The following is a 144,179-nucleotide window of genomic DNA, read 5'->3' as shown; positions in this document are numbered from 1 at the left end:
TGTTATTCTATTGGTATGTACTGTCTCTTTGTAGTGTTTTAAAGATTGTGCTTTCAAGTTCGCCTTAGAACGTAGCATTTTATTTCCAAAGTGTAGTAAATCTTTGCTTTCTCACAGCAGGGTGTTCACATTACAAGGCTGCAATTTTTATTTGCCCATCAACTGGTCTTTTGGTGGAAAAATTTTATTTCCAAAGTGTAGTAAATCTATGCTTTCTCACAGCAGGGTGTTCACATTACAAGGCTGCAATTTTTATTTGCCCAACAACTGGGCTTTTGGTGGAAATGACGCACTACCAGCAGCATGATGTCCGAGAGTGGCAACGAGGGGGCGGGGCCGGGAACAAGAAGATGACAAGTTGTTATTCTATTGGTATGTATTGTCTCTTTCTCGTGTTTTAAAGATTGTTCTTTCAAGTTCGCCTTAGAACGTTGCATTTTATTTCCAAAGTGTAGTAAATCTTTGCTTTCTCACAGCAGGGTGATCACATTACAAGGCTGCAATTTTTATTTGCCCATCAACTGCGCTTTTGGTGGAAATGATGCACCACCAGCAGCATGATGTCCGCAAGAGTGGTAATGACGGGTGGCGGAGGGGGGGAGGGGGGGGGGGGATGAGGGGGGGGGGGCGGGTACAAGAAGATGACAAGTTGTTATTTTATTGGTATGTACTGTCTCTTTATAGTGTTTTAAAGATTGTTCTTTCAAGTTCGCTTTAGAACGTAGCATTTTATTTCCAAAGTGTAGTAAATCTATGCTTTCTCACAGCAGTGTGTTCACATTACAAGGCTGCAATTTTTATTTGCCCATCAACTGGGCTTTTGGTGGAAATGACGCACCACCAGCAGCATAATGTCCGCAAGAGTGGCAACGAGGGGGGGGCCGGGAACAAGAAATGACAAGTTGTTATTCTATTGGTATGTACTGTCTCTTTATAGTGTTTTAAATATTGTTGTTTCAAGTTCGCCTTAGAACGTAGCATTTTATTTCCAAAGTGTAGTAAATCTTTGCTTTCTCACAGGAGGGTGTTCACATTACAAGGCTGCAATTTTTATTTGCCCATCAACTGGCCTTTTGGTGGAAATGACGCACCACTAGCAGCATGATGTCCGCAAGAGTGGCAACGAAGGGGGGGGGGGGGGGGCTGGGAACAAGAAGATGACAAGTTGTTATTCTATTGGTATGTACTGTCTCTTTATAGTGTTTTAAATATTGTTGTTTCAAGTTCGCCTTAGAACGTAGCATTTTATTTCCAAAGTGTAGTAAATCTATGCTTTCTCACAGCAGGGTGTTCACATTACAAGGCTGCAAATTTTATTTGCCCATCAACGGGCTTTTGGTGGAAATGGCACACCACCAGCAGCATAATGTCCTCGAGGGTGAAAGGTTGGGGGGGTGGTGGTGGTGAGGGAGGGGGGTGGAGGGGGGGAACAAGAAAATGACAAGTTGCTGTTCTATTGCTATGTATTGTCTCTTCATAGTGTTTCAAAGAAGGTTCTTCAAGTTTATCTTAGAACGTAGCATTTTATTTCCAGAGTGTAGTAAATCTTTGCTTTCTCACAGAAGGGTGTTCACATTACAAGGCTGCAATTTTTATTTTCCAAACAACTGGGCTTGTGGTGGAAATGGCACACCACCAGCAGCATGATGTCCACGAGAGTGGCAAGTGGGGTTGGAGGGGGGGGGGAGGGGGGGGGAACAAGAAGAGGACAAATTGTTATTCTATTGGTATGTTGTCTCTTTATAGCATTTTAAAGATTGGTCTTTCAAGTTCATCTTAGAACGTAGCATTTTTTTCCTAAGTGTAGTAAATTTTTGATTTCTCACAGCAGGGTGTTCACATTACAAGGCTGCAATTTTTATTTGCCCATAAACTGGGCTTTTGGTGGAAATGGCACACAACCAGCAGCATGATGTTCACAAAAGTGGAATGGGGGGGGAACAAGAAGACGACAAATTGTTATTCTATTGGTATGTTGTCTCTTTATAGTATTTTAAAGATTGTTCTTTCAAGTTCATTTTAGAACGTAGCATTTTTTTCCAAAGTGTAGTAAATTTTTGATTTCTCACAGCAGGGTGTTCACATTACAAGGCTGCAATTTTTATTTGCCCATCAACTGGGCTTTTGGTGGAAATGGCACACAACCAGCAGCATGATGTCAACGATAGTGGCAAGTGTGTGTGTGTGTGTGGGGGGGGGGGGGGGGGGGGGGGGGGGGAACAGGAAGACGACAAGTTGTTATTCTATTGGTATGATTTCTCTTTATAGTATTTTAAAGATTGTTCTTTCAAGTTCATCTTAGAACGTAGCATTTTTTTCCAAAGTGTAGTAAATCTTTGATTTCTCACAGCAGGGTGTTCACATTACAAGGCTGCAATTTTTATTTGTCCATCAACTGGGCTTTTGGTGGAAATGGCACAGCACCAGCAGCATGATGTCAGCAAGAGTGGCTAGGTGTGTGGGCGGGTGGGGGGGGGGTGAACAAGAAGGCGACGAGTTGTTATTCTATTGGTATGTATTGTCTCTTCATAGTGTTTTAAAGAAGGTTCTTAAAGTTCATCTCAGAACGTAGCATTTTATTTCCAAAGTGTAGTAAATCTTTGCTTTCTCACAGCAGGGTGTTCACATTACAAGGCTGCAATTTTTATTTGCCCATCAACCGGGCTTTTGGTGGAAATGACACACCACCAGCAGCATAATGTCCACGAGAGCGTCAAGGAGGGCGGGCGGGTGGGGTGGGGGGGAACAAGAAGACACCAAGTTGTTATTCTATTGTTATGTGTTGTCTCTTTATAGTATTTTAAAGATTGTTCCTTCAAGTTCGTCTTAGAACGTAGCATTTTACTTCCAAAGTGTAGTAAATCTTTGCTTTCTCACAGCAGGGTGTTCTTATTACAAGGCTGCAATTTTTATTTGCCCATCAACTGGGCTTTTGGTGGAAATGGCACACCACCAGCAGCACGGATGTCCACGAGGTTGTCATGAAGGGGGGGGGTGGTTTTGAGGGGGGGTGGGGGGGTGGGAAGGGCCGAAGAACGGGAAGACGACAAGTTGTTATTCTATTGGAATGTAATATCTCTTTGTAGTGTTTTGACGATTGTTATTTCAAGTTCATCTTAGAAGGTAGCATTTTGTTTCCAAAGTGTAGTAAATCTTTGCTTTCTCACATCAGGGTGTTCACATTACAAGGCTGCAATTTTTATTTGCCCATCAACTGGGCTTTTGGTGGAAATGACACACCACCAGCAACATCATGTCCACGAGATTGGCACGGTGGAGGGGGGGGGGGGGCGGGGGTGGAAGGCCAGGGAACAGGAAGACGACAAGTTGTTATTCTATTGGTATGTACGGACTCTTTATAGTGTTTTGAAGATTGTTCTTCCAAGTTCATCTTAGCTTTCGCACAGCAGGGTGTTCACATTACAAGGCTGCAATTTTTATTGGCCCATCAAATGGGCTTTCGGTGGAAATGACACACCAGCAGCAGCATCATATCCAAGAGAGTTGCGAGGGGGGTTCGGGGGAACGGGAAGGATACAAGTTGTTATTCTATTGGTATGTACTGACGCTTTATAGTGTTTTAAAGATTGTTCATTCAAGTTTATATAAGAACGTAGCATTTTATTTCTAAAGTGTAGTAAATGTTTTCTTTCTCACAGCAGGTTTTTCGCATTACTAGGCTGCAATTTTATTTGCCCATCAACTGGGATTTTGGTGGAAATGACACACCACCAGCAGCATGAAGACCAAAAGAATGGGTTGGCGGTGTGGGGGGGGGGGGGATGGGGAAGAGGACAAGCAGTTATTCTACTGGTATGTACTGACGCTTTATAGTGTTTTATAGATTGTTCGTTCAAGTTCATGTAAAAACATACCAATTTTTTTCCAAAGTGTAGTAAATCTTCATTTCTCACAGCAGGGTGTTCACATTACAAGTCTGCAATTTTTATTTGCGCATCATCTGGGCTTTTGGTGGAAATGACAGACCGCCAGTAGCATGATGTCCTGGAGAAGGGGGGGGGGGGGACGGGAAGACGACAAGTTGTTATTCTATTGGTATGTACTTACGTTTTATAGTGTTTTCAAGATAGTTCTTTCAAGTTCATATAAGAATGTAGCATTTTATTTCCTAAGTGTAGTAAAAATTTGTTTTCTCACAGCAGGGTGTTCGCATTACAGGCTACTAGCCTGCAATTTTTATTTGATCATCACCTGTGCTTTTCGTGGAAATGAAACCCCACCAGCAGAATGATGTCGATGAGAATGGCGAGGGGGGGGGGGGGGGGACGGGAAGAGGACAAGTTGTTATTCTACTGGTATGTACTGACGCTTTATAGTGTTTTAAAGATTGTTCCTTTTAGTTCATATAAGAATGTAGCATTATATTTCCAAAGTGTAGTAAATCTTTGTTTTCTCACAGCAGGGTGTTGGCATTACAAGGCTGCATTTTTTGTTTGCCTATCATCTGGGCTTTTGGTGAAAATGAGACACCACCAGCAGCATGAAGTCCAAAGGGGGGGGGGGGGGGGGCGGGGTAAATGGGAAGAGAATAAGTTGGTATTCTATTGGTATGTACCGACACTGACACACCAAATGAGACATTGTCATGCTACTGGATTGCTGAAGCTGCTGGCTGGTGTAAACAGAAGAATACATACAATCATAACTTTGAGAACTCAGTTTATCTTTATTATACTGTAGGTCTCTGATGTTGCTGACAGTCATACTACAGGAAATGTCATCTAGCTGAATTTTTTACATTTTTCATTACAATGAAATTTCTTGATAACGTACAGGGTCTCTGGTGTGGCGAAAACTACATCAAAAACCTTAAAACTTGTATACCTCTTATTGTTCAGTTTGCTGAACAAGTGTGCCAGGAATGTAGCATAACTAAAAACAAACACTAACACATGCACAAATGCACCTGCACACACCTCAAAAACGATGAAAACTTTTGCATCTTTGTCACAAAATTTAGACCTATCATGGCTTATGGTGACCATGTGGAAAAAGTATATTGCATATCAGTAGCTAAGAAATTGTGGAATTACTTATAACAGGTGTGGGCATCTCAAAACCAAATATGAACAGAATCTGAGGAGGCAAGGTAGGGACAATATCTACGATTACACCCAAAATGACCCATGTACGGTTTCAGTTTCTCCTCAACTGCACAGCTTTTTCTATTTGGTGAATGTTGTGTTTTTTACTTTGGCTGTCTATTTTCTGTTGTGACGATAAAGTTCCCCTCACATAACGTAGAAGTTTCCTAGTGTGAATTTTCGTTTTGAGATACTGAAATTAATATAGAAGAGAACAAAATACATACATGCAGGAAATCAAGAAGGCAAAAGGGAATACAGATATCTGAAAAATGGGACTGTCAGCAACTGCAATATGATGAGCAGGAATGATCAGATTAAAAATCCAAACGGAAGAAGACTATGTGTCTAAGGGAAATATAAATGCTGCTATTAAGAAAATTTAACAGACCTTTGCAGAAAATAGAAGCACCTGTATGAATATTAAGAAAACTATCAGAAGCAAACAGGGCAAGAGTGATACGTGTAAGGAAGATAAAAAAAGGCTGTACAAAGGAAAGAAACAACAAAACAATGTCTAGGACAGGGAAGATGAGGTGTCAAGACCTGCTATACTGTAAGAATAATTTGACAGAGGACTGAAAAGCCTAAGCTGAAACAAGGCACACAGACTGGGTGACATCCTGAAGAAATACTGAGAGGCTTGGGAAACAGGCATTAACAAAATGAGAACACCTGACATCCAAGATACATGAGACATGCAAAGAACTGGGTTCAAAAACATAACACCACCATTCACCTGATGTGCAAGATATTTGATACCCAGAATAGCCTCTTAATTCAAGAAGAAAGTAATAAATTGTTCAAATAATTTACGGGCCTGCAGAAGGGTGACCTCAATAGCCACCAATATTTCAAGAGGAGCACGTACTACCATTCACCAGGCACAACTGCAGCAAGTAAAGACTGTGTAAGGGAATTTAAAACCTCTATCTGTGGACAAATTCTGGAAAGATAGCAAAAGCAACACATTATACACACTAGTGCATCACACAATCAAATGTAACAACAAAACATTGACAATGTAATGCAAATGGATAGACAAAAAAAATCCACATGCACTTGCAAAGGTTTAACTTTTGGAGCCAGTGGCTCCTCCTCCTAGCAGAAGAGGTGAAGGGGAAGAAAGAGGGGTGAACGAAAAAAACCTGGAGAGGTTTAGGAAAAGGGGTACTTGTTCAGGAAAGTCCCCAAGAACCCCATGTCAGGAGAGACTTACAGGATGGGATGTAAAGGGAAGACTGATCGTTGGGGACTGCAGTGGATGAGGTTTGAAACCTGAGAGCTTAAATGTAGAAGACAGGGTAATATGCAAGACAGAGATTACTACTGAAACACTGTGTATGAGTTAATAAGGGTAAAAACTGTCATTGTATGTGACAGGGGTAGGACGGGGATGGGAAAAATAGAAATGGCAGAAAATGAGAGTTGTGCAAATCTAAAATGGGGTGATGAAAGGAGTAGTTACAGTGCACAAATGCTGATACGGAAGCAATTAACATAAATTAAGATTAGGTAGTTGGCGAGACCAGGGACATGTTGCATCAGTTCTCACCTGTGAAGTTCTGAGAAAGCAGAGTCTGGGATATGAATCCAGATGACACCTGTGGTGAAACAGTCACCGAGCTAATGACTGTCTTGTAGAGCATGTTCTGCTACAGGATATTGCATGTTGCTGGTATACACCCTCTGCCTATGTCCCTTCATGCTGATTAACAATTGGGTGGTACTTAAGCTGACGTAAAAGGCCAAACAGTGTTTACATAGCAGCTGGTATATGACATGTTTCATTACGTAGGTGGCTCTCCCTTTGATGGTACATGTTTTGCCAGTTACAGGGCTGGAATAGGTGGTGGTAGGAAGGTGTATAGAGCAAGTCTTGCAGTGGTGACAGTCACATGGATAAGAGCCGTAGGGTAGGTAGAAGGGTGCAGAAGGAGCATAGCGTCTGACAGGAATGTTGCAGAGATTGGGAGGGTAACAAAAAGGTATTCTATGTGTGGTGGGCAAATTCCCAGACAGAATGGATCTCATTTCAGGGTATGATTATGGGAAATCATTGGTTCTTGGGGGGGGGGGGCTTTCCAGGGATCCATAAGCCTTCAGTGCCTGGTTTGCTTTTGATACATTGATGACGTCATTGGTGTATGGACTCATGGTGAGGCTGACCTGTTAAAATTTCTGGACACTCTAAATACCTTCTTTCAATTAAATTTCACATAGTCATACCTTGAGTCCCATGTCACTTTTCTTTATGTTGATCTAATCCTCACTGAACACAAGTTACACACTTCTGTCCACATTAAACCTACTAACAAACTACAGTACATACATTTTGATGGTTGCCATCTTTCCAGTGTCAAATGTTTGCTCCCATACAGGCTTGGAATTTCAGGAAAATGTATTTGTTTGGATGCAGACTCTTTACAGCAATACAACATTCTCATCTCAGCCTTCACTGAACTTAATTACCCCAACAGCCTAGTTCAAAAACAGATTTTCTGGACCATCACATCCAATCCTGGTACTACTGATTCCTCCAAAAATAAACTCTGGAGCACATCACTTGTCACCCAGTATTATCCTGGTCTTGAATATATTATTCAGCTACTTCAAAATTCTTTAAGAGTGTAAATACCTTTTCTTCTGGCCATTTTTGTATATTATTTTTAAAGGTGTTAGGAGATGCAATGTGCCTGCACAGGTAAAGTGTTAAAAAGCTTTATTCCCATGTGTTCATGCCTGCCGTTAGTGTTTTTTTTAAGTCATGTTTTAGGCATGTCTATCGTTAATGTTTAATGAGTATTATGATTATGAATGGACACCTTAAGGCTGTAACTGTTAAAATTTTTCTTTACATAAAGATGCAGCTGTATATACTGAGGTGATAAAAGTCATGAGGTAGCTGTACACAAATATAGAGATGGTGGTAGTATCATGTCCACAAGGTAGTACATTAGCCGAGCCATCATTTGTACTCATCTGAAAAGGTTTATAATGTGATTATGGCCACACAGTGGGAATTAACAGACTTTGAATGTGGAATAGTAGTTGGAGCTTGATGCATGGACACACTATTTTGGAAGTAGTATGGGAATTGAATGTTCTGAGACCCTCAGTGTCAAGAGTTTGCTGAGAATATCAAATTTCAGGCATTACATCTCTCAAAAGAAAATGCAGTGGCTGATGATGGCCTTCACTTAATGACAGACCAGTGGTATTTGTATAGAGTTCTCAGTGCAAACAGAGAAGCATTACTGCATGAAATAACCCCAGAAATCAATCTTGGATGTATGATGAACATAACCATTACAATATTGCAGCAGAATGTGGTATTTATTGGCTATGGTAGCAGACAACTGATGTGAGTGCCTTTGCTAACAGCAACACAGTGCCTGCAAAGTCTCTGCTGGGCTTGTGAGCCTATCAGTTAAAACCAAGGCAACAGCGAAAACTGTGGCCTGGTCAAATGAGTCCTGATTTGGGATCTTTGTCTGCCAGCAACAACACAGAAATGAACATAGAAGAAAGCTTAGCAGTGGGAATGTAATGCACGTACTCCCTCAGGGAGGCATTAAGCTCAAAATCAGTATTAACAAATACTAAGATGAGAATATGTAATAGTGATATGCCCAGCAGTTCTGTACGGTTCAGAAACCTGGAGCACAACTAAAAGGGAAAAGGAGACACTACTAATATTTGAAATAAGAGTAATGAGGAAGACATGGGGACTGATGTTAGGTAAAGGAAAATGGAGAACAATGATGAATGACAAATCTATCTCTAGAAGTAACAACCAACAATCCTATAGAAGGTGAAGAGCAGAAGAATCCAGTGAGCAGGCAACGTAGCCTGTATGTCAGAAGACAGACGAAGAGGGCACTTGAGGGGAAACAATCACCAGACACTCCACGCGACAACCAAGGCTGTGCTGGTGAATAATGCAGTAGTCTTAGGGACTGAAGACACCCGGAGGAACTGAGTACAGAACAAAGGAATGGAGGCAGTTTGTGGAAGCAGCGCAGGGCCTGTAAGTGATATATATATATGCTTGTGTCTGTGTATATGCGGATGGATATGTGTGTGTGTGTGTGTGTGTGCGAGTGTGTACCTGTCCTTTTTTCCCCTTAAGGTAAGTCTTTCTGCTCCCGGGACTGGAATGACTCCTTACCCTCTCCCCTTAAGACCCACAGGGTAGGGTAGGTGGTTTGGGGATTTCATAGGGATGAAATAAGAGGTTATGAAGGTTAGGTGGATGGCAGAAAGACACTCTTGGTGGAGTGGGGAGGATTTCATGAAGGATGGATCTCATTTCAGGGCAGGATTTGAAGAAGTCATATCCCTGCTGGAGAGCCACATTTTTTTGGTAAGGTACCGGGTTGCCATAGTTAGTAAAACTATTTGTGGAAACCCTGAACTTGCAAATGCTCTTACTTCTAACTGGGGACATTATCGGGTCTGGACATGGTGTTACACAGTATTAATGTGATATATGTGGGGGTGACTAAATTTGTCTGTTCGGTGTGTTTATCATACTGAAAAACTGGCTCCTGAATTCCATTTTAAAAAATCCACCATCTGGTTTGGCAAGTATTGCTAAATGCCATTTTCACAAAACTGGTTTCTGAATCTTTTTTTTTTTTTTTTTGTATTCAGGAACTAGTGGTAATCACTAGGCACCAGATGAGGTTGTAGATTATCAAGTTGTTCCCAGCTGTATAAGCAATGAACTCTTGTGTTTGTTCAGCTGTATGTAGACAGACAGTGTTGTGAAGCAAAATAAATCTCCCTTTAGAGCTTTCCACATCAAGTGTTTTGAATGCTCCATACATACTACATAATGTCGTACAATATTGATTATTGATTGGCAAAATACTCCACAAGCAACAATACCCCGTCACAAAGTAGTGTGTGCATAATTTTTTGCCCTCCAATTGTTCAATTGAAATCCACTTTTATTGGTGATCTTGAAATCCTTCATTCCATGAGTTATTGTCTGGATTCTGGTTTAATATGAGCCATCCATATTTTGTCTCCAACTTCAACTGAATTTAAACATTCAACACCTTTATTACTATACTACTCAAGAAAATTCAGAGTATTGGTTACTTCATCACTTTTGTGTGCCTCACCCAGCATTTTCGAAACAGCATGTATACAACTTCTGGTAGTTCAGGTGTTCTGTAAGAATCTCGTAAAGAAAAATTCTAGAGTCTGAGGAAATTCTTTAGATAAGGACAGATTCGTAAAGAGTCTATTTTCTCGAACTTTTGCACCGAACCATCAGTGATGACAGATTGTAGCCCATGTTGCACTTCATCATGAACATTGAAACACTTTAAGCCATTTTCTTAGCATTCGATTACTTGTAGCATTTTCTCCACGCGTTTCACTATACTCGGAGAAACATCTGCCGAATGGTGTTGGAGGATAGCTAACACTTGCAAGCACTCAGTTTCCATCGTTGTCTGCAGCTTTGCCGTGACCATGTTTAGAAACAGTACTTACATAAAAAAACACACATTTTAACCTGCATCCCGGTGTAAATATGCTTTTAACCTGCCCAATATCAGGGTTCCTGGTTCCTGCCAGTGTACAGCAGTGGCTGACAAAGAAACTCCACAATGTGGGGAACTAAAATTTTGTTATCTTCAACATTTTAGAATTCTTATTGGTACTTTTCTCTCCTTGCATATAGTTTGTAGCCATGTTTTTGTTTATTTGTTGTCTCTTAAACTGTTGCATCACTGTAATTGTATCAGTCAGTTTTTTAGATTTCTGTAGAAGATTGGTTTCTAAAATTTTCAGAGACTGAACAATTTTAATTCCTTAAGACTTTGTTTCATGTATTAATAAATATTGTAGCTGTATTAGACTTACTGTATTGTAATTAGTCATTCAATATTTCTGTTTTTAGTGGCTTCTTAATAAAATGTCGGAAATGATAAAGAAGTGAATATAATCTCTGGTGTGCTGAAGGCTGCAACATCTTCCTGTCGCTGCTCACATTACGAGGGAATGCGAGCAAGAATTTCCATGTCTTGGCCACTGTTCCTTTTGCTTTATATTAACAGTACAAATGCTAACTTAACAAAGCAATTATGCTTAAATTTTCTCTTAAAAGTATTCCAGCTTCTTAGGAAATGTCTGAAATGTGTAAATGAGGTAACTTATTTTGGCTCTGGTAGTGTTTAGCTGCCTTTTGGAAAACATTTATGCAACAGTGTGCAATGTGTTGATTTTATTTTTGGGAAAGGGCTGGTGTGACATGTGGAGGGAGAGAGAGAGAGAGAGAGAGAGAGAGAGAGAGAGAGAGAGAGAGAGAGAGAGTTGGTTGCAGTTTTTATGCATGGTTGTTGCAGATTGAAATGTGCTGACTAGGGGAATGAAATAATAATGGAAGTGATTGTTTGACATTGTTACTTAAGAGGAACTATTTACTGTTCATTGTTAGTTGTTGACTGATATGAGAAATGTTAAATCATTTTGTGCTAGACTATTCGGTTGCATTACAACATACCAGGGAACAATGGGGCACAAGAGTGTCAATTTGTTTCTTTTATCTACAAATTTATTTATTCATTGCTGCCTTTTGTGATTCAGATGCTTACAATGTGTAACCAAAGTGTCTGAATCAGGTAGTTTCTTCACACACCAAAGTTTAATATTTTGGTACTGTTTGTTTTGTTACTGAGAGTATGTATGTAGTCATTTTTTAGAGTGCTTAGCTTTTTAAAACAATGTTTGCACAAGTCACCGGGAAAAAAAGACTAGAATATATCTTTATTTTTTAAGTGTTCTTTACACTTTTTGATACTGAGCCTTTTTACAGCAAATAGAAATCTGTAGTACTTAATTTATAGCATCCACTCTCATGTAGTCATCCTAAGTTTAATTGCACTGTCTATGTGGAGTAACGTGTGTCAACGTTCGTTTGCTTTTTGGATAACAGGGCTTTCTGTGGAACATTGCATAAAGAACACAAATTAAATGCTTTTGTTGTATTCAGTACGGTTACAATGAAGGACATTAAAGAACAGTTCAGAAACAAGTGGTACTCTGTGAATTTAAATATGTTCTCTCCCTTTCCATAACCCATTACATCTGTTACTTTGGACATTATACTTTCTAGAGTTATAGTACTTTTAACTCCTTCCTTTTGAAATCATATATAGACTGATTATGGTAGCGCCTTTTACATTTAAATTAATGTTTACATTACTCCACAGTAATGATCATGGGAGACAGCAATACCAGCTGTCAGCAAAATTTGAGGGCAGCCTTTTAGGTTTCTTACAAAAATATTGTCATCAACACTTTTTTGTACAAATTATTTCATTGTTTCTCAAAATATTCGTCTTTAAAATTTATATACTTTGGTCACCACTAGAACAGGTTCTGGAAAAATTTTTCTGTTCTAATGTTGGAACCTCAAAAACATGACTTTGGAAGGACTCAACATCTTGAGGTGATGTAAATACTTACCAAGCTGTTTTTGTTTGACTTACAGGGACAAAAAGAAGTCAAATGGTGGTAACTCAAGTGACTCCAGGTGATAAGACAGTATTTAGAGGAAAAACAATCAAATATATCAACTTTTGGATGTGGTGACATCATGATAAAGAATTTTGTGATGGCCCTGGTTGCTTTTCCTGATTTCATCATTGACTTGTGGCAATCAAATTGTCTTACACCATTTGGCAGTGACTGTCTTTATATCATAAGAAACAAAGGTCACATCATCTCCAGTGTAACAGAAGTAACAAGCCACATTTTTCTTAGAAGTGTTTCAGGAACAAACAACTTAAATTTCCAGTTTCTTGGAACCCCCGAAGAATTGACTGCTGCACAGTTTCCATCACGGACAAATATATCTAAGTTTTGTCTTGTGTTCCAATGTTGTATAGAGATTCTTTATCTTCTGAGTCAAATTATTTTATCATTTCCTTATACCAATTGAAGAGAACCTGTTTTCGAGATCTTTTTTACAGCTAAATGTTCATGAAAAATTGTATAGACAGCACCCTTCGATGTGCAAAAATGGTTCATCATCCGCGTACATGAAAATCATCACTGACACAAGAGAGATTGTAATTTTATGCAAAATGATTCTAAACAAACTATTCCAAAGGTTATTGATTATTGAAGTTTAACATGTCAATCAAAGGCATTTTCACGGAGTGAGACCTTTATGAAAATCGTAAAAAGTCATACTACGAAAATGTTCATATGAAATTTCCAGTTTTATAACATTGCCCCTACAAACACACACTGTAGACAAACTGCCAGGGTTAATTCTGAGCTGCCATTGTTTTGACAATAGCGAATGACAGATTTTTCTTGAAGCAACTGCAGTGTCACTTTCCAATAGTGCCTTCAAGAAAAAATTTGTAAAATAGTAGAGGCAGTCATCTTAAGCACTGGCACCTTCTCCCAAATGTGTCATTTACAACACACTGTTACAAATCAGCTTCATCCTCAGCCAGTAGGATGTATCGTGAATGTGGCATCAGTGCAACGAGATGCACACTCTGCCACATGCTTGTCACTAAACCCTCCTCCTGGGAAGGATCTGTAATATATGACTTGGACAGAATTAATGTGAATTGATACAAAATCGTTAATTGAAAAGGCATTGTTCATAAATTTCTACTAATAGAAAAAACGTTGCTGACCATTAAAACTAAACAAGCAGCAGGATAACTAATACTAAAATTTTACTTATTGACTTCACGCAGTACAGTGGTGAGGATACAGAATCGGTCCATGCACAACAATTCACTGTACCAATATGTTAAAAAAAATACACATGTGAAAGTGCAATTTCTCAGGGTATTGTATCTCAGATTATACTGATCACAGAGATAATGGGGCAAGTGTTTTTGATAGCCTTTGGTCTAGCGACCATTTTCTACATATCAGAAGAAAGGGCGTGCTGTAGTGGACCTACTGTACTGGATCAAAATATGAACATTACACACTTCCTCCAGCCCAGGCAAAATGAGCATATCTGTTAGTTTGTTCTACATTAGGTGTAGACTTTAGGCAGCTTATAAAAGCGCCATTTGTTCATCAACGTTTTCTGACAAAACACTGAGAAACACATGATTTTAGGGCATGAAAAGTGGCAATTGTGAGGATGGGCACTTCTACAATTGCTGTTCATGGCTCACTGTCAAAATCTTTACCATACATTCTTAAAATGGTATTCTCAGGGAAATTTGAACCTTTTTTTCATTATCATTATTCATCACCAAGAACCGGAGGTTCAAATTGACCATACTTAAGCACATAAAATGTGCACATAACATCTGGTCCTAGCCATAAATGTAATTCTAACTGGCATTGTGAGTGCAGGACAAGGGTTATAGATTCCTGAGACATGAAATTATATTTTTTGTCAGAATTTTTTCACCAATGAAACTTTGATTCACTGTCTCTGTATAATTGGAAGTTCCGGGGAAAATAGAGAGTGCCAACTGCAAATTTGTCATTGCCTTATGGGCTGCTGCTTAGTACACAACAAAAGTCTTTGCATTTCAGATAATATGGACAGCACCTGTTACATTTCTGATGCACTAGAACCCCGTGTTCTTTCTTTGTGGTCACCGTGATTTTATCTTTGGAGAAGATAACACAAGACCACACACTTCCCGCATCATCCTCCATACCTTGATACAGAAGGTGTTGAACTATCACCCTGGCCAGCACTTTCTCCACATTTCTTGCCCATTGAAAACATCTGATCACAGGTTACCAAGAGAGAGGTACACTGTCACTCATCAGCCACAACAACTGATAATATGTGGCATGGGGTTGTAGTAGCAGGGAATTATGTACCCACATCTGTTGTTTAAGTTCAGTTTAGCTATATGCCAATCTGGGTTAGAGCCATTGTTGCTGTCTCTTTGTGCTAAATTCCCCACTGTGTACATCCTCAAGTCACCTAGAAATTTAAACCACCAGGAAAACGCCCGTCACAACATAAAAAAGGATAATGTGAACTTCCACATGCCAATACATCCATAGTTATTTATGCTGCTATAAGAGTACAAAGACAAGTCACTGTTTAACATTGTTACCAAAAATCTTCAAAAGTACTTGACAAATTTGCTTCACATTCTTGCACGATACTGTAATAAACATTAGGATGGACATAAGAGTTTTTAATTTTATAATCTGTATGTCACCCATTTCGAATATATAAAGCACATTGTATCATCAGAGTGACAGGATCTACTCCCAAACCCCATGATTGATTTCAACCCAATTTGCTACACACGTATCAGCACTCTGGCGTTTGTCACCCCATAGCTTCAATAGGAGCAGACACAAGGGAAAGAAAGTGTTTTTTCTGCCCCCAGTGTGTAGGCTGCCTGCACATCAGGCATGTTGTACGGAAATAGTATCAGCCTGCCAAATCAACCTGCTCTACAGGGTATCCTACATGTCAGAGGCAAGAAACAATTTGCCGGCTCCCATGGTGTAGGCTGCCCTGCATGACAGGCGTGTTGTAGTAGTAGTAGTAGTAGTAGTAGTAGTAGTAGTAACAACCGGCTTTATTGATCTGCTTCACATGGCAGCATGTACAACACATGCAAATAAATGATTTCCAAGTCACTGAAAAATTTCAGTGTACTTGACTGATTTATTTCAGTATTTTACATGATACTGTAATAAATATTCAGCCTAGCATAGGCTATATACACTCCTGGAAATGGAAAAAAGAACACATTGACACCGGTGTGTCAGACCCACCATACTTGCTCCGGACACTGCGAGAGGGCTGTACAAGCAATGATCACACGCACGGCACAGCGGACACACCAGGAACCGCGGTGTTGGCCGTCGAATGGCGCTAGCTGCGCAGCATTTGTGCACCGCTGCCGTCAGTGTCAGCCAGTTTGCCGTGGCATACGGAGCTCCATCGCAGTCTTTAACACTGGTAGCATGCCGCGACAGCGTGGACGTGAACCGTATGTGCAGTTGACGGACTTTGAGCGAGGGCATATAGTGGGCATGCGGGAGGCCGGGTGGGCGTACCGCCAAATTGCTCAGCACGTGGGGCGTGAGGTCTCCACAGTACATCGATGTTGTCGCCAGTGGTCGGCGGAAGGTGCACGTACCCGTCGACCTGGGACCGGACCGCAGCGACGCACGGATGCCCGCCAAGACCGTAGGATCCTACGCAGTGCCGTAGGGGACCGCACCGCCACTTCCCAGCAAATTAGGGACACTGTTGCTCCTGGGGTATCGGCGAGGACCATTCGCAACCGTCTCCATGAAGCTGGGCTACGGTCCCGCACACCGTTAGGCCGTCTTCCGCTCACGCCCCAACATCGTGCAGCCCGCCTCCAGTGGTGTCGCGACAGGCGTGAATGGAGGGACGAATGGAGACGTGTCGTCTTCAGCGATGAGAGTTGCTTCTGCCTTGGTGCCAATGATGGTCGCATGCGTGTTTGGCGCCGTGCAGGTGAGCGCCACAATCAGGGCTGCATACGACCGAGGCACACAGGGCCAACACCCGGCATCATGGTGTGGGGAGCGATCTCCTACACTGGCCGTACACCAATGGTGATCGTCGAGGGGACACTGAATAGTGCACGGTACATCCAAACCGTCATCGAACCCATCGTTCTACCATTCCTAGACCGGCAAGGGAACTTGCTGTTCCAACAGGACAATGCAAGTCCGCATGTATCCCGTGCCACTCAACGTGCTCTAGAAGGTGTAAGTCAACTACCCTGGCCAGCAAGATCTCCGGATCTGTCCCCCATTGAGCATGTTTGGGACTGGATGAAGCGTCGTCTCACGCGGTCTGCACGTCCAGCACGAACGCTGGTCCAACTGAGGCGCCAGGTGGAAATGGCATGGCAAGCCATTCCACAGGACTACATCCAGCATCTCTACGATCGTCTCCATGGGAGAATAGCAGCCTGCATTGCTGCGAAAGGTGGATATACACTGTACTAGTGCCGACATTGTGCATGCTCTGTTGCCTGTGTCTATGTGCCTGTGGTTCTGTCAGTGTGATCATGTGATGTATCTGACCCCAGGAATGTGTCAATAAAGTTTCCCCTCCCTGGGACAATGAATTCACGGTGTTCTTATTTCAATTTCCAGGAGTGTATTTTAATAAAAAGTAATGTACAGGTTTTCTGATAAAACTGACTGTGAGGAAAAAATGCTGTGTTGTTCTGTTAGGGAAAAAATTGTGTTTGTTTCTTTCTTACAGTCAGTTTTAACTATGATATCATGGCATTTAAACCATTAGACAAATGTTTCTCCCATATATATTATCTCTCATTAATTATATTTTTAAACAAAAATTGTATGCACAACACTGTGCTGTTTTGTTTTCTTCCTCAGTCAGTTGTCAGAGAAGAAAGGGTAGTTGCACTTACAGCTTCTTGGCTGATTATTAGAATACTGTTATGGAATCTGAATTGGCAATAACAATAAATAAGGCTCAAGGTCAGAGAGAGGAGGAACAGGAGATGGAAACAGAGGTGGGAAACAGAGACAGTGAAGGAGATAGACATAAATAGGAGGAGGAAGAGGAAGATGGGTTGAATAGGATGGGGGGGGGGGGGAAGGAGGGGAGAGGAGATGGATACAGAGAGGGTAGGAGAGGGGGATAGGACATATATCCATTTCCCAATCAAGGAGTGATTAAAAAATAGTGGGAACTTTTTAATTTCATGGGCTTTGTACATCAAACTTTCATTTTTTTTCTTGTCTGTACACATTTTCCTGATGTATGTTAGCATTTTCAGCAGTATTGAATATCTAGTTTACTGTCAACAGTCAAAAAGGGTGTACATGTTTTCGAGTGCTCAGCGGATTTATACTTTCGAAAAAAAAAAAAAAAAAAAAACATGCCTCAAAGAATTTACATTAAATTTTGCTTTCTGACAAATTATACTCATGATTGATGAAATGGTGGAATGAATTATTATATAAGGGATCACAACTGATGTGTGAACGTTTTATTTATTTTTATGTGGTGCGCTATTTGGAGGAATGATGCATACCTTAAAGGTGGGAAGGCAGCCACAGTAACTTTGCGAGAGGAAGTACCTGTGCAGGCGCAATGTTGACGTTCAGTTTATTGGTTGGCAGATCATGAGAGTGGTTGAAGTAGCCACAGAGGGCTTCAACCACAGAGGCTACAGCAGGATAGTGCAACTAGACTCTACAAGTTATACACACAAGTTTCCCGGGAGCATAGTTAAGCAAATTAAAAGCTATCTCACGAATAGAACTTTCTCTGTTAAAGTGGAAACAACCTCCACCACCAAAAGGCGTATTCATGCTGGGGTGCCACAGGGATCAGCTCTGAGGCCCATATTGTACAGTTTGTCCACTGCAGACACACCATCAGCCCCACCCCTCCCCCCCCTGGTGCAAACATCGCACAATTTGCAGACGACACAGCCCTCTACATGCATAAGGCGAACAAGAACCTGGTCATTTGTAGGCTAGAAAAGGTTTTAGATGACACAGTAACTCGGGCCTGTCGGTGGCGCATCGCCATCAGCTCTGAGAAGATGTAGTCTTGCTGATGACACGGAGATTCGGAAGGTGCGGATCTCCTCAATGGGCCCCTGACCTCCCTCCACCTTCACCTAAATGGAATCCAACTCCCCTAGTGCAGAACTGCTTAGCCTTAGACTTTTGTCTTATGTGGAAGCCCCACATAGACGAACTCTACAGGAAGGTTTGTGCCAGAATGTCCATCCTATACCCAATCCTCAACACAACCAGCTCCCTTCCCTGCTCTGTAGGTGTGAATGTATATCAGTGCCTTATACGGACAGTAATGGAGTATGCATGCCCTTTCTGGGGATATGCAGCGAAGCAGCATCTGGACAAACTCCAGAAGCTGCAGAACTACACCCTCAGGATGGCACTGCATCTACCCCACTGACGGTCTTCACGTTGCAGCTGAAATTCCATTCTTGAAAGAGCGTTTCCAAGAATTGACATGGGCCTTCCGTGAGAGCTCTTCCACATCTGGAAACGACCTCATCCAATCCCCAGGTCCGTATGACGTCCCGCGACAACACAAACGCCCAATGACGTTCTTTGACGACTAAGACTACGGGAAAATCCCTCTCTGCAACTCCTAATCCTGATCCCTCCCCTCTAAAGTCAGTCACCTTGCCAACCTCTGGCAAGTACCAGACACACACAGAACATTCATAACATTACACAGACATCCAAAAATCATGGAAAATAATAACACACACAAGCAAACACGTAGAGTAAAAGCCAAAATGCTACAAACTCCTCTACACGCTTCCCCAAAGAGAGGAAAGTAACAGATGAGAGCGATCCGGAGACAGTCAAACACGATCATAAGAATACGTTTCTTGCTGTGATCCACGCACATAGACGAGCGATAATGCGGTACAACTGCTTTACCGGCGCATTAAACTTGGACAGCACTGGGCAGCCAGCGGTCCAACTAACCTGCAATGATGCGAGCAGTTGCAGTTCAGACGTAAATAGAGAAAAGCAAAGAAACAATATAGCTTCGAATGTTGTTTAATTTTTAAAGTGAATGAAGTAGTCGAAGAAACTGCAGCACTACCAGGCGCTTCTTAGATGACCAGACGGAAACCGTAAAATGCTCTCGTTCTCACCTGACATAGTATTCCGATTACAAACAACAATAATGAGAATTTCTACCTTAAACACAGAGCAATTTTTCTGAGCGAGCTGTGTGTAATACAAAAGCAGCATACTGTCGGGATTTCACCGTGCTGTTGAAAACTGTCAGGTAATCTCTTAGCTCCTTCCTTATCCGAATCCGGGAAATGAGTTTCAGTTCCGGAAGTGTCACCTGCTACGTTGATAACGAGCCTATCAACAACAGGATCCACGGAGCCAACCAGGGACCGCATTTTCTCTACTTCTATGACGAGCCGTTCTATATACCGCCAGCGTTCGGCAGTGACATTTGAGAAAATTGCGTGCGTTACAGATTCAGAAGGATGTAGGTTGCAGTAGGTACTGGGAGATGAAGAAGCTTGCACAGGATAGAGTAGCATGGAGAGCTGCATCAAACCAGTCTCAGGCCTGAAGACCACAACAACAACAGTTGCAGTACGTCTGGCAGCTTAACAGTCTTGTTATTTCTCGGGGCAAATCCCGCAACTTGGCTCCAGATCAGTTCTGTTTGGTTCATATTAAATGGTACGGGAGCATATGTAAAAATGCAGCATTTGTATGATGTGCTCGAAGATGCGAAAATGATTGTTTTCCATGTTTCTACGATACTTATCCAACTCTGTGGTATAAAATGATAGATATAGTCCAAATAAAGAGGATTTGGTTCTCGATTTTTGCCTTAAAAATAAAATTGTTATGTTTCCTTAATTTAAGCAACTTTTATGAACAGTCTTTCATAAAGCATCGATAATTAAGAATTTGTATTTGAAATGGAAACAGGCATTTCGCGTCCAACATGTAGTTAGAAAGAAGAAGACGCGCATTATTTATAAAAAATGATGATGCATTTTATGATTACGAGATTACATATTTCAAATTGAACGAAAAAAAGAGTACTGCGAAAATTTGAACCAACGAACCAGTAATTATATTTCCTTAACAACCAACTACACTACCAACTGCGCTAGACATACGATGTGGGTTGCGAATCTACTGTTTAACATACAGTGGCAGGGAAAACTTCAAAGCCAATCATCTCCGTAAATTTATGCAAAACATTAAGAACAGCCTATTTCTCGGCACTTTTTAACCGTGTTCCACACGCGTGTTTCACTACGCAACAGAAAGCAGCATCAGCCATTTTCATACTGTACAATATCAACGCAACAATCAGAGAACAACACTGCCGAGGCTGCGACTGTATCCGGTTTTTTAAACAAAAACTACGTAGCAGAAGTGTGATTAAGAAGGACGTTGAAAGCTGTTTATACATTTGAATATCCTAACGTTTCATTTAACGTAACTTAGTAATAATATATCTAATACATAAGTAGGACCTACTTCCAAGAGCGTAACAACACCAGTGTACATGTGCTACCGCTTCTGACCAATCGTCGCGGTTGTGGTTGTTTGGATTAGGTTTATTCTTACGATGAACGGTTTATAGCGCCGCGTAGAAGTATTCAGTGGTAGCAGCCCACGAAAAATGTTCTTTTCGTCTGTATCGGCACAGTTGTGGAACACTTGTTTTGCCGACATCAACATCTCGCGGAAACCGGTATTCCAGTAGCTAGCTACGGACAATGTTGCAGAAAATGTTTCGAACTCACTGTGAATGCATATTTACACACACCGTACACATGTCAAAAATGTAAAAGCGGCGGTGGGGGTGGGGTAGGGATAGGGGTCCCTAACTCTTTTCCACCTTTGGAAGAATGTCAGTTTCTTCTATTCTTTCACGCAGTTTTCATCGTTTCGTGATGAACGATTACCCTAGATGGCTGTACCGCGGAGCATTTCCCTATGGAATGGGGAGAATGTCGTTTGGAATGAAACGAATGTCTATGCAGCAGAATAACACTTGTCTGCCCGCACAACGTTTTGAATATAGTTTCTCACATTTCTAAATCATTCTTCAATGAAATAGATTTTGTACAAGGAGAAAAGTTACCTACTTCCCTTTCCCTGGTTGGCGTAGTTCACAGGGTACCATTTTTATGTAGCAAATTACGAGGTTGGGGCTAGGTTGGGCCTTAATAGCACAGCTTAAATTGAAACTTCCCGGCAGATTAAAACTGTGTGCCGGACCGAGACTCGAACTCGGGACCTTTGCCTTTTGCAGGCAAGTGCTCTACCATCTGAGCTACCCAAGAACGACTCACGATCCGTCCTCACAGCTTCAATTCTGCCAATACCTCATCTCCTACGTTCCAAACTTAACAGAAGCTCTCCTGCGAACCTTGCAGAACTAGCAGCCCTGGAAGAAAGAGTATTGCAGAGACATGGCTTAGCCACAGCCTGGGGGATGTTTCCAGAATGAGATTTTCAGGAAGTTTCATATCAGCACACACTCCGCTGTAGAGTGAAAATCTAATTCTGGAAACATCCCCCAGGCTGTGGCTAAGCCATGTCTCCACAGTATCCTTTCTTCCAGGGATGATAGTTCTGCAAGGTCTGCAGAAGAGCTCCTGTGAAGTTTGGAAGGTATGAGACGAGGTACTGGCAGAATTGAAGCAGTGAGGACGGGTCGTGAGTCGTACTTGGGTAGCTCAGTTGGTAGAGCACTTGCCCGCGAAAGGCAATGGTCCCGAGTTTGAGTCTCGGTCTGGCACACAATTTTAATCTGCCAGGAAGTTTCATACCAGCGCACACTCCGCTGGAGAGTGAAAATCTCATTCTGGAAACAGCTTAAACTGCTGTGAGAGGAGAGAGAAAGAAGTCAAATATTTGTGACAACCAAGATTAATAATTTAATTGATGCTCGGTTAATTCTTCATCTGTACTCTACAAACCACCGTGAGGTGTATGGCAGAGGGTACATCCCATTGTACCAGTTATTAGGGTTTCTTCCCATTCCATTCACGTATGGAGCGTGGGAAGAATTATTTTATTCTTACCCTCACGGTATCTACGTGAGCTATAGGTAGGTGGTTGTAGTATATTCCTAGAGTAATCACTTAAAGCCGTTATTGAAACTCTGTTAACAGACTTTCTCGGGATGGTTTACGTCTGTCGACAAGAATCTGCCAGTTCAGTTCCTCCAGTATCTCTGCGACAGTCTTCCACGGATTAAACAAACCTGTGAACATTCGTGCTGCCCTTCTCTGTACATGTTCAATATCCACTGTTAGTCCTATCTTGTACAGTTCCCACTCACTTCAGCAATATTCTAGAACTGGTCACGTAAGTGATTTGTAATCAATCTCTTTGGTGGCGTAATTGGGCTTCCCCAGTATTCCACCAATAAACCAAAGTGTACTACCTGCTTTCCCCACGACTGAGCCGATGTGATCATTCCAATTTCATATCTCTACAAAGTGTTACACCTAGATATTTGTATGAGTTGTTCGATTCCAGCAGTGACTCATTGATGTTATAGTCATAGGATACTACGTTTTTTCATTTTCTGAAGTGCAAAATTTAACATTTCTGAACATTTAGAGTAAGTTACCAATCTCTGTATCACGTTAACATCTTATGATGACCTCACTGAATATTCATGAAGCTTCCCTCAGATAGTACGTCATTATAGATAACTGCATCATCAGCAAAAAGCCTGATTTTACTATTAACATTGTCTGCAAGGTCATTAATATCCAACATGAACAGCAAGAGTCGCAATACCCTTTTCTGGGACAGACCTGAAGTTACTTCTACATCTGACGATGACTCTCCATCCAAGATAGCACGCTGTGTCTGTCCGCCCTACCAAAATGTCCTCAGTCCAGTCACAAATTTCACTTGATACCCCATATGATCGTACTTTTGACAAGGAGCGGTACTGCGGTACTGAGCCAAATGCTTTTCGGAAGCCAAGAAATACTTCATCTGCCTGGTTGCCTTGATCCAAAGCTTTCAGTATGTCGTGTGAGAAAAGTGCGAGTTGGGTTTCACATGATCGGTGTTTTCGAAAACGATGCTGGTTGGCATTGAGGACGTCATTCTGTTCGAGATACCTCATCATGTTTGAGCTCAGAATATGTTCTAAGATTCTACAACAAATCGATGTCAATGATATATGGCAGTTTTGTGAATAGCTTCTACTACCCTTCTTGTAGATGGGTATGATCCGTGCCTTTTTCCAGGAACTGGGCACGGTTTTTCGTTCGGGTGATCCATGACAGATTATAATTAGAAGATGGATGAATTCAGTCGCAAATTCAGCATAGAATGTGACAGAGTTTCCATTGGCTCCTGGAGCTTTGTTCAATTTTAACGATTTCAACTGTTTGTCAACACCACTGAGTCTAATACTTATTTCATTCATCTTTTCAGAGGTACGAGGATCAAATTGGGGCAATTATTCTGCGTTTTCCTCTGTAAAGGAACATTTTAAATCGGAGTTAAGCATTCGGGCTTTTACTTTGTTACCCTTAGTTTCAGTTCCTATCTCATTCGCTAGGGACTGGACATTAACTTTGGTGCCACTAAACTTCTTTGGATTTTGTGAAATGTCATTTTAATATTCTGCTAAGGTATTCACTGAAGGCATCACGCATTCGCAGCAAACAAAGCTGTACAAACAGGTCCCAACCTAACCACGACCTCGTTGTTCGTAATATATCCATAAAAATAGTCAATTACCCGTGACAACCACGATTATTAGTTTAAGCTATGCTGTTAGGTTCCAAGCCCGCTTCCATAGCCTAACTGTAGCCGGCACGGTAGCTCAGCTTGTTCGCTCAGGGTACTGGCCACTCTCTTAATCAAAATCTGAGTGAGGTTCTCATCGAGAGAAAGTGGAAATGTGTCATGCGACAATCTCGAAGAACCACTGAAGACATAACGACGAAGAGACGGATCGAAAGTAAGAATATGAAAAAAAGGAGAAAAAGAAAAGAAAGAAAAACGGGTCATCGCGTCTGACTCGCTTGCGGAGGATCTGGGCTCAGTTCCCTGTATCGTGCTTCCATGGAATTTTTTACTCGCTGGCAGGACTAGAACGAGTTGTACCCACCTCTTGATACCAACTGAGGAACTACTTGAGTGAGTAGTAGCGGCTCCCATGTCTAAAAAAAAAAGAGTAGTCCACAACAGCCGTGAGAGTGGTGTAATGACCCCATGTTCCTCCATACCGCATCCGGGGTCAACGAACCTCTCTCGTGGGCCTCGTACGGCATCTGAATGACGTGACATGGCCAGTGGCGGATACAGAAAAACCTCAAGAAGGGGGCACTAAAGATATCTTGAGCTAGCTTTACTTTTACCATAATAAAAAATAATCAAGTCACAGGCAAAGTTTAATTCTCGAATAAACACTTTATTCGCACTAGAAAATTCAACGCTAGTGGATTTACCACTAAAACACACGATCACACCCCACGTATTTCTAATAGCACTAACCACAACACTGACTGAAGTCCGTGGTAATAGCCAGTAATCGCAGTTGTTCACTTTTGTCACTTCCAAGTTATGGCAACGATTGTAGCTTTCAAACTGACTACATGGCAGCGACTCTCTATGTGGCTCTGGTTGTTTAGAGAACATTCGCTGCCAGAATGTCCGCTTCCAGACTTTTATGTAGTGTGAACAAAAATAGCTGCTGTGAAAGCGACAAGCCAATATGCACATTACGACGCATTATATAAGGGCGAGTTTCCTATGGTGACGTCATCCGGTAGTTTATCTGTGTGGAACTCTTATTGTCGATTCCGTTCCTTTCTAGTACATTCGATAGAGGGCCTATGTAACAATGCGCTTTTAGGAATCTTCTCGAAAGTCACTATTACCAGAGATATACACATCAATAGTTTCCCATACCTAACTCCTATTACGAGTTAGGTATGGGAAACTATTGTTACATTATTAGTGAAAATATTGTTAACGAGTCTCTATGAATTACTATTATTAATACTTCAAAATCAGCTGATCACTCTCACTCTTGACTGATCTTCGCACTTGCACTTGCTACAACTAGGACTTTTTACTTATTCATTCTTGCCTTAATATTTCTGCTTCTGAATGTAAACTAGCTTCCTATTCGGCGAATAGTCCGTACTTATAACGCTACCTATCGGAAAGTTCTCTGTACAAGAAAACAGTAGCATTTTCGCGACTTATCTCGAACAAATGTCTGACGGAATAACGTATGGTGGTCACTATAATGGCCGCGAATTTTGGTTCAAATGGCTCTGAGCACTATGGGGCTTCACATCTGAGGCCATCAGTCCCCTACAACTTAGAATTACTTAAGCCTACCTAACCTAAGGACATCACACACATTCATGCCCGAGGCAGGATTCGAACCTGCGACTGTAGCAGTCGCGCGGTTCCAGACTGAAGCGGCTAGAAGCACTCGGCCACAACGGCCGGCGCCGCGAGTTTTCTCGTAGGTGTATGTTAGCTGTCTATGTGCCAGACAGAAACGTATAAAATAAGCTGTAGTGGACGCGCGTGCCACTTAGGAAAGTACAACTGCTCCATGCAGTCGAGTCAACTGGAAAAAGAAACGAACTAATAATGTGATGGTGACTGGCGGGAACGGCGGGGGTGGTGGCAAGTGTGCGACCACGCAAGGGGTGGGGGGGGGGGGGGGAGAGTAGGTCTCGTACCAGATAAGACTAACAGGGAATGTTGAACGTATACAGAGAAGGACAGCACGAATGGTCACACACAGGTTGTTTAATCATTGGGAGAGTGTCACGGAGATACTGAAGGAACTGAACCGTCAGACTCTTCTAGCCAGACATAAACTATCCCGAGGAGAGTGCAAGGGATAAGTCTCTGCAGCCGCGCTATTCATCTGTGTCCTCGGTGGGTCAGATGGACGCCGGCACGGTAGCTCAGCGTGTTCAGTGAGAGAGCTGCTAGGCTTCTGTAATAAAAAAACTGAGTGGAAGGATCAACAAACGAACTTGAACGGATGTCATGTGACGTCCGTAACGACCAAACAACGCTCAACAACGAACAAAATAATAATAATAATAAAAGATGGGTAGAGCGTCTGCCATGTAAGCAGGAGATCCCGGGTTCGAGTACCGGTCGGGGCACACATTTTCAGCTGTCTCCATCGAGGTATGTCAACAACACCTGTCGGCAGCTGAGGATTTCAGTTAATTATCATTTATCCCGAGAATGTCAATCAAGAGAGTTTAGGGGGCACGGCCGACTTCCTTCCCCATCCTTCCCTAAACCTATGAGACCGATAACCTCGCTGTTTGGTCTCTTCCCCCAAACAACCAACCAACCAACACACACATACACACACACACACAGGCATTCAAACATCATTTTTCCCGCGTTCCATACGTGAATGGAACAGGAAGAAACAATGGGAAGTACCGTCTGCCATGCACCTCACGGTAGATTGTAGAGTACAGATGTAGATGTAGAATAAACCGAGCATCAATTAAATTATTAATTTTGGTTGTCACAAATATTTGACTGCTTTTTCTCTCCTCTCGCAACAATTTAACCTGTGCTATTACGCATACTGCAAAGTTGCGTATTTCGTTGTGGTACAAGTAACCAATAAGACTCTATAAAAGTGGCTCCCAATTCTCGTTAGTATGCGAGTGCCCAGCTACGAGTTAACAGGTGCAGAACCGCATTTTGCCTGCTGACGTGTGCGTCGCAGCCTGTCGTAGGTTTCGCCAGAGGACAGCAGGTCGGTTGGGTGACATCGTGGTGTTTACAAAACCTAACGTCGAAGTTTCGCTAAGTCCCAACCAACCACAAACTTTGTCGCATGTTCTGTGTTGACGAGTTCACGTGCCCTGATAACAGGTTCTGTAGCAGGCAGTGTGGCCCGGGAATTCGTGCGCGCGTTGTTATGAACTGTAAACTTGCTCCAACCCATATTTAGCAAATTAGTTTCGGAAGCGCTGTGTGGTTGATATGTGAGAATGGTTTTAGAAAACATCGTAGCAGATCTTTTGAATCGTTTCCTCGGAGACTATGTCGAAAATTTGGACCAATCTCAGTTGCAAATTGGAATATTTGGAGGTGAGAATAGCGATATTGGGTGCGTTGTAGTTCTATTGCGTAGCGCTATTGTAAACAATTTCCATAAGGTACGGTATGTATTTTCTTTTTGTGTGTTGTAATCCCCCACATGTTATACAATATTTTATTAGGTGACGTCCTGCAAGGTTTAAATTTAAAACCAAGTACACTATGAGTTAAATTTGTCGGTGAAAACTTTGTATGGGCATTTAGGTACGTTACCTCTTCCAAGCTTTTAAGTAATATTAGTTCTGGCTGTGGTTCAAATTTTATAGAAGCAGCCTTAAGTGGTTCGTACTACCAGCTTTTGTAAAGTTAACTTCAGTCTTTCTGAAGGATTCAGGTGGAATTTGTGGAAACAAGATATTTGTGAATGCTTAACTGAATGAATGACCAGTAAAGTTGATAGTTATGGAGAAGCCCTCAACTCTACTATATATTGCATGCAGCAAAGTCCAATAACAGAACTCAAAAAATCCAATATTTGAGAAAGTCGACTTACACAATACAAAACTTATATTGAAATTATTTAAGCTTTCTTTAAGTTTAAAGTAAGCTTTGTTGGCAGTAAATTCCATCATAGTCTTCGTGTGTGTTTGGCACTCCACACGTGTTTTTCAGTTACAAACTAAAAAATGGCGTTTTTCGACCTGGGTCACTTTCTTGTGGGTGTGCTATATATGCGGTACAGAGGGAAAAGTGCCGAAAACCAGACCCGCAATTTCTTTATTTAAAAAAATATAGTAGTAAAAATCAACTTTTAAAGGCACAGGGTACTTACTTTATATTACCATTTATATTTTACTCTTAAAAAAAATTATTAAAATTATTTTAAAAAACGTGTGAGTTCTGAAAATAACTGCTAAAATTGGAGCCTCGAAAAAATAATCGTTAGTATCAAGTAAAATGTGAAATTGCTATCAAATAAGAGAGTACACAATCTAGTTTCAGATTAAGTGTCATATAGCACCAATCAGATGATTATATCATTTCTGTCTCCTTTGCTGAAAACAAGAGCCCTATAGTAGACATTCCTACAGGCTTTCTTTCTGAATGTGGGTCGACAGAAGCGTCCGATCCTGCGCGTCGGCTTTGACCCGTGACGTAAGGGTGTTGTGGTGTGTGACGTCATGACGGCGCGGAGTTTGGTTTGTGCGTGTAGCGCGTTTCTAGATGTTGTCGTGTTGTGATTTGTTGTGCCCTCTGGTGGTATGTTCAGGTTAACGTTTTTGTTGTTTTGTGTGAAGGTTAATTTAGTTTTGTTCGCTGTACGTTGTGTGGTAATTTTAGTAAAATTACTCGGTTGTTTTTGTTCAGGAATGGATATGACGGATAAAATTAAGAGTGCGCGTCTGAGGGATATGATGGGGAACACTCCTTTGGAACTGATCAAGTTTTTGCAGCTTTTCGGTTTAATTGCCGAGGTTGTGAAATGCTGTATTTGTGGCGTAGAAATGAATTTGGCTAAAGTTCCGGCGTCTCGGACCAGGGACGGTTATATGTGGCGCTGTCGAAAAGACATTTGGCGTCCCATACAGCGCGGTTCCTGGTTCGAGAAGTCCAGGTTTGGCATGCGCGAGATTGTACTGATGACTTATTATTTTTGTTATAGATCCCCACATAGTTTTTGCGCGCATGAGACTGGTGTGAGTGAGAGTAGTGTGCTTGATTGGTTTTCTTTTTGCCGTGAAGTGTGTTCAGAGTTCATTAGGTATAGGGGTAAGTACAGGTGTGTGTGAGTGCCTGTGTGTGATTGTGGTGGCCGACCTAGTTTGTAGGGCCGGAACTTTTTTGAGGTAAGTTTTTTTTTTTTTTTAGTGTATGTGTTGTGTGTTGGGGGCGAGGGAAGTGTTTTATTGAAATGTGTGGCTGAGAATGTTGGTATTGGTTTCGGGAGATGTTTTTGAGCTGCATAGGTCAAGGGAAGTGTTCGATCCCAATGTGTGGCTGTGAATGATGGTATTGGTATCGGGAGATGTTTTTTAAGCTACATAGGTCAAGGGAAGTGTTTGATCCTAATTTATTAGATCGGGAGCTGCTGTCGAACTATATAGGTCAAGGGAAGCGTCCGATTCCAGATGATATTTTGTTTAGTGGTATTTGAGGGGTTTTGTGATGTCGGTTTTTTTCGTCGTTTTGCGTGGTTTTGTATGGGGGTCGGTGTCTAAATTTGTTTATATTTAGTTTGTCCCCACCCAAAAACCCCCATTTCCGCGCTTGTCCCGTTAATGTCATGAGGCTTTTTGTGGAATGTGTGTTTGTTTTTCGATGTATTTTCGTCTTCATAATGTGTACGTAACGACTTTATATGAGCCATATTGCAATCGTGGTTTATGGACGTTTCCGCCATATTGTGACGTCATGGGTCAAAGCAGACGGGCGGGAACGGACGCTTCCGTATTTCCGGGTGTTCAGTATTAATTCTCTGGCAACTATACAGCAATGCTCACCATGTCATTATGAGAGTAACTCCAATGAAAGGAACTTCCATAGCAAGGCAATACTAAATCAGCTCATCAAATTTTTACCCAAAATTGTAAATCTACATGTTTTTGCTCCTTCTTCGGTTGTACTGTTTTTCATATTGGACAACTGTGTACTGAACATTTTCCAACCGATCTTTTTGTGTACTGTAGCTTGTCATTTTAGAAGGACCACGTTCTTTGATCTTCCTTCCCCACTATTATCTTAGAATTCCGAGAGAATAACTGTGTGTTTAGGAGGGGGGGGGGGGGGACCGAGCGAGGTGGCGCATTGGTTAGAACACGGGACTTGCATTCGGGAGGACGACGGTTCAATTCCGTCTCCGGCCATCCTGATTTAGGTTTTCCGTCGTTTCCCTAAATCGCTTCAGGCAAATGCTGGGATGGTTCCTTTGAAAGGGCACGGCCGATTTCCTTCCCCATCCTTCCCTCACCCGAGCTTGCACTCCGTCTCTAATGACCTCGTTGTTGACGGGACGTTAAACACTAATCTCCTCCTCCTCCTCCTCCTCTAATATAGGGAGACTTTAAACGGAAAAAGTAACAGATCTGCTTCAGGCAACTGAAAGGAGTCCAGTTTACTCAACAACAACCTATGTTTTGTTAACCAAATAAATTAACCAAACATCTAAAGGGATTGATCATAAACATTAGTTTGAATCTTACATAGTAAGAACACAAAACTAAGCTGAAGGGTTTATCTGCCAATATCTTGGCAAAATAATGAAAAATGTAATGCAGTGCAAAATCTTTTCACATAGTAATTACATACATAAATTGCCAGCTGGAATTAATTTATATAAATGAGGCAAGAAGAAAATTTGAGCTGGATCAGCATTCGAAGTCCCCAGCATTCGAAGTCCGCAGCATTCGAAGTCCCAGTCTGGCACAAGTTTTCAACTTGATCCATTGATATAAATCAATGGCCATTGACAGCTAACGTCTTTAATTCCTTTGTGTCTTGATTCATAGTGGCTGCAGGATCAAAATGTCTTTTGGACATCTGCAAAATCTTTGTTGCCAAAACATGTAACGGTGAAAGTGGGCAACTTGTGCACTCCACTAAATAGTGGTAGAAGCACAAGTTACTATAAACACTCCATTCCTCCAGAGTGCATGAGAATACATACTTAGAAGACCAAGGGTTTCACTTAAGTAGAGGTTGGGGAGGGGCATTTTTGATGACTTTACTCTCTTTAGGATCAAAATACGCATTGGATACATGTCCATTACCTGTTACACATTTTTTGAATGTACCTTGCAGTTTTGGATTTTATGATGAAAAGTGAGTTAACCATGGCAGAGAGCATTCATATATAGTGTGAACATAAACATTAGGATACACAACAGGTTGGCTTGTTACCAGAACCTTTCACATTCATGTTCATTGACCTCGCTAACTCACAACAAAATTATCACCATTCAACCTAACCTTGAATTCTCGTTACATTGCATATTGGTCTGTCATCAGAAGCAAGATTTCAGGGGCAGTCCAGTATCAGACTCTGATCAAATGTCTTTGTCAAAATGTTAAATCAGTTGTCTGTGTGTCTTAAATTCCTCTATATGATAGTAGAGTTCCTAATATGACACTTTTTTCATACATCTACATTTATTGATTTATTTGTTTTTGTCATCCATTCCAGTCATGTAATGGCATAAAACAAACTGTAAGATGTTTTTGCTGCATTACTAGATTACATTAGATTAATACTAGTTCCATGGATCATGAATACGATATTTCGTAATGATGTGGAACGAGTCAAATTTTCCAATACATGACATTATTAAGTTAATTTAACAACATACTTAAGTTAATATAAGAACTTTTTTCATTTTTTGTGTTTTTTATTTTTATTTTTTTTATTTTTAATCTTTTTATTAATATTTTTTTTTAAATTTATATCTAAAAATTCCTCTATGGAGTAGAAGGAGTTGTCATTCAGAAATTCTTTTAATCTCTTCTTAAATACTTGTTGGTTATCTGTCAGCCTTTTGATACTATTTGGTTAGTTACCAAAGACTTTAGTGCCAGTATAATTCACCCCTTTCTGTGCCAAAGTTAGATTTAATCTTGAATAGTGAAGATCATCCTTTCTCCTAGTATTGTAGTTATGCACACTGCTGTTACTTTTGAATTGGGTTTGGTTGTTAATAACAAATTTCATAAGAGAGTATATATACTGAGAAGCTACTGTGAATATCCCTAGATCCTTAAATAAATGTCTGCAGGATGATCTTGGGTGGACTCCAGCTATTATTCTGATTACACGCCCTTTTGCAATAAATACTTTATTCCTCAGTGATGAATTACCCCAAAATATGATGCCATATGAAAGCAACGAGTGAAAATAGGCGTAGTAAGTTAATTTACTAAGATGTTTATCACCAAAATTTGCAATGACCCTTATTGCATAAGTAGCTGAACTCAAACGTTTCAGCAGATCATCAATGTGTTTCTTCCAATTTAATCTCGCATCAATGGATACACCTAAAAATTTGGAATATTCTCCCTTAGCTATATGCTTCTGATTAAGGTCTATATTTATTAATGGCGTCATACCATTCACTGTACAGAACTGTATGTACTGTGTCTTATAAAAATTCAGTGAGTCCGTTTACAAGGAACCACTTAGTAATTTTCTGAAGGACAGTTTTGACAATTTCATCAGTTAAGTCTTGTTTGTCAGGTGTGATTACTATACTTGTATCATCAGCAAAGAGAACGAACTTTGCCTCTTCATGAATATAGAATGGCAAGTCATTAACAACAAAGGACCCAAGACTGACCCTTGTGGAACCCCATTCGTGATAGTTCCCCAGTTTGAGGAATGTGCTGATCTTTGCATATTATGAGAACTGCTTATTTCAACTTTCTGCACTCTTCCAGTTAGGTACGCATTAAACCATTTGTGCACTGTCCCACTCATTCCACAATACTTGAGCTTGTCTAGCAGAATTTCATGATTTACACTGCTGGTGCTTGTATCCATTTGAGTCTGCTTACTGTTTTTAAGAATTGGTCTCCTTCTACAACTGTTTAACCTCTACCCTTCGTTTCATTACCAAACTCGATATTCCTTGACAGCTCAGGGCATGTCCTGACAATCTGACATGTCTTCTAGTCAAGTTGTGTCACAAAGCTTTTATCCCCAATTAAACACAGTACCTCTTCATTAGTTACTCAGTCTACCTATCAAACCTTCAGCATTCTTTTCTAAACAACATTTAAACAGCCTATTCTCCTATTGTCTGTCCTGTCAGTCATTTATGTTTCACTTCCATATGAGGCTACACTCCAGACAAATATTGAATGGTGACAATGAGAGTATTTCCCTTAATGTCACTGTTGTATATCTGGATTCAGAAATAATGTGGAACAGTCATACAGAACACACATATAAGTTACGTGTATTAATTATCTGTTGAGTAAACTACGCATCTTTTTGAAAAGCTTGTCGAGTTGCTCTTTTCTCCCACTGTCATCAGGGTGGGAGTACCCACAACTAAAATATCTTGTATCTTTTACTTTAAATAATTATGTACACTGATAGCCCCATCTCTCTTAATATAAAATAAATACATACATACATACATACATACATACATACATACATACATACATACATAAGCAGCAGTCACAGGCCCTGCACACCATGTGCTGCTCCCACAAACTTCACCCATTCCTTTGTTCTTTGTTCAGTTCCTCCAGGTGTCTTCAGTCCCTAGGCCTACCAGGTTATTCACCAGGTCACCCATCCAGCAAAGCCTTCATTGTCTCGTAGAGTGTCTGGTGTTTGTTTGCCCACAAGTGCCCTCTTCATCTGTCTTCTGGCATACAGGCTACGTTGCCTGCCCACTGGATTCTTCTGCTCTTCACCTTCTGTAGGATTGTTAGTTGTTGATGGAGGGAGTGATCTGTCATTCATCGTTCTTCTCCATTCTCCTTTATCCAATATCAGTCTCCATTCCTTCTTCATTACTGTTATATCTAATGCTAGTAGCTTTTGCTTTATCCATTTAGTAGTGCTCCAGGTTTATGAACCGTACACAACTGCTGGACATAGAACTTTTACATACTCTCATCTTGGTATATGTTGATACTGATTTTGAGCTGAATGCCTCCCTGAGGGAATACATGCATTACAGTCCCAGTGCTAATCTTTTCTGGATGTTCATTTCTGTTCTGTTGTTGCTGGCAAACATATCCCAAATCAGGACTCATCTGACCAGGCCAGTTTTTCCTGTTGCCTAGGCTCACAAGCCCAGAAGAGACTTCGCAGACACTGTGTTGCTGTTAGCAAAGGCACTCGCATGAGTTGTCTGCTACCATAGCTAATAAATACCAAAATTTGCTACACAATCGTAATGGAAATGTTCATCATACATCCAAGATTGATTTCAGGGGTTATTTCATGCAGTAATGCTTGTGAGGGAGAAGTTTCGGCCAGTTACACCAAACAATACTCCCATTTTACAGTAGTTCATTTATTCCCAACTTTACACAAGCAAAGCTTACTCAGAACTAACATGGCGGCACTGCACAAAGGTAATATTTAGCTTAGTTCAAAGACGATATTCAGATCGAGTCTGGTGTCGACCTCATCGGTGCTAGACTTGTCTGTTAGCACTAACAACTCTATAAAAATGCCACTGGTCTGTCATTAAGTGAAGGCCATCATCAGCCACTGCATTTTCTTTGATGAGATGTAATGCCTGAAATTTGATATTCTCAGCAAACTCTTGACACTGTGGGTCTCAGAATATTCAATTCCCATACTATTCCCAAATAGTGTCCATTCATCAAGCTCCAACTACTGTTGCACATTCAAAGTCTGTTAATTCCCATTGTGTGGCCATAATCACATTATAAACCTTTTCAAACGAGTACAAATGATGACTCTACTAATGTACTACCTTATGTACATGATACTACCATCTATATATTTGTTTACAGCTACCCCATGACTGTTACCACCCCAGCATATACAGCTGCATTTTTCATGTAAAGAAAAATTTTAATAGTTACAGCGTTAAGGAGTCCATTCATAATCATAATACTCATTGAACAATAGACATGCCTGCAACTTGCCTTAAAAAACACAACTGGAAGTCCTTTAAAAATAATATCAAAAAAATGGCCAGAAGAAAAGATTTTTACACACTTAAAGAATTTTGAAGTAGCTGAATAATATATGTTTCCGAAGCATCTCAGTATTTCTTCGTGATGTCACCCAGTCTGTGTGCCTTGTTTCAACTTAGGCTTTCCAGTCCCCTTTCAAATTATTCTTACAGTATAGCAGGTCTTGTCACCTCATCTTCCTGTCCTTGACATTGTTTTGTTGTTTCTTTCCTTTGTACAGCCTTTTTGTATGTTCCTTACAACTATCACTCTTGCCCTGTTTGCTTGCTTCTGGTAGTTCTTTTAATATTCATGCAGGTGCTTCTGGTTTCTGCGAAGGTATGTTTAATTTTCTTAATAGCAACATTTATATTTCCCTTAGACACGTGGTCTTCTTCTGTTTGAATTTTTGCTCTGGTCATTCCTGCTTATCATACTGCAGTTGCTGATATTCCCATTTTTCAGATATCTGTATTCCCCTTTGCCTTCTTGATTTTGTAGATATTGTTCCTACCTTGCCGCCTCAGATTCTGTTCATATTTGGTTTTGAGATGCCCACACCTGTTGGAAGTAATTCCACAATTTCTTAGCTACTGATATGCAATATACTTTTTCCACATGGTCACCAAAGCCATGATAGGTCTAAATTTTGTGACAAGGATGCAAAAGTTTTCATCATTTTTGAGGTGTGTGTTTTTAGTTATACTGCATTCCTGGCACACTTGTTCAGCAAAGTGAACAATAAGAGGTATACAAGTTTTAAGGTTTTTGATGTAGTATTCGCCACACCAGAGACCCTCAAAGTTATCAAGAAATTTCATTGTAATGAAAAATGTAATAAATTCAGGTAGTTGCCATTTCCTGTAGTATGACTGTCAGCAACATCAGAGACCTACAGTATAATAAAGATAAACTGAGTTTTCAAAGTTATGAGTGTATATATTCTTCTGTTTACACCTGCCAGCAGCTTCAGCAATCTAGTAGCATGACGATGTCTTATCTGGTGTGTCAGTGTCACATTATCTTTTGTTTCTCCTAATTCATTGGTCAGTTGGAATTGTACATGACCACAATGGGCCAGTAATATGTTCATCATTCATTACTAATGTTAAATCCTCTATTAATTAGTACCAGACACATGTTCACTGAGCATATACACAGCAGCTGCTTGAAGGTTGTGGCTGGCAGCAGTTGGAAACATGCTGTCATAGTCATGAAGACTACCGACTTGTGCCAATATGTATCCCCGTCTGCGGGTCTGGGGATTATAATAGGCCCGAGGTATTCCTGCCTGTTGTAAGAGGCAACTAAAAGGAGTCTCTCACATTTCGGCCTTTATGTGATGGTCCCCTGTAGGGACTGACCTCCATTTTTCAAAATTGTCCTGGACACCGAGCCAATTGGAGAAGGCTGCCTTACATTGTGCATTGTGTCTATAGTGCCTTGAGATCTTTAGCCCATTTTCCCATTGACACACTGCAGTCCAGCTCGTTCTCCATCTCTTGGGCTAGGATGTCTTCCTGGGTGCGTTTTCCACCATGCACTACGCAGTGTCACTTTTTGCGCCAATGATGACCCTGGACTTCCTGGCACCTCATATCCAGCACAGTAGCCAGACCATTGTGGTGGGACTGCCATGTACCCTTTTGGTTGTAGACCCCCTGACAACATAGTGATCGCTCTGATGATGCCCGTGCTGTTAACTCCCGATGTATGCCAGTCACCCTGGGGCATCAGGACTTCCGGCAGTGGCCGTGCTGCCAGGTGGCCTTTGCTGCAGCTGGGTGGCACCTGTGGGGAGAGCCCCTGGTCAGAGTGGGCGGCATCAGGGCGGATGACAAGCGATGAAGTGTACCACGTCATCATTTGCTGGTGATCAAACACCAGCAATTTCTACGCCCTCCAAGTCCCAGTACAATGCAAGAAAGTATGACCCTAAATCATTCCCCTCCCTGGCCACATTATGGGTGGAATGCCAGGCTAAGGATGGCAACAAACCTTATTCACCCCAGTACCTTGTATGTACAAGAACTGATGGGGACTCCTTTGTTTTGATGAAGCCACAGTTTTTTGCAGCGTATTTGGGGAGGTAGAGGGCTTGTCTAAAATGTGATCTGGGTCTGTCTCGACAAAAACAGCATCCTCTGCCCAGTAACAGGTATTACTCACTTGTAACAAATTGGAGGATGTTTATGTTACCATCATGCCACATACGAGCTTAAATGTGGTTCAAGGTATTATCTTCCACAGGGGCCTTCTTTTGCAGTCTAACAACGAGCTGCACACCAATTTAGAGTGGCGAGGTGTTCATTTCATGCGGTGCGTTCGTCAGGGTCCGAGGGATAATGAGGTTGCCACCGGTGCCTTCATCTTGGCCTTCGAGGGTGACACCTTACCCGAAAACAACAAGGTGATGGTCTACCGCCGTCATGTCAACCCATATATCCCTCCCCGGTTGTGGTGCTTCAGGTGCTGGAAGTTCAGCCATATGTCCTCCCACTGTACTTTCAGCATCACATGTCGGGATTGTGGACGTCTATCACATCCCAATAATCAATGTGCCCCGCCTCCCATCTGTGTCAACAGCGGAGAGCATCATTCACCTTGCTCGCCAGACTGCAGGATTTTACGGAAAGAGAGGAAAATCGTGGAATACAAGACCCTGGACTGACTGACCTACTGTGAGGCTAAGAGAAAATATGAGCACCTACATCCTGTGGCTATGACCACCTCATACACCACCGCTACGAGAACAGTTGTGGCGCCACCAGTTTTGCGAATTGCAGTCGGCTCTCAGAGCCAGAAGGCTACACCTGCCCTCTTGATGGCAACAAGGCGGCAAGTACCCCCACTTGCCGCCTTGTTGCTCTCGCACCACCTACCTCGGGAGCACTCCCCTGAACCGTTGGGGACACCAGTCCCCACTTTTCAGCTACAGAAGCGCAAGTCTTCTTCAGCTCCTGTCTCTAGGAAGGGGTTCCTTGGGTCACTCCCTTCCCAGGTTTCTGCTAATGGGAAAGATGACGCCCGCCAGTGGCTGTAGTGCCCACAAGCAGCTTGTTGTAGACCTTCATGATCATCCTTAGTCCCAGAGACAAAATCAGTGAAGCCCTCCCAGCCAGAGAAACCCAAGGAGAAGCGAGAAAATCCAAAAAGAAGACCCCCTAAGACCAAGGAAATTGCGGTAGCACCCACACCACCGTTACTGACAAGCTCTGCATCTGAGGATGGGGTGGAGATTCTGTCGTTTTCTGAGGACCTAGATCTCACCGGATCCTCAGACACAATGGGTATAGACTGCTCAGGGAATAAGTTGGTGGCAGCAGGTGAACCTGAGGCGTAAACTGTCTCATTGAACGTTCCATGCCTTCCCAGTCTCACGATGTCTTCCTCCAGTGAAATTGCAGCGGTTTTTTCCACTGCCTGACTATCCCCCCCCCCCACCCCTCCCCCTACCTGCTCCGTGGGCCCGAGCTATCCCATCCTTCCTTCCTTTCCTGGACTGTGTTTCATTTCCTTTCCCTTCCTTCCTGTCCTTGCTCCTTCCCCTTCGCCCTCACCACTCCACCTCTTGATGTCCATTTTTATGTTGTCCCCGCTATCCTCCTGGTTATGTTGGCTTTGCAGTTTGGTTTTGTTGCATAGTTACCTCATCCTTTTGGCATTCTCTGGCCCCCCTCTGGGGTTTGACCTCCATTACTAAATTTCTCTTCCGTAGTGTGAGCCATTTGGGGAAGAGCACCTTACCTAGTGGCTCCGACGTGTGCCCTCCTAGTTCCTCTACCGTTTCCTTCATGTCATTGTCTAGCTAGGTTGCATAGCCAGCATGGCAGCCAGCCCATATGGTGGGGTCACTGTGTACCCTTTTGGTTGAGCCCTCTGAAAACACAGGGAGTACACTTCTGATACCTGAGCTGTGCCCTCCTTATGTAAGCCTAAGTGTGGTTGCTTGTCATTCTGCAGCATTGGAACTCCCGGCAATGGCCGCTGTGCCAGACGGCCCTAGCTGTGGCTGGGTGGTGCCCGTAGGAAGAGCCCGTGATCGGAGTTGGTGGTATCACAGTGGACACTACGCGAATGATACGCATATGGGTCCAGAACTCGGGCCGTTATTCTACGGCCTTCACTTTGCGTGGAAATGATTCTTTTAGTGTTGCTTCTTCTGCCCCTTCGGCCTTCCCTTCCATGGTTACCCCCTGGGAGGAGGGTCAGGCTCACTGGCTAGGGGTGAAACCTTTGACCTGCTATATGGTTTGCACCAGGACTGATGGGGATGCTTTCACCAAAACCAAACCTTTATTTTTTGTGGAACACATTGACAAGTTTGGTGAAGTGGACCTTGAGCAAGATGCAGTTGGGTCTGTTGTTGATCAAAACTGCTTCAGCTTCCCAGTCTGCAGCCCTTCATTCCTATAACCATCTCGACACAATTACTGTGCCCATTACCCCCCACCAGTCTTTGAATATGGTTCAATGTGTAATTTTTCACAGGGACCTCACTTCAAACTGATGAACTTAGGGACAATCTCGATGTGTGGGGTGTTCATTTTGTTCAGATGGGTTTGAAGGACAATTGCATTGGTACTGATGCCTTTATCCTGGCCTTTGAAGGGGATACCCTCCCTGAGGAAGTCAAGATTATGATTTATCAATGTGACATGAAGCCGTACATCCCATCACCTATGAGATGTTTAAGTGCTTGCGTTTCGGCCACATGTCTTCCCACTGTTCCCAGGCCCCTTTCTGTGGTTACTGGACGTCCACCCCATGAGGGCATTCGTGCCCCCCCCGTCCCCTTCCGTGTGTGTTAATTGTCATGGCAATCATTCTCCACGATCACTGGATTGCCCAGTTTATAAGAAGGTAAAGAAGATACGTGAGTACAAGTCCCTACACTGATGCTTATAACAAGAATGCAAGTCTTCATCCTGTGTCCATGACGTAAAGCTATGCTTTAGTTACATTGTAACCCCTTCCTCCCCGTTCCACCACCCTTCCTCCCCCTTCCTCGCCCCCTTCCTCGCCCCCTTCCTCGCCCCCTTCCTCGCCCCCTTCCTCGCCCCTTCCTCGCCCCTTCCTCGCCCCTTCCTCGCCCCTTCCTCGCCCCTTCCTCGCCCCTTCCTCGCCCCCTTCCTCGCCCCCTTCCTCGCCCCCTTCCTCGCCCCCTTCCTCGCCCCCTTCCTCGCCCCCTTCCTCGCCCCCCTTCCTCGCCCCCTTCCTCGCCCCCTTCCTCGCCCCCTTCCTCGCCCCCTTCCTCGCCCCCTTCCTCGCCCCCTTCCTCGCCCCCTTCCTCGCCCCCTTCCTCGCCCCCTTCCTCGCCCCCTTCCTCGCCCCCTTCCTCGCCCCCTTCCTCGCCCCCTTCCTCGCCCCCTTCCTCGCCCCCTTCCTCGCCCCCTTCCTCGCCCCCTTCCTCGCCCCCTTCCTCGCCCCCTTCCTCGCCCCCTTCCTCGCCCCCTTCCTCGCCCCCTTCCTCGCCCCCTTCCTCGCCCCCTTCCTCGCCCCCTTCCTCGCCCCCTTCCTCGCCCCCTTCCTCGCCCCCTTCCTCGCCCCCTTCCTCGCCCCCTTCCTCGCCCCCTTCCTCGCCCCCTTCCTCGCCCCCTTCCTCGCCCCCTTCCTCGCCCCCTTCCTCGCCCCCTTCCTCGCCCCCTTCCTCGCCCCCTTCCTCGCCCCCTTCCTCGCCCCCTTCCTCGCCCCCTTCCTCGCCCCCTTCCTCGCCCCCTTCCTCGCCCCCTTCCTCGCCCCCTTCCTCGCCCCCTTCCTCGCCCCCTTCCTCGCCCCCTTCCTCGCCCCCTTCCTCGCCCCCTTCCTCGCCCCCTTCCTCGCCCCCTTCCTCGCCCCCTTCCTCGCCCCCTTCCTCGCCCCCTTCCTCGCCCCCTTCCTCGCCCCCTTCCTCGCCCCCTTCCTCGCCCCCTTCCTCGCCCCCTTCCTCGGCCCCTCCCTCGGCCCCTCCCTCGGCCCCTCCCTCGGCCCCTCCCTCGGCCCCTCCCTCGGCCCCTCCCTCGGCCCCTCCCTCGCCCCTTCCTCGCCCGTCGGAAACCCCTCTCCTCCTCCCCTGAGACTCCCACACCCACCCCTCCAGGTGCTGCTCCCCCTCCCCATTACTTTGGCGTCTGCCGGTAAAGGACGCCCATCCCAGGATCCCCCTTCCCAGCACCTTCCAGTCCAGAGATCTGCTGCCACATGACGACCACAAGAACCATGGTCTGTGGATCCCCAGGTCCCCCATCTCTTTCTGTTCCAGATCTTGCTGCAGCTGGCTTCTTTTTGCCACACAGCCCTCCTTTATCTCAAACAGAAAAGAAGAAGGAACATAAGTCCCAGGACAATGAGCCTCTGGCGTCGTCAGTGGTCCCATCCCCCTTTGCAGCCTGACTCTGACCTGTTGTTCATGGACTTCGCCTCCTCCTTGTCGGTGACAGGTGGTGACCCGGTGGCATGACTGGCTTTAGCTTGTTCACCTCCCATTTGAATCATCATTCTGTGGTTATCCAGTGGAATTGTAATGGATATTACCATCACCTTCCGGAGTTGAAATCTCTTATTTCGTCTTACTCTGCAACTTGTGTGGTTCTACAGGAATCTCATGTTACTGATGACCACTCACTGACCCTCCGTGGGTTCCATGCTATCCATCGAAATCGGGTCGGCTGCCTCGGGCCTCTGGTGACATTTGTACGTTGGTCTGTATGGACATTGCTATAACGTGGTTTCCTCTTCAAACTACATTGGAAGTGGTTGCTGTTAGGGTCCACCTTGACTGTGAGGTCACAGTTTGCAATCTTTATCTCCCTCCTGACAGGACTCTTACACCTGCTGCCTTAACTGCCCTTCTTCAGGAACTTCCTCCTCCCTTCCTTCTCCTTGGGGATTTTAATGCTCACCAACACTCGTGTGGCAGTGCATTTCTACATAGTCAAGGTCTTCTCATAGACCACGACTTGTGCCTTCTTAATTATGGCTGCACTACTCATCACAGTGCCGGTCACGGTACCTTCTCTGCCATTGATCTTTCTCTTTCTTCTCTCTCCCTCCTCCCTCCATTCCACTGGTCGCCACACGACGAACTTTGCGATAGTGACCACTTCCCGTTCATTCTCTTGCTCCCTTCTGGTTCCCCGATGGACAGGTTACCTCGTTAGTGTCTCCAATGCGCCGATTGGCCTCTATACACTGCACAGGTCGTTCTTTCTCACTCTTTGTCTGGTTGTATTGATGACGTCCTCTGTGACGTGTCTGATGCGATTGACGCGCCGCTAGCCTTGCTATCCCTGCTCAGCCAGACTGTTTCGCCGCCGGCAAGTACTGTGGTGGAGACCGGCCATTGCAGTTGCCATCCATGATTGCTGTCGAGCTTTGCAACATCTTGAGAGGCACCCATCTGCTGTCAAGCTTATTACCTACAAACGCCTTTGTGCCAAAGCCCATTACTTAACCAAAAGGAGCAAATGAGTGTGTTGGGAATGGTTTATTTCTTCCCTCAGTTCTACTGTCCCTATGTCATGTGTATGGGCTACACTTCACTGTCTCCAATGTTGCCTTCGGCAGTCTACCCTCCCAGGCCTTACCCTCCCAGATGGCCTTTGCATGGACCCGTTGATTCTTGCGGAACATCTTGCGACCCATTTTGCAACAGTATCAGCATCAACCTCCTATCCGGCTGCTTTCCTTCACCAGAAACAGGAGTCCGAAGCTTCTGCCTTATGTTTTACCCCTTGTCAGTCAAAATCTTACAACTAACCTTTTACTGAATGTGAACTTTTTTCTGCACTTTCTTCTTCTGATGATACAGCCGCTGGCCCAGACTCCATTCATAACCAATTGCTTAAACGTCTGTACTCCGCAACGACAACATCTTCTCGGGTTTTTTTTAACTGTATTTGGCTCCAGGGTGACTTTCCTTCTCAATGGAGGGATTGCATCGTGGTTCCTGTCCTTAAGCCTGGTAAGAACACCCTGTTTGTCGAAAGCTATGGGCCAATTAGTCTGATAAACGTTGTTATCAAGTTATTTAAATGGATGGTAGCCTGTCGGCTCTATTGGACCCTCGAATCTCAGGATCTGTTGTCCCATTACCCGTTTGGCTTTCGATAGGAACGGTCTCTGATCAATCATTTACTTCACTTGCAATCTACAGTTTGGCAGGCTTTTTCCCAGCGCCGCCATTTGGGTGCAGTATTTTTTGGCCTTCACAAGGCTTGGTGCCTTCACATCTTACTTACACTTCATGTGTGTGGTCTTCAGGGCCCACTCCCGATTTTTATCTGCCAGTTCCTGTTCCATCAGTCATTCAGGGTTCGGGTTGCTATTGTTTTTAGTTCTACACAGACTCAGGAGAATGGCGTCCCACAGGGTTCTGTATTGAGTGTACTTCTTTTCCTCATTGCTATGGATGGACTTGTAGTGTCCGCCGGTCCTTTGGTCACCCCAGCTCTGTATGTGGATGATTTCTGCATTTGGGTTAGTTCCTCTTCAATGGCCTCTGCAGAGCAGCAGCTCAAGGGAGCTATATGGCGTGCCTTCAATGACCGTCTCACATGGGTTTAAATTCTCTCCTTTAAAATCGCGGGTGGTCCACTCCTGTCGCCATACTATGATTCACCCCAATATGGAGATGTACCTCGATGCACAATGACTACCTTTTTTGCCACAGTTTCGTTTCCTGGGTCTTCTTTTCCACAACAAGCTCACTTGGCTGCTCATCTCAGACTTCTGAAGGTAGGATGTTTCCATAAACTCAATGTCCTTCGCTTGCTTGCCCACACCTCTTGGGGTGCAGACCACTCCACCCTTCTCCACTTTTACCAGGCTTTAGTGCTGTCTCACTTGGACTATGGTTGTCAAGTTTATGGTTTGGCTGCTCCTTCCAGACTGCACCTCCTGGATCCAGTCCACCATTGTGATATATGTCTTGCCACTGGTGCCATCCTTACTAGCCCTGTTGATAGTCTCCTGGTTAAAGCTGGGATCACTCCCCTCCGCCCACCCCCCCCTTTCTGTTCAGCAGTCCCAGGTTCTGGTTTCTAATGCAGTTGCTGTCCGTTCCTCTCCCACTTACCCTTCCTCTCCCACTTACCCTTCCTATTCTCTTCTGTTCCCAGACCAAGGATGTTTACCGGTTGGGCTCCACCTTGCGTCTCTTCGACGTGATTTTCAGCTTCCTTCTTTGTCCTGACTCCCACGTTCCCTCCACAACACCCCCATTTGGTTAGTTCCTCGGCCCCAGATTTGGATGGACCTCCGACGAGGTCAGAAAGATTCCATTCCCCCGATGGTGTTCTGTTGTTGTTTCCGCCAAATTTTATGGGAGTTTCGGGATGCTGTTGTTTTTTAACCCAATGGCTCTAAATTTGCTGATAGTGTGGGGATATGCCTTCACGTCCTCTGTTGGCATGGAGAATCATCTCCTGCCAACTACATGTGGGGTGTTTGCTGTGGAATTGGTGGCAATTCCCAAGCCCTTACCTTTATTACATGGTTCCAACTCAACCGCGTTTTGTTATATATGGACTCCATGAGTGGCCTTCAGGCTATTGGCCGGTGTTTTTCTTGCCATCCCTTGGTCTTGGCCATCCATGACCGTCTCGCTGATGTTCACCATGCTGCTTGTTCTATTGACTCCCTTTGGGTCCTTGGCCATGTGGGTATCCCAGGTAATGAGCTTGCTGATCGTTTGGCTGGGTGAGCAGTCACTTAATCCCCTTCTCTGTAACCCCTCCTGCGGCAGATTGATGGCTGGAAAATATTTTAATCGTGGTTTTAATATTTTGACTAGAGTGATGTCGCTCAAATTTACTTTTAACCATATACATTTTTAAGCAATTTAATTTGTCAAAATTTTTTGTTCTAATGCCTACCTGCTATTAATGTTCCTTCCTGTGATATTGTTAGGTAAGGTAACAGTCTCTTCTGAAGAAGGCGCCCCTAGTTGGCGTTGAAAACTAGTTCAAGAATTTTAAATTCCATTTGCAACCAGTTGCTTGGAAATTTGTGACAATGTAATTTGTAGCTCTTTGTTCAAAACTATAAGACAAGTGTGATTTTTTTTGTATGGTTCAGCACTTTACAAAAAATGCGCAATATCTTAATCATTGAAGCTTTGTGACAACAGTGTTTGTAGATACCTGATACATTGTAGCTGAGTTGTAGGAACTCTTAATGACATTTTATTTAACAAATGATAGGGAAAAGGTATGAACACTGACAGACAGTAATACTCTTCTACAGACTGTCTGAAAATCTGGTCCGTTAGTGTTCAGAGCATAGCCGTATATTACTACATAAACAGAGTGCAACATTTAGTCATTTCCGAGAGCTCTTCATCGATTGGTAGTACTGTCTTTTTTTTTTTAATGCACTATTTGGTTTCAAGTGAGTGTCGGAGAAGCACATGTTGTGATTAGCGGGCCGTCCCCTCTGCTGCCCCATTGCACGAAGTGTTAAACGTTCAACAACGTCTTTGTATGTCTATGTCATCACAACTTCGACAATGAATGCATAGATTTCAATATTTATTTGAAGGTTGATTTAATCAGAATTGTCGTGACATAAGTGGGTTGGAAGTTTGTTCAGCTGTTTACCTTTAAACTGCTACATAAAGATGAGAGTTTTCTGGCAGCAACTCACTGCCTAATAAATAGGTAGTACATATTTAGATATCATACTAAAATATAGATATAAAAAATTTATACAAAAAACTCTGCTAGAACAGACGTTTCATGGCTCTAAATCAATCACCAATTTTGTGTTGTCTTTCGGATTTGCTACGCCAGGTGCAATTAAAAGACAAAAAAGTGATTATATGTCAACCGTAAAAGATAAGCATATCCTGTTGTGGACTGCTGTGTAGATATTCCTTAGAGCTGCAGCTTCCTGCTTTACAATTTGCAGTAGCTCTGACCGCCTGTGCAACGGATTGTACTGTGTGTGTTCAAAGAGTAAGGTGACTTTATATTTTTATGAAAAATAATTTATTCATTCATCAATATTCATGTTGTCCCCTTCAAAGTAATCCACCTCAGATACAGTACACTTCTGCCAACACTTCTTCTAATCCTCGAAGCAGTTCTGATAAACACTTTTCGGTAAACCCTTAAGAACAACCAGCGACGCAGCTTTTATTTCCTCGATTGTTGAAAATCTTCATCCTTTCATAGGAATCTTTAGTTTTGGGAACAGGAAAAAGTCGCAGAAGGCCATATCCGATGAATATGGTGGCTGAGGAATGATTGTCGTGATGCAAAAGCCATGAATTGTTTTCCCACAATTCCAGACGTTTTTAGGGTATTGCTTCTTGCAAACGGCGCATAACGTCAAGGTAATACTCCTTACTGACCGTATGACCTTGAGACAAATATTCATGATATACTGCGCCACATTAATTGAGAAAAAAAAAGGAACCAAACTTTGACATTTGATGCTTTGACATGGTGCATTGTCTCGAGTATCTGGGATGCTTCCATTGGGATTATTGGGCATTCATTTCGACGTCATAACCGTAAACCCACGTTTCGTCACCAGTTATGTTCCTTTTGAGCAAATCAGGATCATCATTGACGTCATTCAAAAGATCCTGAGTGATGCTAATGCGACAGTTCTTCCGATCAAAATAGAGAAGTTTTGGAACAAACTTCTCTGACACACGTCTCATGCCCATAAAATCTGAAAAAAAAGGCGTGGCACGATCTGACCGATATGCCAACATCCTCAGTAACTTCTCTTACGGTAATTGGACAATTTTCCAAAACAATTATCTTCACATCTTCGACATTATCACCTGTTGTTGATGTGCTGAGACGTCCAGAGCGAGGTTCGTCATTGGCATCTTCTCGGCCATCTTGGAAGAGCTTGTACCACTTGTAAACTTTTTTTTCCCAAGTGTTTTAGAGCAATTCATTTCATTTTTCACACAAAATTTGTTGCAAATTCTGTGCACCAATTTTTTATAACAATCGAAAATCGCCGAGCACACTGAAACACATCTAACCTGTCTATCTGTCAAAAACAAGAAGTATGCTGAATACATCAAACCACAGTCACCAGTTTGATCCAACGTCACAAGTATTTCTTGGTGAACGTGTTGTAACTTGCCACTGGATTTATTAGTTTTATCCCTACTTGCGCTTATTTTAGAACCATTTTTAGAAACATCTATGTCTTCTAATATTACACAAACTCTTGGAGGCAATAAAATAATTCAAATATTTCTTAAATCACGTAGGAAAGGAATGAAAAACACACACTATGGTTACGACGCATCTGAAGTTCTCCTTTCTTGCCGCTTGGAGCGCTAGTGTCGTTCCAACAGCTGTTAAACGGTAACAACTTTTGCAGCAGTGAGTGTCGCGACTGTTATGTTAGACTGTGTTTGAAACTGTGAACATATGTTCGGGACATAGCAAAAAAAGATCGATAATCGAATGTAACATGCCCGCGCAATTGGAGAAGTCACCTTACCTTTTGAACAGCCCTCGTATAAGAATGGATTGCGAACAAACTTTTTGCTGCCTTGATTCACTGCTGTCGAGTGTTAGCAACTCTACCTACCCATTTAATTTTTTAAGTAGCCTATGGTCTTCCTCACGGTTTAAGCTTCCTCCACACCAAACTCGATCACATTTGATTCAGTGTGTTAGCTGTGAAACGGTGACGGTCAGAGTTCCTCTCACATTTATAAAACTGTTACCTTATGGGTTATTCACTGTGCTTTTCCAGAAGTAGTGAAATGCTATATTATGATCGAAATGTGCTGGTTCCTGGTGGGAACGCCAAACAGGAGCCTATGTACTATTTGCCAACAAGAGGACTTTATCAAAATGCCAAGGCGCATACAACAAATGTACTTACTGTAAGAAGCCTGGCAATGAAGGAAAATGTAAACTCGTCGCTTCAAATAGTTTTTTATAGTAAATGGTAGCAGTCCTATTTCTTGTTAAGTTTGAAAAGAATCCAGCGAGATAAAATATTTGCAAAGAATATCTGAATGTGTGAGCCTGAACGCAGCCCTAGAAATTCGCAAATTAAAACATTTAACTTGAGTAGCACACCAAGTAAAACCCACACGATTGCTCATTTCTCTGCTACGTAATCACGAAACGAGAAACTGTCACGTTTTGTTGCATTTTTACCGTAACTTCCGACAATTTCAGAAACATGAAATGATAGGTTTTGTTAATTCAATGCGTTCTGCATTTTTAAAACTCACAATTACAAAATGCTCGTAATTACAAATTGTGGGGTGGTAGCACATTCTGGTGACAGCCAACGATAGTGTCCCAGTCTACAGATCACGTGTTTTGGTTGCAGTGTGTGTGTTTGTTAATACAGTAGAATTGGCTACTGTTTCTATGTTTCGATACAGTGTATCGATACGTGGAAATGTTTCAGTGTTTTGGAACGGCTGTGGTTCACTGTTTCGAAACAGCGGTGTTTCATTCTGCCCCTGTCTCGGATAACCGGACCAGATTCGATCTCGTCCAGACACAGAAACTGTATCGTTGTTTCAAAATAAGGCTGTTTCAGTCCACCTGTGCTTGGAACGGACTGATTGTATCGAAACAGTGATGTTTCATTCCGCTCTGTGTCGGAGAGATTCGGGCTCGGCACAGGTACTGAAACACAACATACCACTTCATGAAACTCTTTCAAGAGTGTCGAAATCTTTTTGACAAGCAATAGCATGAAGCTCAAGATATCCGAAAATAAAGCTTCGTTTCTAGCTGACTGTCCTATTTCGAATTGGCGTAACATCTGCTTTATAAACACTAACCAAACAATAAAACAACGCATACTATTCGCAATCAAAATAATGAATATGTGAAAATCATTCAGTTAAATTACACTTTTTTTTTATAACATACGCTTCTCTATTCATGTACAGTAATCATATTAAGAAACGCAAGTAAGCCTACAACATTTTGAATAAAAAAAAAAAAGGCGTAGAGTGACAGTTATTAGACATATACATAAATTTGATGTAGGTATCATTGCAAGCAATCTGTTTGACATATCACTGATAGTGTAAAGGTGAATGGGAAGGGCTGGGAACCATGGGGAATTTATAGTAACGGTTCGAAACACCTTGAAAGGCAAAATTTTTTCTGTTATATTTTGTTATTTATTCGAATTATTTGGCGTTATTTGTGAGTCTATAGTCACTGTGCCTATTATCCACAATGATTCCCTTATGTGCATGGAAATTAGCAGGATGGGTATATTACTCATACTGACGGAATGTGGGAATCCCAGTAGCATATCCGTTGTTTGTGCAGTTTGCTCCCACCTCCAGTTCCGTTCGTGGTGGTTCTTCTGTCTTCAGCTATGGCTGTCCTCAGCCAATTGAAAAGTATGAAAGTCACACGACACGAAAGCAGCGCATTTGCTGAAGGAAATACGAAACTGCCAAGACGCCTAAGTGATAGTTTCATACTTTCTGCGATATGATTAGCGCTGTCGCACCTCATTTGTGCTTATATGGACATTCTTATACAGTAGACATTCAAGATGATAAAATGTGTAGGTTTATTAGATTACAAAACACAAACTGTTTCACTGTTTCGAAACAGCGTATCGAAACATTTCATTGTACTGTTTCATTTGTTTCGAAACAGTTACGTGTTTCAGTTTGCCCATCTCTATAATACAGCCTTCATTTGGAAAACGGAAAAACATAGTTACATTTTGAGCACAAGAACACAGCGCAGTAATGAGAGTTTATCGCCAAAGTGCCAAAGATACAAACATGATAAAAGTTTTCGTACGCTTTCGTCGTCCCCTTGTATATGCCGATCTTGTTCACACAGTTCGTGTGTGCGCATTCTTACCAATTGATGCATTTGTCAGACTTCAGCTCGCTATACGTTTTGCCATACGATAGACATTTTGTTTCTTTCTCTGTTCCAGCTACTACTACTTTCAGGAAGCCATCTTTTTTTAAATCTTTCAGCTTTTGTTGCCCTCGCTCACAGTCGCAACGTAATATGTGTACGCGCCCACAGATGGCTCTGCTGCTTCGCATATCTACAGTGGCGTAACTCGCTCTGAGCATTTGGCGTTCCTACTCATCGTACAACAGGCCTCGAGGTGCGTTAACACAGGCCATATTTTACGGCAATGTGTAGCCGCAACAGAGCTGCCATTAATGATGCTACAATAAACGCCATTATTGCGTGATGACTGGGCAATATTGCAGATTGAACGGGTTGTTGCAGGTAGTTGCCGATGTATTGTTGAGTAGTTGCTGGTTTTGTCCACCAAAGGTGGAGACTGTTTAACATGTTTGAGCCATATCTTCGTCAGTCCTTATCTGTAAATGGTTCGCAGTACTGAGTACTGTGCAATAATACAGACCATTGACAGTTAGTGCGCAATATATTGAAGGAGACAGTTGAGCTTTCAAAATAATGACGCTAGCTCAGCACATCATACCGTGCACGGGTAATATTTGCGCAATAAAAGGCAGTTTCTGCCGAGACTGAGTATAGTTTATTCGCTCCGAACGACTTTCCACAAAGAACTGAAAATGGTAAAATCACGAGAGAGAAAAAAAAAATGTGCTGGAGGACGTGTATTAAAGCACCAAGCGGTACTTTAAAAAAATCAAATTCCAGACTGTTGATGAAAACATAATACCCGCAAATATATTTGTCCCAATGATGAATTAGTTGTTTTTTTTCTCTTAAAAGAAGTATCTGATGCTAGGGCCCTCCTCGAGGGGACCAAATAAATGAAAATCTGAGGATGCCAAATTTGGACTCTAGTGGGATGACATAGTGTAGGGTGATAAGACGTCCCATATTTTAGGGGATCATCCCGTATATTTATAGCGAGTCACTTTTTCTCCTGCCAAAATATATGTGACATATTATGTCCCGTCTTTCAATAACCACCGTTTATATTGAACTGGTGTGTTTCTAAGTAATGTGTAACATAAGCAAATGCAGAAGAAATATGGTCATACCCAAATAATGAAGAAAATACGCTCTTTGATTAACTAAATTGGTTGAAGTACGATTTTGTAAGTTCTTCGCCGATTAGTACATCTTTATTCATTCAGCGATCTTAAGAATTTGTTACTGTGATGTCTTGCCCCACTAATGCGCCGAAATATCGTGGCAGCACGTTACTGATATGCAGCAGTTATCCTGTATATTTATGGAACAAGCAGTACGCCAAGAAAAGCTATCAGAGCATCCATATCATGAATTAAGACCACTCCGTGGCCCTTGTAGTTACTCTGCTTTAGTTATTTATAGTGGGGGGTGGGATAGGGAAGGGGAAGGAAAAAGGTTTATATAGGATTACCCGCAATTACTTGCAGGCAGGGAGGAGGAAAATCACGTACATGTTAGCATACCAAGTACTTGTTGTTGTCTCATTTATGTAACAAGCTTTTCCATACAAAATGTGAGCACAGTCTTACTAGCTAGAACCTTGATCAGACTCTAGCTCGCTACACTTGATGCCATACGATAGACAGGTTTGTCTCTTTTTCTATTCCAACTACTAGTACTTTCACAAAGGCAGTTATTTTTCTTATGTAAAAGCTTTTCTCAGGTCTCTGAGTGACATTCGTGCACTCCACGCCCATAGTCGCAATGTAATACGTCTTGGCACGCACAGATGGCTCTGCTGCTTTCGCATATCTGCAGTGGCGTAGCTCGCTCTGTGCTTTCTGCGTTGCTAGCCAACGCCCACACCGTACTGAGGTGTCTTTAAACGGGCAAAATTTTACAGCAACGTATGGCCGCAATGATGTTTCATAAGTGTTGCTGCAATAAACGGCAATATTTCGGGATGACTGAGAATATCGCTAATTGAACAAGTTGTTACAAGCAGTCCGATATATGTTATCATGATTGTTCCCATAAAAATATATTTTGACAGTTTGCTTTACTTTTTTAACTCACTGTCATTAGCAGTAACAATTTTCATTTGCCTTTCCTTTGAAAGCAAATCAGTAATGATAACCAGGCAGTTTTTATTCCAAACACGCACCGTTGTACCAAAGTGGTCTGAATATCAATAATCCGGAATTCCTGCAACACAGTGATTCTTATAGGCATTTCCGTCATGCGAAACATCTTTAAGAAAACTTTCTACGTCACTACTACTACTACTACTACTACTACTACTACTACTACTGAGACTGGACTGTATAAACACTTCGTCCAATTTTCGAAACAGACCAAACACGTCAAACGTGGTATTCTGTAGATCTTGCTCTAATAATAGACTTATTAAGCGAAGTAGCTTATATCGTAATACTGTCAGCTGTTTCTGATTATCCATTCCAGTCCAGAACGTCAGTAAATATCCCCCTCCTCCCGAAATGTGAAATATGATTACAACAGTCTTTGTACTATTGGTAAATTCAGTCTGCTGAAAAGAATGGATATAAAATTATATAGCTGTTTGTAAACTGCTGCAGTTGGATATGAACTTCTCGAGAGAAGTATATAAAGCTGCGCTACTTACAGATAAAATTCAGCTCCACGTTAATGAAGGAAAACCAGCGTCCTTGATGGTGTGAACATCGGTGATAAACATGAGATTTACACCAATTTATCTGCATAGCCCTCTACATCCAAAGCTAATAGAATTAGTCAGTGAATGTAATACGAACTAGAACATTCTCGACATAAAAAAAATTACTTGTAATTCGGGAAGAAAATAAACTTGACTACGTTTACAGTTATAGGGTATATTTTCGAGGACTTTATTGTAAAGTGAGAACTGTAGGTCCAAAAAACTGCATAAGCAGCTTCGGTACCTGAGCCCATTCTGAAGATTGTGTTTACTTACACAAGATTAAAAACTTAATTAATTTACAATTTTCAATTACACGTGGAATGAATTAAACAGTTTTTTGCCCTACAAGACGAATGTAAGCTTTCGCTGTATGCCTCCAGGAAGCACTATATGGGCACCAAGATACGCTGCCCACATACACAACTTACAATGTGCCAAGAGAGCATAATTTCGGTCACTAAATGTTGACCTGGTCACTTTTAGGACTGCTAGAGAGTAGTGATGGGGAGCTCGTGAATGAGTTGTTCAAATGAACGCTTCACTCCAGTGAAGTGTGAACTAATCACTCAATTTCAATGAACTGGTACTTCAAACTCTTCACAGATAACACACTCCACACTTTTTTCTAGTTAACTCACTCTCATAGTCTCTTCCACTCTCCCTCATCCCATTACATCGGCGCTACGTCACTCATTCACTTCAGTCCACCCTCTACTGCCTGTCGACGAATCGCACGGCGTTTGTGGGAAACGATAGGTTTTGTGATTGGTTGCGGTGAGGGGCGAGGGGAAGGCAGCGTCAGCTGCTTCCTGCAGTGCTGACATCATTACCCGTGACTATTTGTGCAGTTCAGTTATACTTCGCGTCTACCGGTAGCCCATCGTTGGCAGCGCTTGCGGACAAATGAATATTATAGATACAAACGAAGAGGCTGGTATAAAGACTTTGTGACAGTGGTAAACACACTCATTCTATGTTGGATTAAATTTTAAAAGGAACATAAAATTGGACTGCATTTCGTTGGTATCCCTAGTTTTCAGTCCATGAATACAACAAATAATGTTTCACTTGGCAGATAAAGACTTTTTTGAGCGCTTCATGAGAAAGTGTCGAGCAAGATTAAATGTAATACATTCTTTATATGTGACAGGCTTCTCTGTTTATCTTTCCTGTGTCCCCTTCGACCATGCTCTATTTAAGTTAGCTCAGACGCTGTAACAGCGTAAAAGCCGTAAAACGTTGCGTGCGCGTTACTGTATAGTTCGGCCATCTGTTGGTAAAATTATGAAGTATTACGAAGCTTTATTGTACGAGCGAGCGTAGCCGCGGCTGAGCGGCGAACTGAGCAACTTCGCCAGGCTTCCGTACTTCATGAATGAACTGCTTCGTTTGAATGCTTCACGGCAAAGCGTGAAATGAATGAAATAGTTAACAGGAATGAACGAGTTCGACCCATCTCTACTAGAGAGTCATGCCAGGCAACAGTCATTGCAACATACAGCATCCGCACAATGGTCCGAACACATCGTAATTTCATTCACGAAATTGCGCTTTGATCAGTGTAATAACTCCTAGTGCAGAGGCTACTTTCTTCGCAATATCTCAATACACTGACCGAGTTGACGCAATTTCTATTCTTTGAAATTATTTAGAGAGTGGGAAGAGGAGCGTGAAGGAACAGAGATATTCAGGAATCCCTGTTAAGTCGTAAACAGGAATAATAATACATAAAAATAATTGCATATGATTCAGGTTTAGTGGTAAACAATAATGTAAGTTGATATAAATTTCTGATCTTAGGACACACTGATTTTTCTTAAAAAATTGCCTCCTACCTTAAATATGTACACACATTTCAACAATGCTCTGCGGAAATAATTTTTGTGAATGATGTAAAAGGCTGAAATCATCTCTGATTGAAAGGCAATAGCATGTATATTGCAACACAGTCATTTTATTTCTAGGTAGCAGATGTACTTGATGTGTTATAGTTCCAGCAGTCACATCTGTTTGAATTGTCTCGTTGTAAAGCTAGATGTCTAATTTTCTAGTAACTATAGTAACCATTCAAATTTCTGTATTTTCATTCTCCACTCTTCCACAAAAATCTTTTGTCACAGTGAAAGAATGCACAAAAGGATTGGTGTGTTATAATTCAACAGGAATTTTAGTATTACATTATCAGTATAGCTTGACTGATGATTCTTCATTCAGTCTATAGCAAAGAGCAGCATTGATGTCATAAAAATATAATTGTGTATAAGATGGTGAATGATCATACATAGAAGTCATTGGAACTGACCTATGATAAAAAATATCATGAATATTAAAGTGATATTATCCCTATAAATCTCTGTGTTAAGTTTTGGCTTCAGAAATGACCATAGCAAATGCTGCATCATGCTGCAAATACTGAATTATGGAAATAATTCTTTGATTTTTCTTAAGTTCTTGGATCATTAGACATGCATCCTTGATAAAGTGCATACAAAAATGACTTCTAGGCATAGCCGAAAACAAATATCGTTTCTTTATAGCAGTGAAGTCAGAAGTAATAGTTATTTAAAATTAAATAATTAAAAATTGCAAACTTCATTCAGACTATCTGGTAGCAGCAGCAAATGACCACAAAATTACTCGTAGGGAAAAGTAAGTGAAATGAAATGATGATGCCAATATACAATGTTATTTAGTCTTCATTACTGGGATATTTTGATTTCCACTGCTAGCGTCATTAACGTAGCAGTGATAGCATTGTAGCTGCCTGGTATGCCTGTGTTTACTATAAATGAACCACATGAACATGAAGGTCCTTAGAATGCAATTTCACAAGACGTTGTTTCTTTTGTGTGTCATTTTTACTATAGTATCTGATTCGTACACAGGGGGCAGCACTTCAACAATTGCTGTTCACATATTGGAGATTTTAATGTGTGATAGAGAGACTGTAATCAGAGTTATGAATATGAAACCATATATTTCCCAAAAGGTACTTCACATATGGTTTTTTTGTGCACATTGATGGAAAAGTACCTTTCGAGTTATTTAGGATTTATTGACCACCTTGTATAATTAATATTGAAAACTGATACTTCAGTTCCTGTGTGCACGTATTAACATTATGATACTGTGATACAAACTCGCTCATGAGAACTTACAGGGTACTTTCTCTTGATGTAGAACCAATAAATTTGGCGAGAAGAAAGGTTTCACAATACAAGTAAAGGAAAAAAATTAGAAAATTGTTAATTTGTAGTTATATCATACAAAAAAAAATTCTTTTGCTGTTGGTTGTTTGATTTCAAACTTGAAATTAAAACATGTCTTGGAATCCATGGAAGCAATATCTTGCCAGTATCAATGTTGAAAACAAGCAAAAATCGTTGAGATCCTCCATTCAAAGAATGGATTGACTGTCTGTATACATAATTAAGTTTGTACGGAACCCTCAGTGTGTAGGTCCTAAGCGCACAACTTATTATTCAGTAAGCAGGCAATACACAAGACTTACATGTCCTCTACCACGATCAGACATAGAAAGATAAGTGAGAGTATAAATGACAAGTGAAGCTAAAACATAATCTTGACAAACAAAATAATTTAGTGAATCATTATTTCTCACACATTCAGTTATGATTAAAAAATAATGATACAATGTGTTCTGATGCCTTTTGGTTGAAGCAATAGCAGGGAAGCGATCATGGCTTGAAGCAAAGGCCTCACCTGGAGTCGTTTCTGCAGCTGCACTCTCTCAGAACAGATCTTTAGCTGAACTATTAAAAGGAAAACTTGAGAGATAGTGTTTCGGAAAAAAACCTAATGCTAAAATTGCGGACACTGTGGAAGTAGATTTTTTTTTACATCTACCAGAACAGTTGAAAAATTCATAGTGGATCATAAAGTATTGTTGGGAATTGTAATAGGCTACACCAAAGTTTTTCACTGAGAATTAAGTATAAACTTATTGTTGCCTGACACATTGATATTGTGGAAGAAGTGGTCAGGTATATTGATTCTAGAGGACTGTTATACAGGAGGCGAACATTTTAGTGATTCTGAGTGAAAATGCATAGAGAATGAGCAAATGATCCTTACCAGATAAGACAGATGGAGGACATCAGAAAAGTTCAGTGAAGGAGAGCTGGTTTTGTGCTATCATAATATGGAGGACAGCATGTCATGGGTATGATATGTGATTATAGATGGCAATAATTAAAACAAAGGCATTCTTTGTTGCAGTGTGGTGATATATTTTCATGAAATTTAAATCTCCAACTTTCTACCCTGAATGCAAATGTATTTTGTTGGGACCCACCACATGGAAAGCTTGTATGGAAATGTTTGTGTGTGCATTTTTTGCATGGTGTTCGAAATTGTAATGGTATAGAAACAGTATGAAAGTGATATGATGAAACCTTTGCTGGACACTTAAATGTGATGTTAGGAAGAACTCCGCTAATAGCTATTCAAATTGTTGTTTACTAAAACACAACCGGTTTTGCAGCGTAAAGCCACATTAATAGATGCAACCTACATGATAAGGAGCAAAGTACAGTGTCACAACATTTTATGGACGTTAAAATTAATACAGGAATGTCTAAAATATACATACAGTGTTGAAAGATCAAAGGCATACTGTAATATAACGTGGTGTGAAACGTTTATGTTGAAGTCTGGGGTGAGTATCATAGTTTAACAAAAGGGGAAAAAAGTTCAGTATATCTAATTATTTCATACCATGTTGAACAACACATTACCAACATCTAACTAATCCTCCACCAATTCTGTATGTATCTTGTGTAAACCGGGGTGCTGCTTCTTGATACTGCCGTAGGTTTATTTTGATGTTACTGCATCATCACATGGATATCATGTAATGGTCAAAATAAGTTTTAGCAGGTCTTGTTTACAAAGGCTTTTTTATTTTGCAAGCAAGATATTTGGCAGCGAATGTTCATCATAGAACTTACACCTTCCAATTTTAAATAAAAACAGTCAGACTACATGCTGTTGATGAAAAATTCGGCCTAAAACTAAAGTATGGCCGTGTAAAAATTGCCTCTATTTAGATGTTTTTAAACAATTACTGTCATTGTTACTTATTGAATTTTGCATAGAAACAATGAAAGTTTTTACATACATCTTCCCAAATTACGTAGAAATTTACATAAATGAAAGTTATTAATTCCATACAAAGACAGGAAAGAATCTGTTTCTCTTAAGACTATAAATTACATTGTAACACTGCAGCAATATATTTCATTAATTTTCGTATAGTTATTAATTGACTGAAATAAAGATCATTCTAGCATTCTCAGGTGTACAGAGTGATTAGTTTAATCAAATGAAAGGCCTAGATGCAAGTAATTATTTTTGTATGAGTAAAATTTATATTTCTATGTGGTTGTAATTACCGGTTCCAATTAAAACATGAGTGTGATTGATTTTGACTGAAAAATCATTGTATCATATTTTTGTTAAGGATTCAAACAATTCCTGGCTTCAAAACATAAAAATAGCTGTCTCTCTATGACTTGGGTGTGTTGGAACTCCATAATTACAATAGCAAAACCCTTCCTACCATGTGCCTGTAGATTGTATTGTGTGTAAATTATAATGTTTCATAAGGTTTTAGTCAAACATGTTTCCTTCATTTCATTTAATGGTGAGACCCAATGTAAATAATATCAAAACAACAGTTTAAAGTAGTGCAACATACTAATATTATATAAATGCCCTCTTCAGGAGAGCAGAGATGAAATTGGAATAGGATATATGGTCCCAAAGGGTTGTGGTATTACAATACCCTTTGGTCATAGTCAAAATTTAGTATTCAGTGAATATTGTCAGTACTATGGCAAGCAAGTATAATGAAGATGTGCTCCATTCTTTAAAATATGCCTGCATCTAAAAAGAAAAATAGAAAAATATTTTAACTGAGCGAACACTAAAAGTTTTTAAAAAGGGGCCAGATTGGGGATAAAAAATTGTCACTGCTATTGCGAATAGTCACAGCCCTCAGGGAAGTATCAGGTGATAGCGTCTTACTGGTGTGACCGCAGCACTGCTCGGCGCAGGCCGAAGTGAAAGTGGCCTGTATGAACGACGAAGAGAGACTAGCTGGCTGGTGCAATGGCAGCTATCCATGTGGACACTACGATATCATATACTCGTTACTAGGAGTGCTGGGTCGCTGCTACCTTTACAAGTGAGAATAATTGAGAATTTTATTAATAGGAGCGAAGGGTATTTGTATGGTCTTTTAATGTTGAATATATTTTAGACATTGCTTTATTAATTCTAATATCCCCAAAATGTAGTGATCCTACTTCGCTTTGTACCATGTAGGTTGCACCTGATGATCTGGCTTTAGTCCACGAAACTGATTATGGTTTAATAAACAACAATTTTACCAGCTGTTAGCAGAGTTCTTTCTGGCATCATGCCTTTCAACAGCGTTGATTGCCTGGAATATAAAATAGTTTGTGACTTATGTGTGAATAACAGAGTAGTCATGGAGATGTAATAGAAGACAAGGGTATCAAAGGAGGTTCAGGGAGTCATAAACAAGAACAAAAACGCGAGTTCAGAAGGTCAGCTAGAGAACCTACAGTGCCTGATAAATTCCAGAATTATGCCACCAAGGAAAAATTCTTGCCAGTACCAGGAATCAAACCTGTATCCCCACTCCCCCGACGGCAGTCTTCCTCAAGAACCACTCAGCTACAGAGGCCGACAAAACCCTATAAACAGAACTTAAATATCAGTGTTGTTGTAATTACAGGATGGCTTTAAGTGACCAAGATGCCATTATCGGCAATCATTTAGTTTGAACGAGGTCATCTAATTGCGCTACAAGAAACTGGATGATCCTTATGCAATACTGCACAAAGACTTAAGGCAGGAATGTAGCTACTGTACATGATTGCTGGCACTGTTAGTCACGAGAGGGTGTGGTTGCAATAAGATTGAGCTCCTGATGCCCACATGGCACTATGAGAGGGAAGACAGACATGTTCAGCATGTGACTCTGGCGCATTGTACTGCAGCTGCAGCAGCAATTTGGCAGATTATTTCAAGGACAACTCTGCCTGAAGCCATGTAGTGTGTGTTTTACTAACCCCAAACCATCACCATTTGTGACTTCAATGGTGTCAAGGGAGAGCCTCACTGGAGCGCAGAGTGGAGGTCTGTTGTGTTTCCTGATGAAAACTGTTTCTGCCTCAGTGCCAGTGATGGCTGTGTGTTAGTTAGGAGGTGGCCAGCTAAAGGCCTGCGACAAACCTGTCTGCGTGCTACACTCACTGGATGTACACCTGGAGTTATGGTCTGGAGTGCAATTTCATACGACAGCAGGACCAATATTATGGCTGTCCCACACACTGTGACTGCAAATTCCTATGTCAATATGGTGATTTGACACATTGTGCTGCCATTCATGAACAGTATTTCAGGGGATGTTTCCCAACAGTATAACGCCCACTCACGTACTGCGTTTGTAACCAGACATGCTCTATGGAGTGTGGACATGTTGCCAGGGTCTCCTCAATCATTAAATGTGTCTTCAATGGAGCATATATGGGCCTATGGGACATCAACAGATGACAACACCAGTGTCATCCACAAACAGCATTAACCATATCTGTATTGGCATACCAAGTGCAACAAGCATGGAAGTCTATCTCACCTGCCACCTGTACAACATCCACACCTTGTACATCATCTGCAGATTCCATCTCCCTCACCCCTTTGTGTCTTCTATCCTCTCCATCACCAGTGTGTAACCACAACTTTATCACCACACCTTTATCTCACCATCTCCACGCCATCCACCTCCGGGATGATGAGCTTCGCCCTGATACCTACTCCTCCTACCAACTCTAGCCCCACCTCCCCCATACCCCTTCTCAGGGCACCCTCTCCCCTTCTCTCCCCTTCTCTTCCCTTCCCCTGACCGGTTTTTTCCTCCCTCACCACCCACTCCCTTTCCAGTGCACCCCTTCTGCGTCTCTGCGCTCCCTTCGGACTTGTCTTCCCTCTCCATATGCCGTCACTTGCCCCTTGGTGCGCTCACATTGCTTTTCCTACCACCCTCTCCAGTACATCTGCGCCTCCTGTCCCTTCTTTTCCCTCCTCTCAGGCCTCTCCCCCTCCCCCCCCCTCACCCCTTCCTCCTTGACAGGTCCCTCCTGGCAGTTTTTGCCCTTCGTCATGTGTACTCTGTCACATACAGTGGTTTTAAAGTGTCATTGTTCTGGTGTGTTTCAATTCTGTGGCCAACTTTTAACTCGTGCGTGTGACTTCAGTCTTTTTTACATGCTACAAATCGCCAACTGTGTTTTTTAACTTGATGTGGACCTTTTTAAGTGTTCCACAATGAACGTCTCCATGTACATGTATATTTTAACCCCCACTGTCTCCCTTCATTATGTTCTTATGTCTCCCCTTATCGCCTTTTATATGTCTCATTCTCATCTTTTTATTAAATGTATTACTTGGATGATGAGCAGCGGATTGTGCTGCTCCCAGCTTTCCCCTGCCCCCTAAGGGTATGGGAAACGAAAAGAAGAAAAACAAAAGCGGAGCTGTCGTTTGTCAGGTGGTTCATGTGAAAAGCTCTCCAACGTTATTAGGGCCGCAGGCTTTGAACATGAAATGGTTGTTGGAGCTACATGCATGCGACATTCTATTTCGTAAATCGTTACGGAATTCGATAATCCGAGATCGACAGTGTCAAGAGACTGCCGAGAACAACAAATTCCGGGCATTACCTCTCACCACGGACAACACAGCAGCCGACGGCATTCACTTAACTAGTGAGAGCAGCAGTATTTGCGTAGAACTGTCAGTGCTAACAGAGAAACAACACTGTGTGAAATAACCCCAGAAATCAATGTTACGACGAACGTATCCATTAGTACAGTGTGACGAAATTAGGGGTTTATGGGGTATGGCACCAGACAACCGAAGCGAGTGCCTTTGCTAACAGCAAGTTATCTCCTGGAGCACCTTTCCTGAGCTCGTGATCGTATCTTTAGACTTTAGACCCTAGACGACTCGAAAACCATAGCCTGGTCGGATGAGTTTCCATTCAAGTTGTTAACAGCTGATGGTAGGGTTAGTGTGGTGCAGACGCCACGAAGCCATGGGCCCATGTTTTCAACATGGCACTGTGCAAGCTGGTGGTAGCTCCGTAATTGTATGAGCTGTTTTAACATGAAACAGAGTGGGTCCTCTGGTCAAATGAACCGATCATTGACTGGAAATCGTTATGATCGGCTACTTTCGGACTATTTCCAGCGATTCATGGGCTTCAACACTGTTTCCAGACAATGATGGCATTTTTATGGATGGCTGGCTGTAGTGGGCGAGCGGTTCTAGGCACTACAGTCTGGAACCGCGCGACCGCTACGGTCGCAGGTTCGCATCCAGCCTCGGGCACGGATGTGTGTGATGTCCTTAGGTTAGTTAGGTTTGAGGGGCTCCGGAAGGCCCTATACTTGCAATATTAAAATAACGCTTATAAATTACATCTTTCCTCACAAAGTATTTGAGGTAGGAAGTTGAACTTTTTACAGATTATTTATTGGAATATGGGCTACAACTTAACACAGGGATTTTACAAAATTTTAGTTCAGTTATTAAAGATGATTTTTTTCAATTGTAATGAAAATTCACAACATTTTTTTGCAATTTTTTATTTATATATTCAAAAATATACAGTTTTTTGGAAAAAGGCTGTGTTAAATTATGCAGAAGGTACTGTGTAACATTTACTGAAAGTTTGAACCAAATATGTTTGGAAGATCCTTAGAAAACATGTAATTAGTATGAGAAAATAAAAGTTTTGGGAATCGAGCGACAAAGATTGGATTAACTTTTTAGTACATTCCAGGTCCATAGGATGGATTATCTTCATCCTCTGCAAACTCCTCCTCCAGCTTCCTCCTGTTCCTCCTCCTGTTTACTCTTGCTTGTATTTCTAGACTCTTTACAGCCCTGTCTGCAGCCCGAAGGCGTTCCTTGTCTAAAGCAAGCATCGCTCGTACCATGTTAGAACCTATCTTGATTCCCATATTTCTAAATACCTTGCACCTTACAATTTTGCCATCATTGAAAGTCGCAACAGCAACTTTACTTTTACTCATTATTATACTTCAACAAAACAGAGACTCAAGAAACAGAATTAATTACGAATATTTTCGAGATAACGACAGAGTAAATAAACATGAAACAATCGACAATCACACCAGCGATATATATTGAACCATCACAGGTTAGCCACAACACATACTTTCTCACATCACTAAAATGTACCTGATGAACACGGACGTTAATAATAACACCATTTGACAGCAGTTTAACAGCGCCACAGTGGGTCACGCCCATGTAGAACACATTTCAAAAAAAAATTAAAAATAGTTGTAGTCTTCGGAATTGAATAAATTATATATCTATTAAAAGGCAATAGTCTGCAGATTCAGAAAACGCAAAAAAGTAAAAATGTAACTTTTCATGATTTTGAGCTTTTCCGGAGCCCCTTAAGTAGTTCTAAGTTCTAGGGGACTGATGACCTCAGAAGTTTAGTCCCATAGTGCTCAGAGCCGTTTGAACCACGTCATTTTTATGGATGACAATGCGCCGTGTCACTGCGCCGGAATTGTTCGTAGTTTGTTTTTTAAGAACATTCTCGACATTTCGAGCCAATGATCTGGCCACCCATCGGACATTTGTGGGATATAATCGAGACGTCAGTTTGTGTACAAAATCTTGCATCGGCAACACTTTTGCAATTACGGGAGATTGCAGAGGCAGCATGGCTCAACATATCTGCAGGCGACTTCCAACGACTTGCTGATGCCATGTCGAGTTGCTGGACTGCGCCAGGCAAAAGGGCCCAACACAATGGTAGGAGGCATTCCATGACTTTCGTCGCCTCAGTGTAGAGCCGACATTGTGTATAGTAATTATGGTGAAGTACCAGATCAGTCCTCACCGATAATATTATGTTTCTTTTTGTATAATTAATGTAAAACCTCTGACATTGAAAATCAATGAAGCATATGTATGCCAGCAGTGTTTTACTTTTTTTAAGAAACAGCAGAATTCCTGAGGATGTGTTAAGGAAAATTACCCCCTTTTTCGAAAGTGATTGATTTCAGAAGTTGTTGTAACAGTAGCAGAATAAGTCGGATTATGTTTGTTTCATTTATCGTGTTGAACAATAATATCCGAATTTCCACCGCGTGCAATGGAAATCGTGGCATTGCAGATTCTTCTGTGAACTTCGTAACTAAGCTTTCTCTCTTCGAGAAAAGCATATTATTCTTTTAAATCGGTATGAATGGTGCATTTGTGTTTAGGCACAACAGCTTGGTTCACGCAAATAACAACACACAACATTAACTACGAACACGAGACTAAGGAAATTTCGTCTGTCTTAACTGTTTACAGATCGCGCCAAACAGTAAGTCAGATAAGATGCGATGCAATAATCCTCACGACAAGGAATGGCGAAAATAGGCACAAAGAAAGCGAATAAATTCCTCTTTAAATTCTCTGAGAGAAAATTGGGGAACCAGTTACCTCAATCTTCATTCTGCCTTCCTCTCCAAAACTTTTGGCATGCGAACATATTCGCGCTTTTTCGTGCCGAAAGAAAGCAGTAGAGTCAATGACGTGGAGAGAGAGGACACAATGATTGTGGGAGAAAGAAAGTGGTAGTTAAAGAGAAAGGGAGGTGGATGAAGATATAGCAGTGTGGCCAAAGAGAGAGGAGACAGTCGCAGTAAAAGAGGAAGAGAGATGGATGGAGATAGCAGTAGGTGCAAAGGAGATAGGAGACAGTGAAAATAAAAAATACAGATGAGTGGAGACCATACATTTGCTTAGAGGATCTGGACCATCCCAGACCGGCAAACTTTAATTCGCAGGTATTAGGAAAAGGGCGCGTTGGACGGACATTATAAACACTTGCGTAACTTTTTAGTTAGTGAAGCGTGGTAGGGACAGTTGAAATGGGAAAGAAAGACAAAAGGAGTCAGTGTAAGTGCGAGGGGAGACTGTGGCAGTGGGATATACTGTAAATCAATAGGGGGGGGGGGGGGGGAGAGAGAGAGAGAGAGAGAGAGAGAGAGAGAGAGAGAGAGAGAGAGAGAGAGAGAGAGAGAGAGAGAGGCAGTGAGGACGACATGTTGAATATGGAGGCTTAACTACATAGAGAGACTGGATAAAAGGATTTAGAAAATTCTGTGTTAAAAGAGCGTGAATTAGCTCGCATACCAACATTTTTGGTGTGTATGTGTGGGGTGGGGGGGGGGGAGGAGGAGGGGTTTTTGGGGGGGGGGGGGGGGGGATAGGCGGAATAAGGACTGAGAGAGCTAGTTCCCCACTTTTCAGTCAGCCTTTTACAAAGGAACATACTCGCCTTTTTCGTATTCCGACGAAAGCTTTTTCTCTGCTGCTTTGTAAAAATGGGTGATTTATAACGAGTGCAAGATGCCGATAAAATCACTGCTTCACTTGCTTTTACGATAAATATGAGCCCAGCGCATGCAAACCGTCAACTGTAAAATAAAAAAAAGGTATCTAATTTGTATACGAAGTTCTTATGTAATCCCTCCCAGGAAATTTATCTGTAATCTCAAATTTTCCTTTATCTTCCCTTCTCATGTTTTATACGAAACTATACAGACGGAAAGAATGGTCGCAGCACCAAGGAGTTGTGCTACATAAACGAAAGTTGACAGGCGTGTTTCTGCAATTGAAAGATGAAGACTGCTAAATTGTCGCGCCAATGCGTAAGATTGGCGCTGGTAGTGCCACTATGATGCTGCGAATCAGGTTTCCTTTAATACACCTTGTAGCTGACGTTTGAGATTGAACGTGGTGAGTTGATGTTATTCGGGAATGGCCAAAAGGTGAAGACGACATTATCAGCACCTTAGTGAGTTTGAACAAGGTCATGTAATGGGGTTACGAGAAGGTGGATGTTGTTGCAATACTGCGGAAATACTTGGCAGGAACATAGCAACTGTACATGATTGCTGGCAGCGGTGGTCACGGGAATGTACGATCGTAAGACGACATGTCTCCGGATGCCCACTTGTCGCTACCAGTGGGACAGACCATCGTGTTCGGCTCATGGCTCTGGCACATCGTACTGCGTCTGCAGCAGCAATCTGAGTAGCAGTTGGCCCCACAGTGGCACAACGAACTGCTGCACATCGGCTACTTAAAGGACAGCTCCGAGCTAGATGTCCAGAAGCATGCATTCCACTGATCCCAAACCAATGTAATTTGCGATTTCAGTGGTCTCAAGCAAGAGCCTCATTGGAGGGCACGGTGGAGATCTGTTGTGTTTCCTGATGCAAACTGGGTTTGACCGTATGTTGGTTACGAGAAGCCCACTTGAGGGCCTGTAGCCGATCTGTCTGCGTGCTACGCACACTGCACCTACACCCAGGGTTACGGTGGGGGTACGATTTGGTATGACAGCGAGAGCACTCTCGTGGTTATCCCACGCACTCTGACTGCAAATATGATCGTCGGACTGGTGATCGACCGGTTGCCCTTAAATTCATGAGCAGCATTCAAGGGGGTGCTTTCCAAAAGGATAATGCTCGCCCACTTACCGCTTTTGTAACCCAACATGTTTTACAGAGTACTGCTAGTTGCTTAGGCCTACTCGATCACCAGATCTGTCTTCGGTGGAGCACATATGGGACATCATCAGACCACAACTGCAGCATCATCCACAAACAGCATTAACCGTCCCAGTATTGACTGACCAAGTGCAACAGGCACCCACAAACTAACATCCGGCACCTGTGCAACACAATGCATGCACAGCATTGCCCCCCTCCCCCCCCCCCCCCCACCTGCCCCAGGGCCCATGGTCCTTTCGTGAGTATGTGCGTGGCGAATATGGTGCCCTGAGCTTTTCCAGCCCTCCTTCCTTTTCAGTGCTGCGTTTCCTTTCCTTTCCCTTCCCCTCCTTTCCTGTCCTTGCTCCTTCCCCTTCACCCTCTCCTCTCCATCTCTTGGTGTCCTTTTTTATGTTGGCCCTGCTATCCTCCTGGTTATGTTGGCTTTGCAATTTCGTTTTGTTGCATAATTATCTCATCCTTGAGGCATTATCTGGTCCCCCTCTGGGGTTTGACTTTCATTACTAAATTTCTATTACGTATTGCGAGCCATTTGGGGAAGAGCACCTTACCTAGCGGCTCTGACGTGTGCCCTCTTAGTTCCTCCACCTTTTCCTTCACATCGTTGTCTGATGCCAGCTAGGGTGCATAGCCATCATGGTAGCCAGCCCATGTGGTGCAGCCGCTATGTACCCTTTTGGTTGAGTCCCTTGAAACCACAGGGATCACACTTCAGATACCTGAGCTGTGCCCTCCTCATGTAAGCCTAGGAGTGGTTGCTTGTCATCTTGGAGCATCGGAACTCCAGGCAATGGTTGCCATGCCAGACAGCCCTTGCTGTGGCTGGGTGGCGCCCGTGGGGAGAGCCTCTGATTGTAGTGGGTGGTATCACGGTGGACGCTATGCAAATGAAATGCATACGGGTCCAGAACTCTGGCCGTTCTTCTACGGCCGTTTCTCTGCGTGGAAATGATTCTCGTGCTGCTTCATCTGCCCCTTCGGCCTTCCCTTCTATGGCTACCGCCTGGGAGGAGGGTGAGGCTCGTCAGCGAGGTGTGAAACCTTTGTCCAGCTATCTGGTTTGCACCAGGACTGATGCGGATACTTTCACCAATACCAAACCTGTATTTTTTGTGGAACACATTGACGACAAGTTTGGTGAAGTGGACTCTGAGCAAGATGCAGTTGGGTTTGTTGTTGATCAAAACTGATTCAGCTGCCCAGTCTGCAGCCCTTCATGCCTGTAACCATCTTGACACAATTCCTGTATCCATTATCCCCCACCAGTCTTTGAATATGATACAAGGTGTAATTTTGAAAGGTGGCTACAGTGAGCCACAGCGCCAGAGATCGCGCCAGAGGGTTTTGTTCTGCCGCCTCCACTGGCAGTGATTATTGAGAAGTAGCGGCAGGCAGTTCTTGTCGAGAAGCGGTGCTAGGCGGTTCTTGTTCAGATGTAGTGGAGAGTTGTTGAGATATGGTAGTAGTGAGTGTTTGTTATATGTTTTATGCAGCTATTTGATGGGAAAGATAGCAGCTGTTGTTCCAATGGAGATATTGTAATGATCAGAGTGCTTTTCGTCAATATATATGAAGGTAACAAATTCCCTGTTTTTTTTTTTCTTTTATTATTTGCGTGTCTCAAATAATGCATCATTACAGGTTCAGTCAACAAAGCATCTGGCTTGTGTTCTTGTATTAGAGTGTAATTTTGGTTTTCTTGCGCAATTATAGTATTTCTAATTTTTTTCATCACGTCTGTATAATTGGTATTTAAAAATTCTTGTCTTGTTGAAGAAGAACCGTGCCAGACGTGCGTTGAGTCATACTTCCACATACAGAACAGTTATACTCGTGCTTTGGTTTCGTAGGTTTTATAGTTGCTGGGGACTTAATTAATTAATTGTATTAACGAAAATTTTCATTTCATTCTTTGTTGTTGTTCCATGCAGTCAGATTGCGTACAAAAACTAGTCAGGGCCAGCCGTTTACGAGAGACTTCGTAATCGGACTTACAGCTACTAAAAAATATTTGCATTTTTATTTATTTTAATTAAGCCCCCATGCACGTGGCGACCGCTGCTTCGGATCGTCCCTTGGAATCTTCTGATTGTAAAAATAGTAACACAGTAGTATTGTTGTAGTAATTTGTAGTTTAGTAATTGTAGTCTATTTTGCATGTGTAGATTTGTTAATTGGCATTCTTCTAACGGTATTTTTCAAAATTTAATTTTTATTGCCTTGTATACGCGTTTGACACTTTAGTGCAATTATTTCAATTGTTCGTTAATCGTGTTTGAAGGAAACATTTCGTGTGAATGGTATTGTTGGAGATAGAGAGTCATTGTGTGTAATTTTCGTACAGTGACGAGTTTTGTATATTTTGTAAATGATTACGCGATCAATGAAAAAGGCAAAAATGATGAATAGTGAGAATAACGAAATTGTTGACATGGCGAACTCGCCAACACAGGACAACAGTATGATGGATAATGAAGTGGAAAACAATGTAATAAGTCGGGAAAATAGTCCGGAACCATTTCAAAATTTTTCGCAATCAGAAAATTCACAGAATCCGAGATTAACGACAGAAGATTCTGGAACAGTATCGAACACAGATAGCTTTACAGCTACGACGAGGGAAACTGGTTTTGCGGGAAATGTTAGGGGCGAAAAGAATTTTGAACAAGTTAACACGGAGAAGTTGATGAGTGCAATATTAAATTTGGGATCTCGGTTAGACTCACAAATGGGAACAATGGAGCAGTTACAATCTGAATTAAAAACAGATAGGGGAACAATGGAGCAGTTTCGATCTGAATTAAAAACAGAGATAGGAACAATTAAAACAGAGATGGGAACTTTGGAAACACGGATAGATTCACGAATAGGGACATGTTTCAAAAATATGAAAGATGAATTAAAGAAAGAAATCAGAGAAGAAGTACAACCGATTTTGAATTCTCACAATAATAGATTAGTTGCAGTAGAGATTAGACAAAGGGAACAGGATAGAGAACAGGAAGAAAGAGATCGCGTGATAGTACAGATATTTTCAGAGTTAAATTTACAACGTGCAAAGGATAAGGAAGAAATATTTGAGAGAATCGAGGAATCCGTACCAAATGACAGACTAAATAACCTAACACAACAATATGAACAGTTAACTACCAAATGTGTCAATACTGAAACCCGAGTCGCGACACTGACGGAAGACGTAAATAAACAGAAAGAACAAATAGGTGATTTATCGGAAAGAGTTGAGGAGATTTCAGATAAATTGACAAGTCTTAGTTTAAATGGGGACAGAGAGTCAGATGATACAGCACCATTGCCATTTGCAGAAACCGAAGAGTACCAGAACATAAATAAGCATGTTGAAAATCAGGGAAAATTTAATGAACGCGTTAAAAGGGAAGTTGAGGCATTACGAAAGCAAGTCAAACAGATCGAAGGCGAAATCGTAGGAAAAGACAGCAGAAGAAATCTAGAATCACAGATAGCAGAGGGCTTTGAAGAAAATAATTTGTTTCATTTACGGGATGCAACAAGAGAGCGCCAGGCGCGCGAACTTTACAATAATCGACATTCGGACTGGGACAGACGCGGTAGGTCTTTGTCGCCACGAGGCGAAAACTTTGACTATAAACACTTTTTGACTGTTCGGAAATTTAAGATCTTCCGCAATTCTAAGAATGACATACATCCATGTTCATGGTTAGATCAATTTATGTACGCACTTCCACCAAATTGGCCACTAAGTCACAAACTGGAATTTATGTGTGGGTATTTAGAAAACGAACCGGCGACGCGGATGCGCGCACTCATTAGAGATTGTAATAATCTGAATGATTTTTATCATGCATTTCTATCGGCATATTGGTCCGAAAACACGCAAGACAGAGTCAAACACAGTCTTATCATGCAGCGTAATTTCAAACAGTCTGAGTTCCGCACGCCAGCGGAATATTTTGAAGACATGATTCGAAAGAATCAGTTCCTTTCCAACCCTTATAGCCCGACTGAATTAATTCGCATTTGTTTAACTAAGCTGCCACAATCCATAAGACAAATTGCTTTAGCTGGAAGATGTAAAGACGACATCGAGACTTTTAAGACTTTGTTGCAAGAACTTGAGTATGACAATGATGACGGGACTTCTTGTAACTTTTTCAGTAACAGTAATTACAATAGATTTTCAGAGAAAAGGGATAGTGATCGGAACGGGCGTTATATGGGTAACTTTGAGAATGACAGACGTAACAGACAGGACAATAGATACCAGCCTTATGACAATAACAGACGTTCTAACAGAAATTACACAGACAATTATAATAACGGTAATTCGTACCGGAATGATCAATCATACGGAAACAGTAATCGGTATTATCAAGACAGAAATTATTCAAACAGTAATAGAAATTCTTACTACAGAAATAATCAGGGTAGTAGATACAACAATAATTTCAGAAGTGACAGTCGAAATTACACAAGAAGTAGTTATGCAGACAGACAGGAAAACAGAAATTTTAATAACAGACACAACCAAGAATTTGTATCTAACAGACAGGAGGGACCTAATTGGCATCCTCCACGTGACAGAACTTCAGAGAGACAAGTGCAAATCGTAGAAATGGATCCGCGAAATGACGCGAATAATCAAAGACGTGACGCAAAAATCGACAATGACTAGCAGCTTCGGCTTCTGGCAGCAATATATACTCCTGGAAATTGAAATAAGAACACCGTGAATTCATTGTCCCAGGAAGGGGAAACTTTATTGACACATTCCTGGGGTCAGATACATCACATGATCACACTGACAGAACCACAGGCACATAGACACAGGCAACAGAGCATGCACAATGTCGGCACTAGTACAGTGTATATCCACCTTTCGCAGCAATGCAGGCTGCTATTCTCTCATGGAGACGATCGTAGAGATGCTGGATGTAGTCCTGTGGAACGGCTTGCCATGCCATTTCCACCTGGCGCCTCAGTTGGACCAGCGTTCGTGCTGGACGTGCAGACCGCGTGAGACGACGCTTCATCCAGTCCCAAACATGCTCAATGGGGGACAGATCCGGAGATCTTGCTGGCCAGGATAGTTGACTTACACCTTCTAGAGCACGTTGGGTGGCACGGGATACATGCGGACGTGCATTGTCCTGTTGGAACAGCAAGTTCCCTTGCCGGTCTAGGAATGGTAGAACGATGGGTTCGATGACGGTTTGGATGTACCGTGCACTATTCAGTGTCCCCTCGACGATCACCAGTGGTGTACGGCCAGTGTAGGAGATCGCTCCCCACACCATGATGCCGGGTGTTGGCCCTGTGTGCCTCGGTCGTATGCAGCATTGTCACGATGGGCGTTGTACCTACAGGAGTTTGATTTTAGTATTGTTTACATACAGGGTTCTTCAAATATTGTTGCTGATGCTTTATCACGTGCACCTATGGGTTTGAAACGAAGTGCTGAAGAGGACTGCAAGGAAAACAATTATTGTTTGATGTATATTCAAGGTGTTGCGTTTGAGAACTTTATTTCGTCTTCGCTCCAGGACATCGCTAAGGAGCAAAATAAGGATCCAATCTGGAAGGACATTAAGGAGAAGTGGAGGAGAAAGGAAAGCGTAGCGATTAGACAGATTATTTACTTCGCAATGACATTCTTTTTAAACGAAAATCGGTCGACAACTCTGTTTGGTTAGTTTGTATTCCTGATGAGTGGGTTAATAAATTGATTTGGTATACGCATTTCAGTTATGCACACTTTGGTCCCAGAAAATGCTTTCATAAATTACGAGAAAATTGCTACTTCAATAATATGGAAAAACGTATTCGATCTGTTCTGGCCAAATGCAAATTATGTCAAAAGGCTAAGCTGCCAACAATTTCTCACGGAGCACCGTTGTTTCCTATCATTCCAGCGAAATTAAAGGACATGGCTGCAGTTGATTTGTTCGGTCCAGTGGTTCGATCTACTAATGGTTTTGCGTACATTTTCGTAGCAGTGGAACTGACATCAAAATATGTGTGTTTTACACCTTTACGCAAAGCAACAGCTCGTTCAGTATCTAACGCTTTCATCAAACATTTTCTTGAAGCAGTTGGTCACGTTGATAAGGTTATATCAGATAATGGATCACAGTTTCGTTCTAAAATTTGGCTTCGTACTCTACAGCGTCGTAAAATTAAACCAATCTTCATTTCACTTTTTCACCCTCAATCTAACGCTTCAGAGAGATGGATGAAGGAAATCAATAAATTGTGTCGACTTTATTGTCATCAGAATCACAGAACGTGGGATCAGTATCTTCATGTTTTTCAAAACATTCTGAATGAACTTCCTAATGACTCAACTTCTTTACCACCTATACTGATATTAAAAAATAAAGCACCGACAAATCGCATTTCTGAAATCGTTCCTTTTCCGCCTTCACGGAAACTGCGGCATTCTGAAGTTGTCAACCTGGCTCTGCAAAATATTGCATCTGCGGCTGCTAGAAGAGTGAAATCAGCAAAGCGTCCTGGTCGTTTAAAAATCTTGTCAGTTGGTAGAAGGTGTTAATTAAGTCTCATCGTTTGTCTCACAAAGGAAAAGGCTTGTGTCGCAAATTTTTTCTGCTTTATAACGGCCCATATATAGGATTCGCAAAATTATTCATGATAACACTGTTGAAGTAGAAACTCTTAAATCACGACGCTCTAAGGGAATACATCATATATCTAACGTTAAAATTTTTGTGGAATGATATACTTTTGAAAAATTTTTGTAGAATGACATACTTGTGAAAAACTAACAGCTAGATGTAAACATGCGGAGAGTACAAGGATACCGCGCTGTGTTTTGGCGGCGGCACATACTCAAAGCAACAGTCAAGTCTGCGCACCGCACAAGGCAGTCGTTGACCGCAAACAATCACTTCCTACGTCACGCGCCTACAGCTGATCGAGCGCTCAGTGCGAATGCACTGACAGCCGTAAACAAATACACAGTCTTTCTCCGAATAAAATCAGTATAAAGCTATAGTGACTTGATGAATTATGTTACTAACATTCAGTATTTTTCAGGCTACGGTTGTATAAAATATTTAAGACCTTCAGGTAAATTCTGTGTGTGTCCGACGTTAAGAGGACTTGCTATCGAGAGAATTTCAGAAAGAATGTAATTTCCAAGAAGAAACTAATAAATTAAAAAGGTAACTATTAATTGAGTTTATTTTTCAGGTAACATATTTCCACTTAGGTACGTACTTTAGACGTTATTTGCTGCTCGCGATTGCGTGATTCATACTTTGTGCTAATTTCATGTTCTATGAATTTACTTGTGAAGCGACGTGCTTGCGTACGTCAACTAATTTTGACAATGATTATTAATGAACTGGGTTGTAACTTGTGTATATTATGCATCGCTTGGCTGCACTGCTTTTTCACTGGTCACTTTTTTTAATTATGTGCCTGCTGTGCTTATTTATTTAAATTATAATTGTCACCTGATTAGTAGTGCTCATATGGTTATGTATGTAAGATATACTTTGTGATTTATCTCCTTGCGCCTTCATGTTTACTTATTAAGATTACATATGAACATTTATTTGCTTATGCTGATATGATGCTAATGACCTGTTTATTACGTAAGATATATGTTTACTGCTATGCGTATGGATTGCATATTTATACATTTCTGTTTGTCGTCACAATTACTCTTTAATTTGGTATATAGCAATGCTGATGTACAGTGTACGGACATGGAGTTTGGGTTACGCTGTGGTATGGGTTACGGATTGTTCGCTTGGCGAAGCCTCGTTGTAGAAATTGTGCTGCATCCACTTGTTGACATTCTGTTCACTACTGGTATATTTACTCGCTATTGCTTGCCTTGCTTACGCTCAGTGCCTTATATTTTTAAGATAAGAAAATGAACTGCTATAATTCGACGAACGACATTAGTACAAGAAACTTCACAGAAGTCACATGAGCTGAGGTTTGATGGGAGTTGTATAAATTTATGCTAATAGGAAGGAAGCTAACGACATGACATACCAAAACTAGGTTTAGACCATTGACAGTTATTACACTGCATTTTTCGTGAGCAATTGAAATAGGAAGTGACACTTGACACAAGAAATACTCCACATGTTTGCTTCTGTTTGCCATAATTCTTGAAGTGGTGTACACACTGTGAAATATTATGATCATTCACACTCCGTAATAGTACTTAATTACTGAGAGTTATTCGAACTAAGTCTGTTAGAGGTCATGTATGCATTTCTTTTGTTTATAATTCGTAATGAGTAGAAGATTTGGCTCAGATGGATTACACAGAGGTTTTGTGTTGACAGTGTGTCTTTGGATTGTATGGGATGATGAGGTTTGCATTAGGATTTTATCTGTACTTGTTCGAGGAGACTGACTAGAGGAAAGAGTTGTTATGGAAGTGAAATGATATTGGCGATAAGGTTTATATGTGTCGACGTATTGAAGAGGTATTATTGAGGTATTGAGATTATATGAAGTTGATGATTATTGGAGTTTTTGTGGACAAGAGGTAAGGTAAATGCTATTAATGATAAGGTTTATATGTATCGACATAAGAGGTATTATTGAAGTATTGAGATTATGTGATGCTAATGATTATTGGAGTTTTGGTGTATAAGAGGTAAAGTAAGTGAGGTGCATTTTTTTTTTTTTGTTGGTCTATATGGAACAAGGAGGATGAAGATAGCAGACTAGAACACTAAAGTGGAAGGAAGATTGTCTACACACACTTTGTTAAATCACTAAGCAGTATGTATTTTTTGGGGGGGGAGAGAGGAAGTATTTGCATATCTTGGCTCACTGACGGTTGTTCAGCAACCGTACATTTTGATTTGGCTTGGCAAACATTGGTCTTGACATGATGACTATGACGTTGACTTAACTGTTATTGACTGTTATACATTGCTGCCACTACCACTTGATACACATGATGAACATCAAATTTTGACAGAATTGCATTTACACAGTAACACTATTCAATTACACAGTAGTACTTAATGTGGATGAAAGATGAGTGAGTGTGTTTTGTGTGTTTTCCTTCCCTAATCCTACCCACCTATCTCCTAAATACTATTTTATTTGTTTGTAGTGGCTTGCACTGACACCCATAAATATTATAGGTTTACTGATGTTTGTGTATTTGTAATAGTTAATATGACAATTATCTGACATTTGTGTGTTTGTTATGATTTGTATGTTTAGTGTAAAAGCATTTGTATGTGGATTCAAACTATTGTTCATGCCTGAACTGTCTGAGTAGTGATAGTGAATATTATGGACTGTTACTTGTACTTTTTCTACATGATTGGTGCCAATAGGACATGTTTACTTTCTGTTTATAAACTCTGATGATCAGTGTGATTAGTGATAGTGAATATTATGGACTGTTACTTGCACTTTTTCTACATGATTGGTGCCACTAGGACATGTTTAATTTCTGCTTATAAACTCTGATGAACAGTGTGATCAGTGATAGTGAATATTATGGACTGCTTTCTGCACCTGCTCAACATTACTGGGTGCACAGATGGAGCTACTTATATGGAAATGATGTCACTTGTCGGTGTCTGCACCTACTCAACATTGCTGGGTGCCATTGATGGACTGCTTCTACTGAAATGATGTCACCTGTTGGAGTCTGCACCTGTTCCACAATGCTGGGTGCCACTGATGGACTGCTTCTACTGAAATGATGTCACCTGATGGTGTCTGCACCTACTCAACATTGCTGGGTGCCACTGATGGACTGCTTCTACTGAAATGATGTCACCTGTTGGAGTCTGCACCTGTTCCACAATGCTGGGTGCCACTGATGGACTGCTTCTACTGAAATGATGTCACCTGTTGGAGTCTGCACCTGTTCCACAATGCTGGGTGCCACTGATGGACTGCTTCTACTGAAATGATGTCACCTGATGGTGTCTGCACCTACTCAACATTGCTGGGTGCCACTGATGGACTGCTTCTACTGAAATGATGTCACCTGTTGGAGTCTGCACCTGTTCCACAATGCTGGGTGCCACTGATGGACTGCTTCTACTGAAATGATGTCACCTGATGCTGTCTGCACCTGTTCCACAATGCTGGGTGCCACTGATGGACTGCTTTTACTGAAATGATTTCACCTGATGGTGTCTGCACCTACTCAACATTGCTGAGTGCCACTGATGGACTGCTTCTACTGAAATGATTTCACCTGATGGTGTCTGCACCTACTCAACATTGCTGGGTGCCACTGATGGACTGCTTCTACTGAGATGATGTCACTTGTTGCGGTAGCACCTGTTCAATATTGCTGGGTGCTACTGCTGGAACTGTCAACTACTTGTTGTGAAAGCATTTTATGTGAATATTTGTATAAACTGATTTTTTGTGTATTACTGTTTGTGAAAAGTTATGAGACTCTTACCTGCACATATTCGTCATTGCTGACGCTATCGATTGAATTGTTTAACGACATGATATTTGTGTAAACTATTATGTAAAGTCATATGTATGAAAGAATTTGTATTCCTTAGTGTATTTTATATATTAGGCTATTGTAAGGTCAGTGCAAAGCCAAAATTTTATCTAGTTATATGATATTTACGTATTAATATTATCTTTTATTTTTGTCTGTATTTTTTTTTTGACGAATTTGGTGGTATTTTCACCACCAATGCTGGCAAAAATACCATCAAATTCTAGCCCGTGGAGGAAGGGCATATGAAAGGTGGCTACACTGAGCCACAGCGCCAGAGATCGCGCCAGAGAGTTTTGTTCCGCCGCCTCCACTGGCAGTGATTATTGAGAAGTAGCGGCAGGCAGTTCTTGTCGAGAAGCGGTGCTAGGCGGTTCTTGTTCAGATGTAGTGGAGAGTTGTTGAGATATGGTAGTAGTGAGTGTTTGTTCTATGTTTTATGCAGCTATTTGATGGGAAAGATAGCAGATGTTGTTCCAATGGAGATATTGTAATGATCAGAGTGCTTTTCGTCAATATATATGAAGGTAACAAATTCCCTGTTTTTTTTCTTTTATTATTTGTGTGTCTCAAATAATGCATCATTACAGGTTCAGTCAACAAAGCATCTGGCTTGTGTTCTTGTATTAGAGTGTAATTTTGGTTTTCTTGCGCAATTATAGTATTTCTAATTTTTTTTATCACGTCAGTATAATTGGTATTTAAAAATTCTTGTCTTGTTGAAGAAGAACCGTGCCAGACGTGCGTTGAGTCATACTTCCACATACAGAACAGTTATACTCGTGCTTTGGTTTCGTAGGTTTTATAGTTGCTGGGGACTTAATTAATTAATTGTATTAACGAAAATTTTCATTTCATTCTTTGTTGTTGTTCCATGCAGTCAGATTGCGTACAAAAACTAGTCAGGGCCAGCCGTTTACGAGAGACTTCGTAATCGGACTTACAGCTACTAAAAAATATTTGCATTTTATTTAATTAAGACCCGATGCAATTTTTCACAGGGACCTCATCCTTCAAACTCATGAGGAACCTAGGGACAATCTCGGATGGTGGGGTGTTCACTTTGTTCGACATGTTCAGAAGGGTTCGAAGGACAATTGCATTGATACTGAAGCTTTTATCTTGGCCTTTGAAGGGGGTACTCTCCCTGAGAAGGTCAAGATTATGGTTTATCGATGTGACATGAACCCAGACATTCCACCACCTATGAGATGTTTTAAATGCTTGCGTTTTGGCCACATGTCTTCCCACTGTTCCCAGGCCCATCTCTGTGGTCCCTGGTTGTCCACTCCATGAGGGGAGTTCCTGTGTTCCCCCTCCTGTGTGTGTTAATTGTCATGGCAATCATTCTCCACATTCGCCAGATTGCTCAGTTTATAAGAAGGAAATGAACATACACGAGTATAAGTTCCTTGATCGTATAACCTACACTGAGGCTCATAAGAAGTAAGCTAGTCTTCAGCCTGTGTCCACGATGTATAGCTATGCTTTCGTTACATTGTTACCCCTACCTCCCCTTTCCTTACACCAGACCCAAACCTCTCCCCTCCCCCCCTTCCCTGACGCTCACACACCCTCCCCTCTAGGTGCCGCTCCCCCTCCCCAGCCAGAGAAGTGTCGCATTTCTTTGGTGTCTGCCGGTCAACGGCGACCCTCCCGGGATCCCCCTTCCTGGCACCTTCTGGGCCAAAGGTCTGCTGCCACACAACGACCACGAGAACCATGGTCTGTGGACGGACCCCCAGGTCGCCCGATCTCTTTCTGTTCCAGATCTTGCTGCAGCTGGCTCCTTTTTGCCACACAGCCCTTCTCAATATCAAACAGAAAAAAGAAGAAACATAAGTCCCAGGATAAGGAGTCTATGCTGTCGCCAGAGGTCCCACCCCCACCTTTGCAACCTGACTCTGATCTGTTCATGAATGTCGCCCCTCCTTGTCGGTGACGGGTGGTCACCCCCTCCTGACAGGACTCACCTGCTGCCTTAACTGCCCTTCTTCAGGAACTTCCTCCTTCCTTCCTCCTACTTGGGGATTTTAATGCCCACCATCCCTTGTGTGGCAGTGCATTTCCATCTAGTCAAGGTCTTCTCATAGACCAGTTTCTTGCAGACCACGACTTGTGCCTTCTTAATGATGACTCCCCTACTCATTGCAGTGCTGGTCATGGTTCCTTGCCTGCCATCTTTATTTTTCTTCTCCCTTCCTCCTCCCTTCATTCCACTGGTCGCCACAAGACGACCTTTGCGATAGTGACCACTTCCCGTTCATTCTCTTGCTCCTATCCGGCTCCCCGATGGACAGGTTACCTCGTTGGTCTCTCGAATGCGCCGATTGACCTCTATACACTGCACAGGTCGTACTTTCTCCCTCTTTGTCAGATTGTATTGATGACGTCCTCCGTGACGTGTCTGATGTGATATTTCGCGTCACTAGCCTTGCTCTCCCATGCTCATCCAGACTATTTCGCCGCCGGCAAGTCCCGTGGTGGAGACCGGCCATTGCAGTTGCCATCCATGATCGCCGTCGAGCTTTGCAACACTTTAAGAGGCACCTATCCACTGTCAATCTTATTACCTTTAAACGCCTTAGCACGTTAGCCCATTACTTAATCAAACGGAGAAAATGGGTGTGTTGGGAACGCTTCGTTTCTTCCCTCCATTCTACTGTCCCTATGTCATGGGTATGAGCTACACTTCGCTGTCTCCAAGGTTGCCTTCGGCAGTCTACCTTCCCAGGCATTACCCTCCCGGATGGCCTTTGCACGGACCCGTTGATTCTGGCGGAACATCTTGCGACCCACTTTGCAACAGCATTAGCATCAGCATCAACCTCCTATCTGATTGCTTTCCTTCACCAGAAACAGCAGGCTGAAGCTTCCATCTTATGTTTTACCCCTGGTCAGTCAGAACCAAACAAGGAACCTTATGCTGAATGGGAACTTATTTCCGCACTTTCTTCTTCTGAAGATACGGCCCCTGTCGCAGACTTCATTCATAACCAACTGCTTCAACATCTGTGCTCCACGATGGCAATTTCTTCTCCGGGTGTTTAACCGTATTTCGCTCCAGGGTGACTTTTCTTCGCAATGGAGGGATAGCATCACGGTTCCCGTCCTTAAGCCTGGTAAGAACACCTTGTTTGTCGAAAGCTATCGGCCAATTAGTCTGAGAAACGTTGTTTGCAAGTTACTTGAATGGATGGTAGCCTGTCGGCTCTATTGGACCCTCGAATCTCAGGATCTGTTGTCCCATTACCCGTGTGGCTTTCGAAAGGGACAGTCTCATTTACTTCACTTGGAATCCGCAGTTCGGCAGGCTTTTTCCCAGTGCCGCCATTTAGGTGCAGTATTTTTCGGCCTTTGCAAGGCTTGGTGCCTTCACATCTTACTTACACTTCATGAGTGTGGTTTTCAGGGCCCACTCCCGATTTTTAACTGTCAGTTCCTGTGTACGTGCGCACAGATGGCTCTTCTGCTTCGCATATCTACAGTGGCGTAACCCGCTTTGAACATTTGGCGTTACTAGTCATCGCACAACAGGCCTCGAGGTGCGTTAACACAGGCCATATTTTACGGCAATGTGTAGCCGCAACAGTGCTGCCATCAATGTTGCTACAATAAACGCCATTATTGCGTGATGAGTGGGCAATATTGCAGATTGAACAGGTTGTTTCAGGTAGTTGCCGATGTATTGTTGACTTGTTGCTGGTTTTGTCCACCAAAAGTGGAGACTGTTTAACATGTTTGAGCCATATCTTTGTCAGTCCTTATCTGTAAATGGTTCGCAGTACTGAGTACTGCGCAATAATACAGACCATTGACAGTTAGTTCGCAATATATTGAAGGAGACAGCAGAGCTTACAAAATAATGACGCTAGCTCAGCACATCGTACCGCGCACGGGTAATATTTGCGCAATAAAAGGCAGTTTCTGCCGAGACTGAGTATAGTTTATTCGCTCCGAACGACTTTCCGCAAAGAACTGAAAATAGTAAAATCACGAGAGAAAAAAAGTGCTGGAGGACGTGTATTAAAGCACCAAGCGGAACTTCAAAAAATCAAATTCCAAACTGTTTATGAAAACGTAATCCCCGCAAATATATTTGTCCCAGTGATGAATTAGTTTTTTTTTTTTTTTGTTTTTTTCCTCTCTTAAAAGAAGTATCTGATGCTAGGCCCCTCCTCGAGGGGACCAAATAAATGAAAATCTAAGGATGCCACATCTGGACTGTAGTGGGATGATGTACTGTAGGGTGATCAGACGTCCCATATTTTAGGGGATCGTCCCGTATATTTATAGCGAGTCACTTTTTGTCCCGCCAAAATATATGTGACATATTATGTCCCGTCCTTCAGTAACCACCGTTTATATTGAACTGGTGTGTTTCTAAGTAATGTGTAACATAAGCAAATGTAGAAGAAATATGGTCATACCCAAAGAATGAAGAAAATACGCTCTTTGATTAACTAAATTGGTTGAAGTACGATTTTGTAAGTTCTTCGCCGATTAGTACATCTTTATTCATTCAGCGATCTTAAGAATTTGCTACTGTGATGTCTTGCCCCACTAATGCGCCGAAATATCGTGGCAGGACGTTATTGATATGCAGCAGTTATCCTGTATATTTATGGAACAAGCAGTACGCCAGGAAAAGCTTTAAACATCAGAGCATCCATATCTTAAAGTATAAGACACCACTTCGCGGCCCCTGTAGTTATTCTGCTTTAGTTGTTTATAGTGGAGGGTGGGATAGGGAAGGGGAAGGAATAAGGGTTATGTTGGATTACCCGCACTTACATGCAGGCAGTGAGAAGGAAAATCACGTACATTTTGCATACCTAGTATTTTTTTTTTTTTTTTTTTTTTTTTTTTTTTTTTAATGGACTTGTAGTCCGGGGTGATAGGTTACAATACAGCATCACCGGTCTATTGCGGTCTAACTGTGTTACCTAGTAGTTGTTCTTGTCTTATTTATCCAACAAGCTCTTCCATACAAGATGTGAGCGCAGTCGTACTAGCTAGAACCTTGATCAGACTCTAGCTCGCTACACTTGATGCCATACAATAGACAGGTTTGTCTCTCTTTCTATTCCAACTACTAGTACTTTCACAAAGGCAGTTATTTTTCTTATGTAAAAGCTTTTCTCAGGTCTCTGAGTGACATTCGTGCACTCCACGCCCATGCCCGCAATGTAATATGCCTTGGCACACACAGATGGCTCTGCTACTTTCGCATATCTTCAGTGGCGTAGCTCGCTCTGTGCTTTCTGCGTTAGCCAACGCCCACACCGTACTGAGGTGTCTTTAAACGGGCAAAATTTTACAGCAACGTATGGCCGCAATGATGTTTCATAAGTGTTGCTGCAATAAACGGCAATATTTCGGGATGACTGGCAATATCGCTAATTGAACAAGTTGTTGCAAGTAGTCCGACGTATGTTATCGTGATTATCCCCATAAAAGTATATTTTGACAGTTTGCTTTACTTTTTTAACTCACTGTCATTAGCAGAAACAATTTACATTTACATTTGCCTTTCCTTTAAAAGCAAATCACTAATGGTAATCAGGCAGTTTTTATTCCAAACACGCACCGTTGCACTAAAGTGGTCTGAATATCAGTAATCCGGAATTCCTGCAACACAGTGATTCTGATAGGCATTTCTGTCATGCGAAACATCTTTAACAAAAGTTTCTACGTCACTACTACTACTACTGATACAGTGGATTGTATAAATACTTCGTCCAATTTTCGAAACATACCAATCACATCAAGAAATACGTGGTATTCTGTAGATCTTACTCTAATGATAGACTTTTTAAGCGGAGTACCTTATATCATAATACCTGTCAGCTGTTTCTGATTATCCATTCCAGTCCAGAACATAAGTAAATATGCCCCTCCACCGGAATTGTGATATAAGATAGTCTTTGTGCTACTGGTAAATTCAGTCTGCTGAAAAGAATGGATATAAAATTATATAGCTGTTTGTAAACTGCTGCAGTTGGATATGAACTTCTCGAGAGGAGTATATAAATCTCCGCTACCCAAAGATAAAATTCAGTTCCACATTAATGAAGGAACACCAGCGTCCATGATGTTGGTGTGAACAACAGTGATAAACATGAGATTTACACCAATCTATCTGCGTAGCCCTCTACACCCAGAAACTAACAGAATTAGTCAGTGAAGGTAATAAGAACTAGAACATTCTCGTCATAAAAAATTACTTGTAGTTCGGGAAGAATATAATATTAAACTTAACTACGTTTTTAGCTATAGGGTATATTTTCTAGGACTTTATTGCAAAGTAAGCTGTAGGTCCAAACAACTTCATAAGCAGCTTCGGTTCTTGGGCTCATTCTGAAGATTGTGTTTACTTTCACAAGATTAAAAACTTAATTAATTTACAATTTTCAATTATGCGTGGAATGAATTAATCAGTTTTTGCCCAACAAGACGAATGTAAGCTTTCGCCGTATGCCTCCAGGAAGCGCTATATCGGCACCAAGATACGCTGCCCACATACTCAACTTACAATGTGCCAAGAGAGTATAATTTCGTTCACTAAATGTTGACCTGGTGAATTTGAGGACTGCTAGAGAGTCGTGCCAGGCAACAGTCATTGCAACATTACAGCATACCCAATGGTGCCAACACACCGTGATTTCATTCACAAAATTGCGCTCTGGTCAGTGTAATCGCTCCTAGGGCAGAGGCTACACTCGTTGCAATATCTCAATACACTGTACGAGTTGACGCAATTTCTATTCTTTGAAATTATTTAGAGAGTGGGAAGAGGAGTGTGACGGAACAGAGGTATTCAGGAATCCCTGTTAAGTCGTGAGCAGGAATAATACAGGAAAAATTTACATGTTTGCATGAACATACATTAGGCAGTCTTGTTCACACAGTACGTGTGAACGCATTATTACTAACTGATACCTTTTTTCAGAATCTAGCTCGCTACACGCTCTTCCATACAATAGACATTTTGTTAATGTCTCTGTTCCAGCTACTGCTGCTTCCTACATTCAGAAACGCATATTTTTTAAATATATAATCTTTTGTTTATGGTGTATACGCCCTGGGACACCAGGCAAAAACCCGGGAATTTTTTCATTCAGGAGAAAACCGGGAAAACAATGGAATATTTATAGCTTTGACTGGTATCAACTGATACTCTTTAAAAGAATATTACTGTTTTCAGCTACTGGAGAATAATACTGCAGCAATGAAACAGAAACAAGAGGAAAACCGTAAATAAATAAAACTTACGTTGCAAAGTTAACGCGACATTTACAAAAACAAAATATACTGCACATAAAAGCGCCAGCCAATAGCAAAATGTGTCAAAGGCTTCATGACGAAGACCAAATAATACTTCATAACAAAAAACTACTTCTGACGTGCGTGACGTCACAACGGTACTGTAAAAATTCCATTGAAAGTTGTAACATCTTCAAATGATTTAGGAGCACAAATGTGAATAATTTCAGTATAACTGAGAAATCAACATCATTTTGGTAAATAACATACATGCATGTAATCATTTTATCACCACTGCATACCCTCCACTTACATATTATCTTCAGCATTTACCCAACCATAGTGCAGAGACATGTCAGTATATTGTTAAACATGTGACAAAAAATCAGTTTAATTTAATGCAAATATGAAGATACTTAAAAAAAACTGTTGCTTACATTGATCCAACTTAATGGCCTTTCTCCAATTTGGGTACTTAACCAATCTGAACTTCTTTATTACAATGTGTTCTTTCATCCCCTACTTCTATAGCTGTACTACCATATCTTTTATATATGTATTTATAAATGTATTTAACCCTTTAAACTGGCATGTAAACTTCAACATTCAAATGGTAATCAAAGTTAGGAAGTATGGATTCTATGGTACAAAATAACTACTGTCAAGCGATTGTCCTCAAACATTAATGCTAATACCACTAAGACACCCTCTGTACAATGGATATTGGATATATTTTGTCACCAATGTCTCAATTAATTCAATTATTTTAGCCTTGAATACTTGCACAATAATTTGTCATGTGATTTGATAAAAATAATTAGGAAATTTTTTGTGTATTTGTCATCTCTCATACACACAGGATTTTGCTTAAGTGCACCATATGGTTGATGCAGCAAATCTTTTGCAACATACACACATAGTTTACAGTGTGTTTGAATATAAGGAGTTTCTGCACATAGGACATCAACAATATCACAAATGTATACTACTTTATAGATTTCACTTAAAATGATTAAAATATGGGCAAGAAGCAACCCTCTTTTAAATTAAGTAGTGTAAATGATTGCCTAAGCTTTATCAAAAAATTTTCATTCTGCACTCTTGCACAAAAATCTTTTATCACAGTGAAAGAATGGACAACAGGATTGGTGTGTTATAATTCAACAGGAATTTTAGTATAACATCAGTATGATGATTTTTCATTCAGTCTATAGCAAAGAGCAGCATCGATGTCATAAAAATATAATTGTGTATAAGGTGGTGAATGATCATTCATAGAAGTCATTGGAACTGACCTATGATAAAAAATGAGTATTAAAATAAAATAATCCCTATAAAGCTCTGTGTCCTCAGAGATGACCATAGCAAATGCTGTATTATGCTGCAAATGCTGAATTATCGAAATAATTCTTTGATTTCTCTTGAATTCTTGGACTGTTTGACATGCATCCTTGATAAAGTGCATAGAAAACAAATATAGTTTCTGTATAGCAGTGAAGTCAGAAGTCATAGTTATTTAAAGTTAAATAATTAAAAATTGTTACTCTTACAGACCCCGCCCCTCGTGGTCTCGCAGTAGCGTTCTCGCTTCCCAAGCACGGGGTCCCGGTTTCGATTACCGGCGAGGTCAGGGATTTTTCCTGCCTCGAGATGACTGGGTTTTGTTGTGTCGTCTTCATCATCATCATTCATCCCCATTACGGTCGGAGGAAGGCAACAGCAAACCACCTCCATTACGACCTTGCCTAGTAAGGCGGTGCGGGTCTCCCGCATCGTTCCCCTACACTCTGTAAAGAAGCATGGGACTTCATTTCCATTCCACTCTTACAGAAAAGTAAGTGAAACGATAATGCCAATATACAATGTTATTTAGCCTTCATTACTGTGATATTTTGATTTCCACTGCTAGCATCATTAACCTAGCAGTGGTCGCATTGTAGCTGCCTGGTATGCCTGTGTTACTATAAATGAACCACACGAACATGATGGTCCCTAGAATGCAATTTCACAAGACGTTGTTACTTTTGTGTGTCCCCCCTGCAGGTCCGGGGATTAGAATAGGCCCGAGGTATTCCTGCCTGTCGTAAGAGGCGACTAAAATGAGTCCATCCCCCTCACGGGGGTAGTTAGTGCCTGCGTCCGGAGACGGACGGTTCCTCGACCTTATTATTGTGGTCTTTTTGGTTTTTCACTTCTCGTTTCTTCCTTCCTTTTGTTGGTTCCTTTCTTTGCTCTTCTCCAACTCACTGTCTTCCTTACTCTTTTCCTTGACTTCTCGTTGCCTTCTCAATGCCTTCTTCTCCTTGCCTTCTCGTTGCCTTCTTCTCCTTGCCTTCTCATTGCCTTCTTCTCCTTGTCTTCTCTGGTCTCCGCCTCGGCGTTTGAGACAGTCTGTCCTCTTTCTCCCTCTCTCTTCTTTTTCCTCTTCTTCCTTCCTCCCTGTGCGTGCCTGAATGCCGACCCACGCGTTCGCATGCGTAGCCGGTGACGGGGTAACGCGTAAGTCCCCGCCCTGGGTAGACATGTAAGACACGTGCGTACCCCCTGGTAAAGGCCAGGCCCGGGGAGGGATGATTGCCTGAGCTGATACCTTCTGACCATGCCGATTGGTCCCTCCGTCTGTTTCTCGGGAGGTGTGATCTGAGGTGTAAACATTCACCTAAGGCGGGAGTGCCCTCTGAGAGGGTCCCCACAAGGAAGGAGCGCGCCATCGGAGACGCTGGCAATCATGGGGGATTTCTCCGCAATGGATTCTACTCCATCTCTCTCGACTTCGACCCAAAAACGGAAACGTGACCAGCCACCAGTGACAAAAGTACTACCGCCTGCCCCACAGTTCCTCGTCGTTTCTCGATCTGAGGACGGCAAGGATTTTTCCTCTGTCAACCCTTTCGTTATCCAGAAGGGCGTAGATGCCATAGCTGGATCTGTCAAATCTTGTACCAGGTTGCGTAATGGCACCTTATTACTAGAAACTGAGGGTGCCTTTCAGGCACAAAAACTGCTTCGGGCCACCCTCCTGTACACGTTCCCTGTCCGGGTGGAGGCCCACCGAACTTTGAATTTGTCTCGTGGTGTAGTCTACACTAGCTCCCTCGACGGATTGACTGACGAGGAGATTCAATCTTTCCTCGCTGAGCAGGGCGTGACGGCTGTCCATAGAGTCATGAAAAAGATCAAACAATGACCTTGTACCGACCCGGACACTTTTCTTGACCTTCGATAGTGTTAAGCTGCCATCGCGCATCAAGGCGGGCTACGAGGTTATTTCTGTTCGCCCCTATGTCCCGACACCTACGCGCTGCTACCAGTGTCAGCGTTTCAATCACACTCGACAGTCTTGTTCCAATGCGGCTAAATGTGTCACTTGTGGCAGGGATGCCCATGAGGGTGACTGTCCACCTCCGTCTCCTCGTTGTGTGAACTGTCAGGGTGACCATGCCGCATCCTCCCGCGACTGTCCTGTCTATAAGGAAGAACGCTGTATCCAAGAAATTCGGGTCAAAGAGAAAGTGTCCACCTCGGCTGCTCGCAAGCTATTGGCTAGTAGGAAGCCCACGCTGCTCCCAGCGGGGAAATACAGTACTGTCCTCGCCTCTCCTCGGACTACCAGGGTGGTAGCAACCCAGACATGCGATCTGACCTTCAGCACCATGGTCGTTCGTTCGGCCAGTGCTAAGATCGCGCGGTCGACGTCTCCTCTTCCTCCTATCACCCCACAGACACCAGCCCCTTCATAAGCTTCTGCTAAGACGAAGACCCCGAAGTCAGATGCACGGGCCTTCAAGAAGGAACCATCCCGTGCAGACTTCCTACGTACCTCGACCTCCCAGCCTTCGACCGGTACTTCCACCAAACGTCCTTCCAAAAAGGCTCATAGGAAGCACAGTTCTCCTTCTCCGCCACGGCGCATTTCTTCTCCTGCGCCACCCAGCGGTTGCCGCCCCAGGCCGTCATCCGTTTCGCCTGGCCGCACCGCTGGTAGCCGAACATCTGGCCGTTCACCGGCGGAGGAAGCTCCCCCTCCCGGCCATCCTCCCGAGATGGCCGATGAACCTATCGACCCAATGGACGATGACTGTCCGCCTACTGATAGCGGCGGCAGTGCTCGCTCGAAGCCAGGCCCTCAGCGGCCTTCGAGGTGACCCCTTCTTTCATCTTCCTTTTCTTACGATGGCACTTATTCACTGGAATATTCGCAGCATTCGCTCCAACCGAGAGGACTTGAAGTTGCTGCTCCGCTTGCACCGTCCGCTCGTCGTAGCCCTCCAGGAAACGAAGCTACGCCCATGCGATCAAATTGCCTTGGCACACTACACCTCTGTGCGTTTTGACCTACCCCCTATGGTAGGTATCCCAGCTCATGGAGGGGTTATGTTGCTGGTCCGGGATGATATTTACTACGATCCCATCACGTTGCACACCGGCCTGCAGGCAGTTTCCATCCGCATTACTCTCACCACTTTTACGTTTTCCTTTTGTACCGTTTACACTCCATCGTCATCTGCCGTTACCAGGGCAGACATGATGCAACTTATTTCTCAGCTACCTGCACTATTTTTGTTAACTGGAGACTTCAATGCCCACCATCCCCTTTGGGGCTCTCCAGCATCCTGCCCGAGGGGCTCCTTGTTAGCAGACCTTTTCAACCAGCTCAATCTTGTCTGCCTCAATACTGGCGCCCCTACTTTTCTTTCGGACACATCTCACACCTATTCCCATTTAGACCTCTCTATATGTAGTCCCCAACTTGCACGCCGGTTCGAGTGGTATGCACTTTCTGATACATATTCGAGCGACCACTTCCCGTGTGTTATCCATCTCCTGCAGCATACCCCCTCTCCGTGCTCCTCTAGTTGGACCATCTCCAAGGCAGACTGAGGGCTCTTCTCTTCCAGGGCGACCTTTCAGGATCAAACCTTCCCAAGCTGCGATCGTCAGGTCGCCCACCTCACGGAAGTCATTCTCGCTGCTGCTGAATATTCCATCCCTCACCCTACTTCTTCTCCACGTCGCGTACCGGTCCCCTGGTGGTCCGCAGCATGTAGAGACGCTTTACGTGCGCGTCGACGTGCTTTACGCACCTTTAAACGCCACCCTACAGTGGCGAATTGTATCAATTATAAACGATTACGTGCTCAGTGTCGTCGTATTATTAAAGAAAGCAAGAAAGCCAGCTGGGCTGCTTTCACAAGCACTTTCAACAGTTTTACTCCTTCTTCTGTTGTCTGGGGTAGCCTGGCCGGCTATCTGGCACTAAGAACCACTCACCAGTTTCTGGCTTGAAGGTCGCGAATGACGTCCTTGTGGCCCCTGAGGCTGTCTCCAATGCCTTCGGCCGCTTTTTCGCAGAGGTTTCGAGCTCCGCTCATTACCACCCTGCCTTCCTCCCCCGCAAACAGGCAGAGGAGGCTAGGCCACCTCACTTCCGCTCCTCGAATTGTGAAATTTATAATGCCCCATTCACCATGTGGGAACTCGAAAACGCACTTGGCCGATCACGGTCCTCCGCTCCAGGGCCTGATTATATTCATATTCAGATGCTGAAGAACCTTTCTCCTGCGGGTAAAGGTTTTCTTCTTCGTACATACAATCGCATCTGGATTGAGGGACATGTTCCCGCATGCTGGCGCGAGTCTATTGTTGTCCCGATTCCTAAGCCGGGGAAGGACAAGCACTTGCCTTCCAGTTATCGACCTATCTCGCTTACCAGCTGTGTCTGTGAAGTGATGGAGCGAATGGTTAACTCTCGATTGGTTTGGCTGCTCGAGTCTCGACGCCTACTTACCAATGTACAATGTGGCTTTCGTAGGCGCCGCTCTGCTGTTGACCATCTGGTTACCTTGTCGACCTTCATTATGAATAACTTCTTGCGGAAGCGCCCGACCGCGGCTGTGTTCTTTGATTTGGAGAAGGCTTACGACACCTGATGGAGGGCGGGCATTCTCCGCACCATGCATACATGGGGCCTTCGCGGTCGCCTCCCTCTTTTTATTCGTTCCTTTTTAATGGATCGACAGTTCAGGGTACGTGTGGGTTCTGTCCTGTCAGACACCTTTCGCCAGGAGAATGGGGTGCCACAGGGCTCAGTTTTGAGCGTCGCTCTCTTCGCCATCGCGATCAATCCAATAATGGATTGCCTCCCAGCTGATGTATCAGGCTCCCTTTTCGTGGACGATTTTACCATCTATTGCAGCGCGCAGTGTACACGTGTCCTGGAGCGCTGTCTTCAGCGTTCTCTTGACCGTCTTTCCTCCTGGAGTGTCGCCAATGGCTTCCGTTTTTCTGCCGAGAAGACGGTCTGTATTAACTTCTGGCGCTACAAAGAGTTTCTCCCACCGTCCTTACGACTCGGTCCCGTTGCTCTACCAATCGTGGAGACAACCAAATTTTTAGGCCTTACATTTGACAGGAAACTTAGCTGGTCTCCACATGTGTCATAATTGGCCGCCCGTTGTACCCGTTCTTTAAATGTCCTCCGTGTTCTCAGTGGTATGTCGTGGGGAGCGGATCGAACCGTCCTACTTCGTCTATATCGGTCGATCGTCCGCTCCAAGCTGGATTATGGGAGCTTCGTATACTCCTCTGCACAGCCATCCATCTTACGCCGCCTCAACTCCATACAACATCGGGGTTTACGACTTGCGATCGGAGCATTTTATACTAGTCCCGTAGAGAGTCTTCATGCTGACGCTGGCGAATTGCCACTCACCTACCGGCGCGATATACTGCTTTGTCGGTATGCCTGTCGGCTACTGTCAATGCCCGACCATCCGTCTTATCGTTCCTTTTTTGACGACTCTCTCGACCGTCAATACGGGTTGTATGTCTCTGCCCTGCTACGCCCTGGAGTTCGCTTTCGTCGCCTCCTTCAACACCTTAATTTTTCACTCCCTGCAACCTTTCGAGTGGGCGACAGCCACACGCCACCATGGCTCCAGGCTCAGGTCCGCGTTCACCTTGACCTCAGCTCGCTCCCGAAAGAGGTTACCCCCAGTTCGGTCTACCACTCCCGTTTTTTGGAACTTCGTTCGAAGTTCATCAACATGACTTTCATTTATACAGATGGCTCTAAGACCAATGACGGGGTCAGATGTTCCTTTATTGTCGGGGCACAAAGTTTCAAATACCGGCTCCATGGCCATTGTTCGGTCTTCACAGCTGAGCTCTTTGCCCTCTACCAGGCTGTTCTTTACATCTGCCGCCACCGACATTCTGCTTATGTCATCTGCTCCGATTCCCTGAGCGCCATCCAGAGCCTCAGTGATCCGTACCCGGTTCACCCTTTTGTACACCGGATCCAACGCTCTCTTCAGCAGCTGGTGGACGTCGGTTCTCCGGTTAGCTTTATGTGGGTTCCTGGCCATGTTGGTATCCCTGGGAACGAAGCTGCAGATGCCGCGGCCAAGGCTGCAGTCTTCCAGCCTCGGACAGCTTCTTGTTGTGTCCCTTCGTCAGATTTTAGCAGGGTCATTTGTCAGCGCATTTTATCGCTGTGGCATGCCGATTGGGCTGCACTTACAGACAACAAGCTTCGGGCCATAAAACCTCTTCCCGTGGCTTGGACGTCCTCCTCACGCCCTTCTCGGCGGGAGGAGGTAGTTTTGGCCCGGTTAAGAATTGGACACTGCCGGTTCAGCCATCGCCATCTGCTGACGGCTGCGCCGGCGCCGTTCTGCCCATGTGGGCACTTGCTGACGGTTCGACACATTTTAATGTCCTGTCCAGATTTTAACACACTGCGTCTAGATCTTCACCTGCCAAGTACTTTCGATGCCATTTTAGCAGATGACCCACGAGCAGTTGCTCGTGTTCTTCGTTTTATCAATTTGGCCAACCTCTCTAAGGATGTTTGATGATGCTGTTTTTTAATCCTATGCCTGTCAGTCTGTCTTTTATCGTGTTTTCCCTTTTAGTTGTTGTTTTAAACTTGTGCCTCGCGGTGCATTCTTAATGTTGTCAGGGCGCTAATGACCATTGAAGTTGTGCGCCCTAAAACCACAAAAAAAAAAAAGGGTGTCAAGTGGTGTGCTCTAAGGTTTATTTTTGGAGGAAGCAGTAGTACCAGGATTGGATGTGATGGTCCAGAAAATCTGTTTTGGAACTAGGCTGTTGGGGTAATCAAGTTCAGTGAAGGCTGAGATGAGAATGTTGTATTGTTGTAAAGAGTCTGCATCCAAACAAATACATTTCCCTCAGATACAAAGCCTGTGTGGGAGCAAACATTTGGCACTGGAAAGACGGCAACTGTCAAAATGTATGTACTGTAGTTTGTTAGTAGGTTTAATGTGGACAGAAGTGTGTAACTCGTCTTCAGTGAGGACTAGATCATCATCAAGAAAACTGACATGGGACTCAGGGTCGGACTATGTGAAATTTAATTGGGAGAAGGTATTTAGAGTGTCCAGAAATTTTAACAGGTCAGCCTCACCATGAGTCCATACGGCAATGACGTGATGAATGTATCAAAACCAAACCAGGGGCTTATGGATCCTAGGAAAGACGCACCCTCCGCCCCAAGGACCTATGATTTCCCATAATCATACCCTGAAATGAGATCCATTCAGTCTGGGAATTTGCCCACCACACATTGAATAGCTTTTTGTTGCCCTCCCAATTTCTGCAACATTCCTGTCAGATGCTATGCTCCTTCCGCACCCTTCTCCCTACCCTATGGCTCCTATCCATGTGGCTGTCACCACTGCAAGACTTGCCCTATACACCATCCTACCACCACCTATTCCAGCCCTGTAACTGGCATAACATGTACCATCAAAGGGAGAGCCACCTATGAAATGACACGTCATATACCAGCTGTTATGTAAACACTGTTTGGCCTTTTATGTCAGCATAAGTACCGTCCAGTTGTTAATCATCATGAAGGGACATTAGTAGAGGGTGTATACCAGCAGCATGCAATATCCTGTAGCAGAGGATTCTCTAAAAGACAGTCATTATCTCGGTGACTGTTTCATTACAGGTGTCATCTGGATACTTATCCCAGTTTCTCAGAACTCCACAGGTGAGAACTGGTGCAACAACATGTCCCTTGTTCTTGCCAACTACCTGGTCTTAATTTATGTTAATTGCTTCCATTTCAGCATTTCTTCACAGTAACTACTCCTTTCTTCACTCCATTTTAGTTTTGTACAACTCTCATTTTCTGCCATGTCTATTTTTCCCATCCCCGGCCCACCTCTGTTACATACAATAACAGTTTTTACTCTTATTAACTCATACACAGTATTTCAGTAGTAATCTCTGTCTTGCATATTACCCTGTCTTCTACATTTAAGCTCTCAGGTTTTCAAATCTCATCCACTGCAGTCCCCAAAAATCAATCTTCCCGTCACATCCCATCTTGTAAGTCCCCCCTGACCTGGGGTTCTGGGGGACTTTCCTGAACAAGTAGCCCTTTTCCTTAAACCTCTCAAGTCTTTTTCCTTCACCCCTCTTCCTCCCCCTTCAACTCTTCTGCTAGGAGGAGGAGCCACTGGTTCCAACAGTTAAACCTTTGCAAGTGCACGTGGATTTTATTTTGTTTATCCATTTACATTACATTATCAATAATTGATAGTTTTGTTGTTATATTTGATTGTGTGATACACTAGTGTGTATAATGTGTTGCCTTTGCTATCGTACCAGAATTTGTCCACAAACAGAGGTTTTAGATTCCCTTACACAGTGTTTACTTGCTGCAGTTGTGCCTGGTGAATGATAGTGTGTTCTTCTGTTGAAATATTGGTGGCTATTGAGATCACCCTTCTGCAGTCCCTTAAATTATTTTAACAACTTATTACTTTCTCCTTGAAGTCAGAGGCTATTCTGGGTATCTCATACCTTGCATATCAGGTGAATGGTTTTGTTGTGTTTTTGAAGCTAATACTTTGCATGTCTCATGTATCTTGGATGCCAGGTGTTCTCATTTTGTTAATGCCTGTTTCCCAAGCATCTCAGTATATCTTCAGGATGTCACCCAGTCTGTGTGCCTTGTTTCATCTTAGGCTTTTCAGTCCTCTGTCAAATTATTCTTACAGTATAGCAGGTCTTGACTCCTCATCTTCCCTGTCCTAGACATTGTTTTGTTGTTTCTTTCCTTTGTACACCTATCACTCTTGCCCTGTTTGCTTGCTTCTGATAGTTTTCTTAATATTTATACAGGTGCTTCTATTTTCTGCAAAGGTCTGTTAAATTTTCTTAATAGCAGCATTTATATTTCCCTTGGACACATGGTCTTCTTCTGTTTGGATTTTTAATCTGATCATTCCTGCTCATCATACTGCAGTTGCTGACAGTCCCATTTTTCAGATATCTGTGTTCCCTTTTGCCTTCTTGATTTCCTCCATGTATGTATTTTGTTCTCTTGTATATTAATTTCACTATCTCAAAACGAAAATTCACACTAGAAAACTTCTACGTTATGTGAGGGGAACTTTATCCTCACAACAGAAAATAGACAGCCAAAGTAAAAAACACAACATTCACCAAATAGAAAAAGCTGTGCAGTCGAGGAGAAACTGAAACCGTACATGGGTCATTTTGGGTGTAATCATAGATATTGTCCCTACCTTGCCTCCTCAGATTCTGTTCATATTTGGTTTTGAGATGCCCACGCCTGTTATAAATAATTCCACAATTTCTTAGCTACTGATATGCAATATACTTTTTCCACATGGTCACCATAAGCCATGATAGGTCTAAATTTTGTGACAAAGATGCAAAAGTTTTCATCGTTTTTGAGGTATGTGCAGGTGCATTTGTGCATGTGTTAGTGTTTGTTTTTAGTTATGCTGCATTCCTGGCACACTTGTTCAGCAAAATGAACAATAAGAGGTATACAAGTTTTAAGGTTTTTGATGTAGTTTTCGCCACACCAGAGACCCCCTAAGATATCAAGAAATTTCATTGTAATGAAAAATGTAATAAATTCAGCTAGATGACATTTCCTGTAGTATGACTGTCAGCAACATCAGAGACCTACAGTATAATAAAGATAAACTGAGTTCTCAAAGTTATGAGTATATGTATTCTTCTGTTTACACCTGCCAGCAGCTTCAGCCATCTAGTAGCATGACGATGTCTCATTGGGTGTGTTAGTGTCACATTATCTTTTGTTTCTCCTACCTCATTGGGCAGTTGGAATTGTACATGACCACAATGGGCCAGTAATATGTTCATCTTTCATTGATAATGTTAAATCCTCTATTAATTAGTACCAGACACATGTTCACTGATCATATACATAGCAGCTGTTTGAATGTTGTGGCTGGCAGCTGTTGGAAACATGCTGTCATAGTCATGAAGACTACCGACTTGTGCCAATATGTATCCCCCTCTCTGCGGGTCTGGGGATTAGAATAGGCCCGAGGTATTCCTGCCTGTTGTAAGAGGCAACTAAAAGGAGTCTCTCACATTTTGGCCTTTATGTGATGGTCCCCTGTAGGGACTGACCTCCATATTTCAAAATTTTCCTGAACAGTGGGCCAATTGGGGAAGGCTGCCTTACATGGTGTATCATGTCTATTGTGCCTTGAGATCTTTAGCTCACTTTCTCGTCGTCCCACTGCAGTCCAGCTCATTCTCCATCTCTTGGGCTAGGATGTCTTCCTGGGTGCGTTTTCCACAATGCACTGCGCAGTGTCCCTTTTTGCGCCGACGATGACTGTGGACTTCTTTGCACCTCATATCCAGCACAGTATCCAGACCATTGTGGTGGGGCTGCCATGTACCCTTTTGGTTGTAGGCCCCTGACAACATAGTGATCGCTCTGCTGATGATGCCTGTGCTGTTAACTCCCGATGTATGCCAGTCATCCTGGGGCATCAGGACTCCCGGCAGTGGCCGTGCTGCCAGGTGGCCTTTGCTGCAGCTGGGTGGCACCTGTGGGGAGGGCCCCTGGTTGGAGTGGGTGGCATCAGGGCGGATGACAAGCGATGAAGTGTACCACGTCATCATTTGCTGGTGATCAAACACCAGCAATTTCTACGCCCTCCAAGTCGCAGTACAATGCAAGAAAGTATGACCCTAAATCATTCCCCTCCCTGGCCACATTATGGGTGGAATGCCAGGCTAAGGATGGCAACAAACCTTATTCACCCCAGTACCTTGTATGTACAAGAACTGATGGGGACTCCTTTGTTTTGATGAAGCCACAGTTTTTTGCAGCGTATTTGGGGAGGTAGAGGGCTTGTCTAAAATGTGATCTGGGTCCGTCTTGACAAAAACAGCATCCTCTGCCCAGTAACAGCTATTACTCACTTGTAACAAGTTGGAGGATGTTTATGTTACCATCATGCTCAAAGAAGGCCCCTGTGGAAGATAATACCTTGAACCACATTTAAGCTCGTATGTGTACGAGCATAAATGTGGTTCAAGGTATTATCTTCCACAGGGGCCTTCTTTTGCAGTCTAACAACGAGCTGCACACAAATTTCGAGTGGCGAGGTGTTCATTTCGTGTGGTGCGTTCATCAGGGTCCGAGGGATAATGAGGTTGCCACCGGTGCCTTCATCTTGGCCTTCGAGGGTGACACCTTACCCGAAAAGAACAAGGTGATGGTCTACCGCCGTCATGTCAACCCATATATCCCTCCCCGGTTGTGGTGCTTCAGGTGCTGGAAGTTCAGCCATATGTCTTCCCACTGTACTTCCAGCATCACATGTCGGGATTGTGGACGTCTATCACATCCCAATAATCAATGTGCCCCGCCTCCCATCTGTGTCAACTGCGGAGAGCATCATTCACCTTGCTCGCCAGACTGCAGGATTTTATGGAAAGAGTGGAAAGTCATGGAATACAAGACCCTGGACCGACTGACCTACAGTGAGGCTAAGAGAAAATATGAGCACCTACATCCTGTGGCTATGACCTCCTCATACACCACCGCTACGAGAACAGTTGTGGCGCCACCAGTTTTGCGAATTGCAGTTGGCTATCACAGCCAGAAGGCTACACCTGCCCCCTTGATGGTGGGGGGTACTTGCCCCCTTGTTGCTCTCGCACCACGTACCTCGGGAGCACTCCCCTGAACCGTTGGGGACACCAGTCCCCACTTTTCAGCTACAGAAGCGCAAGTCTTCTTCAGCTCCTCTCTCTAGGAAGGGGTTCCTTGGGTCACTCCCTTCCCAGGTTTCTGCTAATGGGAAAGATGACGCCCGCCAGTGGCTGTAGTGCCCACAAGCAGCTTGTTGTAGACCTTCATGATCATCCTCAGTCCCAGAGACGAAATCAGTGAAGCCCTCCCAGCCAGAGAAACCCAAGGAGAAGCGAGAAAATCCAAATAGAAGACCCCCTAAGACCAAATAAATTGCGGTAGCACCCACACCACCGTTACTGACAAGCTCTGCATCTGAGGATGGGGTGGAGATTCTGTCGTTTGCTGAGGACCTAGATCTCACCGGAACCTCAGACACAATGGGTATAGACTGCTAAGGGAATAAGTTGGTGGCAGCAGGTGAACCTGAGGCGTAAACAGTCTCATTGAACGTTCCATGCCTTCCCAGTCTCACGATGTCTTCCTCCAGTGGAATTGCAGCGGTTTTTTCCACTGCCTGACTATCCCCCCCCCCCACCCACCCCTCCCCCTATCTGCTCCGGGGGCCCAGAGCTATCCCAGCCTTCCTTCCTTTGCTGGACTGTGTTTCATTTCCTTTCCCTTCCTTCCTGTCCTTGCTCCTTCCCCTTCGCCCTCACCACTCCACCTCTTGATGTCCATTTTTATGTTGTCCCCGCTATCCTCCTGGTTATGTTGGCTTTGCAGTTTGGTTTTGTTGCATAATTACCTCATCCTTTTGGCATTCTCTGGCCCCCGTCTGGGGTTTGACCTCCATTACTAAATTTCTCTTCCGTAGTGTGAGCCATTTGGGGAAGAGCACCTTACCTAGTGGCTCCGATGTGTGCCCTCCTAGTTCCTCTACCGTTTCCTTCATGTCATTGTCTAGCTAGGTTGCATAGCCAGCATGGTAGCCAGCCCATGTGGTGGGGTCGCTGTGTACCCTTTTGGTTGAGCCCTCTGAAAACACAGCGAGCACACTTCTGATACCTGAGCTGTGCCCTCCTCATGTAAGCCTAAGTGTGGTTGCTTGTCATTCTGCAGCATTGGAGCTCCCAGCAATGGCCGCTGTGCCAGACGGCCCTTGCTGTGACTGGGTGGTGCCCGTAGGGAGAGCCCGTGATCGGAGTTGGTGGTATCACAGTGGACACTACGCGAATGATACGCATATGGGTCCAGAACTCAGGCCGTTATTCTACGGCCTTCACTTTGCGTGGAAATGATTCTTTTAGTGCTGCTACTTCTGCCCCTCCGGCCTTCCCTTCCATGGTTACCCCCTGGGAGGAGGGTCAGGCTCACTGGCTAGGGGTGAAACCTTTGACCTGCTATATGGTTTGCACCAGGACTGATGGGGATGCTTTCACCAAAACCAAACCTTTATTTTTTGTGGAACACATTGACAAGTTTGGTGAAGTGGACCTTGAGCAAGATGCAGTTGGGTCTGTTGTTGATCAAAACTGCTTCAGCTTCCCAGTCTGCAGCCCTTCATTCCTGTAACCATCTCGACACAATTACTGTATCCATTACCCCCCACCAGTCTTTGAATATGGTTCAATGTGTAATTTTTCACAGAGACCTCACTTCAAACTGATGAACTTAGGGACAATCTTGATGGCGGGGTGTTCATTTTGTTCAGATGGGTCTGAAGGACAATTGCATTGGTACTGATGCTTTTATCCTGGCCTTTGAAGGGGATACCCTCCCTGAGAAAGTCAAGATTATGATTTATCAATGTGACATGAAGCCGTACATCCCATCACCTATGAGATGTTTAAGTGCTTGCGTTTTGGCCACATGTCTTCCCACTGTTCCCAGGCCCCTTTCTGTGGTTACTGGACGTCCACCCCATGAGGGCATTCGTGCCCCCCCCCCCCCCCCCCCCGTCTCCTTCCGTGTGTGTTAATTGTCATGGCAATCATTCTCCACGCTCACTGGATTGCCCAGTTCTTAAGAAGGTAAAGAAGATACATGAGTATAAGCCCCTACACTGAGGCTTATAACAAGAATGCAAGTCTTCATCCTGTGTCCATGACGTAAAGCTATGCTTTAGTTACATTGTAACCCCTTCCTCCCACTTCCTCCCCCGTCGGAAACCCCTCTCCTCCTCCCCTGAGACTCCCACACCCACCCCTCCAGATGCCGCTCCCCCTCCCCAGCCATAGAAGTGTCCCATTGCTTTGGCGTCTGCCGGTAAAGGACGCCCCTCCCAGGATCCCCCTTCCCAGCACCTTCCAGTCCAGAGATCTGCTGCCACATGACGACCACAAGAACCATGGTCTGTGGATCCCCAGGTCGCCCATCTCTTTCTGTTCCAGATCTTGCTGCAGCTGGCTTCTTTTTGCCACACAGCCCTCCTCGATCTCAAACAGAAAAGAAGAAGAAACATAAGTCCCAGGGCAAGGAGCCTCTGGCGTCGCCAGAGGTCCCATCCCCACCTTTGCAACCTGACTCTGACCTGCTGTTCATGGATTTCGCCCCCTCCTTGTTGGTGACAGGTGGTGACCTGGTGGCATGACTGACTCTAGCCTGTTCACCTCCCATTTGAATCATCATTCTGTGGTTATCCAGTGGAATTGTAATGGATATTACCATCACCTTCCGGAGTTGAAATCCCTTATTCCCTCTGCAACTCGTGTGGTTCTACAGAAATCTCATGTCACTGATGACCACTCACTGACCCTCCGTGGGTTCCATGCTATCTGTCGAAATCGGGTCGGCTGCCTTGGGCCTCTGGTGGTGTTTGTACGTTGGTCTGTATGGACATTGCTATAATGTGGTTTCCTCTTCAAACTACATTGGAAGTGGTTGCTGTTAGGGTCCACCTTGACTGTGAGGTCACAGTTTGCAATCTTTATCTCCCTCCTGACAGGACTCTTACACCTGCTGCCTTAACTGCTCTTCTTCAGGAACTTCCTCCTCCCTTCCTCCTCCTTGGGGATTTTAATGCTCACCAACACTCGTGTGGCAGTGCATTTCTACATAGTCAAGGTCTTCTCATTGACCACGACTTGTGCCTTCTTAATTATGGCTGCACTACTCATCACAGTGCCGGTCACGGTACCTTCTCTGCCATTGATCTTTCTCTTTCTTCTCACTCCCTCCTTTCCACTGTTCGCCACACGACGAACTTTGCGATAGTGACCACTTCCCATTCATTCTCTTGCTCCCTTATGGTTCCCCGATGGACAGGTTACCTTGTTAGTGTCTCCAATGCGCCGATTGGCCTCTATACACTGCACAGGTCGTTCTTGCTCCCTCTTTGTCTGGTTGTATTGATGACGTCCTCTGTGACGTGTCTGATGCGATTGTTCGCGCCGCTAGCCTTGCTATCCCATGCTCATCCAGACTATTTCGCCGCCAGCAAGTACTGTGGTGGAGACCGGCCATTGCAGTTGCCATCCATGATTGCTGTCGAGCTTTGCAACATCTTGAGAGGCACCCATCTGCTGTCAAGCTTATTACCTTCAAACGCCTTTGTGCCAAAGCCCATTACTTAACCAAACGGAGCTAATGGGTGTGTTGGGAATACTTTGTTTCTTCCCTCAGTTCTACTGTCCCTATGTCACGGGTATGGGCTACACTTCACTATCTCCAATGTTGCCTTCGGCAGTCTACCCTCCCAGGCCTTACCCTCCCAGATGGCCTTTGCATGGAGCCGTTGATTCTTGCGGAACATCTTGCGACCCATTTTGTAACAGTATCAGCATCAACCTCCTATCCGGCTGCTTTCTTTCACCAGAAACAGGAGTCCGAAGCTTCTGCCTTATGTTTTACCCCTTGTCAGTCAAAATCTTACAACTAACCTTTTACTGAATGTGAACTTTTTTCTGCACTTTCTTCTTCTGATGATACAGCCCCTGTCCCAGACTCCATCCATAACCAATTGCTTAAACGTCTGTACTTCACAACGACAACATCTTCTCGGTTTTTTTAACTGTATTTGTCTCCAGGGTGACTTTCCTTCTCAATGGAGGGATTGCATCGTGGTTCCTGTCCTTAAGCCTGGTAAGAACACCCTGTTTTTCGAAAGTTATGGGCCAATTAGTCTGATAAACGTTATCAAGTTACTTAAATGGATGGTAGCCCGTCGGCTCAATTGGGTCCTCGAATCTCAGGATCTGTTGTCCCATTACCTGTTTGGCTTTCGATAGGGACGGTCTCTGATCAATCATTTACTTCACTTGGAATCCACAGTTTGGCAGGCTTTTTCCCAGCGCCGCCATTTGGGTGCAGTATTTTTTGGCCTTCACAAGGCTTGGTGCCTTCGCATCTTCCTTACACTTCATGAGTGTGGCCTTCAGGGCCCACTCCCGATTTTTAACTGCCAGTTCCTGTTCCATCGGTCGTTCAGGGTTCGGGTTGATATTGTTTTTAGTTCTACACAGACTCAGGAGAATGGCGTCCCACAGGGTTCTGTATTGAGTGTACTTCTTTTCCTCATTGCTATGGATGGACTTGTAGTGTCCGCCGGTCCTTTGGTCACCCCAGCTCTGTATGTGGATGATTTCTGCATTTGGGTTAGTTCCTCTTCAATGGCCTCTGCAGAGCAGCAGCTCAAGGGAGCTATATGGCGTGCCTTCAATGACCCTCTCACATGGGTTTAAATTCTCTCCTTTAGAATCGCGGGTGGTCCACTCCTGTCGCCATACTATGATCCACCCCAATATGGAGATGTACCTCGATGCACAATGACTACCTTTTTCACACAGTTTCGTTTCCTGGGTCTTCTTTTCCACAACAAGCTCACTTGGCTGCTCATATCAGACTTCTGAAGGTAGGATGTTTCCATAAACTCAATGTCCTTCGCTTGCTTGCCCACACCTCTTGGGGTGCAGACCGCTCCACCCTTCTCCACTTTTACCAGGCTTTATTGCTGTCTCACTTGGACTATGGTTGTCAAGTTTATGGTTTGGCTGCTCCTTCCAGACTGCACCTCCTGGATCCAGTCCACCATTGTGATATATGTCTTGCCACTGGTGCCATCCCTACTAGCCCTGTTGATAGTCTCCTGGTTGAAGCTGGGATCACTCCCCTCCCCCCCCCCTTTCTGTTCAACAGCCCCAGCTTCTCGTTTCTAAAGCAGTTGCTGTCCGTTCCTCTCCCACTTACCCTTCCTATTCTCTTCTGTTCCCAGACCAAGGATGTTTACCGGTTGGGCTCCACCTTGCGTCTCTTCGACGTGATTTTCAGCTTCCTTCTTTGTCCTGACTCCCACGTTCCCTCCCCAACACCCCCATTTGCTTAGTTCCACGGCCCCGGATTTGGATGGACCTCCACCGAGGTCAGAAAGATTCCGTTCCCCCGATGGTGTTCTGTTGTTGTTTCCGCCAAATTTTATGGGAGTTTCGGGATGCTGCTGTTTTTTAACCCAATGGCTCTAGTGTGGGGATATGCCTTCACGTCCTCTGTTGGCATGGAGAATCATCTCCTGCCAACTACATGTGGGGTGTTTGCTGTGGAATTGGTGGCAATTCCCAAGCCCTTACCTTTATTACATGGTTCCAACTCAACCACATTTTGTTATATATGGACTCAATGAGTGGCCTTCAGGCTATTGGCCGGTGTTTTTCTTGCCATCCCTTGGTCTTGGCCATCCATGACCGTCTCGCTGATGTTCACCATGCTGCTTGTTCTATTGACTCCCTTTGGGTCCTTGGCCATGTGGGTATCCCAGGTAATGAGCTTGCTGATCGTTTGGCTGGGTGAGCAGTCACTTAATCCCCTTCTCTGTAACCCCTCCTGCGGCAGATTGATGGCTGGAAAATATTTTAATCGTGGTTTTAATATTTTGACTAGAGTGATGTCGCTCAAATTTACTTTTAACCATATACATTTTTAAGCAATTTAATTTGTCAAAATTTTTTGTTCTATTGCCTACCTGCTATTAATGTTCCTTCCTGTGATATTGTTAGGTAAGGTAACAGTTTCTTCTGAAGAAGGCGCCCCTAGTTGGCGTTGAAAACTAGTTCAAGAATTTTAAATTCCATTTGCAACCGGTTGCTTGGAAATTTGTGACAATGTAATTTGTAGCTCTTTGTTCAAAACTATAAGACAAGTGTGATTTTTTTGTATGGTTCAGCACTTTACAAAATATGCTCAATATCTTAATCATTGAAGCTTTGTGACAGCAGTGTTTGCAGATACCTGATACATTGTAGCTGAGTTGTAGGAACTCTTAATGACATTTTATTTAACAAATGATAGGGAAAAGGTACGAACACTGACACAGTAATACTGTTCTACAGACTGTCTGAAAATCTGGTCCGTTAGTGTTCAGAGCATAGCCGTATATTACTACATAAACAGAGTGCAACATTTAGTCATTTCCGAGAGCTCTTCATCGATTGGTAGTACTGTCTTTTTTTTTTTTTTTTTTTTAATGCACTATTTGGTTTCAAGTGAGTGTCGGAGAAGCACATGTTGTGATTAGCGCGCCCTCCCCTCTGCTGCCCCATTGCACGAAGTGTTAAAAGTTCAACAACGTCTTTGTATGTCTATCTCATCACAACTTCGACAATGAATGCATAGATTTCAATATTTATTTGAAGGTTGATTTAATCAGAATTGTCGTGACATAAATGGGTTGGAAGTTTGTTCAGCTGTTTACCTTTAAACTGCTACATAAAGAAGAGAGTTTTCCGGCAGCAACCCACTGCCTAATAAATATGTAGTACATATTTAGATATCATACTAAAATATAGATATAAAAAATTTATACAAAAAACTCTGCTAGAACAGACGTTTCATGGCTCTAAATCAATCACCAATTTTGTGTTGTCTTTCGGATTTGCTACGCCAGGTGCAATTAAAAGACAAAAAAGTGATTATATGTCAACCGTAAAAGATAAGCATATGCTGTCGTGGACTTCTGTGTAGATCTTCCTTAGAGCTGCAGCTTCCTGCTTTACAATTTGCAGTAGCTCTGACCGCCTGTGCAACGGATTTTACTGTGTGTGTTCAAAGAGTAAGGTGACTTTATATTTTTATGAAAAATAATTTATTCATTCATCAATATTCATGTTGTCCCCTTCAAAGTAATCCACCTCAGATACAGTACACTTCTGCCAACACTTCTTCTAATCCTCGAAGCAGTTCTGATAAACACTTTTCGGTAAACCCTTAAGAACAACCAGCGACGCAGCTTTTATTTCCTCGATTGTTGAAAATCTTCATCCTTTCATAGGAATCTTTAGTTTTGGGAACAGGAAAAAGTCGCAGAAGGCCATATCCGATGAATATGGTGGCTGAGGAATGATTGTCGTGATGCAAAAGCCATGAATTGTTTTCCCACAATTCCAGACGTTTTTAGGGTATTGCTTCTTGCAAACGGCGCATAACGTCAAGGTAATACTCCTTACTGACCGTATGACCTTGAGACAAATATTCATGATATACTGCGCCACATTAATTGAGAAAAAAAAAGGAACCAAACTTTGACATTTGATGCTTTGACATGGTGCATTGTCTCGAGTATCTGGGATGCTTCCATTGGGATTATTGGGCATTCATTTCGACGTCATAACCGTAAACCCACGTTTCGTCACCAGTTATGTTCCTTTTGAGCAAATCAGGATCATCATTGACGTCATTCAAAAGATCCTGAGTGATGCTAATGCGACAGTTCTTCCGATCAAAATAGAGAAGTTTTGGAACAAACTTCGCTGACACACGTCTCATGCCCATAAAATCTGAAAAAAAAGGCGTGGCACGATCTGACCGATATGCCAACATCCTCAGTAACTTCTCTTACGGTAATTGGACAATTTTCCAAAACAATTATCTTCACATCTTCGACATTATCACCTGTTGTTGATGTGCTGAGACGTCCAGAGCGAGGTTCGTCATTGGCATCTTCTCGGCCATCTTGGAAGAGCTTGTACCACTTGTAAACTTTTTTTTCCCAAGTGTTTTAGAGCAATTCATTTCATTTTTCACACAAAATTTGTTGCAAATTCTGTGCACCAATTTTTTATAACAATCGAAAATCGCCGAGCACACTGAAACAGGTCTAACCTGTCTATCTGTCAAAAACAAGAAGTATGCTGAATACATCAAACCACAGTCACCAGTTTGATCCAACGTCACAAGTATTTCTTGGTGAACGTGTTGTAACTTGCCACTGGATTTATTAGTTTTATCCCTACTTGCGCTTATTTTAGAACCATTTTTAGAAACATCTATGTCTTCTAATATTACACAAACTCTTGGAGGCAATAAAATAATTCAAATATTTCTTAAATCACGTAGGAAAGGAATGAAAAACACACACTATGGTTACGACGCATCTGAAGTTCTCCTTTCTTGCCGCTTGGAGCGCTAGTGTCGTTCCAACAGCTGTTAAACGGTAACAACTTTTGCAGCAGTGAGTGTCGCGACTGTTATGTTAGACTGTGTTTGAAACTGTGAACATATGTTCGGGACATAGCAAAAAAAAAGATCGATAATCGAATCTAACCTGCCTGCGCAATTGGAAAAGTCACCTTACTTTTTGAACAGCCCACGTAAAAGAATGCATTGCGAACAAACTTTTTGCTGCCTTGATTCACTGCTGTCGAGTGTTAGCACCTCTACCTACCCATTTAATTTTTTAAGTAGCCTATGGTCTTCCTCACGGTTTAAGCTTCCTCCACACCAAACTCGATCACATTTGATTCAGTGTGTTAGCCGTGAAACGGTAACGGTCAGAGTTCCTCTCACATTTATAAAACTGTTACCTTATGGGTTATTCACTGTGCTTTTCCAGAAGTAGTGAAATGCTATATTATGATCGAAATGTGCTGGTTCCTGGTGGGAACGCCAAACAGGAGCCTATGTACTGTTTGCCAACAAGAGGACTTTATCAAAATGCCAAGGCGCATACAACAAATGTACTGACTGTAAGAAGCCTGGCAATGAAGGAAAATGTAAACTCGTCGCTTCAAATAGTTTTTTATAGTAAATGGTAGCAGTCCTATTTCTTGTTAAGTTTGAAAAGAATCCAGCGAGATAAAATATTTGCAAAGAATATGTGAGAATGTGTGAGCCTGAACGCAGCCCTAGAAATTCCCAAATTAAAACATTTAACTTCAGTAGCACACCGAGTAAAACCCACACGATAGCTCATTTCTCTGCTACGTAATCACGAAACGATACACTGTCACGTTTTGTTGCTTTTTTACCGTAAACTCTGACAAATTAAGAAACATGAAAGGATAGATTTTGTTAATTCGATGCCTTCTGCATTTTTAATACTCACAATTACATAATTATAAGTTGTGAGGTCGTAGTGCGATCTGGTGACAGCCTGCGAGAGTGTCCCAGTCTACAGATCACGTGTTTTGGTTGCAGTGTGTGTGTTTGTTAATACAGCCTTCATTTGGAAAACGGAAAAATATAGTTACATTTTGAGCACTGGAACACAGCGCAGTAATGAAAGTTTATGCCGCCAAACTGTCAAAGATACGGGCATGATAATAAAAGTTTTTGTAAAAATGAACAGTTCTTCCAAACTTACTTCTGTTTTACAGGAGAGAACATCATTAAAGAAGCTTGTTAAGTACAGGTTTCTCTTTAACCCATCTAGGCCTTACTGAAAATTACACTTCAAGGCTTGTAATATTGAATGTCTCAAGCCTCGAAAATTATGGACATAAATGATGCCACAACGTTCTTCTCCCCACATACACTACGTGAGGCCACTGTACTCATGAATACTCCACGATTTGATCTCTACCCAAGTTTAGCTTTTATCGAGAGGGGAGGGGAATAGGAGTAGGAAGGAAACGGGTATCCAGGATTACCTGCAGCCAGTGGCAGGTAGGGATTAATCAGGAAAATAATACATGTTTGCATAAAGTTTCGTTTTTTTTTTTTTTGTTTTTTTTTTGTTTTTTTTTTTGCACTTTTCATTCCCTTCTCGGACGGAGAAGGGCGGGCTGTTATAGAGCATGCTTGTTGGGCTCTTTTCAGCCATGGGTTTTTGGTTATTCTGTTTTGACACATTTTATTATATTTGTTGCTGGGGTGCGGGGAAAGGAGTGGACATCTCCCAATTGGGAATTTATTTGCAGGAGTTTGTAGGGGACAGTTCCGGTATTTACCTTAGTGGCCAAGGAAAACCTGCAAAACCCGGCCAGAACTGCTTGTCACGGTCCTTCTCTTTATTTACCGAGACGGAGGCGCCATTGTAGTTGGCGCTGTCGTTCCCGGTGGGCAAGGGCGGCTTCGTGTTCCGCCTCTCGCTCTCTTCTCTTTCTTTCTTCTCTCACTCTGAGGTCCTCTACCTCTGGGGAGGGAGAAGTCGGAGTGAGAGGTTTGCTGCTCGTTGTTGTCTCGATTTTGTGCAGCTTCCATGGAGACCTGGTGGGCTCCGTGGCTGCCACTTCGGTTTGCGTGCCGATGGACACCGCATCCGTCGTCTCGGTTTGGGCGCCTCGTTTGGACGACGTCTGGGTGCCCTCATCGACACGCACGCTGGCTTCTGTGGGGATGGTTGAGGCGCCGTCGGTGGTCTGGCTGGCGCGGTTGATCACCATCCTCTTCTTCTTTGTGGTGGTGTCTTCAGTCTGCGTGGCCGCGGACGCGCTGGTGTGTGCCGTCGGCCCATCACATTGAAGGCGGAGAGCCAATGCTTCCCTCAGCAGGTGGCAGGCAGCCTCCATCTCCGCGTGGAGGGCCATCCGGAAGCGTGACTCCGCTTCCTCCATCAGCGCGTCGATGTTGCCCACACCGCTGCTGCTTGCTGAGTGGCGCCCCTCCTGCTCGCGCGAGTGCCCCCCCCCCCCCACCACCTCTGCCACTGGCGGGTGGGGGGGCCGGCCGCGCGTTGTGGCGAGGCGCTGCTGCTTTGTTCGACGTCTCGGGGGTTTCAGCGCTGGCGCGCTTCCGCCTCCTCCTCCTTCTCCTCTTCTTCGTTGTCGGCTTCTCGCGGCGGCCGTCTTCTGTGTGGGCAGAAAATGCCCGGCAGCCTCGCCAGCTGGCAACATGGTCGCCGCCACAGCGAACATTGGCTTGTCGTCTCGAAGCAAAGTGCACTCGCGGGTGTCGTGACCAACACCGCATTTGGCGCACTTCGCTTCGAAGCGGCAGTGCTTTGCCACGTGGCCCTCCCTCTGACACTTGAAACACTGCGGTTTCGTGTCGAGGTCAGGCGGGAGTGGCTCGATCTTCACGTCGAAACCTGCTAGGGTGGTTAACCCGCAGATTCCGACGTCTTTGCCTCCTTCCTGGCTGGAATCTTCCTGGGGCGACTCGACAGCCAGGATGAAGAGTGGCGGCCTTCTCCTGTTCGTCCTGTTGTGCAGCTTAACTATGGCATCATAGTTATGCTGCAACAGGACTTTGCGCACCGATTCCGCCGTCATGATCCACGGTAGCCCCCTCAGTAGGACCTTAAGAAGCGGTTTCCTCTTCTTTGGTCCGCTGTAGGTAGGTGGCTCCATGAGGTACGCATTCAGCCAGTCGCAGAGAATCTTTCGATCCTCCTGCGAACGTGGCTGGATGGGCAGAGTGGCCTCATTGTCCAGCATCTGCACTGTTGGGTGGTAGCGTAGTTCCATTGCCACCTCGTCGTAAGTCTCCACCCAGTCTCGACCCGTGTAGCGTATGCACACAGGGAGAACTTGGGCGGAGGGTCGACAAGGTGATGGTGCTACTACCTCTTCTTCTGCGTCTGTGGTCGGTGCGACGGAGCAGCTGCGTCGATCTGAAGAGACGCTGCGCTCACTGCCGTCCGATCGGACAAAGTCTGCGCGGGTTGGCATCTTTGCGGGAGAATTGCGCTTCCCGCGTTTCCCTTTGCCCATGGCGAGTGCGGCGTCTCTACACGACAATTTGCTTTCGGCAACACGACAATCTTGCCGAGACGCGCACACTCACCACGGAACCGCCCTCTCTAACTCTTCACGCGGCAGTTGCGAAGCGCCCTACTACATGCACCCGCACGCCACCGCTGCCCAACTCGGAATGAAAGTTTCGTTCTGTCGTCCCCTTGTATATGCCGATCTTGTTCACACAGTTCATGTGAGCGCATTCTTACCAATTGATGCATTTGTCAGACTTCAGCTTGCTATACGTTTTGCCATACGATAGACATTTTGTTTCTTTCTCTGTTCCAGCTATTACTACTTTCAGAAAGCCATCTTTTTTCTTAATCTTTCAGCTTTTGTTGCCCCCGCTCATATTCGCAACGTAATACGTGTACGCGCGCACAGATGGCTCTGCTGCTTCGCATATCTACAGTGGCGTATCTCGCTCTGAGCATTTGGCGTTACTAGTCATCGCACAACAGGCCTCGAGGTGCGTTAACACAGGCCATATTTTACGGCAATGTGTAGCCGCAACAGTGCTGCCATCAATGTTGCTACAATAAACGCCATTATTGCGTGATGAGTGGGCAATATTGCAGATTGAACGGGTTGTTTCAGGTAGTTGCCGATGTATTGTTGAGTTGTTGCTGGTTTTGTCCACCAAAGGTGGAGACTGTTTAACATGTTTGGGCCATATCTTCTTCAGTCCTTATCTCTAAATGGTTCGCAGTACTGAGTACTGCGCAATAATACAGACCATTGACAGTTAGTTCGCAATATATTGAAGGAGACAGCAGAGCTTACAAAATAATGACGCTAGCTCAGCACATCGTACCGCGCACGGGTAATATTTGCGCAATAAAAGGCAGTTTCTGCGAGACCGAGTATAGTTCATTCGCTCCGAACGACTTTCCACAAAGAACTGAAAATAATAAACTCACGAGAGAAAAAAAAAACTGCTGGAGGACGTGTATTAAAGCAAAAAGCTGTACTTTAAAAAATCAAATTCCTGACTGTTTATGAAAACGTAATCCCCGCAAATATATTTGTCCCAATAATGAATTAGTTGTTTTTTTTTCTCTTAAAAGAAGTATCTGATGCTAGGCCCCTCCTCGAGGGGACCAAATAAATGAAAAATCCGAGGATGCCAAATCTGGATTGTAGGGGATGACATAGTGTAGGGTGACCAGACGCCCCATATTTTAATGGATCGTCCTGTATATTTATAGTGCGTCACTTTTTGTCCCGCCAAAATATATGTGACATGTCCCGTCTTTCAATAACCACCGTTTATATTGAACTGGTGTGTTTCTAAGTAATGTGTAACATAAGCAAATGTAGAAGAAATATGGTCATACCCAAAGAATGAAGAAAATACGCTCTTTGATTAACTAAATTGGTTGAAGTACGATTTTGTAAGTTCTTCGCCGATTAGTACATCTTTATTCATTCAGCGATCTTAAGAATTTGTTACAGTGATGTCTTGTCCCACTAATGCGCCGAAATATTGTGGCAGCACGTTACTGATATGCAGCAGTTATCCTGTATATTTATGGAACAAGCAGTACAGTTATCCTGTATATTTATGGAACAAGCAGTACGCCAGGAAAAGCTTTAAACATCAGAGCATCCATATCATGAAATAAGACCACTCCATGGCCCTTGTAGTTACTCTGCTTTAGTTATTTATAGTGGGGGGTGGGATAGGGAAGGAGAAGGAGAAAGGGTTATATAGGATTACCCACAATTACTTGCAGGCAGGGTGGAGGGAAATCACGTACATTTTGAAAACAAAGTAAGCTGTTCTTGTCTCATTTATCTAACAAGGTTTTCCATACAAAATGTGAGCACAGTCTTACTATCTAGAACCTTGATCAGACTCTAGCTCGCTACACTTGATGCCATACGACAGACAGGTTTGTCTCTTTTTCCATTCCAACTACTAGTACTTTCACAAAGGCAGTTATTTTTCTTATCTAAAAGCTTTTCTCAGGTCTCTGAGTGACATTCGAGCAATCCACGCCCATAGTCGCAATGTAATACGTCTTGGCACGCACAGATGGCTCTGCTACTTTCGCATGTCTGCAGTGGCGTAGCTCGCTCTGTGCTTTCTGCGTTGCTAGCCAACGCCCACCCCGGGCGAATTTTTACAGCAACGTATGGCCGCAATGATGTTTCATAAGTGTTGCTGCAATAAACGGCAATATTTCGGGATGACTGACAATATCGCTAACTGAACAAGTTGTTGCAAGTAGTCCGACGTATGTTATCATGATTATCCCCTTAACAGTATATTTTGACAGTTTGCTTTACTTTTTTAACTCACTGTCATTAGCAGTAACAATTTCCATTTGCCTTTCCTTTAAAAGCAAATCAGTAATGGTAACCAGGCAGTTTTTATTCCAAACACTCACCGTTGTACCGAAGTGGTCTGAATATCAATAATCCGGAATTCCTGCAACACAGTGATTCTTATAGGCATTTCCGTCATGCGAAACATCTTTAAGAAAACTTTCTACGTCACTACTAGTGAGACTGTGGATTGTATAAACACTTCGTCTAATTTTCGAAACATACCAAACACGTCAAAAAATACGTGGTATTCTGTAGATCTTGCTCTAATAATAGACTTATTAAACGAAGTAGCTTATGTCGTAATACTGTCAGCTGTTTCTGATTATCCATTCCATTCCAGTCCAGAACGTCAGTAAATATCCCCCTCCTCACGAAATGTGAAATATGATTACAACAGTCTTTGTACTATTGGTAAATTCGGTCTGCTAAAAAGAATGGATATAAAATTATATAGCTGTTTGTAAACTGCTGCAGTTGGATATGAACTTCTCGAGAGAAGTATATAAAGCTGCGCTACTTAAAGATAAAATTCAGCTCCATGTTAATGAAGGAAAACCAGCGTCCTTGATGGTGTGAACATCGGTGATAAACACGAGATTTACACCAATTTATCTGCACAGCATATCTACATCCAGAAGCTAATAGAATTAGTCAGTGAATGTAATACGAACTAGAACATTCTCGTCATAAAAAATTACTTGTAATTCGGGAAGAAAATAAACTTAACTACGTTTACAGTTGTTGTTGTTATGGTCTTCAGTCCAGAGACTGGTTTGATGCAGCTCTCCATGCTACTCTATCCTGTGCAAGCTTCTTCATCTCCCAGTACCTACTGCAACCTACATCCTTCTGAATCTGCTTAGTGTATTCATCTCTTGGTCTCCCCCTACGATTTTTACCCTCCACGCTGCCCTCCAATACTAAATTGGTGATCCCTTGATGCCTCAGAACATGTCCTACCAACCGATCCCTTCTTCTGGTCAAGTTGTGCCACAAACTTCTCTTCTCCCCAATCCTACTCAATACTTCCTCATTAGTTATGTGATCTACCCTCTAATCTTCAGCATTCTTCTGTAGCACCACATTTCGAAAGCTTCTATTCTCTTCTTGTCCAAACTATTTACCGTCCATGTTTCACTTCCATACATGGCTACACTCCATACAAATACTTTCAGAAATGACTTCCTGACACTTAAATCTATACTCGACGTTAACAAATTTCTCTTCTTCAGAAACGCATTCCTTGCCATTGCCAGTCTACATTTTATATCCTCTCTACTTCGACCATCATCAGTTATTTTGCTCCCCAAATAGCAAAACTCCTTTACTACTTTAAGTGTCTCATTTCCTAATCTAATACCCTCAACATCACCCGACTTAATTCGACTACATTCCATTATCCTCGTTTTGTTTTTGTTGATGTTCATCTTATATCCTCTCTTCAAGACACCATCCATTCCATTCAACTGCTCTTCCAAGTCCTTTGCTGTCTCTGACAGAATTACAATGTCATCGGCGAACCTCAACGTTTTTATTTCTTCTCCATGGATTTTAATACCTACTCCGAATTTTTCTTTTGTTTCCTTTACTGCTTGCTCAATATACAGATTGAATAACATCGGGGAGAGGCTACAACCCTGTCTTACTCCCTTCTTAACCACTGCTTCCCTTTCATGTCCCTCGACTCTTATAACTGCCATCTGGTTTATGTACAAATTGTAAATAGCCTTTCGCTCCATGTATTTTACCCCTGCCACCTTTAGAATATGAAAGAGAGTATTCCAGTCAACATTGTCAAAAGCTTTCTCTAAGTCTACAAATGCTAGAAAAGTAGGTTTGCCTTTCCTTAATCTTAATCGTAAGGTCAGTATTGCCTCACGTGTTCCAACATTTCTACGGAATCCAAACTGATCTTCCCCGGTGTCGGCTTCTACCAGTTTTTCCATTCGTCTGTAAAGAATTCGTGTTAGTATTTTGCAGCTGTGGCTTATTAAACTGATTGTTCGGTAATTTTCACATCTGTCAACACCTGATTTCTTTGGGATTGGAATTATTATATTCTTCTTGAAGTCTGAGGGTATTTCGCCTGTTTCATACATCATGCTCACCAGATGGTAGAGTTTTGTCAGGACTGGCTCTCCCAAGGCTGTCAGTAGTTCTGATGGAATGTTGTCTACTCCGGGGGCCTTGTTTCGACTCAGGTCTTTCAGTGCTCTGTCAAACTCTTCACGCAGTATCGTATCTCCCATTTCGTCTTCATCTACATCCTCTTCCATTTCCATAATATTGTCCTCAAGTTCATCGCCCTTGTATAAACCCTCTATATACTCCTTCCACCTTTCTGCTTTCCCTTCTTTGCTTGGAACTGGGTTTCCATCTGAGCTCTTGATGTTCATACAAGTGGTTCTCTTATCTCCAAAGGTCTCTTTAATTTTCCTGTAGGCAGTATCTATCTTACCCCTAGTGAGATAAGCCTCTACATCCTTACATTTGTCCTCTAGCCATCCCTGTTTAGCCATTTTGCACTTCCTGTCGATCTCATTTTTGAGACGTTTGTATTCCTTTTTGCCTGCTTCACTTACTGCATTTTTATATTTTCTCCTTTCATCAATTAAATTCAATATTTCTTCTGTTACCCAAGGATTTCTACTAGCCCTCGTCTTTTTACCTACTTGATCCTCTGCTGCCTTCACTACTTCATCCCTCAAAGCTACCCATTCTTCTTCTACTGTATTTCTTTCCCCCATTCCTGCCAATTGCTCCCTTATGCTCTCCCTGAAACTCTGTACAACCTCTGGTTCTTTCAGTTTATCCAGGTCCCATCTCCTTAAATTCCCACCTTTTTGCAGTTTCTTCAGTTTTAATCTACAGGTCATAACCAATAGATTGTGGTCAGAGTCCACATCTGCCCTTGGAAATGTCTTACAATTTAAAACCTGGTTCCTAAATCTCTGTCTTACCATTTTATAATCTATCTGATACCTTTTAGTATCTCCAGGGTTCTTCCATGTATACAACCTTCTATCATGATTCTTAAACCAAGTGTTGGCTATGATTAAGTTGTGCTCTGTGCAAAATTCTACCAGGCGGCTTCCTCTTTCATTTCTTAGCCCCAATCCATATTCACCTACTACGTTTCCTTCTCTCCCTTTTCCTACACTCGAATTCCAGTCACCCATGACTATTAAATTTTCGTCTCCCTTCACTATCTGAATAATTTCTTTTATTTCATCATACATTTCTTCAATTTCTTCATCATCTGCAGAGCTAGTTGGCATATAAACTTGTACTACTGTAGTAGGTGTGGGCTTCGTATCTATCTTGGCCACAATAATGCGTTCACTATGCTGTTTGTAGTAGCTTACCCGCACTCCTATTTTCCTATTCATTATTAAACCTACTCCTGCATTACCCCTATTTGACTTTGTGTTTATAACCCTGCAGTCACCTGACCAGAAGTCTTGTTCCTCCTGCCACCGAACTTCACTAATTCCCACTATATCTAACTTTAACCTATCCATTTCCCTTTTTAAATTTTCTAACCTACCTGCCCGATTAAGGGATCTGACATTCCACGCTCCGATCCATAGAACGCCAGTTTTCTTTCTCCTGATAACGACATCCTCTTGAGTAGTCCCCGCCCGGAGATCCGAATGGGGGACTATTTTACCTCCGGAATATTTTACCCAAGAGGACGCCATCATCATTTAATCATACAGTAAAGCTGCATGCCCTCGGGAAAAATTACGGCCGTAGTTTCCCCTTGCTTTCAGCCGTTCGCAGTACCAGCACAGCAAGGCCGTTTCGGTTATTGTTACAAGGCCAGATCAGTCAATCATCCAGACTGTTGCCCTTGCAACTACTGAAAAGGCTGCTGCCCCTCTTCAGGAACCACACGTTTGTCTGGCCTCTCAACAGATACCCCTCCGTTGTGGTTGTACCTATGGTACGGCTATCTGTATTATCGCTGAGGCACGCAAGCCTCCCCACCAACAGCAAGGTCCATGGTTCATGGGGGGGGGGGGCGTTTACAGTTATAGGGTATATTTTCGAGGACTTTATTGTAAAGTGAACTGTAGGTCCAAAAAACTGCATAAGCAGCTTCGGTACTTGAGCCCATTCTGAAGATTGTGTTTACTTACACAAGATTAAAAAGTTATTTAAAATTTTCAATTACACGTGGAATTAATTAAACAGTTTTTTGCCCTACAAGACGAATGTAAGCTTTCGCTGTATGCCTCCAGGAAGCACTATATCGGCACCAAGATACGCTGCCCACATACACAACTTACAATGTGCCAAGAGAGCATAATTTCGGTCACTAAATGTTGACCTGGTCAGCTTTAGGACTGCTAGAGAGTAGTGATGGGGAGCTCGTGAATGAGTCGTTCAAATGAACGCTTCACTCCAGTGAAGTGTGAACTAATCACTCAATTTCAATGAACTGGTACTTCAAACTCTTCACAGATAACACACTCCACACTTTTTTCTAGTTCACTCACTCTCTTCCACTCTCCCTCATCCCATTACATCGGCGCTACGTCACTCATTCACTTCAGTCCCCCCTCTACTGCCTGTCGACGAATCGCACGGCGTTTGTGGGAAACGATAGGTTTGTGATGGTGAGGGGCGAGGGGAAGGCAGCGTTAGCTGCTTCCTGCAGTGCTGACATCATTACCCGTAACTATTTGTGCAGTTCACTTATACTTTGCGTCTACCGGTAGCCCATCGTTGGCAGCGCTTGCGGCCAAATGAATATTATAGATACAGGGCTATTACAAATGATTGGAGCGATTTCATAAATTCACTGTAGCTCCATTCATTGACATATGGTCACGACACACTACAGATACGTAGAAAAACTCATAAAGTTTTGTTCGGCTGAAGCCGCACTTCAGGTTTCTGCCGCCAGAGCGCTCGAGAGCGCAGTGAGACAAAATGGCGACAGGAGCCGAGAAAGCGTATGTCGTGCTTGAAATGCACTCACATCAGTCAGTCATAACAGTGCAACGACACTTCAGGACAAAGTTCAACAAAGATCCACCAACTGCTAACTCCATTCGGCGATGGTATGCGCAATTTAAAGCTTCTGGATGCCTCTGTAAGGGGAAATCAACGGGTCGGCCTGCAGTGACCGAAGAAATGGTTGAACGCGTGCGGGCAAGTTTCACGCATAGTGATGTGAAAGATTCAGTGTTTAAACCTCCTCTACCAAGAAACGTGCCAGAACTGCGAGCTCGCATCAACAATGCTTTCGAACTCATTGATGGGGACATGCTGCACCGAGTGTGGGAGGAACTTGATTATCGGCTTGATGTCTGCCGAATCACTAAAGGGGCACATATCGAACATTTATGAATGCCTAAAAAAACTTTTTGAGTTTTTGTATGTGTGTGCAAGGCATTGTGAAAATATCTCAAATAATAAAGTTATTGTAGAGCTGTGAAATCGCTTCAATCATTTGTAATAACCCTGTACAAATGAAGAGGCTGGCTGTGTGAGCACGCACAGCCAACATGAAAATAGAAGGTTTGTTAATAACACTGAAAGAGGGATTTTACCTGAAATCGTACCAATCTCTACAGGTGACAGTTTACATTTTGAATCTGGAGGGTTATTATTCTCAGAAAAAAAAAAATGAAATCTACAGGAAAACTTCTGAATAATTACTTAACGTATAAAAGACTTTGTGACAGTGGTAAACACACTCATTCTATTTTGGATTAAATTTCAAAAAGAACATAAAATTGGACTGCATTTCTTTGGTATCCCTAATTTTCAGTCCATGAATACAACAAATAATGTTTCACTTGGCAGATAAAGATTTTTTTGGGCGCTTCATGAGAAAATGTCGAGCAAGATTAAATGTAATACATTCTTTATGTGTGACAGGCTTCTCTGTTTATCTTTCCTGTGACCCCTTCGACCATGCTCTATTTAAGTTAGCTCAGACGCTAAAACGTTGCGTGCACGTTACTGTATAGTTCGGCCATCTGTTGGTAAAATTATGAAGTATTACGAAGCTTTATTGTACGAGCGAGCGTAGCCGCGGCTGAGCGGCGAACTGAGCAACTTCGCCAGGCTTCCGTACTTCATGAATGAACTACTTCGTTTGTATGCTTCACGGCAAAGCGTGAAATGAATGTAGTTCACGGGAATGAACGAGTTCGACCCATCTCTACTCGAGAGTCATGCCAGGCAACAGTCATTGCAACATACAGCATCCCCACAATGGTCCGAACACATCGTAATTTCATTCACGAAATTGCGCTTTGATCAGTGTAATAACTCCTAGTGCAGAGGCTACTTTCTTCGCAATATCTCAATACACTGACCGAGTTGACGCAATTTCTATTCTTTGAAATTATTTAGAGAGTGGGAAGAGGAGCGTGAAGGAACAGAGGTATTCAGGAATCCCTGTTAAGTCGTAAGCAGGAATAATACAGGAAAAATTTACATGTTTGCATCAACATACATTAAGCAACCTTGTTCACACAGTACGTGTGAACGCACTATTGCTAACTATCTTTTTTCAGAATTTAACTCGCTACACGCTCTGCCATACAATAGACATTTTGTTTATGTCTCTGTTCCAGCTACTGCTGCTTCCTACTTTCAGAAACGCATATATTTTTTTAAATATATAATCTTTTGTTTATATGACACCCTGCAAAATCTCGGGATTTTTTTCATTCGGCAGAAAACCGGGAAAACAATGGAATTTTTATAACTTTGACTGGTAACAACTGTTACTCTTTAAAAGAATATTATTGTTTTCAGCTACTGGAAAACAATACTGCAGCAATGAAACAGAAACAAGAGGAAAAACGTAAATAAATAAAACTTATGTTGCAAAGGAAGTGCGTCATTTACAACAACAAAATATACTGCACATACAAGCGCCAGCCAATAGCAAAATGGGTCAAAGGCTTTATGACGAAGACCACGTAATACGTCATAACAACAAACTACATTCGACGTGCGTGAAATTACAACTGTATTGTAAACAAGTCCATTAAAAGTTCTAACATCTTCAAATGATTTAGGAGCACAAAAGTGAACAATTTCAGTATAACTGAGAAATCTACGTCCTTTGGATACATAACATACATGCATGTAATCATTTTATCACCACTGCATACCCTCCACTTACATGTTTTCTTCAGCATTTACCCAAACATAGTGCAAAGACATGTCAGTATATTGTTAAACATGTGACAAAAAATCAGTTTAATTTAATGCAAATATGCAGATACTTAAAAAAAACTGTTGCTTACATTGATCCAACTCAATGGCCTTTCTCAAATTTGGGTACTTAATTAATCTGAACTTCTTTATTACCACGTGTTCTTTCATCCCCTACTTCTATAGCTGCACTACCATATCCTATGTATTCATAAATGTATTTAACACTTTAAACTGTCGTGCAAACTTCAGCATTCAAATGCCAATCAAATTTAGGAAGTATGGATTGTACAGTACAAAATAACGACTGTCAAGTGATCGTCCTCAAACATTAATGCTAATACCACTAAGACACAGATGAATAGCGCGACTGCAGGGACTTAGCTTTGCATGCTCCCCGTGAGACTCACATTCCCAACTGTCCACAATTCTACATATGTAATGCACCTTATAGACATTTGCCCATTCACTCATTACTCGTGCACGCTTTGGCGATTCCCGTAAGAGTTTGGGCAACCTGTGCGCAATCGCACAGACGAAGGTCAATGGCTGGGTAGCCTTTATATATATATATATATATATATATATATATATATATATATATATATATATATGAAGACAGTAACTGATCTCGAAAGAACAGAATACTGTTGATGACCGTGCAGCTTTTCCCTGGAATAAATGACGACTAACTGAAACCCTCAGCTACCGACAGGTGTTGTTGATATACCTCGATGTGGACAGCTGCAGTCGCGCTATTCAATCTGTGTCCTCGGTGGCTCAGATGGATAGAGCGTCTGCCATGTAAGCAGGAGATCCCGGGTTCGGGTCCCGGTCGGGACACACATTTTCAGCTGTCCACATCGAGGTATATCAACACCTGTGGGCCGCTGAGGGTTTCAGTTAGTCATCATTTATTCCAGGAAAAATCTGCACGGTCATCAACAGCATTCTGTTTTTTCGAGAACAGTTACTGTCTTCATATATACACACATAGTTTACAATGTGTTTGAATGTCAGGAATTTCTGCACATAGGACTTCATCAATATCACAAATGTTTACTATTTTATAGATTTCACTTAAAATAATAAAAATATGGGCAAGGAGCAACCCTCTCTCTTTTAAGTTAAGTAGTGTAAATGATTGCCTATGCTTTATCAAAAATGTGTTTTGTCAGTGTCTCAATGAATTTCTTTATTTTAGCCTTGAATACTTACACAATAATTTGTGAATGGAAATTAGCATGTTTATGCTGATCAATTTCCAGTCAACTAGGATTGTAAGTCATTGTAAAAAATAATGAAGTTTTCCCAAAATGTTGAACAATGGACACTACATTCAAGTAGTTCTGATACGGAGTTCTTGGAGAACCATTAAATGAAGAAGGCAAAATACCTCTCCTTGCAATATTTGCAATATGATTCAGGTTTAGTGGTAAACAATAATGTAAGTAGATATAAATTTCTGACCTTAGGACACACTGATTTTTCTTACAAAATTGCCTCCTACCTTAAATATGTACATACATTTCAACATTTCACAATTTTTGTGAATGATGTAAAAGGCTGAAATCATCTCTGATTGAAAGGCAATAGCATGTATATTGCAACACAGTCATTTTATTTCTAGGTAGCAGATGTACTTGATGTGTTATAGTTCCAGAAGTCACATCTGTTTGAATTGTTTCGTTGTAAAGCTAGATGTCTAATTTTCTAGTAACTATAGTAAATATTCAAATTTCTGTATTTTCATTCTCCACTCTTCCACAAAAATCTTTTGTCCCAGTGAAACAATGCACATAAGGATTGGTTTGTTATAATTCAACAGGAATTTTAGTATTACATTATCAGTATAGCTTGACTGAAGATTCTTCATTCAGTCTATAGCAAAGAGCAGCATTGATGTCATAAAAATATAATTGTGTATAAGATGGTGAATGATCATACATAGAAGTCATTGGAACTGACCTATGATAAAAAATATCATGAATATTAAAGTGATATAATCCCTATAAATCTCTGTGTGAAGTTTTAGCTTCACAAACGACCATTGCAAATGCTGCATTATGCTGCAAATGCTGAATTATGGAAATAATTCTTTGATATCTCTTGAATTCTTGGATCATTAGACATGCATCCTTGATAAAGTGCATAGAAAAACGACTTCTAGGCATAGCCCAAAACAAATATAGTTTCTGTATAGCAGTGAAGTCAGAAGTAATAGTTATTTAAAGTTAAATAATTAAAAATTGCAAACTTCATTCAGACTATCTGGTAGCAGCAGCAAATGACCACAAAATTACTCGTAGAGAAAAGTAAGTGAAATGAAATGATGATGCCAATATACAATGTTATTTAGTCTTTATTACTGGGATATTTTGATTTCCACTAACCTAGCAGTGATAGCATTGTAGCTACCTGGTATGCCTGTGTTTACTATAAATGAACCACATGAACATGAAGGTCCTTAGAATGCAATTTCACAAGACGTTGTTACTTTTGTGTGTCATTTTTACTATAGAACCTGATTCGTACACAGGGGGCAGCACTTCAACAATTGCTGTTCACATATTGGAGATTTTATTGTGTGATAGAGAGATAGTCATCAGAGTTATGAATATGAAACCATCTATTTCCCAAAGGCTGCTTCACATATGGTTTTTTTTGTGCACATTGATGGAAAAGTACCTTTAGAGTTATTTAGGATTCATTGACCACCTTGTATAATTAATATTAAAAACTGATACTTCAGTTCCTGTGTGCACATATTAACATTATGATACTGTGATACAAACTCGCTCATGAGAACTTACAGGGTACTTTCCCTTGATGTAGAACCAATAAATTCGGCAAGAAGAAAGGTTTCACAATACAAGTAAAGGAAAGAAATTAGAAAATTGTTAATTTGTAATTATATCATACGAAAAAAAATTCTTTTGCTATTGCTTGTTTGATTTCAAACTCGAAATTAAAACATTCATGAAAGTCTTGGAATCCATGGAAGCAATATGTTGCCAGTATCAATGTTGAAAACGCAAAAATCGTTGAGATCCTCTATTCCGAGAATGAGTTGACTGTCTGTATACATATTTAAGTCTGTACGGAACCCTCAGTGTGTAGGTCCTAAGCGCACAATTTATTATTCCATAAGCAGACATGTCATCTACCACGATCAGACATAGGAAGATAAGTGAGAGCATAAATGACAAGTGGAGCTAAAACATAATCTTGACAAACAAAATAATTTAGTGAATCACTATTTCTGACACATTCGGTTATGATTAAAAAATAATGGTACAATGTGTTGTGATGCCTGTTGGTTGAAGCAAGAGCAGGTAAGAGATCATGGCTTGAAGCGAAGGCCTCACCTGAAGTCGTTTCTGCAGCTGCACTCTCTCAGAACAGAACTTTAGCTGAACTATTAAAAGGAAAACTTGAGAGATAGTGTTTGGGAAAAACCTAATGTTAAAATTGCAGGCTGTATGGAAGAAGAGTTTTGTTTCTTTTCATCTACCAGAACAGTTGAAAAATTCATAGTGGGATCATTAACTAGTGTTGGGAATTTTAATAGGCTACACCGAAGTTTGTCACTGAGAATTGATTAACTGTAAACTTATTGTTGCCTGACACATTGATATTGTGGGAGAAGTGGTCAGGCGTATTGATTCTAGAGGACTGTTATACAGGAGGTGAACATTTTAGTGATTCTGAGTGAAAATGCATAGAGAATGAGCAAAAATGAGCAAATGATCCTTACCAGATAAGACAGATGGAGGACATGAGAAAAGTTCAGTGAAGGAGAGCTGGTTTTGTGTTGTCATAATATGGAGGACAGCATGTCATGGGTATGCTATGTGTTTGTAGATGGCAATAATTAAAACAAAGGCATTCTTTATTGCAGTGTGGTGATATCTTATCATGAAATTTAAATCTCCAACTTTCTAACCTGAATGCAAAAGTATTTTGTTGGGACCCACCACATGGATAGCTTGTATGGAAAGGTTTGTGTGTGCATTTTTTGCATGGTGTTCGAAATCGGAATGGTACAGAAACACTATGAAAGTGATCTGATGAAACCTTTGCTGGACATTTAATTGTGATGTTAGGAAGAACTCCGCTAATAGTTGTTCAAATGGTTGTTTACTAAAACACAACCGGTTTTGCAGCGTAAAGGCACATTAATAGCTGCTACCTACATGATAAGGAGCAAAGTACAGTGTCACCGCATTTTATGGATGTTAAAATTAATACAGGAATGTTTAAAATATACATACAGTGTTGAAAGATCAAAGGCATACTGTAATATAACGTGGTGTGAAATGTTTATGTTGAAGTCTGGGGTGAGTATCATAGTTTACCAAAAGGGGAAAAAAGTTCAGTCTATCTAAATATTTCATACCTTGTTCAACAACACATTACCAGCATCTAACTAATCTTGCACCAATTTTGTATGTAACTTGTGTAAACCGGGGTGCTGCTTCTTGATACTGCCGTAGGTTTATTTTGATGTTACTGCATCATCACATGGATATCATGTAATGGTCAAAATAAGTTTTAGCAGGTCTTGTTTACAAAGGCTTTTTTATTTTGCAAGCAAGATATTTGGCAGCGAATGTTCATCATAGAACTTACACCTTCCAGTTATTAATAAAAACAGTCAGACTACATGCTGTTGATGAAAAAGTCGGCCTAAAACTAGAGTATGGCCGTGTATAAATTGCCTCTCTTTATATAGTTTTAAACAATTACTGTCATTGTTACTTATTGAATTTTGCATAGAAACAATGAAAGTTTTTACCTATATCTTCCCAAATTACGTAGAAATTTACATAAATGAAAGTTATTAATTCCATACAAAGACAGGAAAGAATCTGTTTCTCTTAAGAATATAAATTACATTTTAACACTGCAGCAATATATTTCATTTATTTGCTTATAGTAATTAATTGACTGAAATAAATAATCATGCTAGCATTTTCAGGTGTACAGAGTGATTAGTTTAATCGAATGAAAGGCCTAGATGCAAGTAATTATTTTTGTATGAGTAACATTTATATTTATATATGGTTATAATTACCAGTTCCAATTGTAGTTTTTTGACTCATTGTATCATATTTTTACGGATTCAAACAATTGCTGGCTTCAAAACATAAAAATAGCTCTCTCTCTATGACTTGGGATTATCAGAACTTTAAACATCAATCACTCGATAGTTACAATAGCTAAATCATTCCTACCATGTGCCTTTAGATTGTATTGTGTGTAAATTATGATGTTTCATAAGTTTTTGTTCAAACATGTTTCCTTCATTTCATTTACTGGTGAGACCCAATGTAAATATTATCAAAACAACAGTTTAAAGTAGTGCAACATACTAATATTATATAAATGCCCTCTTCAGGAGAGCAGAGATGAAATTGGAATAGGATATATGGTCCCAAAGGGTTGTGGTATTACAATACCCTTTGTTCATAGTCAAAAATTGGTATTCAGTGAATATAGTCAGTACTATGGCAAGCAAGTGTAATGAAGATGTGCTCCATTCTTTAAAATATGCCTGCATCTAAAAAGAAAAATAGAAAAATATTTTAACTGAGCGAACACTAAAAGTTTTTAAAAAGGGGCCAGATTGGGGATAAAAAATTGTCACTGCTATTGCGAATAGTCACAGCCCTCAGGGAAGAATCAGGCGATAGTGTCTTACTGGTGTGACCACAGCACTGCTCGGTGCAGGCCAAAGTGAAAGTGGCCTGTATGAACGACGAAGAGAGACTAGCTGGCTGGTGCAATGGCAGCTATCCATGTGGACACTATGATATCATATACTCGTAACTAGGAGTGCGGGGTCGCTGCTACCTTTACAAGTGAGAATAATTGAGAATTTTATTACTAGGAGCGAAGGGTATTTGTATGGTCTTTTAATGTTGAATACATTTTAGACATTGCTTTATTAATTCTAATATACCCAAAATGTGGTGACCCTACTTTGCTTTGTACCATGTAGGTTTCACCTGATGATCTGGCTTTAGTCCACGAAACTGATTATGGTTTAATAAACAACAATTTTACCAGCTGTTAGCAGAGTTCTTTCTAGCATCATGCCATTCAACAGCGTTGATTGCCTGGAATATAAAATAGTTTGTGACTTATGTGTGAATAACAGAGTAGTCATGGAGATGTAATAGAAGACAAGGGTATCAAAGGAGGTTCAAGCAGTCATAAACAAGAACAAAAATGCGAATTCACAAGGTCAGCTAGAGAACCTACAGTGCCTGATAGATTTCGTAATTACGTCACCAAGGAAAAATCCTTGACAGTACCAGGAATCAAACCTGTATCCCCGCTCCCCCCACGGCAGTCTTCCACAAGAACCACTCAGCTACAGAGGCCAACAAAACCCTATAAACAGAAATTAAATATAAGTGTTATTGTAATTAAAGATTGGCTTTAAGTGACCAAGGTGCCATTATCAGCAATCATTTAGTTTGAACAAGGTCATCTAATAGGACTACAAGAAACTGGATGATCCTTATGCAATACTGCACAAAGACTTAAGGCAGGAATGTAGCCACTGTACATGATTGCTGGCACCGGTAGTCATGAGAATGTGTGGTTGCAACAAGATGGAGCTCCTGATGCCCACATGGCACTATGAGAGGGAAGACAGACATGTTCAGCATGTGACTCTGGCGCATTGTACTGCAGCTGCAGCAGCAATTTGGCAGATTATTTCAAGGACAGCTCACTGCCGGAAGCTGTGTAGTGTGTGTTCCACTAACCCCAAACCATCGCCATTTGTGACTTCAATGGTGTCAAGGGAGAGCCTCGCTGGAGGGCAGAGTGGAGGTCTGTTGTGTTTCCTGATGACAACTGTTTCTGCCTCAGTGCCAGTGATGGTCATGTGTTAGTTAGGATGCGGCCAGCTGAAGGTCTGCAAACGACCTGTCTGCGTGCTACACTCACTGGATGTACAGACCGAGTTATGGTCTGGAGTGCAATTTCAGACGACAGCAGGACCACTACTGTGGCTCTGCCACACACTGTGACTGCAAATTCCTATGTCAATCTGGTGATTTGGCACATTGCGCTGCCATTCATGAACAGTATATCAGGGGATGTTTCCCAACAGTATAACGCCCACTCACATACTGCGTTTGTAACCCAACATTCTCTATGGAGTGTGGACATGTTGCCAGGGCCTCCTCAATCATTAAATGTGTCTTCAATGGAGCATATATGGGCCTATGGGACATCAACAGATGACAACACCATTGTCATCCACAAACAGCATTAACCATATCTATATTGACATACCAAGTCCAACAAGCATGGAAGTCTATCTCACCTGGCACCTATACGACATCCACACCTAGTACATCATCTGCAGATTCGATCTCCCCCACCCCTTGGTGTTCAAATGGTTCAAATGGCTCTGAGCACTATGGGACTCAACATCTTAGGTCATAAGTCCCCTAGAACTTAGAACTACTTAAACCTAACTAACCTAAGGACATCACACACACCCATGCCTGAGGCAGGATTCGAACCTGCGACCGTAGCAGTCCCGCAGTTCCGGACTGCAGCGCCAGAACCGCTAGACCACCACGGCCGGCACCCCTTGGTGTCTTCTATCCTCTCCACCACCAGTGTGTAACCACAACTTCATCATCACACCTTCATCTCGCCATCTCCACGCCATCTGCCTCCTGGATGATGAGCTTCGCCCTGATACCTACTACTCCTACCAACTCTAACCCCACCTCCCCCATACCCTCTCTCAGGGCTCCCTTCCCCCCTCCTCTTCCCTTTCCCTGACCGGTTATTTCATCCCTCACCACCCCCTCCCTTTCCAGTGCACCCCTTCTGCGTCTCTGCGCTCCCTTCTGACTTGCCTTCCCTCTCCATATGCCGTCACTTGCCCCTTGGTGCGCCCCCTTGCTTTTCCTACCACCCTCTCCAGTACGTTTACGCCTCCTGTCCCTTCTTTTCCCTACTCTCAGGCCTCCCCCGCCTCCCCCCTTCCTCCTTGACAGGTCCCTCCTGGCAGATTTTGCCCTTCGTCATGTGTACTCTGTCACGTACAGTGGTTTTAAAGTGTCATTGTTCTGGTGTGTTTCAATTCTGTGGCCAACTTTTAACTCATGCGTGTGACTTCAGTGTTTTTTACATGCTACAAATCGCCAACTGTGTTTTTTAACTTTATGTGGACCTTTTTAAGTGTTCCACAATGAACGTCTCCATGTACATGTATATTTTAACCCCCACTGTCTCCCCTCATTATGTTCTTATGTCTGCCCTTATCGCCTTTTATATGTATCATTCTCATTTTTTTTTTACCGAGCGAGGTGGAGCAGTGGTTAGCACACTGGACTCGCATTCGGGAGGACGACGGTTCAATCACGTCTCTGGCCATGCTGATTTAGGTTTTCCATGATTTCCCTAAATCGCTTCAGGCAATTGCCGGGATGGTTCCTTTGAAAGGGCACGGCCGATTTCCTTCCCTCACCCGAGCTTGCGCTCCGTCTCTAATGACCTCGTAGTCGACGGGACGTTAAACTCTAATCTCCTCCTCCTCCATCTTTTTATTAAATGTATTACTTGGCTGAAGAGCAGCGGATTGTGCTACTCCCAGCTTTCCCCTGCCCCCTAAGGGTATGGGAAACGAAAAAAAAAAAAAAAAAAAAAAAAAAAAAGCGGAGCTGTCGTTTGTCAGGTGGTTCATGTGAAAAGCTCTCCAACGTTATTATGGCCGCAGGCTTTGAACATGAAATGGTTGTTGGAGCTACATGCATGCGACATTCTATTTCGTAAATCGTTACGGAATTCGATAATCCGAGATCGACAGTGTCAAGAGTCTGCAGAGAACAACAAATTTCGGGCATTACCTCTCACCACGGACAACACAGCAGCCGACGGCATTCACTTAACTAGTGAGAGCAGCAGTATTTGCGTAGAACTGTCAGTGCTAACAGAGAAACAACACTGTGTGAAATAACCCCAAAAATCAATGTTACGACGAACGTATCCATTAGTATAGTGTGACGAAATTAGGCGTTTATGGGGTATGGCACCAGACAACCGAAGCGAGTGCCTTTGTTAACAGCAAGTTATCTCCTGGAGCACCTCTGCTGAGCTCGTGATCGTATGTTTAGACTTTAGACCCTAGACGACTGGAAAACCATAGCCTGGTCTGACGAGTTTCCATTCAAGTTGTTAACAGCTGATGGTAGGGTTAGTGTGGTGCAGACGCCACGAAGCCATGGAGCCATGTCTTCAACAAGGCACTGTTCAAGCTGGTAGTAGCTCCGTAATGGTATGAGCTGTTCTTACATGAAACAGAGTGGGCCCTCTGGTCCAATGAACCGATCATTGACTGGAAATCGTTATGCTCGGCTACTTTCGGACCATTTCCAGCGATTCATGGGCTTCAACACTGTTTCCAGACAATGATGGCATTTTTATGGATGGCTGGCCGTAGTGGGCGAGCGGTTGTAGGCACCACAGTCTGGCGCACTGCTGGTGGCCGGTCAACCGGCCGATCGCTGGTGGCAGGAGCTGCTCCTGACCAACCTATGGATCAAGATCTTCTGCCTTCGGCTGAATGCCATTCCATGCTGTCGGTCGCTAGCTCCGAGCAGTCTTTGAGTTGACAGCAACTTTGGTCACATTCCTCCATTTTCTGTTCACCCCATGTCCATTATCCACTGGAATATCCGCGGCATTCGAGCCAATAGGGATGAATTGTCGATCCTCTTACGATCCTACTCGCCAGTCATCTTTTGTCTTCAGGAAACAAAGCTGCGTCCCCAGGATCGCTTTGTTCTCCCTCATTTTCAGTCCGTCCGATATGATCTCCCCTCTGTTGAAGGCTCCCCAGCCCATGGAGGACTCATGATTCTTCTCCATGATACTCTCCGTTGTCACCCAATCCCCTTACACACTTCCTTCCAAGCTGTCGCCGTCCGTCTTTCCCTTTCCGGTTACACGTTCTCTCTTTGTACTGTATACATTCCATCGTCGACACCAATGGCACGAGCTGACCTCCTTCATCTTCTTGGTCAGCTTCCACCCTCCTATATGCTGGTTGGGGACTTCAATTCCCACCACTCGCTTTGGGGATCTCCACATCCTTGTCCACGTGGCTCTCTATTGATAGACGTCTTCCACCAAGCGGATCTAGTTTGCCTCAACACTGGGGTCCCCACATTTTTGTCTGCCTCCACGACACATTTATCTCATTTGGACCTTGCGGTCGGTACTGTTCCGCTAGCTCGGCGCTTCGAATGGTTCGCCCTTGATGATACACACTCGAGTGACCACTTTCCATGTATCCTTAGACTGCAGCCTCCACTGCCATATATGCGCTCGCGACGCTGGAAATTTGCCCAAGCCGATTGGACACTTTTTTCGTCTCTAGCGACATTCGATGACCGTCGCTTTCCCAGCGTCGACGATGAGGTCACACATATAACCGACGTTATTCTTACAGCTGCGGAACGTTCAATACCACGCACCTCCGCATTGCCCCGGCGCCCCCCAGTTCCTTGGTGGAACGAGGCATGCCGTGACGCAATACGTGAGCTGCGACGTGCTCTTCGCATTTTCCGTCACCATCCTACTTTGGCCAACTGTATCCGCTATAAGCAGCTCCATGCGCGATGCCGTCGCGTCATCCGCGATAGCAAGAAGGCAAGCTGGAAATTCTTTATTAGCTCATTTAACACCTTCACTCCCTCCTCGGAAGTTTGGAGTCGGCTTCGACGGTTCTCAGGCGCGCCAAGTTTCTCCCCGGTCTCTGGGCTTACTGTCGCGCATGATACCTTAGTGGACCCCGTCGCAATTTCTAACTCGTTGGGTCAGCACTTTGCTGAGATTTCGAGCTCTTCAAATTACCCGCCAGCGTTTCTCCCGAAGAAACGTGCAGCGGAAGAGCGACATCTTGCTTTCTCCTCTCAAAATCACGAAAGCTACAATACTGTTTTCTCCATGTGGGAACTCCAACATGCACTCTCTTCTTCTCGCTCCTCCGCCCCAGGACCGGATGGTATCCATGTCCAAATGTTGCTGCATTTATCAACCCATAGTCTGCGTTACCTCCTTCGCCTTTATAATCGAATTTGGACCGACAGTACCTTTCCCAGACGGTGGCGGGAAGCTGTTGTCGTTCCCGTTCCGAAACCTGGAAAGGACAAACATCTCCCCTCTAGCTATCGCCCCATTTCTCTCACGAGTAGTGTCTGTAAGGTTTTGGAGCGTATGGTGAATTACCGTTTAGCTTGGTGGCTGGAATCCCGCAGTCTTTTAACACCAGCCCAATGCGGATTTCGGAAGCATCGTTCTGCAGTTGACCATCTTGTTGCTCTCTCCACTTATATCATGAACAATTTTCTCCGGAAACGCCAAACGGTAGCAATATTTTTTGATCTGGAGAGAGCATACGATACCTGTTGGAGGACAGGCATCCTCCGCACACTGTTCTCTTGGGGCTTTCGCGGCCGGCTGCCCCTTTTTCTTCGCGAATTTATGGCAGAGCGCACTTTTAGGGTGCGGGTGAACACTACTCTCTCCCGTACTTTCTCCCAAGAAAACGGGGTACCCCAGGGATCCGTGCTGAGTGCTGTACTGTTTGCCATCGCCATCAATCCAATTATGGATTGTCTCCTTCCTGATGTCTCGGGCTCCCTCTTTGTGGACGATTTTGCGATCTACTACAGCTCTCAACGGACCAGCCTTCTTGAACAGCGTCTTCAAGGATGTCTCGATCGCCTCCACTCGTGGAGCATCGAAACCGGCTTCCGTTTCTCACCCAGTAAGACCGTTTGTGTTAATTTTTGGCGACGTAAGGAGTTTCTTCCACCCTCCTTACATCTAGGTCCTGTCAACCTTCCGTTTTCAGACGTCGCTAAATTCTTAGGTCTTATGTTCGACAGAAAACTGTGCTGGTCCTCCAACGTTTCCTATCTTTCGGCTCGCTGTCGGCGATCGCTTAACACCCTCCGTGTCCTGAATGGTACCTCCTGGGGAGCGGACCAAGTGGTCCTTCTCCGCCTCTATCGCGCCTTAGTGCGCTCGAAATTGGATTATGGAAGCATAGTCTACTCCTCTGCTCGGCCGTCTATTCTTCGGCGTCTCGACTCTATCCACCACCATGGATTACGTTTAGTGTCTGGAGCTTTTTACACTAGCCCTGTGGAAAGCCTTTATGCTGAGACTGCTGAACCTCCGCTGTCCAATCGGCGAGCAGTCCTCCTGAGTCGTTATGGTAGCCATCTGTCTTCCATGCCTGCTAATCCAGCCCATGACATATTTTTCGACGCCTCCTTTGATGTAGGGTATGCAGGCCGCTCCTCCTCCCTACTACCACCGGGAGTCCGCTTCCGTCAACTGCTCCATTCTCTTTCCTTCCGCTTTCCTAAAACCTTTTTGACAACTTGGGGTACAGCACCGCCTTGGCTCCGTCCCCGGATCTGCCTGCTCCGTGACCTTTGTCAATTTCCCAAGGATGGTACCCCAACACTTGTTTATCATCGGGCATTTGCTGCTCTATGTGCACAAATGACGGACGCCACATTTATTTACACCGACGGCTCGAAAACATCGTTAGGTGTAGGGAGTGCCTATATTGTTGGCGACACCCCAAATCGCTTTCGGCTTCCCGACGAGTGTTCGGTTTATACTGCGGAGCTCTACGCTGTTCTCCAGGCTGTCCACTACATCCGCCGCCATCAGCGGATACAGTACGTTATCTGCTCAGATTCTCTCAGCTCCCTCCTCAGTCTCCAAGCTCTTTACCCTGTGCACCCTCTGGTCCACTGGATTCAGGACTGTCTGCGCTTGCTCCACCTGGGGGGCGTCTCGGTGGCGTTCCTCTGGCTCCCGGGACACGCTGGTATCTGTGGGAATGAGGCGGCCGATATAGCGGCCAAGGCTGCAGTCTCTCTTCCTCGGCCAGTTATTCAGTCGCTTCCCTTCACCGATCTACGGAACGGTTTATGTCGCAAAGTTGCTCATTTATGCCATGCGCATTGGTCGGCACTTCCCCATAATAAATTGCGGGAAGTGAAAGCCCTTCCTTGCGCCTGGACCTCTGCCTCCCGAACGCATCGTCGGGAGGAGGTAATTTTAGCTAGACTCCGGATAGGCACTGTCTTTTTAGCCATAGACATCTTTTAAGCGGCGATCCTCCCCCACTCTGTCCCCACTGCTCTCAGCTGTGGACGGTTAGACACCTTTTAATTGAGTGCCCCTATTTTAATCCGTTACGCTCCCGTCTACAGCTATCGCCTGATCTATCGTCGATTTTAGCAGATGACACGCGCTCAGCCGACCGCGTTCTCCAGTTTATTAGTGACAGTAAAATGACGTCAGTCATTTGAAGCTTTTTTGGGGACAACCACCCCCTTTCTGTAGTGGATTTTTAAGCATTCCTTTTATTTTTAGTTTCTCCAATTTTATGACTTTGTTCCCATTGCTGCTGGTTTTCAATTTCGGTTTTTTACTGTCTTAAGTCACGGGCTGGGCGCTAATGACCATAGAAGTTTTGTGCCCTAAAACCACAAACGAAAAAAAAAAATCTACAGTCTGGAACCGCGCGACCGCTACGGTCGCAGGTTCGCATCCAGCCTCGGGCACTGATGTGTGTGATGTCCTTAGGTTAGTTAGGTTTAAGTAGTTCTAAGTTCTAGAGGACTGATGACCTCAGAAGTTTAGTCCCATAGTGCTCAGAGCCATTTGAACCACGTCATTTTTATGGATGAGAATGCGCCGTGTCACTGCGCCAGAATTTTTCGTAGTTTGTTTTTTTAAGAACATTCTGGACATTTCGAGCCAATGATCTGGCCACCCATCGGACATTTGTGGGATATAATCGAGACGTCAGTTTGTGTACAAAATCTAGCATCGGCAACACTTTCGCAGTTACGGAAGATTGCAGAGGCAGCGTGGCTCAACATATCTGCAGGCGACTTCCAACGACTTGTTGACGCCATGTCGAGTTGCTGGACTGCGCCAGGCAAAAGTGCCCAACACAATGTTAGGAGGCATTCCATGACTTTCGTCGCCTCAGTGTAGAGCAGACATGGAGTATAGTTATTATGGAGAAGTACCAGATCAGTCCTCACCGATAATATTACGTTTCGTTTTGTATAATTACTGTAAAAACTCTGATACTGAAAACCAATAAAGCATATGTATGCTAACAGTGTTTTACTTTTTTTAAGAAACAGCAGAATTCCTGAGGATGTGTGAAGGAAAATTACCCCCTTTTTCGAAAGTGATTGATTTCAGATGTTGTTGTAACAGTAGCAGAATAAGTCGGATTATGTTTGTTTCATTTATCGTGCTGAACAATAATATCCGAATTTCCGCCGCGTGCAATGGAAATCGTGGCATTGCAGATTCTTCTGTGAACTTCGTAACTAAGCTTTCTCTCTTCGAGAAAAGCATATTATTCTTTTAAATCGGTATGAATGGTGCATTTGTGTTTAGGCATAACAGCTTGGTTCACGCAAATAACAACACACGACATTAACTACGAATACGAGACTAAGGAAATTTCGTCTGTCTTAACTGTTTACAGAACGCGCCAAACAGTAAGTGAGATAAGATGCGATGCAATATTCCTCACGACAATTAATGGCGAAAATAGGCACAAAGAAAGCGAATAAATTCCTCTTTAAATTCTCTGAGAGAAAAGTGGGGAACCAGTTACCTCAATCTTCATTCTGCCTTCCTCTCCAAAACTTTTGGCATGCGAACATATTGGCACTTTCTCTTGCTGAAAGAAAGTAGCAGAGAGACAGTGACGTGGAGAGAGAGGACACAATGATTGTGGGAGAAAGAAAGTGGTAGTTAAAGAGAAAGGGAGGTGGATGAAGATATAGCAGTGTGGCCAAAGAGAGAGGAGACAGTCGCAGTAAAAGAGGGAGAGAGATGGATGGAGATAGCAGTAGGTGCAAAGGAGATAGGAGACAGTGAAAATAAAAATTACAGATGAGTGGAGACCATACATTTGCTTAGAGGATCTGGACCATCCCAGACCGGCAAACTTTAATTCGCAGGTATTAGGAAAAGGGCGCTTTGGACGGACATTATAAACACTTGCGTAATTTTTTAGTTAGTGAAGCGTGGTAGGGACAGTTGAAATGGGAAAGAAAGACAAAAGGAGTGAGTGTAAGTGCGAGGGGAGACTGTGGCAGTGGGATATACTGTAAATCAATAGGGGGGGGGGGGGGGGAGAGAGAGAGAGAGAGAGAGAGAGGCAGTGAGGACGACATGTTGAATATGAAGGCTTAACTACATAGAGAGACTGGATAAAAGGATTTAGAATATTCTGTGTTAAAAGAGCGCGAATTAGCTCGCATACCAAAATTTTTGGTGTGTGTTTTTGGGGGGGGGGGGGGGGGATAGGCGGAATATGGACTGAGAGAGCTAGTTCGCTACTTTTATGTCAGCATTTTATAAAGGAACATACTCGCCTTTTTCGTATTCCGACGAAAGCTTTTTCTCTGCTGCTTTGTAAAAATGGGTGATTTATAAGGAGTGCAAGATGCCGATAAAATCACTGCTTCACTTGCTTTTACGATAAATATGAGCCCAGCGCATGCAGACCGTCAACTGTAAAATAAAAAAAAGGTATCTCATTTGTATACGAAGTTCTTGTGTAATCCCTCCCAGGAAATTTATCTGTAATCTCAAATTTTCCTTTATATTCCCTTCTCATGTTTTATACGAAACTATACAGACGGAAAAAAATGATCGCAGCAGCAAGGAGTTGTGCTACATAAACGAAAGTTGACAGCCGTGTTTCTGCAATTGAAAGATGAAGACTGCTAAATTGTCGGGCCGATGCGTAAGATTGGCGCTGGTTGTGCCACTATGATGCTGCGAATCAGGTTTCCTTTAATACACCTTGTGGCTGACGTTTGAGATTGAACGTGGTGAGTTTATGTTATTCAGGAATGGCCAAAAGGTTAAGACGACATTATGAGCACCTTAGTGAGTTTGAACAGGGACATGTAATAGGGTTACGAGAAGGTGGATGTTATTGCAATACTGTGGAAATACTTGGCAGGAAAATAGCAACTGTGCATGATTGCTGGCAGCGGTGGTCACGGGAATGTACGATCGTACGACGACCTGTCTCCAGATGCCCACTTGTCACCACCAGTAGGACAGACCATCGTGTTCGGCGTATGGCTCTGGCACATCGAACTGCGTCTGCAGCAGCAATCTGAGTAGCAGTGGGCCCCACACTGACACAACGAACTGCTGCACATCGGTTACTTAAAGGACAGCTCCGAACTAGATGTCCTGAAGCGTGCATTCCACCGATCCCAAACCAATGTAATTTGTGATTTCAGTGGTCTCAAGCAAGAGCCTCATTGGAGGGCATGGTGGAGATCTGTTGTGTATCCTGATGCAAACTGGGTTTGGCCGTATGTTGGTTACGAGAAGGCCATTTGAGGGCCTGTAGGCGACCTGTCTGCGTGCTACACACACTGGACCAACACCCAGGGTTACGGTGGGGGTACGATTTGGTATGACAGCGAGAGCACTCTCGTGGTTATCCCACGCACTCTGACTGCAAATATGATCGTTGGACTGGTGATCGACCGGTTGCCCTTAAATTCATGAGCAGCATTCAAGGGGATGCTTTCCAACAGGATAATGCTCCCCCACTTACCGCTTTTCTAACCCAGCATGTTTTACAGAGTACTGCTAGTTGCTTAGGCCTACTCGATCACCAGATCTGTCTTCGGTGGAGCACATATGGGACATCATCAGACCACAACTGCAGCATCATCCACAAACAGCATTAACGGTCCCAGTATTGACTGACCAAGTGCAACAGGCACGCACAAACTAACATCCGGCACCTGTGCAACACAATGCATGCACAGCATTGCCCCCCTCCCCCCCCCCCACCCGCCCCGGGGCCCATGGTCCTTTCCTGAGTACGTGCGTGGCGAATATGGGGCCCGGAGCTATTCCAGCCCTCCTTCCTTTACCGGGCTGCATTTCTTTTCCTTTCCCTTCCCCTCCTTTCCTGTCCTTGCTCCTTCCCCTTCACCCTCTCCTCTCCATCTCTTGGTGTCCTTTTTTATGTTGGCCCTGCTATCCTCCTGGTTATGTTGGCTTTGCAATTTCGTTTTGTTGCATAATTACCTCATCCTTGAGGCATTCTCTGGTCCCCCTCTGGGGTTTGACTTTCATTACTAAATTTCTATTACGTATTGCGAGCCATTTGGGGAAGAGCACCTTACCTAGCGGCTCTGACGTGTGCCCTCTTAGTCCCTCCACCTATTCCTTCACATCGTTCTCTGATGCCAGCTAGGGTGCATAGCCATCATGGTAGCCAGCCCATGTGGTGCAGCCGCTAAGTACCCTTTTGGTTGAGTCCCTTGAAACCACAGGGACACACTTCTGATACCTGAGCTGTGCCCTCCTCATGTAAGCCTAGGAGTGGTTGGTTGTCATCCTGGAGCATCGGAACTCCAGGCAATGGTCGCCATGCCAGACAGCCCTTGCTGTGGCTGGGTGGCGCCCGTGGGGAGAGCCCCTGATCGTAGTGGGTGGTATCAGGGTGGACGCTATGCAAATGAAATGCATACGGGTCCAGAACTCTGGCCGTACTTCTACGGCCGTTTCTTTGCGTGGAAATGATTCTTCTAGTGCTGCTTCTTCTGCCCCTTCGGCCTTCCCTTCCATGGCTACCCCCTGGGAGGAGGGTGAGGCTCGTCAGTGAGGTGTGAAACCTTTGTCCTGCCATCTGGTTTGCACCAGGACTGATGCGGATACTTTCACCAAAACCAAACCTTTATTTTTTGTGGAACACATTGACAAGTTTGGTGAAGTGGACTCTGAGCAAGATGCAGTTGGGTTTGTTGTTGATCAAAACTGATTCAGCTGCCCAGTCTGCAGCCCTTCATGCCTGTAACCATCTTGACACAATTCCTGTATCCATTATCCCCCACCAGTCTTTGAATATGATACAAGGTGTAATTTTTCACAGGGACCTCATCCTTCAAACTCATGAGGAACCTAGGGACAATCTCGGATGGTGGGGTGTTCACTTTGTTCGACATGTTCAGAAGGGTTCGAAGGACAATTGCATTGATACTGAAGCCTTTATCCTGGCCTTTGAAGGGGGTACTCTCCCTGAGAAGGTCAAGATTATGGTTTATCGATGTGACATGAACCCATACATTCCATCACCTATGAGATGCTTTAAATGCTTGTGTTTTGGCCACATGTCTTCCCACTGTTCCCAGGCCCATCTCTGTGGTCACTGGAAGTCCACTCCATGAGGGGAGTTCCTGTGTTCCCCCTCCTGTGTGTTACTTGTCATGACAATCATTCTCCACATTCGCCAGATTGCTCAGTTTATAAGAAGGAAAAGAAGATACACGGGTATAAGTTCCTTGATTGTATAACCTACACTTAGGCTCATAAGAAGTAAGCTAGTCTTCATCCTGTGTCCACGATGTATAGCTATGCTTTAGTTACATTGTTACCCCTACCTCCCCTTTCCTTACACCAGACCCAAACCTCACCCCTTCCCCCCCTTCCCTGAGGCTCACACACCCTCCCCTCTATGTGCCGCTCCCCCTCCCCAGCCAGAGAAGTGTCCCATTTCTTTGGTGTCTGCCGGTCAACGACGACCCTCCCGGGATCCCCCTTCCTGGCACCTTCTGGGCCAAAGGTCTGCTGCCACACAACGACCACGAGAACCACGGTCTGTGGACGGACCCCCAGGTCGCCCGATCTCTTTCTGTTCCAGATCTTGCTGCAGCTGGCTCCTTTTTGTCACACAGCCCTTCTCGATCTCAAACAGAAAAGAAGAAGAAACATAAGTCCCAGGATAAGGAGTCTATGGTGTCGCCAGAGGTCCCACCCCCACCTTTGCAACCTGACTCTGATCTGTTCATGAATGTCGCCCCTCCTTGTGAGTGACGGGTGGTGACCCGACGGCATGACTGGCTTTAGACTGTTCATCCCTCCCCGCCCCCCATTTGAAGGGTCATTCTGTGGTTATCCAATGGAATTGTAATGGATATTACCATCACCTTCCGGAGTTGAAATCCCATATTTCTTTTTACTCTGCAACTTGTGTGGTTCTACAGGAATCTCATGTTACTGATGACCACTCACTGACCCTCCGTGGATACCATGGTCTCTGTCGAAATCGGGTCAGCTGCCGCGGGCCTCTGGTGGCGTTTGTACGTTGGTCTGTATAGACATTGCTATAACGTGGCCTCCTCTTCAAACTACATTGAAGTGGTTGCTGTTAGGGTCCACCTTGACTGTGAGGTCACAGTTTGCAATCTTTATCTCCCTCCTGACAGGACTCTTACACCTGCTGCCTTAACTGCCCTTCTTCAGGAACTTCCTCCTTCCTTCCTCCTACTTGGGGATTTTAATGCCCACCATCCCTTGTGTGGCAGTGCATTTCCATCTAGTCAAGGTCTTCTCATAGACCAGTTTCTTGCAGACCACGACTTGTGCCTTCTTAATGATGACTCCCCTACTCATTGCAGTGCTGGTCATGGTACCTTGTCTTCCATCTTTATTTTTCTTCTCCCTTCCTCCTCCCTTCATTCCACTGATCGCCACAGGACGACCTTTGCGATAGTGACCACTTTCCATTCATTCTCTTGCTCCCTTCTGGCTCCCTGATGGACAGGTTACCTCGTTGGTCTCTCCAATGCGCCGATTGGCCTCTATACACTGCACAGGCCGTTCTTTCTCCCTCTTTGTCAGATTGTATTGATGACGTCCTCTGTGACGTGTCTGATGTGATATTTCGCGCCGCTAGCCTTGCTATCCCATGCTCATCCAGACTATTTCGCCGCCGCCAAGTCCCATGGTGGAGACTGGCCATTGCAGTTTCCATCCATGATCGCCGTCGAGCTTTGCAACACTTTAAGAGGCACCTATCCACTGTCAAACTTATTACCTTTAAACGCCTTAGCACGTTAGCCCATTACTTAATCAAACGGAGAAAATGGGTGTGTTGGGAACGCTTTGTTTCTTCCCTCCATTGTACTGTCCCTATGTCATGGGTATGGGCTACACTTCGCTGTCTCCAAGGTTGCCTTCGGCGGTCTACCCTCCCAGGCCTTACCCTCCCGGATGGCCTTTGCACGGACCCGTTGATTCGGGCGGAACATCTTGCGACCCACTTTGCAACAGCATCAGCATCAGCATCAACCTCCTATCTGATTGCTTTCCTTCCCCAGAAACAGCAGGCTGAAGTTTCCGTCTTATGTTTTACCCCTGGTCAGTCAGAACCTAACAAGGAACCTTATGCTGAATGGGAACTTATTTCCGCACTTTCTTCTTCTGAAGATATGGCCCCTGTCGCAGACTTCATTCATAACCAACTGCTTCAACATCTGTGCTCCACGACGGCAATTTCTTCTCCGGGTGTTTAACCGTATTTCGCTCCAGGGTGACTTTTCTTCACAATGGAGGGATAGCATAACGGTTCCCGTCCTTAAGGCTGGCACGAACACACTGTTTGCCGAAAGCTATCGGCCAATTAGTCTGAGAAACGTTGTTTGCAAGTTACTTGAATGGATGGTAGCCTGTCGGCTCTATTGGAACCTCGAATCTCAGGATCTGTTGTCCCATTACCCGTGTGGCTTTCGATAGGGACAGTCTCATTTACTTCACTTGGAATCCACAGTTCGGCAGGATTTTTCCCAGTGCCCCCATTTAGGTGCAGTATTTTTCGGCCTTTGCAAGGCTTGGTGCCTTCACATCTTACTTACACTTCATGAGTGTGGTTTTCAGGGCCCACTCCCGATTTTTAACTGTCAGTTCCTGTGTACGTGCGCACAGATGGCTCTGCTGCTTCGCATATCTACAGTGGCGTAACTCGCTTTGAGCATTTGGCGTTACTAGTCATCGCACAACAGTCCTCGAGGTGCGTTAACACAGGCCATATTTTACGGCAATATGTAGCCGCAACAGTTCTGCCATCAATGTTGCTACAATAAACGTCATTATTGCGTGATGACTGGGCAATATTGCAGATTGAACGGGTTGTTTCAGGTAGTTGCCGACGTATTGTTGAGTTGTTGCTGGTTTTGTCCATCAAAAGTGGAGACTGTTTAACATGTTTGGGCCATATCTTCCTCAGTCCTTATCTCTAAATGGTTCGCAGTACAGAGTACTGCGCAATAATACAGACCATTGACAGTTTGTGCGCAATATATTGAAGGAGACAGCAGAGCTTACAAAATAATGACGTTAGCTCAGCACATCGTACCGCGCACGGGTAATATTTGCGCATTAAAGGCAGTTTCTGCCGAGACCGAGTATAGTTCATTCGCTCCGAACGAGTTTCCACAAAGAACTGAAAATAGTAAAATCACGAGAGAAAAAAAAAATGTGCTGGAGGACGTGTATTAAAGAACCAAGCGGTACTTAAAAAAATCAAATTCCAAACTGTTTATGAAAACGTAATCCCCACAAATATATTTGTCCCAGTGATGAATTAGTTTTTTTGTTTTTGTTTTTTTCCTCTTTTAAAAGAAGTATCTGATGCTAGGCCCCTCCTCATGGGGACCAAATAAATGAAAATCCGAGGATGCCAAATCTGGACTGTAGTGGGTTGACGTACTGTAGGGTGATCAGACGTCCCATATTTTAGGGGATCGTCCTGCATATTTATAGCGAGTCACTTTTTGTCCCACCAAAATATATGTGACATATTATGTCCCGTCTTTCAGTAACCACCGTTTATATTGAACTGATGTGTTTCTAAGTAATTTGTAACATAAGCAAATGTAGAAGAAATATGGTCATACCAAAAGAATGAAGAAAATACGCTCTTTGATTAACTAAATTGGTTGAAGTACGATTTTGTAAGCTCTTCGCCGATTAGTACATCTTTATTCATTCAGCGATCTTAAGAATTTGCTACTGTGATATCTTGCCCCACTAATACGCCGAAATATCGTGGCAGGACGTTACTGATATGCAGCAGTTATTCTGTATATTCATGGAACAAGCAGCACGCCAGGAAAAGCTTTAAACATCAGAGCATCCATATCGTTGGCCCTTGTAGTTATTCTGCTTTAGTTGTTTGTAGTGGGGGATGGGATAGGGAAGGGGAAGGAAATAGGGTTATACAGGATTACCCACAATTACTTGCAGGCAGGGAGGAGGAAAATCACGTACATTTTGCATACCTAGTAGCTGTTCTTGTCTTATTTATCTAACAAGCTTTTCCATACAAAATGTGAGCGCAGTCTTACTGTCTAGTACCGTGTTCAGACTCTAGCTCGCTACACTTGATGCCATACGATAGGCAGGTTTGTCTCTTTTTCCATTCCAACTACTAGTACTTTCACAAAGGCAGTTATTTTTTAATCTAAAAGCTTTCCTCAGGTCTCTGAGTGACACTCGTGCACTCCACGCCCATATCCGCAATGTAATACGTCTTGGCACACACAGATGGCTCTGCTGCTTTCGCATATCTGCAGTGACGTAGCTCGCTCTGTGCTTTCTGCGTTGTTAGCCAACGCCCACCCCGTCTGGAGGTGTGTTAACACGGGCGAAATTTTACAGCAACGTATGGCTGCAGTGATGTTTCATAAGTTTTGCTGCAATAACGGGAATATTTCGGGATGACTGGCAATATCGCTAATTGAACAAGTTGTTGCAAGTAGTCCGACGTATGTTGTTATGATTATCCCCATAAAAGTATATTTTGACAGTTTGCTTGATTTTTTTAACTCACTGTCATTAGCAGAAACAATTTACATTTACATTTACATTTGCCTTTCCTTTAAAAGTAAATCACTAATGGTAATCAAGCAGTTTTTATTCCAAACACACACCGTTGTACTAAAGTGGTCTGAATATCAGTAATCCGGAATTCCTGCAACACAGTGATTCTTATAGGCATTTCCGTCATGCGAAACATCTTTAACAAAAGTTTCTACGTCACTACTACTACTACTGATACAGTGGATTGTATAAATACTTCGTCCAATTTTCGAAACATACCAAACGTCAAGAAATACGTGGTATTCTGTAGATCTTACTCTAATGATAGACTTTTTAAGCGGAGTACCTTATATTATAATACCTGTCAGCTGTTTCTGATTATCCATTCCAGTCCAGAACATTAGTAAATATTCCCCTCCACCGGAAATGTGATATAGGATAGTCTTTGTGCTATTGGTAAATTCAGTCTGCTGAAAAGAATGGATATAAAATTATATTGCTGTTTGTAAACTGCTGCAGTTGGATATGAACTTCACGAGAGAAATATATAAGTCTTGGCTACGTAAGGATAAAATTCAGTTCCACATTAATGAAGGAACACCAGCGTTCATGATGTTGGTGTGAACAACAGTGATAAACATGAGATTCACACCAATCTATCTGTATAGCCCTCTACACCCAGAAACTAACAGAATAAGTCATTGAAGGTAATAAGAACTAGAACATTCTCGTCATAAAAAATTACTTGCAGTTCGGGAAGAATATAATATTAAAATTAAAATTAACTACGTTTTTAGCTATAGGGCATATTTTCTAGGACTTTATTGCAAAGTAAGCTGTAGGTCCAAACAACTGCATAAGCAGCTTCGGTACTTGGGCCCATTCTGAAGATTGTGTTTACTTTCACAAGATTAAAAACTTAATTAATTTACAATTTTCAATTACGCGTGGAATGAATTAAACAGTTTTTTGCCCAACAAGACGAATGTAAGCTTTCGCCGTATGCCTCCAGGAAGCGCTATATCGGCACCAAGATACGCTGCCCACATACACAACTTACAATGTGCCAAGAGAGCATAATTTCGTTCACTAAATGTTGACCTGGTTAATTTGAGGACTGCTAGAGAGTCGTGCCAGGCAACAGTCATTGCAACATTACAGCATACCCAATGGTGCCAACACACCGAATTTCATTCACAAAATTGCGCTCTGGTCAGTGTAATCGCTCCTAGGGCAGAGGCTACACTCGTTGCAATATCTCAATACACTGAACGAGTTGACGCAATTTCTATTCTTTTAAATTATTCATAGAGTGGGAAGAGGAGCGTGAAGGAACAGAGGTATTCAGGAATCCCTGTTTAGTCGTAAGCAGGAATAATACAGGAAAAATTTACATGTTTGCATGAACATACATTAGGCAGTCTTGTTCACACAGTACGTGTGAACGCATTATTAGTAACTGATATCTTTTTTCAGAATCTAACTCGCTACACGCTCTTCCATACAATAGACATTTTGTTAATGTCTCTGTTCCATCTACTGCTGCTTCCTACTTTCAGGAAAGCATCTTTTTTTTTTTTTTAAAAATATAATCTTTTGTTTATGGTGTATACACCCTGGGACACCCGGCAAAATCCCGAGAATTTTTTCATCCAGGAGAAAACCGGGAAAACAGTGGAATATTTATAGCTTTGACTGGTAACAACTGATACTCTTTAAAAGAATATTACTGTTTTCAGCTACTGGAGAATAATACTGCAGCAATGAAACAGAAACAAGAGAAAAAACGTAAATAAATAAAACTTACGTTGCAAAGGAAACGCGCCATTTACTACAACAAAATATACTGCACATAAAAGCGCCAGTCAATAGCAAAATGTGTCAAAGGCTTCATGACAAAGACCATGTAATACTTCATAACAAAAAACTACATCTGACGTGTGTGACGTCACAACAGTACTGTAAAAATTCCTTGAAAGTTCTAACATCTTCAAATGATTTAGGAGCACAAATGTGAATAATTTCAGTATAACTGAGAAATCAACATCCTTTTGATAAATAACATACATGCATGTAATCATTTTATCACCACTGCATACCCTCCACTTACATTTTTTCTTCAGCATTTACCCAAACATAGTGCAAAGACATGTCAGTATATTGTTAAACATGTGACAAAAAATCAGTTTCATTTAACGCAAATATGAAGATACTTAAAAAAAACTGTTGCTTACGTTGATCCAACTTAATGGCCTTCCTCAAATTTGGGTACTTAACCAATGTGAACTTCTTTATTACAATGTGTTCTTTCATCCCCTACTTCTATAGCTGTACTACCATATCCTTTATATATGTATTTATAAATGTATTTAACCCTTTAAACTGGCATGTAAGCTTCAACATTCAAATGGTAATCAAAGATAGGAAGTATGGATTCTATGGTACAAAATAACTACTGTCAAGTGATTGTCCTCAAACATTAATGCTAATACCACTAAGACACCCTCTGTACAATGGATATTGGATATATGTTGTCACCAATGTCTCAATTAATTCAATTATTTTAGCCTTGAATACTTGCACAATAATTTGTCATGTGATTTGATAAAAATAATTAGGAAATTTTTTGTGTATTTGTCATCTCTCATACACACAGGATTTTGCTTAAGTGCACCATATGGTTGATGCAGCAAATCTTTTGCAACATACACACATAGTTTACAGTGGGTGTGAATATTAGGAGTTTCTGCACATAGGACTTCATCAATATCACAAATGTTTACTATTTTATAG

General features: G+C 43.0%; 1 protein-coding gene across 1 annotated transcript; it reads right to left on the bottom strand.

The window, feature by feature from the left end:
- Positions 1–35,853: 35,853 nt before the first annotated feature.
- On the bottom strand, positions 35,854–108,005 carry LOC126109843 (keratin, type I cytoskeletal 9-like). The gene is made up of 3 exons (XM_049914901.1): positions 107,659–108,005; positions 40,542–41,440; positions 35,854–35,891 (listed from the first exon to the last, which is right to left on the bottom strand). Exons 1-3 carry the CDS (start codon positions 108,003–108,005, stop codon positions 35,854–35,856), a joined length of 1,284 nt encoding a protein of 427 aa, XP_049770858.1.
- Positions 108,006–144,179: the final 36,174 nt, after the last annotated feature.

This window comes from Schistocerca cancellata, chromosome 12 (genome assembly GCF_023864275.1).
Source record: "Schistocerca cancellata isolate TAMUIC-IGC-003103 chromosome 12, iqSchCanc2.1, whole genome shotgun sequence".
Lineage (NCBI taxonomy): Eukaryota > Metazoa > Arthropoda > Insecta > Orthoptera > Acrididae > Schistocerca > Schistocerca cancellata.
The sequence above is the reverse complement of the archived record's forward strand: the minus strand, read 5'-3'. Positions and strand labels throughout refer to the sequence as shown.

What these genes read in the sequence shown, in the direction of transcription:
- LOC126109843 (XM_049914901.1), bottom strand. Translation starts at nt 108,005, where the DNA reads ATGGAGGAAGCGGAGTCACGCTTCCGGATGGCCCTCCACGCGGAGATG. An exon ending in GCAGCCACGGAGCCCACCAG is followed by an intron (nt 41,441 to 107,658) that starts GTCTCCATGGAA and finishes CTTTACCGGCAG; the next exon opens with ACGCCAAAGTAATGGGGAGG. An exon ending in GGAAGGGGGCGAGGAAGGGG is followed by an intron (nt 35,892 to 40,541) that starts GCGAGGAAGGGG and finishes TACTTCCAACAG; the next exon opens with GTGTGGGCATCTCAAAACCA.